This window comes from Peromyscus californicus, unplaced genomic scaffold, assembly GCF_007827085.1.
Source record: "Peromyscus californicus insignis strain IS unplaced genomic scaffold, ASM782708v3 Scaffold_4__1_contigs__length_199733344, whole genome shotgun sequence".
Lineage (NCBI taxonomy): Eukaryota > Metazoa > Chordata > Mammalia > Rodentia > Cricetidae > Peromyscus > Peromyscus californicus.
In genome coordinates this window covers 51,903,201-52,044,572 of record NW_026294562.1, presented here as the reverse complement: position 1 = coordinate 52,044,572, position 141,372 = coordinate 51,903,201, and the positions used below count along the sequence as shown (strand labels likewise).

At 50.2% G+C, this 141,372-nt stretch overlaps 4 protein-coding genes across 9 annotated transcripts in view; 2 read left to right on the top strand and 2 right to left on the bottom strand.

Annotated features, from left to right (window-relative positions):
- Positions 1 to 8,692, bottom strand: part of Best1 (bestrophin 1) — a 12,146-nt gene extending 3,454 nt beyond the window's left edge. The window contains exons 1-9 of one of the 5 annotated variants that reach the window (XM_052761016.1): positions 8,281 to 8,692; positions 7,207 to 7,394; positions 4,308 to 4,402; positions 3,840 to 4,073; positions 3,078 to 3,232; positions 2,643 to 2,720; positions 1,710 to 1,862; positions 560 to 640; positions 80 to 231 (exon numbers count right to left, since the gene is read on the bottom strand). In XM_052761016.1, the coding sequence (XP_052616976.1) occupies positions 80 to 231; positions 560 to 640; positions 1,710 to 1,862; positions 2,643 to 2,720; positions 3,078 to 3,232; positions 3,840 to 4,073; positions 4,308 to 4,402; positions 7,207 to 7,358 (1,100 nt within the window). In that variant the 5' untranslated portion in view covers positions 7,359 to 7,394; positions 8,281 to 8,692. Of the gene's footprint in view, positions 1 to 79; positions 232 to 559; positions 641 to 1,709; positions 1,863 to 2,642; positions 2,721 to 3,077; positions 3,233 to 3,839; positions 4,551 to 7,206; positions 7,395 to 8,280 lie in introns of those variants that run through there. The other 4 variants (XM_052761012.1, XM_052761013.1, XM_052761015.1 and 1 more) reach the window with 4 other exon arrangements.
- A 22,574-nt stretch (positions 8,693 to 31,266) lies between these two features.
- On the top strand, positions 31,267 to 50,131 carry Rab3il1 (RAB3A interacting protein like 1). The gene is given in 12 exon segments (XM_052761019.1): positions 31,267 to 31,423; positions 40,260 to 40,515; positions 40,926 to 41,021; positions 41,112 to 41,189; positions 41,825 to 42,043; positions 42,875 to 43,021; positions 43,548 to 43,637; positions 43,639 to 43,677; positions 43,776 to 43,888; positions 45,792 to 45,891; positions 48,430 to 48,496; positions 49,104 to 50,131. Coding segments are annotated over 12 exon segments (1,299 nt in total). The 5' UTR covers positions 31,267 to 31,412; the 3' UTR covers positions 49,187 to 50,131.
- A 6,096-nt stretch (positions 50,132 to 56,227) lies between these two features.
- Positions 56,228 to 72,471, top strand: Fads3 (fatty acid desaturase 3). 2 transcript variants are annotated; one of them, XM_052761017.1, is made up of 12 exons: positions 56,228 to 56,657; positions 66,168 to 66,284; positions 66,788 to 66,985; positions 67,956 to 68,057; positions 68,183 to 68,305; positions 68,560 to 68,620; positions 69,046 to 69,122; positions 69,553 to 69,650; positions 70,040 to 70,136; positions 70,281 to 70,360; positions 70,518 to 70,643; positions 72,113 to 72,471. In XM_052761017.1, exons 1-12 carry the CDS (start codon positions 56,433 to 56,435, stop codon positions 72,162 to 72,164), a joined length of 1,356 nt encoding a protein of 451 aa, XP_052616977.1. In that variant the 5' UTR covers positions 56,228 to 56,432; the 3' UTR covers positions 72,165 to 72,471. The 2 variants fall into 2 exon arrangements, with proteins under 2 accessions (XP_052616977.1, XP_052616978.1); XM_052761018.1 differs by having other exon boundaries at positions 56,235 to 56,657; positions 66,168 to 66,278.
- A 5,006-nt stretch (positions 72,472 to 77,477) lies between these two features.
- Fads2 (fatty acid desaturase 2) lies at positions 77,478 to 116,079 on the bottom strand. Its single transcript, XM_052760550.1, has 12 exons — positions 115,638 to 116,079; positions 108,078 to 108,188; positions 105,024 to 105,221; positions 104,818 to 104,919; positions 98,438 to 98,563; positions 86,649 to 86,709; positions 86,358 to 86,434; positions 81,143 to 81,240; positions 80,883 to 80,979; positions 80,268 to 80,347; positions 79,316 to 79,441; positions 77,478 to 78,961 (listed from the first exon to the last, which is right to left on the bottom strand). Exons 1-12 carry the CDS (start codon positions 115,842 to 115,844, stop codon positions 78,910 to 78,912), a joined length of 1,335 nt encoding a protein of 444 aa, XP_052616510.1. The 5' UTR covers positions 115,845 to 116,079; the 3' UTR covers positions 77,478 to 78,909.
- Positions 116,080 to 141,372: the final 25,293 nt, after the last annotated feature.

Here is a 141,372-nt window from a genome sequence, read left to right as displayed (position 1 = left end):
AATAGCAACAGCTGTTCCAAGTTGCTAGGGAAGACTTACACTTGAGGTTTTTCTCAGCCAGGTCTCTGGCACTGCCTACCTGATGTTGAAGGTGGAGCCCAAGAAGGAAGGTCGACGATACTGGACAGAAGCAGCTGTGTAGGGTGGCTGAGGCTCTGCCTCATTCCAGTACATATCACGCTCCATGGGAGGCAAATCCTGGTGCATCTCATCCACAGACAACAGGGATACCTGGTTGCCAAGGACAGAGGTGGGTATCCAATAGAATGAGTAGCCCAGACAGGAACATGAGCTTGCCTGATGCCTTAGGAATCATCAGTTTGCTCTCTCCGGGCCTCAGTTTCCCCACCTGTGGTACTGAAGAGACTGATGCTTACTTGCAGCCTCCGAAGCTGAGATGTGAATCCTGGGAGTGAATGATTGACTGAGAAAAGGGCTGATGTTTGAGAAGGGGAAGACAATTTACTGCAGGGTCCCCCTGGAAAAACGCTGAGTCCCCTCTTTGGATCCAGTTTGAGAAGGGTCCATGACACAGCCCCCGCCCCCACCCCCCCCATACCTGCAGGTTTCTGTCAATGATCCAGTTGGTCTCAAAATCATCGTCATCCTCTCCGAAGGGGTTGATGAGCTGCTCTGCCACCTTTGGGGATGGGGGCGGGGAGGGGGTGAGGCTCTGAGAACCTTGACACTCTGGTTTCCATCCTAAGCCTTGGGTCCTGCCATAGCCACTCCCTCATAATGCCTTTCCTGCCTAACAACTGTCTTCAAGGCCACAGTATTGGGCCCCAGTACCCTCCCCATGGGGCTTCCATGTTCTTGGTCTCTACTCTGAAGACCACAGCTGTCCCTTCCTGTGTCACTCAGCCAAACCACCACCTTGATCTCACCCATGTAACTAGCTCACCTCAAGATGCATTGCTTTTTGGTACACTTATTTATCTTCCAATATGCACGTATTTGTTGTTTTATGGTATTAGAGATAAATGCTGAGGCTGTGTTGAATTACAGTGGCCAGGAGGGGAGTTTCCTGGACACTAATATCTAAAATACTAAAGCAAGGGCTGGAGAGATGGCTCAGCAGTTAAGAGCACTGGCTGCTCTTCCAGAGAACCTGAGTTCAATTCCCAGCAACCACGTAGGAGCTCACAACCATCTGTAACTCCAGTTCCAGGAGCTCCAGTGACCTCTTTGGGGCACTGAATGTGGACAGTACACTTACATACATGCAGGCAAAACACTCATATGGATAAAATGAAAATTAAAAAAATAAAAAAAATACTAAAGCAAAGCTCCACAGGGGTGATGATTGTTCTGTGGGTCCAGGGGACATCCTGAAAGCTAGTGAGGCACCTCAGGTAATTTTAAGCATAAAGGTAGTATAAACTAGTTAAGTCTTTAGAAAACAAAGGTAACTGGGGGAAGTATATTGAGACTAGAATCTCTCTCTCTCTCTCTCCCTCCCTCTGTGTGTGTGTGTGGTGTGTGTGTGTGTGTGTGTGTGTGTGTGTGTGTGTGTGTGCGCACACGTGTGTGTGCACACACGCGCGCACGTGTGTTGGACAAAATAGTTTCTGTGTATTTGCTCACGCATGTGTGATATGCGTGACCTTCTTTTTTAGCTGCTTTGTCTTCCTCTCAGGTGGCTGCTGGCCATGACCCCTCTGGCCATGCCGATGGAACAGGGCAGGGCGGTATCCAGTGAGGCCTACCTTCAGCCAGCCCATGTAAAATAGGAATTGTAGGATTGTGAAGACAGGCACGACGAGGTCCATCTCGTGGCCTGGGTAGTTCTTGGCTGGGTTCAAAAACTGCCGCCCCACCAAGCATGCGAGGAAAAAGCTGTACACTGCCACTGTCACCACCTGGAAGGAGAGGAGCCACAGGGGGCAGAAAAGGGCTAAGCAGAGACCCTAGAGTTGGAAGCTTTGAGTCCAAAGCCTTGCTCTGACCTCCACACTCACGTGACTGGGTTTCTGGTTTTTTTGTTTGTTTGTTTGTTTTTTTTTTGTGTGTGTGTGTGTGTGTTTTGTTTGCTTTTATTTTTTGAGGCAGGGTCTCATGTAGCCCAGGCTGGCATGACACTCACTATATAGCCAAGAATGACCTTGAACCTCTGATCCTCTGGTCACCAGATCCCTAGTGCTGGAAATACAGGTGTGTGCCACTATGTCCAGTTTCATGAGATGCCGAAGATCAAACCCAGGGAGGGATTAATGCATGTGGCAACACTACCCAATGAGCTTACCCACTCCATTTGCCCCCTCTTTTTTGTTTGTTTGTTTTTCGAGACAGGGTTTCTCTAGGTAGTTTTGGTGCCTGTCCTGGATCTCGCTCTGTAGACCAGGCTGGCCTCGAACTTACAGAGATCCGCCTGGCTCTGCCTCCCAAGTGCCGGGATTAAAGGCGTGCGCCACCACTGCCCGGCCCATTTGCCCCCTCTTAAGACCAGGATGGTCATACCCCCTCTGCTGGGCTGGACCCGACAGGGGCACAGGTGTTGACCTCAGTGCTAGGAAGAGCTTTCCAAGTCCAGACCTAACTCCCAGGACGAGAGCTGTGCTCAGTCCCTAGGGAAGTGTGCTTTCTGGATCTTCCGAGCCACCGATTTCCCACAAGGACAGCCTCACCAGTCTCGTCTTTACCTGTGTGTACACCAGTGGGATGCTGATCCAGTCGTAGGCATACAGATGTCCACACTGAGTGCGCAAGGTGCACATCTCCTGGAGGGTGGGGGAGAAGGAGCAGGTGCTGGCCACCACCTGCTTCCCCCGAATCTCCCGCAGCTCTTCCCCAGATATAATGCAATGGCGTTCATGGAATGGCCTTGACTGTGTGGTCATAGGCAGCTCACTAGACCTCTCTGTGCCCTAGTAGCTTCATCTAGCAAAAAGTAGCCAGGACTTCACAGTCTCACTCAGAGAGGGGACAGAGGGGAGATTTGGAGAGGGGCCACCTTGTGCTGTGGAATCTTGTTCGAAAATATCATACACCACCAGGACAGGCTGTGGGCAGAGCCTCCAGCCTTTTCTTTAAAGGAAGCCACAACACGTCCCACTGCATCCCATCTGTGGGCTCACGTTTATCATGCTCTGGAGCAAGACAGTGTCCCGGATTCGACCTCCAACATAGGCCTTCATTGACAGGTTGGCAAACCACACCCAGGGCACCCAGAATGAGTTGTGTGGTAGGCCCAACTTCTGCAAATGCTTATATTCCTCATTGGTCATAAAGCCTGCAGGGCAGAGTGGACAAGGAATCGGGTAATCCTGCAAAAGAAGCAGCCTGCACCGGGAAACGCAGCCAGCCTGTCTGAGCACTTAGGGACTTCTGGGCTCTTTTATCATTTATTTCGGCACATAAAATTACCGAGCCCCAGTTAGGCGCTGTTCTGGACCACATGGGACAGGAGGTGGGAGTGCAGAGGGCTTTGTAAGTATTAGCTAGAGTCAGGCCCCGAAAAAAGTCAAGGGAAAGCTAGGGACCCCTGTCAAGCCATCAAGTCGGGAAACCGGAGTTCAGGACAGGCAGAGAGGAAGGAGGTAGATCCGAATTCCATCAGTCCCCAAGCCCCAACTTTTTCCCTTCTCCCTGAAAGGTTCTTGACCTTTCTCAAATCCCTACCTTTTTCGTTTATTCCGGCCTCGCCCCACTTCTAGCACTGATTCTGGCCTGCCCAATTCTGTCCCAATTCTGACCCCATCAGTCCTGCCCCACCTCACCCTCTTCAAGTCCGGAGGACTCTGGCTCCACCCAGCGTCAGCTCCGGTCACTCCGGGTCTCAGGCCCCGCCTCGGGTCAGCTCCGGCCCTGCGGCCCCGCCCACTCCAGATACTGCCTACCTGCTCGCACCAAGTGCAGAAGAGTGGGAAAGCGCTTGAAGACCGCGGTGCTGACGCTGCGCAGGATAAGCACTTGGCCCAGGATGGCATAGCGGATGAGTGTGCGCCGCAGCAGCCGACCTTGCTCGTCCTTGCCCTCCACGAAGCCTGACACCTGGCTCATAAGGCGGTCCGGCCAAGGCAAGCTCTCGTACTGGTTCCACCAGCGGGTCACCACCAACGTCACATAGAAACCTGGGCAGGAGGGATGAGGGACGAGGGGCGAGGGGCCGGGCTGTGGCCAGAGACCAGCGCCGGGTGAAGCGCCGGTTTCTCCGACTTCCTGACACATGTGGGCCCAGCCTCAACGTTTTTAGAAGGCCACTGGCCCGCCTTACCCCACTCCCCGCCTCTGGTGGAGGTCCGCCCGTGTGTGTCTGGAGCTAGGGGGCGACCACTGGACCCCAACAGCCGCAAGGGGGCGCTCACCCAGAACAAAGGATATAGGGATGAGCTGAATGTAGCTGTCGCAGTACAGAGCCAGCTTCTCAAACAACAGCTGCTGTTCATTCGAGAGAGCCATTCTGGGAGTGGGTGAGGCATTGAGAGGAAGTGTCTAAGAATGTGTCCCTACTCCCGGCCCGGGGGAAGAGCGGGGCTATCTGGGTGATGTCCTTTCAACTGATCTGGCTCAGGGTCCCCCTCTGGCTGAGGTGGGTTCTCGGAATGGGTTACTTCCAGCATTTTGAATGTGTGTATGTGTGTGTGGGGGGGGTGAGTGGGTGGGTGGGTGGGTGGGTGGTGGTGGTGGTGGTGGTGGTGGTGGTTGGTGTGTTGCCACATTGGTAATGGAACCCAGCCCTCGCCTATGTTAGGAAAACACTCCAGCACTGAGATATATTATATACCCAAGTGCTTTACTGACCCTTTTAAACAAGCCCAGGGACAGTTGTTTAAAAGTGGTTGAGGGGGGCTAGAATGATAGCTTAGTGGTTAAGAACACTTGTTGCCCTTGCAGAAGAACCAGATTTAGTTCCCAGCACCCACATGGCAGCTTAGAACTATTTATAACTCCAGTTCCAAGGAGATCTGATGCCCTCTTCTGGCCTCCTTGAGCAATGCACACACATGGTGCACATACATGCATACATACAGGTAAAGCACTCATACACATAAAAATAAATAAATATTAAAAAATACGTAAAAGCAGGTAGAAACAAAGTGTTTGGTATTTTTAAAAAGTATAAGGTAGAAGACTTGATAGCTCAGCTGGTATAGTGCTTGCCTAGCACAAGTAAGTTCATAGGTTCAATCTTGGCACCATACATGGGATTGAACCCAGCCATGGTGTCACACACCACAAAAAAAAAAAAAAAAAAAAAAAAAAAAAGTGGAGAGGGATGGCCAGGCTGAGCATTGAGTTTTAGGGCAATGAAGTGACTCTTGATGATATTCTAGTGGTACATACATGTCATGTAAGATACATCTGTCCAAACCCATAGGATGCAGGCACCATGAATGAACCCTAGTGAAAACTATGGACTTCTAGCAACACAAGGTAAGTTCACTGACTGCAGCAAATGTACCAGTGCGCAACTGTGCTTTGCTAAAGCAGAGGGTGGAATGGGCACAGAAGAGAAATCTCTGTATTGTCTACTTAATTTTCCTACAAACAAAATGCTTTTAAAAATAACTTTTAGAGTTCACTTTCTGTTGCTTGCGCAAGATGTAGACCTCTCAACTCTTTCTCCAGCAGCACGTCTGTCTGCACACATACCATCATGTCCCACCATGATAATGGACTGAACCTCTAAACTGTAAGCCACCAATTAAATGTTTTCCTTTATAAGAAAAACTAAACAAACAAACTTTTAGCCAGGCTTTAATCCCAGCATTCAGGAGGCAGAGGCAGGTAGATCTCTGTGAGTTCAAGGCCAGCCTGGTCTATATAGAGAGTTGCAGGACAGCCAGGGCTAAGTTAGAGAGACCTTGTCTCAAAAATAAATTATAAATCAAGTAAGTTCTAACTTGGTATGGTGGCTCCTGTCTGTGATCCTAGCACTTGGGAGGCAGAGGGCAAGTGAAGCACCCCACTGCAAGTTTGAGGTGACCTTGTCTACATAAGGGTTCTAGGATAGTCAGGGCTATATAGCAAGACCTTATCTCAAAGAATTAATTAACTGGGGCCGAAGAAATGGCTCCCTGGTTGAGAGAACTTGTTGCTCCTGCAGAGGACCTGAGTTTGGTTCCCAGCACCCGCATGGCAACTCACAGTTATCTGTAACTCCAGGTCCAGAGGATTCAATGTCCTCTTCTGACCTCCACAAGCACCAGGCACATACATGGTGCACAGACATAAATGAAGGCAAAACACTCATACATGTGAAATAAAATTTAAAAAATCTAAAAAAATTAAAGACAATTAATTAAAATTCTAATTTTTAAAGTACCAAATAACAGTGTACTGTTATTAGAACAAACTTCAAGTATTTGATATTTTTCAATACATAGTAGACATGATTGCTTTTAAATTTTTTATTTATGTATTTATGTATTTTATTTATTTTTTTGGTTTTTCGAGACAGGGTTTCTGTGTGTAGCTTTGCACCTTTCCTGGAACTCACTTTGTAGACCAGGCTGGCCTTGAACTCACAGAGATCTGCCTGGCTCTGCCTCCCGAGTGCTGGGATTAAAGGCGTGCGCCACCACCGCCCGGCGTATTTATTTCTTATATGTGTGTGAGAGAGAGATCAGGTTTTGTGTGTGTGTGTGTGTGTGTGTGTGTGTGTTGGGGATCGAGCCCAAATGACACACATACCAGGCAAATATTTCTCTGAGCTACATGCCCAACTCTGGGTCTTTTTTTTTTTTTTTTTTTTTTTTGGTTTTTCGAGACAGGGTTTCTCTGTAGTTTTGCGCCTTTCCTGGAACTCACTTTGTAGACCAGGCTGGCCTCGAACTCACAGAGATCCGCCTGGCTCTGCCTCCCGAGTGCTGGGATTAAAGGCGTGCGCCACCACCGCCCGGCGTATTTATTTCTTATATGTGTGTGAGAGAGAGATCAGGTTTTGTGTGTGTGTGTGTGTGTGTGTGTGTGTGTGTTGGGGATCGAGCCCAAATGACACACATACCAGGCAAATATTTCTCTGAGCTACATGCCCAACTCTGGGTCTTTTTTTTTTTTCTCCCTAGCCTCACTCTAGTGGCCAGGGCCTGCCCAAGAGTTCAGCTCAGTCTTAGAAGCTAGCTGGAACATTGGACCCACTCCTCCCCAACTCCTTGATGCTCTCATCCCATTTCCACTCCACCTGCAGGCCTGGAGACCCTGCCTCAATGAGCTCTAGACCCCACCCCCAGATGCTCCGCCCCTTCTTCCCAAATCTCTTACCTATAGACTCCACGGATGGCGTAGTAGAGGAACATGAAGATGAGGAATTCCCCACACAGCAGCTTGTAGATGCTGCCACGCCAGCACAGGAGCAGGCAGGAGAAGGAACCGAGACGGGCATTGGCTACTTTGTTTGTGTAGGTGACAGTCATGTCTTGGCACTGTGCAGCAGTAGGTGGGCTCGGGTCCTGGTCAGCAGGCAGAGGGTGACGTGGAGAGGGGAAGGAAAGAATCAAAGACTAAGTTCTGGTCTGGGACAGACTCATAGGAGTTTAGTGCTGCCCTAGCCGGGGCCTCCATTTTTCTAGCCTGGGACACAGAAGGATTGGGTAGGAACACAAGAAGACATTGGGCAGGTCTGGGAATTGCCATGTGCCCTTGGTTTTGTATAATGATGAAGGCGGCTGCAGGGCAGCAGCAACATTCACACAGAGCTCAGGGTCTCAGAGCCAGGAGGCGTGAGTTCTCAGCCCAGTTCCCCAGCTTCCTCAACTACACTGGAGTGAGCAGCTCAGAGACTCAGGCTAGCCCTGTTCACGGCCATGGCCCCATCCCCAGCACTTAGCCTGGCAGGAGGGAACGCCCTACTAATGGTGACTGAATGGCCACCCCAGGGCCTTTCCACCTACTGATGTAGCCACCTCAGGGGAAGGATGCTTTTCCTGAGGTAACCCCATGGCTCACTTCCATTTTAGAACATCTCCTAGGAAAAATGTCCCCAGCCATCCTACTGGAAATAATGCCTCGGTTGTCACCAGTGGTGCCTTCCCAGTGTGCTCGATCCTTCTACATGGTGTATGTCGTCGCTACGTGGAGTCATATGACACAAGATACTCCTGCCTGCTGTTCGTTCTCTCTCCCACTGGAAACTCTTAGTGTGTTCTTGGAGCAGATGCTCAATACAAACTGATTAAAGCCATGACTGACTACCCCCTTTCCACCATCCAGAGTCCACCTCCCCCACATGGGCTGCCAGTATGTGCCCATCACACCTCCGAATACACAAGAGCAGTCATCCACCCCTAAAGGCCCGCAAAGCCCCGGCGCTGTCCACCTGGGGCAACCCCTACTCACAGGTAGGGTTCCGGCAGTTCAGGCAACCTCATAAAAGTTCTGGTCACTGGGTTGCTGGGACTCTCTGAGACCCTGGGGCGAGTACCCCTGTCCATACTTGGCGGCTGGCACTGCCCACCTACGTATGTGCTGAGTTGTCACCTGACTTTCTAAGCCAAAGCTTCCACAAAGGAGTCCTTGTCTCGGCCCCTCTTGTAATCTGCTCAAGAGCAGCAACCAGCACCGCCCGGGCAATGTTCCTCTAATTCCTTCCTGGGGATGTTGAGCTAAGAACAGGACTGGAACTGGGGTTCACACTCCCTCTTCCATGGCTCTAAACTTTAGAATAGAGAAATCTGTGCTGCCACCACTGTGTCCCCACTCAAGTTGGGGGCAGGATTGAGCCTCATCTAAGGTACCAGGACCCCAGGAAAAGGAGTCTTGTCCAGGCCTCTGGGAGCCCCTCCAGAAAGAACTATAGCCCACTGCTATACGTCACTGGCTTCTAGTGACCTATTGCTAGCCCTCACTGGGCCTCAGCATCCTTGTCTCGGAAGGTTATGTTGCTTTGGAATTTCATCAGCATAGTAAGTAACAGCAATCTGCATATATACTGGTGAGAAGCCCTGATTGGCTGCTGGTGACATCATAGGTTGTGGTGGCTGTGATTGGTTGGCAGGGCCTACTAGTAGGTACCTCAGAGGTAGAGAAAGAGAAGAGGACAGGAAGGCCAGGTGTGGGAGAAAACTAAAGGCCTGCTGTTCCAGCGATCTAATCCCAGACAGCCTGAGAGAGGGAAAGGCAAACCCCCGTGCCCCCAGGGGCAGCTGGGTGGCATCTCAACAGCTGGGCAGACCTTAGCACACCAGTCTTTTCTGAAGGCTCTCCTGAGCACCTGGATAAGATGGGAGTTGACCGACAAGCTCGTCGTCGTGCAGGAAGAGCACAGACTCCGGGGAGCACTGGTTCTCAGTCTTCACTGAGTGAGACAGTTGCCAGGACATTTACCAAACATGCAGCTTCTCCGGCTCTCTCTCGGGAGTCTGGTGCTGCGTCCTTGGAGACGTTGCATTTTTATCAAGTGCTGCAGGAGCCTGGGAGATTTGGGTGGTCTTGGGAACCACACTTCCGGAAGCCCCAATTTACAGTTTGACCCTGAGCCTTAGAATGAAGCCAGCCTCCTCCTCCCTGCCTGGGCTCTCCCTCCTCCCACCTCTTCACTCCCTAAGGAGGCTGAGCTCGCAGGTGATTCTGGACTCTGTGTAAGTCCAGAAAGGGGGGGAATAGCTACTTCACCATGACCTTGACTACTTTTCTAATCACAGCGAACAATAAAGCTGGTGTTATCCCGAGAGTCTGCTGAGACCCGCCACAACCTTGGAGGAAAAGCAGCCAGCCCTCCCTGCCACCCTGTCCCTGTCCTTAGTTAGACAGAGACGGGACAGGACTGATGTGGGCCTCAGTCTGTTCATCTGAAAGGGGGGTGAGAATAAGTGTTGCTCTGCTGCAGGATGAGAGTGAGGGATGACAGACAAGTCAGCCCCGGGGGAGATCTGCAAAGCACGGTGCCTGGGTCCCATCGGACAGGTGCAGACTCTCCTGGCCCAAGTGCTACTTTGCACTTGTAATGTACAGCCTGGGCTGAGAATCGCTGTGGATTCTTACTTTGCTTTCCCTCTCTGCCCCAACACACACTGACACTCAGAGGAGAGCTTACCACCTACAGGTGGTTTTACACACACACACACACACACACACACACACACACACACACACACACACAGATGTTTGCCATGTCCACATGAGGGTATGAGTTTGGATCCGCAGCACCTACCCATGTAAAAAGCGGGGTATGACATGCCTCTATGACCCTGGTGCTGAGTGGGACAGACAGTAGGATACCTGGAACTCACTGGCCAGCTGTTCTGGTCAGTGTGGGCTCCAGGTTCAGTGAAGAGACCCTGTCTCAAAAAAATAAGGTGGTGGTTAGGTGTGGTGGCATATGTCTCTAATTGCATCCCTTGGGAAGCAGAGGCAGGCAGATCTCTGTGAGTTCAAGGCCAGCCTGATCTACATAGTGAATGTCAGGCCAGCCAGAGATACACAGTGAGACCCTGTATCAAACAAATAAATAAAGTGGAGAGCCATGAGACAGACAACCAACAATGACCATGGTCTCCACATGCATGTCTGTGCACATACATATGCACACCCCCACCATCAACATGTTTTATTTGAGGCATGTTCTCATGGAGCCCAGGATAACTATGAATTTTTTGTGTTTCTCAGGAGGACCTTGAACTTCTAATGCTCCTGCTTCTACTTCCTGGGAGCTAAGATTACAGGTGTGAACCACCATACCTAGTTTATACAGTGCTAGGGATCCAGTGCAAGACTTCATGCATATTAGGCAAGCACTCCTCCCACTGAGAAATAGCCACAGCCTAATAAATACATATATATTTAAATTAAAGTTGAACAAGTTCCGGTCACAGTGATGCTAGCATTCTGTTTTAGATTAAAAAAAAAAAAAAAAGCAAACCCTGACTTTGATGGATTCCTGCATCCCTTATGTTGGCCACTAGAGGGAACCATTGACTTGGTTCTCACTGGGGAAGCCTGCCTGGTCCAGATGTCCAGGTGTCAGTGAAGATCGGAGCTGCCTTTAGAAGGCTCTATTGTCTCCCGAGCATTACCAGTAGCTATAGAATCCTTTGAAAGAGCTGGGAGGTGCTGGATCCCTTCTTCCCTTTTCCATGAAACCCATGCTCCTCACCGTTAGCCCGGCAATCCCTATAGACCTCTTCATGGTGCTGCTCCCTGCCCACCCCAGACGTGCCAAGATGTCTCCAGAGACACTCTGTGAACAAGCTGCTCCTGGACCCACTCCACTCTAGGCACACTCCAACATAAGACATGGTCTCCCACAGATCTCAGACACGAAAACGTTTCCAGCCAACCAAGCAGACCTCAGGTAAACAGTAAAGCCGAAGACATACCAGGGAGGATGCAGGACCCCAGAATGACCCCTGTAAGGAGAGTGCACAACTCAGCCAAGACCATTCTTTTTTTATTTTCCATGCCACAAAGAAGTTATTCAACAGAACATCTCTGATGCCAGCATAGAATCCATTCTAACTCCTGCCTCTAAGAAGTCAGAGTTGAGTGACAATTAGAGAAATTTTTTTTTTTTTTTTTTTTTTTTTGGTTTTTCGAGACAGGGTTTCTCTGTGTAGCTTTGCGCCTTTCCTGGAACTCACTTGGTAGCCCAGGCTGGCCTCGAACTCACAGAGATCCGCCTGGCTCTGCCTCCCAAGTGCTGGGATTAAAGGCGTGTGCCACCACCGCCCGGCGAGAAATATTTTAAAACCTCCTGCAGAAAGTGAAAGCAACAATGTCTAAGGGACCAGGGAAACTTACAGAGGGGGAGCATTGGAGTTGGGGCTTGAAACAGGAATAGGAGCTCACAGAACTGAGATGTAGGTGCAAAAGAACAGCCCATGGCAAGTCATAGAGGCATTACTGGGGGACAGTTGAGTATAACACACTCAGGGGACACTGGAGCTCAAGGCAGACCTTTTGCCCGAGGTCACATCACTATCAATGATCTAAGACTAGGACCTGGGACTCTAAATCTTCTGACTTTGGATCCTGGGCCCTTTCTACCCCCAACCATGACCTCTGCTCTGGAAGGGGGCTATCCAGGACCTGAGACTTACCTGTTAGGGTCTCTGTTGGGGTTGAAGGGAGGTCTGAAGGATGAGGGGTATGCAGAGAAGACTTTGATGGTAGCAGAGCCCATGCTCTCGAGCCCCCTGGTAGAGAACCATGTCAGAGAGCAGGTAGAGCACAGCTGGGCTAACGGGTGAAAGTTCCAGACCCAGAACATTATAGCCTTCTCATCTAGGATCACCATAGCAACAGGAGCATCACAGAGGACCTGACCTCTGCCAGGCAGGTAGAAGAGGACCAGACTTGGCAGAGGGCAGTAGGCAGGAGACCCTGGGGTGGGCCCAGTGGGTCTGGCTGCTGTCTCCAGGCTCTGCATAGGGTGCCTGCCAGCCCACTCTCCTCCCCTGGGCCAGTCACAGAATAAATAGGGCAGAAGCCAAGAGGAAGAAAGAGGTAGATGAACACAGCTGACAGGGAGGCAGAGGACATATAGTAGTGCCACTCCAGGGACAGGAAGGAAGACAGTCAACACCTCTTCCCTGACACCAGGCAGACCTGATTGCTAAAGCTCTGGGGACTCTGACACATAACCTCTGATCGCTTCAGAGGGACAAGGACAACGTAAGGCAGGGAAAGGCTGGGATACATCAGTCCAGCATCACCAAAGCCATATCAGGCCAATGAGATAGTACAGAACAGATCAGAAACAACAGAAAAAGAGTCACAAGGTGAGAATTCAGCACAGCCTGGGGGAGAGCTGGGATCCCTGAGCTGTGCTCTGCTTCACGGACTGCAGCCTGTGGAGACCAGCCAGGTGAGGCTCTGACCCTACCCCTACCTTTTCACTCCATCCCCACCTGTTCAATGAATTTGTTTTAAAAACCAGGGCCCCTGCATTCTGAGAACATAGTGTAATGCTGAGCTGAGTAATTTGTTTTTATTTTTTTGTTTTTATGTGTATGGATGTTTTGACTGCATGTTTATCTGGGTAACACATGCATGTCTGATACCGCTGGCAGCCAGAAGAGGGTATAGGGTCCCTTGAGACTTGAGTTATAGACGGTTGTAACCACCATGTGGGTGCTGGGGTTCAAAGCCAGGTCCTCTGGAAGAATAGCCAGTTCTCTGAACTGGTGAGCCACCTCTGCAGTCCCATGAATGAGTTCTTGATGGAACTACGTACTACATAGTCTAAGCTCCCAGGGTTCTAGAAGGCATAGTCTTTTCTCCAAGGGCTCCTCAGCTTCAGTGAATTGTTTATATGTCCGTCTCCTCCTAGAACATGGACTCTTACATGGAGACCCTTTAGCATGCACACCATACAGAGGTTTGTTAGAGATGCAAGACTCTCAAGTTCCACCCCAAAGCCCCTGAGTCATAATCTGCATTTACTTTTTTCAATTACGTTTATTTATTGGTTTGTGTGTGTGCATGCTTGAGTACCACAATACACATGTAGAGGTCAGAGGACAACTTTTGGGAGTTAGGTCTCTCCTTCCATCGTGTTGGTCGCAGGCATCCAACTCAGTCTTGGCTGCAAGCACTCTTCTGGGCTGAGCCATCTTGCCAACTGGGAATCTGCATTTTAAACAAGTTCTCCAGCTGAGTCCAGTGTACAATCTAAATTAAGAGGTTGGCTTCAGATGATAATGAAAGAGAAAAGTATGTTATTATTTACATTTCAAAGCATTGAACTCTTTCGTTTGTTTTTTAGACAGCCCCTGAACTTGATTTGTATCTGAAGATGACCTTGAACTCCTAATCTTCCTACCTCCATTTCCCAAGTGTTGAGGTTGCAGGCCCAATTTATGCCATGCTGGGGATCGAACCCAGGGTCTCTTGCATGCCAGGCAAGCACTCCATCGACTAAGATACACCCCAGACCTCTTTATACTTAGTTGAAAATGTTCTTTGACACATAAAACTTTTTACTTTTCCTGAATTTTGATCTTGCCAAATCTAAGGTCCTGGCTATTTGCTTACTCCCTGTTCTCTTCCAAGAATTTTACGGTTTCAGCTCCTACACTTAGGATCTGACACATTTTTAGTTCATTTTTGCAGATGGTGTGAGGTAAAGGTCCAAGGGCTTATGCTGCATATGGATAAGCAGGTGTCCAAGCACGCTTTGTTGGAAAGCTTTGTTTCCCTCATTGAATGGTTTTGGCACTGTTGTTAAAGATCAGTCTGTGACAGATGTATCCATTTCTGGAGTCTCTGCTCAATTCCATTGATCTCTGTGTCTGTCCTGAGGCCAATACTACACTTGTTGCTTGTTTGGTTTTGGTTTGATTTTCCTTTTTCTTTTGCATGTGCATGAATGTGTAATATGTATGTGTGGTGTACATATGTGTATGTGTAATATGTGTCTGGGTATGTGTGTGCATGCATATTGAGGCCCTAGGTCGATGTCAGTGTCTTCCTCAATGGCTCACTACTTCACTTACTCAGGCAGGCTCTCTTGCTGAACCGAGAACTCACCAATTCTGGCTAGGCTAACTAGCCAACCTGCCACAGGGATACCCTGCCTCTGTCCCCCAAGTGCTAGAATGACAGGTGTGTGTTAAGCCTCAAATGCTGGGACAAATGGCCAGGGTGCCTATTTAACATGTCAAAGTGAACCTGGCCACCAGGGTCTCCCAGCATCTCTCAGCCCCTAGCTGTTAGGGCTCCGACTGGCTTGCATACCCCCCCCCCCCCCCCCCCCGAACTCTCCAGCCCAGGGGGATGGGCTGCTCTTCCCTGTGTAATGCAACCGTTTTGCACCTTTAGCACCTTTGAGCCTCCTGGGTGCTGCACCAGGTTCCTCTCTCTCCCCTCTCCCTTCCATCAAACACCTTAAATGCAATAATCAACGGATCTATGAAAAGTTTTGAAGACCATTATCTATTAAGTATATCTGATTTTAGGCTTAACCTTGAAACATACAGGAGGCTAAATAAAGCTTGTCACTAAATGAATTACACAACAATTTACAAGTTAGTGGCTTTTATAAGATTAGGATCGTATAGCTTCATTCGTTAAGTTCGAACTTTAAAAGTTTGAGTTGGATTTAATTGAAGATAAACTTTTTTTTTTTTTTTTTGGGTTTTCGAGACAGGGTTTCTCTGTAGTTTTGTGCCTTTCCTGGAACTCACTTTGTAGACCAGGCTGGCCTCGAACTCACAGTGATCCGCCTGCCTCTGCCTCCCAAGTGCTGGGATTAAAGGCGTGCGCCACCACCGCCCGGCTGAAGATAAACTTTTACCATTACAGAATACCAGGTTTTTTTTTTTAATCCAAATAGATAAAGCTTAACAAATGAAGCAAAGACAACGAAGCTAGACAACTATTACCGTGAACCTGAGCAGACCTTGGGAATTTATAAATCTCATTTATCAAATCTATCTTATTTATCAGACGTATGTTGTTACTTACCTAAATTTTCTAGAAGCTGGATGTTGGTTAGTAGCACAGATAAGTAAGTAGTTAGACATGCATCTCAAATCCACGTTTGTTAATCTGAGTAGACTTCTGTCTTAGTCAGGGTTTCTGTTGCTGCAACAGAACACCATCACCAAAAAGCAAGTCGGGGAGGGAAGGGTTTATTCTACTTACACCTCCATATTGCTGCTTATCACCAAAGGAAGTCAGGACAGGAACTCCAGTGGGGCAGGAACCTGGAGGCAGGAGCTGATACGGAGGCCATGAAAGGGTGTTGCTTACCGGCTTGTTCCCCATGGCTTGCTCAGTCTGCTTTCTTATAGAACTCAGGACCACTAGCCCAGGGGTGGCCCCACCCACAGTGGACTGGGACCTCCGTCAATCACTAGTTAAGAAAATGCCTCACAGCTGGATCTTATGGAGGCCTTTTCTCAATTGAGGTTCCTTCCTTTTCAGACAACTCCAGTTTGTGTGTCAAGTTGACATACGACTAGTCAGTACACCTTCTATAATCTTAAGTTTTCACCATCATATACAGGCTTCTCAGCCATTTGCGCCAGACTTAACAGCATGCGCCATCAAGCCCTTATTTATACAGTGGCAGGCGGTGAGTAGGCATGCTGTTTTGAAATCAAAAAGTGTAAGTGAGGCTTGGTGGGTGAGACGACGAGCTAAGTTCAATCCCCACAAGTGGAAGGAGAGAAAGTTGTCCTTTGATTTCCACACTTGCACCATTGCACTTGTGCACCAACACACACACACACACACACACACACACACACATCAAATAAGCAAATGCAAAAAAGAAGTATGGGTTCTCCAACTTTAGTTATTTAGGATGTGGCTTGGGTTCATTTCTGTTACTGTAATGAAACACCCGACAGATACTCTTTCAGGGAGGAGGGCTTGTTTGGTTTATGATTCCAGGTCACAGCCCATCATTTTGGGGAAGTGGAGGCAGTTGGAACTTGAAGTAGCTAGTCATATACATAGTTAGGAGCAGGAAAGAAACGATGATCCGTGCCATCAGTTCAGCTTTCCTTGTCTGCCCTTATGCGGTCCAGGACCAAACCCCAGGGAATGGGGTCTCCTACTTTCAGCCTGGGTCTTCCCACAACAATTAATCAAGAGAATCCCCCACAGGCATGTCCACAGGCCAACCTGACCATGACAATCCCTCTTGGAGACTCTTCTGAAGTGATTCTAGATTGTGTCAAGTTGACAATTTCAGTGAACCATTGCCTTGACATTCCTATGAATTTTAGGATCCCCTTGCCACTTCTGAAGAATGACAGAATTGTGACAGGATGATTTTGATTCTGTAGGTCACTCTATCATGTATATCATATTAGTCTTCCTGTCTGTGAACATGGGCTGTCTGTTCATTTACTTAGATCTCTTTCATTTAACAATAGTTTGTAGTTTTTATTGCGTAAATTTATTTATTTATTTATTCATTTGTTGATTTACTATCTATCTATCTATCTATCTATCTATCTATCTATCTATCTATCTATCTATTTATTTTGAGACAGAGTGTCTCTACAAAGCCCTGGCTGTCCTGGAACTAGTTTGACCAGGCTGGCCTCAAACCCACAGAAATCTGTCTGCCTTTGCTTCCCAAGTGCTGGTATTAAAGGGCTGCACCAGCATGCCTGGCACAGTGTGTAAGTCTTACATACCCTCTTGGTTAAAAATCTTCTCTTTTTGTTTTTTGATAGTATTGCAACCAGAATTGTTTTGTTGACTCACTTTTGGAGTCTTGCCAGCAGACAGAAATGGAACTGCTCCGTAGCTGTCCTTCTTTGTCAGTGTCACATTTTTTTTGTGTTCTGTGTCTTGTACATGCTAGACAAGCTGTCTGCCACTGTACTATATCCAAAACCCTTAGTATCATGAGGCAAAGTATGTAGGTCAGGTGTAGCAAGTCTTTCTCTGGACTGCCAGCTCCCAAATAATGACACACAGAGACTTATTATTAATTATGAAAGCTTGGCTTTAGCTTAGACTTATCCCACTAGCTCTTATAACTTAAATTAACCCATTTATTTTAATCTATGTTCCATCACATGGCTCGTTACTTCATCTCTTCGTACGGCTCATGCTGCTTTCTCCAGGTCTCTCTGGCAGCTCTTCTTCCCTAAATCCTCTCTGTGTCCCCAGAAGGCCCGCCTAACCTCTTCCTGCCTAGCTACTGACCATTCAGCTCTTTATTAAACCAATCACAGTGACACGTCTTCACACAGTGTAAAGGAATATTCTGCAACAGTCAGGCTGGCCTTGAACTTGTGATCTTCTTAGCTTATGCCAGGACTTCAAGCAACAACTGATTTTTTTTTCCCTTATGGTTTTTCAAGATAGGGTTTCTCTGTGTAGCCTTGGTGTCCTAGAACTCACTCTGTAGACCAGGCTGGCCTTAAACTCAGAGATCCATCTGCCTCTCCCTCCTGAGAGCAGGGATTAAAGGTGAGCAGCAACTGATTTTTATGTTTGCTCTTATATCTTGCAATTCCACTGAATTTATCTACTAGCTATAACAGATTTGGTGTGACTTTTATTTAGTGTGTGTGTGTGTGTGTGTGTGTGTGAGAGAGAGAGAGAGAGAGAGAGAGAGAGCACATGTGTGTGTGTGTGTGTGCTTGTGTGCTTGTGCTGTTAATCCAGGACTTTGCACATGCCAGGCAGGCATTCTGTCACTAAACTGCATCTCCAGCTCTTGTTGGGAGTAGAGCTTGGTATTTGGAATAAAACCCCGGTATGGATCCAGGCTGGCCTGGGACTTATATAGCCCAGGTTTTGAACTTGCAATCTTCACTCACCTGGCTTCCAAATGCTAGGATTCCCAGCATGCAGTATCTTGCCTGGCCCCTTCCCTGATATTTACCAGTTTTCCATGTTTAGTCTGTCTGTCTGTCTCTCTCTCTCTGTAACTTGGATTGCTAAGTTCTCTTAGTAGTTGTCCTGGGAAATGCCTTTACTGTCTTTATCTTGCTTTACTTATTTTTGAAATGAGGTCTCTCCTTGTAGATCAGGATGGCCTTGAACTCACAGAGATCCACCTGCCTCAGCCTCCTGAGTGCTGGGATTAAAGACATGCACCTCCATACCTGGCTCAAATTAATCTTTGGCTACTTTTGAGTTCAAAGTCACCTTGGGTGACATGAGAACCTGTCTCAAAATAAATAAATAAAATTTAAAACATTTCTGTCACCAAGCTGGAGCCCATGCCTTGAGCACATGAACATTTTAGGGGACATGTCAGACCCAAACTACAGCACATGTGTAGATAACCCAATAGCTCACACAGCCCAAAAAAAAAAAAAAGAAAAAAAAAGAAACAAAACAAAACAAAAAAACCTTAAAATATAGCAGTGAATGGGTCTGTGGTGGTGCAAGCTTTTAATTCCAGCACTCAGGAGGCAGAGGTAGGCAGATCTCTGTCATCGGATGTTTCTTGTCATAATCGCCTGTTTCCAAATAACCAGCAGCCACTTCCCAAATTACCACACAGGGGCTTATATTAATTACAAATGCTTGGCTGGTGTCTCAGGCTTATTACTGACTAGCTCTTAAACTTAAATTAACCCATAATTCTTTTCTTTTTTTTTTTTTTTTTTGGTTTTTTCGAGACAGGGTTTCTCTGTGTAGCTTTGCGCCTTTCCTGGATCTCGCTCTGTAGACCAGGCTGGCCTCGAACTCACAGAGATCCGCCTGGCTCTGCCTCCCGAGTGCTGGGATTAAAGGCGTGCGCCACCACCGCCCGGCAACCCATAATTCTTATCTGTGTTTAGCCACGTGGCTCGGTACTTCTCTCAGTGTGGCGTTCTCATCCTGCTTCTCGGCATTTGCTGGAGGCTCTCTGACTCCGCCTTCCTCTTCCCAGAATTCTCCTAGTCTGGCTCTCTCACTCGATCTCTTGCTGCCCAGCTATTGGCCAATCAGCTTTTTATTAGCAAATGAGATTAATACATATTCATAGGGTAGAAAAGGATTGTTCCACAGCAGATCTCTGTGAGTTCAAGGCCAGCTTGGTCTACATAGTGAGTTCCAGGACAGCCAAGGCTACACACAGAATTCCTGTCTTGAAAAACAGACTAACAATCCCCCCAAACCCAACCAAATAAATGCTTCAGTGTTTTGTTTCCATCCTCCATCCTTCCTTGTTCCCCTCTAGCTTCTGGGATTTACACATCACCGTATCTCTAAAAACCATCTGTACTGGTGGCTTTTTAGTCATCAGTTTGAGATATTAGCTGTTGGCTTCCTATTTGGTAGATGAAGATGTCCTCCTCCAATTAGTACCATGGGTTAAAACAGAAGACGGGGTGAGAAGACAGCCAAGTTAGTAAAGCACTTGCCTCGCAGGCTGGAGGACCTGAGCTGGGTTCCCAGAAGCAATCCTAGAATCCACGTTGGAAAGTCAGTGGTGGTGTGCACACGTCTTCCCATTGGTGGATGTGGGGTCAACAGGTCTTCTGTTACTCATTTTGGAATCTTTGCTTGCCTGCCTTTGAGACAGTCTTGTGTAGGTCAGGGTCTTCAGTCATTTTCTTTCTTTTTTCTTTTTATTTATTTATTTTTTTAACTTACTTTTGAGTTTGGTTTCCTTCATATTAGGAGGCTTCACACAATTGGTTGATAATCTTCGGTTGCCTGTTTATAGCCAAGAACTCTGGAAGTGGAGCTGGCAAGATGGCTCATTGGGCAAAGGCACTTTCTGCCAAGCCTGATGACCTAAGTTAAGTCCCTGGGACCCACATGGAAGGAGACAACCAACTCCCACAAGTTCCCTTCTGACTGACAGGTGTGCACTGTGGCACACATGAACCCCCACCCCCAATAAATAATATAAACTTGTTTGTTTTGTTTTAAGACAGGGTTTCTCTGTGTAGTCCTGTAGTCCTGGCTGTCTTGGAACTCCCTCTGTAGACCAGGCTGGTCTCAAATTCAGAGATCCGTCTGCCTCTGCTTCCAGAATGCTGGGGTCAAAGGCATATGCCACCACTCCCAGGTATAAGAATAATTTTTAAAGTTAAAGAACTTTTAAGGGGCAAAAGAGTAGCATGGAAACTCCAGGGCCAGCTTGGGCTACACACATAGCAAGACCCAAGAGCCCGCCTTATGTCTCAAAAATAAAAAAGTGAAAGCTCGGTGTGGTGACACCTGTGAGAAACAGAAGTAAGAAGATTAGGAACCCAAGGTATGTGCTCTGGGCTCTATAGGGAATTTGAGTTCAGCTTGGGCAACATGAGACCCCATCTCAGTACAAAACAAAACATTGATGAAATGTTCCTGTAATAGTCAACCTCACCATATACTGTTTTTGTTGTTGTTGTTGTTGTTTGCTTGGTTGGTTTTTGTTTTTTGAGACAAGGTTTCTTTGTGTATCTCTGGCAGTCATGGAACTAGCTCTGCAGATCAGGCTGTCTTCGAACTCAGAGACCTGCCTGCTTCTGTCTACCAAGTGCTGGAATTAAAGGCATGTACCACCATGGCCCCCTTCCATACACTGTTCTTAGCCAGATGGTTACACTAGTCTTAGGCTTCTTTCTCAGGTTGGCCAGAGTCCCAAAGAGAGGTGTTTGGAGGGTAAAAGTTTGACAGTCAAGTGAGAGAAGGTGTGTGTGTATGTGTGTGTGCGTGTGTGTGTGCGAGTGCGAGTGCGTGTGCGTGTGCGTGTGCGTGTGCGTGTGCGTGTGCGTGTGCGTGTGTGTGTGTGTGTGTGTGTGTGTGTGTGTGTGTGTGTGTGTGTGTTGGATCTCAGTGTTCAGCATGCCTGCAATTGCTAAACTCCCTCGGGCAGCCATAGGCCCAAAGACATTGTTTTACTATCTCCAGAGAGTAATTTCCAGTCTTATGCAGGATTCAGAAAGGGCAGCTGCCCAGTGGCATGAAGGAAACAGACTCGGTGATCCAATTGCTTCTCAGTTTGCTTGGAACCAGGGCTCTATGCTTAGGCCATTATTGCAAATGCAGACATCTCTGCTGCCGCCAAGCCCAGGCATTCTGTTTCCCAGCTCTGTCCATTAGTCTGCTGATACTCATCCCCTGATGGCAGATTTATCTAATCGCTCCTTGAAGCTCTTACAGTTTTTGCTTTAAATATTTTATTAGGTATCTATTAATTTAGAACTATATTATCTTTCGGATGAATTTAACTTCTATTTTTTTTATTTTTTATTTGTTGACAGTTTCATACATGTATATAATGAATCTCAACCATTTCCACCTCATTCTCCTCTCGCACGCCCTTCCTTCTCCCTCCCAGAAGGTGTCCTGCCGCTTCTATGTCTTCTTTCCGTGTGTGACCCACAGTGTTTAGTTAGGGTTGCCTGCATGAGCACTGGTGGGAGATTATCTCCTGGGGTAGGGACAACTTGTCAGTGGCTGCACTACTGAAGAAAATTGCTCCCTTCTCCCCCAGCAACCATCGGCTGCTGGTAGTCCATCAGGGATGAGTGGAACATCATAAGTACTTCCACCATCCAAGAAGAAATGTTGAAGAAGGGCCCACTCTTTTTTTTTTTTTTCCGAGACAGGGTTTCTCTGTGTAGCTTTGCGCCTTTCCTGGAACTCACAGAGATCTGCCTGGCTCTGTCTCCCAAGTGCTGGGATTAAAGGCATGCGCCACCATCGCCCAGCAAAGGGCCCCCTCTTGTGCAGGTACCTGTGAGTTCATGTGCGCAACAGCTGTGTCACGCCCAGAAGACAAAGGTTCTCAGCACTCCTCCCAGCTCTTACATTTGGATATAGCCTCCAGAGATTCAGTTCTCTCTCTTGCTCTGTCTAATTCGTTGTTTTGTTTTGTTTTTTTTTTTTTTGGTTTTTCGAGACAGGGTTTCTCTGTGTAGCTTTGCGCCTTTCCTGGAACTCACTTGGTAGTTCAGGCTGGCCTCGAACTCACAGAGATCCGCCTGGCTCTGCCTCCCGAGTGCTGGGATTAAAGGCGTGCACCACCACCGCCCGGCCTAATTCGTTGTTTAACCCCTTGTTTTGAAAACATAAATATTCATTTGGCCATTTAAATTCTTTTTCTGTTCTCCTTAATGATCTCATGTAGCTTATTAGCCTTAACTTCATCTATAACCTTTCTGCTTTGCATAAAGAAGCCTAATATCTGGAGCCCCAAGGCACCCAAATCTGTTTGTGGGTTGTTTCTGCTGACCCTCACTTATCGTGGCTAGCATCTTTATGTGCTGGTGGTCTCGGACTGACAGCTCCCTGCTCATTGCTGACTAATGGGAATTCTGCACAAATAAATTCAGATACTCTCTCCAAAGATTCACATATAGTTCTATCAAAGGATGTCACCAACATGGAATACTGTGGCTCTCCTCAAGGACTCTGGGTGCACGTAGTTGCTCCACATCCAGCTCCCACTCTCCCTGCTGGTCCTGCTCCCTGCTTCGGTTGCTTCATCCTTGCTTTCCTTTGGAAGGAAGGAGATGGCTTTTGGAGATCTTGGCAGACAAGGCCTCAAATAACCGTGGTGTCTCTGTAGGATTTATTTGTTTGTTCAGAGTAACATTACATTGCACAAGCTGGTCTTCAACTTTGGACTTAAATCATCCTCCTGTCTCAAGTAGCTGGAATCACAGATGAGCTCTCCCATGCCTGGCTTAGGGTATTCGTTTTCAGTAACAGAAGGGCTCCTCATTGCTTCAAGTCAACACATCATGAGGAGCAGAAATGTCTGGTGATTCTGCATGCCTTCTAGGGCCTTCTTGCTTTGAGGCAGGATTTCAGGAGGCCCAGGCTGACCTTAGATTTATGTAGCCAAAGCTGACCTTGAAGAACTCTTCATCTTCCTGCCTTTACCTCCCAAGCACAGGGGTTACAGGCCTACATCACTGTGCTTGGCCCTTAGAGCCCCCCTTTAGACATGGAAATCCAGTCACATCACACATCTGCCTAAATCTCCCGATGACTTCCCTTCGTCCTTATGTACAAAGTCTAAACTCAGGATATACCCCCGCCACTCCCATGATCTGGTCCCTAAATCTCACATTAGCCCATATCTTCCAATCATTTCATTCCCTCTCTCTAATTTCTCTCTTCAACATTTTTTTTTTCTAGACTCTAGGTCCAGGTTAGGAGTTGCTGGGAGATCCTCCAGAGTACCCCATACTTCCCTTATCTGGGTGTCTTCCACATGGTGCTCCAGTCAGCTGTCTGGACCTCATCCCCTACACACCACCACCTCCCAAGTTGTACTTCATGAATGGAGAGATGCTCTCTTGATCACTAACATATCCTACTCCAGCATCAGGTCAATTTAAGTGACTGGCTGAGCATCTGCTGGGTTCCCAGTGTTTTTCGTAATGATTCTTGTGAATTCTTGATCTGTTAAAGATGTGGCCCCTTTGCCATTGGCTGAGCATGTTCCCAGATTATTTGCCTTTTAGCGTTGGTTACTTTTGTCATGGGATGATGAGGGTGAGAGTGAGGGCTTGGAAAACTTTTCGGTGTTAATATGAACAGATCAATTGATTCTCTTCTGTCTCTATCCTGTCCAGTATGCTCAAGTTGACCAAGTCTCCCTTACTGGAGATTTGATGAGTAAATGGTCACTTTTATTTTCTGCTGCCAGCAGGGCCTGGATCATTCCACTCTCTTGCTAATAGAATGAATGAATGAATAAATGAATGAATGAATGAATGGCTAAAACAAAATGTAAACAGTGCTCCTAAGAGCATTTAGAACAAATTCCAGGAGGCTGAAGTGATGGCTCAGTGGTTAAGAGCACTTGACTGCTCTTCCAGAGGTCCTGAGGTCAATTCCCAACAACCACATGGTGGCTCACAACCATCTGTAAATGAGATCAGATTCCTTCTTCTGGTATATACATAAAAACACACGAATAAATAAATCTAAAAAAAAAAAAACAAATTCCAAATTCTTTAGCTTGGTCTCTGAGGCTCCAAGCCTGATACTCTCTTCCCAGCCTTTTCTGGATGCTCCCCAACCCCCCTGCATTGAGCCTAAGCTCCAGGCAGGATGAAGGGTCTCTCTCTCTCTCTCTCTCTCTCTCTCTCTCTCTCTCTCTCTCTCTCTGGATATATTTGCTTTTGCCACTCCCAAATTTGCTGGTCCCTAAGCACAAAATGCCCCATTTCTAAGTAGATCTTTAAATCTTACATATTCCTCAAGTTCTACTGTTTCTAAAAAGTCTCACTTTCAGCCCTCAGGAGCTTGAGGCAGGAATGTTGCCATTAGCTCCAGGCCAGCCAGGTTTCACAGTGAGACCCTATTCCAGAAAAACTAGAAACTTGGGCTGATGGGCTGGCTCAGCGGGTTAGGGGCACTTGCCGATAAGCCTGACGACCCGAGTTCGATTCCTGGGACCCACAGGTGGAAGGAGAGAGCTGACTCTCTAAAGTAGTTTTCTGACACGTGTGCTGTGGCACATCCCCTCCAAACTAAGTAAATGTGAAAACAAAACAGAGACAGGGGTGGGGATGTAGCTCAGTCGGTAGAGGGCTTCCCCAACATACATGAAGCCCTAAATTAAATGCTCAGCACACATAAACCGGGTTTGGTGTCACATGTTTGTGATCCCAGCACTACAGGAGTTCAAGATCATCCTCATTTACCTAGCTAGTTGGAGGCTAGCCTGGGCTACATATAAGACCTTCCCCCTCTTTCTGGAAAGGTGGAGAGATGATGAAGTGAGCTTTGAAGTCAGCCCCGAGTGTCTCCACTTGTTTGCTATTGGCCATACCCTTTGGCCTTCCCAGGGTCTTCATCCCAACCCCTTTCTGCTAAAGATGAAACCTGGGGTCTTATGCATACTAGGCAGGTGCTGTACCATGGGGCTATGCCTCTAGACCCCAATTCCCACCTTTAAAATAAGAACCAAAAGCATAATGGATGGGCGTGCATAAGATGCTATGTTGGCAGGTCAGTGCCGCTCCCCACATTCCTTTATCTGGAGTCTTCCACTCCAGTCATACCTTCTCGTAGTTGTGTCTTTCCCTGAAGCTCTGACCAGCTCTCAAACTCCTCCATCAGGTGGGTGGGCTTTCCCTCTGGGCAGATTTCATCTCAGGGAACCAGCCCAGGCTCCAGGGGCACCTGGATGAGTTTCACACACACCTATTTAGCCTAAAGTAATCCTTTCCTTCCTTTCCCTCTGTCTGAGCTCCAGTGGTTTTCTCAGTCTCCATATTGAGTCTCCAAAGAGGTCCACTAGCACCCAGTCAATACCCCCAGCCACCAGCAACCTCAACACAAAGGAATTAAATGAAAGATAACCCCACCCCATTTTAAGGTGGGTAAACTGAGTCTCAAACTAGCATTATTATAGTTGGATCTAGAGCTTGTGTTTTCAAAGCCAGAGAAAAGGATTTTCTCATGAGGTCCTGCGGGTGGGGAGTGCTAGGGAGGGGAACAAAGCCTGGACCACAGAGCAAGAGATGGTGGGAGGTGTCCTGGCTCTCCGAGCCCCTCCCCTGGTCCACAAAGCAGCTGATGGCACACTCTCAGAGGGCACCCTGGCACTCAGTATCTATTGTTTTGTGAACATTGATTACCATATACTAGAGACTGTCTCTCTTGTGTCTTTTGAGGAAGAGCAATGATGATGTGTGTCTCTAGAGTTGAGGATGAGGACTCCCTGGACAGTGAGAAGTGCAAGTTTAGAATCAGGAGACCTGGTTCAGTTTTAGGTCTAACTAAGCACGCTGTGTCCACCTAAGCAAACACACCTGCCCTGGGACCCCAGCTGTCCTAGCTATAAAACGGAGAGGCTGTGGGATAGAGAGATCAGTGTTAGCATGAGCTTCACATTCTTAGAATTCTCCAAGAGCTGCTCCTCACCCAGCCCAGGCTGTCCCCAGGGTCTGACTTCATCGTTGGCTTGACCAAGTCCTTGACAACATACAGCTGCCTCCACTGGCCATCCGGCCTTTCCCGAGGATCCTGGCCGGACTTCAGAGCCTCGGTGGAACAGGGGCGGCAGGCAGTCATCTCTGTCAGGCCTGAGGGCACAGGGACTGGGGTGTCCAGGCCTGTGTTTGAATGCCCCAGCCTCTTCCCTCTCCTTGGAGCCAGCATCCCTCCCTGGTGAAATCTGAGCTCAGGGATCCAGGGAGAATTCTGGCGGCAGAACATTCCATCCAGTTGTCCAAACACTGCACAGCTGGCAGAGGGAGGGGCAGCCAGAGGAGGCTTTAGGAGCCCAGAGGCTGTGTTGTTTTCATGGAAATGAGGGAGACCTTGCTGGGGAAGTTGGGGGGCCGGGTGGGGTGTATGTTCAAATCCTTGCTGCCTGGAAAGTCTCACAGGACAAGGAAGACAAACAGAGCAGTCCCCTCTGCTCACACCTTCCTCGGCCTGCTAGTCCAAGGTCACCCTGTGGAGCTCCTGCAGAAGTAGATCTATCTACCTCAGAGCCTGCCCGGCCAGGTCTGGGCAGCTACCTCTCGCCTTGGGAGTCTCCCCCTCGTGACCAGGCTCCAGGCTCAACCTCAAGCAATAGGGGGAGGGCAGGCAGGGATGAGTATGAAACAAGCCCCAGAGAGACTAGATGACAGCTCTGTTGCCAGCTGGCCCCGTCCCAACTGTCTCCCGGTGCCCACTCATCAGTGACCCTGGATGACTCTTCAAGCCTCAGTCTCCTGATTTGCAAGTGAAGAGGGTTAACCCCTTACTGGCTCTGGCCAAGGATTTCACAGACCCTCCCTTCTAGGCAAATGCCCAGAAAGTATCTTGTTTCTTGGTGAGGTCCCCAGCACCTCTGACTCAGTTTCCCCACTGAGGGTCCCACCCTCCCCCCACCAGCGCCTTTTGCCACCATCCAGGCCAGGGTGAGTCAGGGTGGTAGGAGATGCACCCCCTTTCTGCACATCCTGTTTTCTGCTAATGGTTTCCAGGTGAGGCCTTGGTTGCCCTGCAAAGGAAGGTGGGGGCACTGGAGAATTTAGTAGGGGGATGAGCGAGAAGCAAAAACAGGAAGGGGGTGGGAGCAGGCCATGGAAAATTCACAGCCAGGAAACCCTCCGCCAGCATCTGGCTTACATTAGGCCAGGCAGGCTTCACAGCCCAAAGCTGAGCAGAGATACTGTTATCCGCTGGCCGGCTGGGTGGGGTGCGGCGCTGGTGAGGAGGGGCCCAGAAGGACCCAAAGGCCGACCAGAGACAATAGTGTAAGCAGAAGAGGAAGGAGTTAGGGGTACTCCTGTGACACTAGGGTAGACCCTCCATGAAGGTTACTGTCTCCCATAGGGAAGAATAGTTCCCATTTTATAGACAAGAGGCTGAGTCCCAGAGAGGCTAAATGACTCGTCCAGGCTCCCACTGCCAAGGAAGAAATCTTTTCCGTTTTGAAAGGGACAAAACGCAATGGAAGTTGAAGTTAGTTGTAAGGATTGGGTGTGTGGCTCAGTATTTGCATGTACAAGGCTCTGGCTTCAATGCCCAGCCTTGCCATGACCACCCTGCGCAGAAGACAGGGAGAGCGAGCGTGGGCAACAACGTATGGAAGGAGAAGGCAATGACAGCTGGCTGGATATACCTTGGAGGCTGGCAGTCCATTTTATGGAAACTGAGGCACAAAGCGGCTGAAGCTACATTGAATTGCCCTTCGGTGATGGTACTTGAAGGGCTTAAGGGGCTACGAATACCTGTCCAAAGGCAAACAGCGGCCCGTGCTGATGGGGCCAGGTTGGATGTTTCAGCCAGGGAGGGCAGGGGACAGGCGCGCTCTAAGAGATTTGAAGCCCTGGTCATCAGCACGGGGAGTAGCTTCCCTCCTGCTCCCAGGTAGATCTTGTCCAGCTCAGAGCCCATAACCCAGGAAAGAGGCCCATGTCTTCCGCTGCCCGCTGAGTCTCAGGAGTTAATAATTAAGGGTTTAAGAAGATAGAAGCCTGTCTGGGAGGCCCCGCCCGGCCACTGGGCTGCTGCTCCTGAGAGATAGCAAAGGTTAGTTAGTGGGAGACTCTGCCTGGCGTGGAGGCAGGCTCTGCCGCCTGCCCTCCTTGTGGTGCCCAAAGGGGCCTCAGCCTGGCCCCTAGACATGGAAGCTTCTGAGGAGCCCAAGCAGTGCCCTGCCCGAGGATCATGCCCGGTGTTCTTAGCCATGAGCTCAGGCGTTGTCCGCTATGCCCCATCAGGTTTGAGTCCTGTACCTGAGAGGAACTTTAGAGAGGAGCCCTGGGATGCAAACAGGTGAGCTCTGGTCTTGGGACACTGAGGGGAGGTGGGGGGATGGGTCTTGCCACTCTGCAGGGACATGGGGATCAGAAGTGGCTTTTGAACAATGGGCTGTTTTGAACCAGAAAGGATTTCAGGAGCTTCCTATAGGGTGGGCACTCAGAGAGGAGCCCTGATTGTCTGATCCAGCTTGAGGGTTAGACTAAGGTAGAAAGAAACTGAAGCTCAGGAGGGTGAGATACTCATCGTCGGTCATAGCTAGAAACAGAACTGCAGAATCTGGCACTGATTCATCCAGGCTGTCTCCCGAGTCTCATGTGCCTTCAGCCTCAGCCTAGGGTCTGTGGCTAAGGGTAACAAGCTAGGGAGGAGAGAGTGGACAGGAGGCGGTGTGGAAGGAGGGAAGATGAGGCTTTCTGTGGTTAGTGATTACAGACACGTCTTTAATTTTCCCCTCCCCACTGGCTGGGCCAGGTATCTAGTAGGTGTTCAGTAACCCTCCGAGGGCTGGCTGTACCCAGCTGCAGCTTCCAGCAAGACCAGTGGCTCTGGGTTGTCTCTTGGAAAAACTGCCATAGAGAGATTCCACCTCCCCACCCCTGGCGGGGAGACATCAGTTCCTTAACTTCTCTGAGTCCGTCCCTTTCCCTGGGATGGGTTTCCACAGGAGGGTTCCTGTGCTACCCAGAGGAAACTGTATGGCCTGGAGTTCACAGAGTCTAGATGTACACATGACAAGATATTTTTGGTTAGTAATTGCATGTCAATGCCCTTGGGTGGTGACCACACATTTGTCCTTTGAGGCCTTCCTCAAGGGCTCCCAGGATGAGGCCTCTCCATCGGCACCTAGACCTTTGCTGACACCTCCTCCCCTTTATCTCCCACTAATCCCACTGCCATAATTTATCTTTGCCCTAGCTTTTAAAGACTTGGAAGGCAAGGACCCTGTCCTGGACTCTTTCTGTGTCATCTTTTCCTCCTTCCCCTGGATAATGACCAGAACAAGGAGCAGGAAAACAGCATTTACTCAAGGCTTAGCTGAAGTCAACAAAAATATGTTGACATCTGCTTTGGGCCAGCCCCTAAACTGGGCTGGGCTGGGTGGAGGAACATAGTCCCAAGAAGGGGTTGGTCCTTACCCGGGAGAAGTCATAGCCTGATAAATAAACACTCTGTAGAGAGTGAAGGAAGGACACAAGAGACCTGGGCTGAGAGTCTATCAAGGTAAAAAGGATGCTTTGGAGGGCTGTCCAGATTCTTCATGCCCTAAGATGCCAGCTACCGGAAAAGACATGGATTCCAGCTTGGTTAAGTCCTTGTTCTTATAAGCTGGGAAAGGAACACTCTTTTCTATTTTTAAAAAATATGTTTGTATATGTCCATGTGTGGGTTTGTGCACATTCATGCAGGTGCCCTCATAGGCCAGAAGAGGGCTTAGGATCCCCTAGAGTTGGGGTCAGAGGAGGTTGTCAATTTCCTGATGTGGGTGCTGGGAACCAAACTTGGGTCCTCTGCAAGAAAAATGCATGCCTTGCTGGCTGAGCCATCTCTCCAGCCTAGCTCATTTTTGTTTTGAAAGGAGACACTATTAGTTGGTGAATGGGTCCTAGGCAAGTTGAGGCCCTGGCAGAGGCCCTTGAAAGCAGGTCTCCCATCTATTGTCCGCCATACTGGATTCCGTAAGTCAAGCATGGTGGTACGTACCTGTGGTCACAGCCAATGAGAAGTTGAGGGAGGATCATTTCAGCCCAGAAGCTGGAAATCAGCCTAGGCACTATATGACTCACACCCACTGAGAAGAGGGGATTAAGGGAGAAGGAGGGAGGGTAAAAAGGAGGGAGGGGTTCCAGCCTGGAGGGTTTCTTGCTTTTGCAAGGGTCCTCAGACAGCTCAGAAGTCCTCAGACTGCCTCTTTGTGTGGATGGATGAGTGAGATGTGTTCTCAAAAGCCCAGAGGGGGTCTGCAGACCCTGCCTGTGGGAGCTCCAGGAGCACTCCAGGAGGGGTTGGCTATGGACTCTACTCACTGGATCCTAATCTGAGGCTGAACTTCATTCAGGTCAGTGGTCAGGGCCAGGGTAAAAGCAGGGCAGAGGAACTGAGGGACAGGTGACCAGAGGCTAGGGATTCAAACTTTATAGAGACTTTAAAAATTTTATTTTTTTAAATACCTAGGACTGACAGGTACTTGTGAGGTTGGTGGAGTAGTCTCCAGAGCTTAAAATGGCTGGAAAAGCTGGGATGAGCATAGAGTTCAGAGGTACGTGGGGAGGGCTCTGGAAAGCAGAATTGGTAAGTTGGGCCAAAGTAGTTCCCTTTGGGGCTAACTGCTCAACGAATGGGAATAGTTTGGGGTCTACCCCACCCCCTTCCCAGAAGTCCAATGTCACACAGGAACTGATGAAGAGCTCCGCGCTCCAGAGACTGGTAACAGGGCTAGAAGTCTGAGTGAGCGTGTAGGAGGTGTCTGGCCGCTTTGAGTGACAATCTGCGCGAGAATCAGAGCTGAGACCCCCGGGAGCCATTGTAGGACCACCTCAAGCAAGGGTGGTCCAAAAGTGCGAGGCAGAGAGTACTGGGAAAGGCCGAGGCCAGCTCTGGCTGCGAGATGACCGGACCAGTCCTGCCCTCGCTCCGCGGGATCACGGTACCCACACAGCTAGAGGGACCGGGCTGGGCCGGCAGAGGGGCGGGGCCGGGCACGTGGCCTGGGGCCGCCTCTCGAGCACGTGACCCGCCCAGGGCAGGGGAAGGGCCAGGGTGGGGCGGAGCCGCGAACCTTAGCGGCCAGCGGGACAGACCGGCGGTGGAGCGATTGACAGGCTGCAGGGCAGCTCTGGGGCCCGGGCAGAGTTGGCTGTGCGCGTGGACGCGGCTGCGGCAACGCGGAGAGCGGGGGCGCCGGGATGTGGAGCGGGTAGGTCCCCGCACGCCGGTGGCTCTGCGCTTGGTCTGGGCCGCGCTGGCCTCCTGGGTGGGAGAACAGGGGGTCCCCGCTGTTGTTTGCACCCGACTTGGGAGATGATCTGTACTCCCAGCCCTGCCTGCAGCGTAGGGTGGCACTGTACCCTGAGGACACTCTGCTGCCTCAGAGCTGAAAGGACCTTGGCGGGACCGATCTGAGTTGCCCCAGAGAGGGAAGGTGACAGCGCCAACTCCTCCTAGCTCCAATGGAGCTCATGAGAGAAGTAGGGGGGTGGGAGGGGGATGAGTGGTAGTATGTATACTGTAGAGTAAATCTGGGGCACGCATTTAAAGGAGGGAACACCCATGAACTCTGGGGAAGCAGTGCAATTGAGAAAGCTAGCAGTGTCTCTCCAAGGTCCCTGGCCAGTTGATTGGAACCTTGTGATTCAAGATGTGGGATGGGTCTGTGCTGACTCGCAGTCTGGAGGAGCTGAACAGCACAGACCCTGAGACTTGGGTGAGCCCTTTCTACATCCCTCACCCCCACTCACATCTGTTAGGACCATGGGTTCTTGAGGCTGGTTCCTGTTCGTGGTCAGTCTAATAGGAGATCCTGCCCTGTGTTCATAAAGGTTGATGTCCTTTCTTGAATTTAGGCAAATACCTTCTCCCTGGGTTGGAGGGACTAGGTCCTGGGGGAGGGGGTTCCTACTAAGGATTGTCCCAGGATAGAAGGAAGGAGAAAAGCCCCTGGGGGAGGGGAACAGGTGAGATCTATTTACTTTTATAGACCCCAGCTGAGCTTGACCTGAGGTGCTAGGGGAGAAATGGGGCTTCCACTCCAGCTGGGGCACCAAACCTGAGCTCATGTGCAGTGTGGACAGGCTTGGATCTTTTAGAGGGAGCAGAAGCCAGCCTGTGTTTGGAATTTCACTGCAGGGAAAGAGGCTTGGAAAGTGTGTCGGGTGGGTTCCTGGTGCCTGCAGAGGTTGATGCAATCCTGCTTGGGGATACATGTGTTTGATCCTGTCTGGGGCTGTGTGTTTGAGGAGCAGCCTGGTCTGAAGGAAGTTGTGAGCCTTTATGCTGGGTGGACTGAGGCAATTGCTGTATGACCGACCCTAAGGGTACAGGTCCCTTCTCTGGGCTGGGGTGTGTGTGTGTGTGTGTGTGTGTGTGTGTGTGTGTGTGTGTGTGTGTGTGTGTGTACATGGGGGTCAGAGGAGATGTCAGGTGTCCTGTCTCTCTCCACTGTATATTCCCTTGAAACAGGGTCTCACTGAAGCTGCAACTTGTTTTTCTGCTAAGCTGGTGGCTGGTATACCCTAGTGATTCTCACGGTGCCGTGTGCCCTCACAGTGCTCAGCTTGCAGGTACATATGGCCAACTGGGATCTGAACCCAGGTCCTCATGCTTAAGCAGCAAGCAGTCTTACCCACTGAGCCATCTCCCCAGCCCTTAGACATCGGGACCAGAGTCTGACCTTCTTAGCCTGCACTGGGGTCTTGGGAGCCTTGGAGCAGTCCCCTCCCTGCAGCAGTTAAGAGGAACCATGCTCAGGGTCATACATTGCTAGATCTTGCTCTGTGACCCCCTAGAAGCTCATGTCAGCTCCAAGAGGCATCTCCTAGGAGCTGTGGATCCTAGTCCAGAAAGAGTTGGGGACTGGCAAATCCAGGCTTTCTGGGGCTTAGCTTCCTGCTGTAAGATGAACCGAGCATCACTCTTGGGTGTTTGTTAATGGCAGGGTCCTAATGGGGCTGAACACAAGTGACTGGACCCTGTTAGGAGCCAGAAGGAGAGATCCTTCTTAGGATTCTAGAGCATAAGCCTTGAAGTGGCAGTTCCAGTCTGATTTTTGGGGTGGGGGAAGTGGGTACAGGGTCTCATGTAGCATAGGTTGGCCTCAAACTCTCTGTATAGTCAAGGATGACCCCTTCTCTCCATTTCCCAAGTACTAGGACTCAGGCATGAGGCACAATGGCTGGTTTAGGTGGTGCCAGGGTGGGAATCTAGAGCTTTGCATGTGCTGGGCAAGTACTCTCCCAACCGAACTGCAGCCCCAGCCACAGTCTCCCTTGGTTTTGCTTTGTTTGTGGACGCAGGTTCTTGCCACATAGACGAGGCTGACCCAGAACTCTTTTGAAAGAATTTTTTATTAGTGTGCAGGGTGTGTGTGTGTAAGATAGGGGAGGGAGCACATGGGTTGCTGCATACAAGTTGAGGTCAGAGGACAACTTTATGAGGTTGGTACTCTCCCTCTACTTTTACATGGGTTCTAGGGATTGAACCGAGGTCCCCAAGCTTACACAGCAAGCACCCTACCTCACTTAGCCATCTCACGGGCCCTGGCCTAGAACTCTTGATCCTCTTGCCTTAGCCTTCTTGGTGCAGCACTGCTATGCCTGGCTCTCCAACCTCACTTTAAGGGGCTGATCCTCCACCACCCACACCCACTCCAGACTGGGCTTCTCCTCCATTTCCTGTAGTTACATAGGTAGATGGTCTTGGGGGCCATGCCCACTCTAGATAATGGAGTGAAGATGATACTTTGAGATTTCTGTACCCAACACAGTCTGGGACACTTTACATTTGGTCATCAGAGTCCAGAGTCTGGGTTCTGGACCGTTTCTGTGGCACTGAGCAGCTATATAACATTGGTGTGACCCTCTGGTCTCAGATTCCCCACTCGCTGGATCGGACTAATTATAACTATCTCTAGGGAGGCCCAAACTCCAATGGACTGCTGAGAAAAAAGGTTGAGCTCACCCAGCCTCCCAGGTGTTGAGGGCCGTGCCTTTGCCCCAGGCCAGTGACTAGGGAGTTCCACAGTTGTAGGTATCTAGGTTCTGCAATCTTGAGTCACTTAACTGTTCTGGGCCTTCCCTGCTCTAAGGACTCCTGCCCTGAGACCTAAGTCACAGGGGACTGAGGGCCCCAGGATCAGGCAGATAGGCCTTCCCTTTGGGAAGGACTTGCGCAGCCTCCATGAACCCTCCCCCCACCCTGGCCTTTCAACAGATGGAAGTATCTTGCCTGCCATTCCTTGCCCAGCACATTTGTGTCCAGGATCAGAGCAGACTCTCAGTAGAGCCCTGCCGGTCCTCAGCACTGGATATATGCTTAGTAAACCTTGGAGAATGAGGAGAGGAAGGTACATCGTGAAAAGGGGAGGGAGAAGGAGATGCCATGGTAGCCCCTGGAAACTTCCTGGCAGCTATGGAAAGTGGAATGTGGTCAGGATGTGGAAGCTGGCAGGGTAGGCGCTTACTAGGCACATGCTATATGTCAGAGGTTTTAGGGGTGTGTGTGTGTATGTATGCATGTGTTTGTGTGTGTGTGTGAAATCTTGGACTAAATGTACAGGAAGTCCCCCAGAAGCCTATATAAGCATAACATGTGACCCTCACTTATCCAGGCCTGGCCTGGCTCTTGGCGGAGAGACAAGGGTTGAGTCCCCCCTTGGGCTGGCCTGGCTTGGCCTGGGGGCAGTAGCAGGAAGAATCTGGCCTGACCATCTACTTAGTCTCTTGATCTCTTCTTCCCACTAGGGCCTGCTGCTGCGCCTGAAACCCTTTCCCATCGGCACCCTCCCCCATCAGTGGCCTAACATCCCTCCCACCTTTTGCCCTAGTCCCCTCCAGCAGTGGCTAAGGCCCACCCTGTCTCTTGCCTGTCCCTTGTGCCTGCTTGCCTTGGCTCACTGGATTCTGACCTAACTCCAGATCCCTACCATCAGAGAGACAAGATGTGTCTCTGATTCACAGGGTTCCCCCTCTGCTACCCCTCAGCCCAGGCTCAGATGCTGGCTGTTCCCGCTGGTACCTCCCAACAGCTGCCACTGTCCTGCCTTTTTTCTCTAGCCACCCACAGCACCCTGTAGTTCCCAAAAGCCCGAGCCACCCCCTTTCGCTTCCCTGAAGACCCCCTCCCACTTCCTCATTCCCATCCCACTGTTCTCACCGAGCTTTTCCTTGGTTTTAAATGAGCTTAGTTAATCAATTACTGCGCTGCTGCATATTTTACCTGCCCTCCTACCGAAGTCCTGCTCCACCCCCTGCCCGTGCCCATGGGCCCCTACAATGCTTTGTCTGTGTGTCCCCCCCCAGCTCATTCCTGCCTGGCAGGCAAGGCGGCCCTGGGCATCACCACTCCGCCCTTACTTGGGCACCATCTCTAACTTCCTCTAACCCCATCTGCATCCTGCCTCACTTCTCCGAAACCTCCATTCATTCCTGCTTGTGAGGGGCAAGTCACATGCTGTTTGTGCTGTGCCTGCAGTCTGGGTTCAGTTCCCATCCTACCAACGCCTTGCTATGTATTCCAAGCCAGGGCATTAACCTTGTCTCCTGCTGGGTTACCTTGTCATTAAGATTAGACTGTGGAGTCCCTCTCACTACAACACTGTCATGACACCCGTGGTGGTTAAGTGGTGGGCTGACCTGAACCTGAACCAGGAACCTGGAAACCCTACGTACTTGTTGGTTTGGGCCTGAAGACTTAGGCTGTTTGCTGGGCTTGTAGGCTGCTTATAGAGAGCCACAAACCCTTTCCTGGCACCTTGTTGCTACGTGAATGTGAATGTCATATGTCTCTCATTCTTAGTCTCCTGAAGGAGTCTGAATCCCGCCGCGAGTACCATGGCACTGCCCCACTGAGAGTCAGTTCTAGGCAAGATTTCTGTAGCTGCCCTGGGCAGGCAGCATAGGATGTGTGCTCCCAGTCTAGTCCTTCTGTGGTTCCAGAGCTGCGCTCAGGGCCCCCTCTGCTGTTTATTTGGTGAACCATTGTGGCCTGGAAGAGAGAAGGGATTCTTTTTTTGTTTTTTGTTTTGTTTTGTTTTTGTTTTTGTTTGTTTGTTTTGAGACAGGGCTTCTCTGTGTAGCCTGTCCTGGAACTCACTCTGTAGACCAGGCTGACCTCCAACTCACAGAGATCCGCCTGACTCTGTCTCCCGAGTCCTGGGATTAAAGGCGTGCGCCACCGCCACCTGGCTGAGAAGGGATTCTTAATCGTAGAAAGAGCTATATAGGGCCATGCCCACTTGCTGAAGAGCCCAGAACAGGCTGATTTGTTCAGGCTAGGAAGGTTAGAAGCTCAAAGGGGTTCAAGGGATCCTATTTAGCTCCTGACCCAAGAAGGGTTTTGAGTGTCTGAGTGACTAACAGGCTGCAGAGTTCAGTTCTCCTTCAGTTATGCTTTGAGGATAGGGACAAAAACCCCTGGTGCCTGCATAGGACAGGCCTGGTGGACTGAGAGTTGTAGCCACTGCATTCTATTTCCTGGGGAAGTGACCTAGGAGAGCACTTCCTGTATGTGGGGGCCCTAGGCTCCTAAGCCAGATTCAGGATGGGGGATGCTGGCCACCCCATCTGCCTCTGACCTTGACTCTTTTTGTTTGTTTGTTTTTTGAGGGATGGTTTCTCTGTGTAACAGCCCTGGCTGTCCTGGAACTCACTTTGTAGATCAGGCTGGCCTCAAACTCACAGAGATCTGCTTGCCTCTGGCTCCCATCACATGTGCCATCACACCTGACCCTGACCTTGACTCTTAGTATCTGTCATCCCTAGAAGATTCATTCCCATCCCATAGTATGCCTCACAGAAGACTGTCTTCCCACAGAGCCTGGACTGAGGAGGTACAGGGCTGTGGATCCCTGACCTACTGGAGACCCGAGGGGTTGACAAGCCGATTGAGGTGTGTGGGCAGAGAGCCTCGCTCAGTGGGGCCTGTGGAACCCTTCTTTCTTCCTCTGAACTTTATGGATCACCAGAACTGGCCTTGAAGCTGGGAAGTGAAAAGGAGGCGGGTCTGCAGGCTGGAGTGTCCACCACACATGCACACACACACACACACACACACACACACACACACACACACACACACGCTGCATCCTTCCCTTCCTGCTGTTCCCTTGCTTCCTACTTCCAACCTTGGAGCACTGAACTTTTCTACTAGGAGGAAAGATGTCATGGAGACCCTGCCTCAGGCCTTCTTGATTGTCTTCTGGCTGTGAAATAGGTTCCCATCACCCCGGAAGTGGGCTAAAGTCAGAGACAGCTGGTAGAATGGTGGGATCTCCTCTGTCTAACCCTAGACCGTACCTGTGCATGGTCCAAGCCACACTGCTGGATGAAGCTGGGTATGACTAGCCAGAATGACTGTGACTATCATTTTCCATTCGAGAGGGTAGGGTTTGGCCCCAGGTCTCCAGAAGACACCTTTCTACTCCCATGGGATACAGTGCCTGTAGGTTCAGCTGCAGGACCCAGAGTCAGGCCAAGCATTTCAGGCATTTCTGCCCAGTAAAGGTTGATCCCTGTTCACCTGTAACAAGTGACTTCCTATTGGAGCTGATAGCAACCCTCTGCCTGATGCTTTTTCCGCCCATCTATGGGGAAAGTAGATTCCAGGAACTTCAGACATTCCCAGGGCAAAGCCTGTCTGTGATCTTGGCCATAGTCCTGTTCGCTCCCTCCGTTGGCCATCATTCTAGTCAGGATGCTTTCTGGGCCAGAGCAAGAGTCTAATAAACTAATTTGAGCTGAGACTGGGTAAAGCTTCCCTGCTATAACTCATAAAGAGCCTACTGTGTTTCCCTGGGCCCAGAAGCCCTTGATCATGAAGCAGATGTGATGACTGCAATACTCACTCCATACCAGGCCACTTGGCCAGAAGCTGAGGACAGTGGCTGAAGACCTGACTGCCTGTCTCCACATTACCCCTCACCAGCTGGGGGCTCCCACAGAAGTCCCCCTCCTCTCTCTGAGCTTGCACCCCCATCTATAGGAATGGGAAAAGGCTATAACTACTGTGTAAAGAGTATTTAAAATGATGTATGGGATTGGAGAGAGAGCTCAGTGGTTAAGAGCATTGACTGCTCTACTAGAAGACCCAAGTTCCCAGGACCCACGTCAGGCATCTCACAGTTGCTTGTTACTCTTGCTCCAGATGAGCTGATGTATTCTTCTGGCCCCTGTGAGTACCAGCACTCATGACATACATGGGCAGAGGCATACGCACGCACATGAATATAAATAAATCTTACACACACACACACACACACACACACACACACACACACACACTCACTGGGGCTGGGAAATTGGATTAGTTGATAAAATGCTTGCTAGGCCAGCGTGAGGACCTGAGGTTGAGCCAGGCATGGTGGCATACTCTTGTAACCATAGTCCTGGGGACTAAAACAGAGGCAGGAGAGTCTCCGAGGCCCCTGTCAGCCTAAGCAATCAGCAAAACCCAGATCCCAGTAAGAGACCTTGCTTAAACTCCAGAGGGGCAACATCCAAGGCTGACCTCTGGCCTCCGCATCCGTGTACACACATGCATGTACCATCACAAACACACAGACACTAACACACAGACAAAACTCTCAGTTCCTGGGCAGAATTCTCATCCCAAATACAGCTGCTGCAGCACTGTTAGGGGGCTCAGGCCTCAAGGATCCTGTGTCAACAAGACCTTCCCCCCAAACAATGGTATTGGGAAAATCTGTCTGCCACACACACTGGTGGAATGGTGAATCTCCATCTTTGCCTTATACTCACTGAGGCCCAGTCCCTGCTAAGCAGGGCCCAATTCCAGGAGCCTCAAGGCCACATGTTGGGCCCATTCCAGGCCAGAGAAAAGGCTGGGCTGGGCAGTGGATTCACTGCTATTGTCTCGGAGATCTCACTTTCCTTATGTTACTCAGATGGAAACTGAGGTTCAGAGGTTCTTTGGTGAACTTCTCAGGGCCTTGAGGACAGGAGATAGGGATAGTCCCCCGAATTTCCTTTCAATTATTCTAAGACCTAGTCTCATTGGCCTTGTGTTCTTCCAGTGCAGGCTTGGCTGAGCCCCTCCCCCTCACTTCCCACTGTTATCAGTCAGCCCAGCCCCCCCCAAACCCGCCAAGCCACTGCCGCCCTGAGGCTGCTGGCTCAGGAGCCCCAGATTTTGCTGAGCAAGTGAATCCGGAGGTGCTGTGCTCAGCACATGGCCACTGACCAGACCTTCCTCTCTTCCCTCTTCAGGGTCTGCTTTCTAGGGTTTCTGTAGCTTGGAGGTGGGGACTGGATAAGGGCAGAACCCCAGTGCCCCCAAGGCTTCAGCATCAGCCAGTGGAGGGTTCTGAGACTTCCAGAAGAGGGGGGTGTTTGTCTGAAATCACACAGAAGGCCAGGGAGAGCTGTGTTTTTCTCTCACAAAATCCAGGGGTGGCAGGAAGTGGGTCTGTTATGCCTGGGCTATTTGTAGAATCCTGCCTGCCTGCTGAGGCCTGGTGCTTCCTCTCTGGTCTGCCTTTGTGAATTTCTGTCATATTGACATTTCCATTAACGATGCCATGTTATTGATAAAGTTTGATTTGCGCTAACTGTGTGGATGAAGGCTCCCACTTAACTGCCTCTTCTGTGTCCAGGTTTTTTTGCTCATCCCCTTCAGCTCTTGGGAATGGCTATCATTGGGACAGTCCTTACCTATGGTGTAAGAGCAGAGACTCATTCTAAGCATTGATACATTAATATTAATTGTCTGCTCAACAAATGTGAATTGAGTTTGGACTTAGTGCTGGCCACCTGCTACATACCAAGCACTGCCCTGTGCCCTAGGTTGGGGACAGTGGATGACAAAGATGTGTGAGCCCTGCCTTGGCCCCTAAGAAAGTTCGTGCTTGGTCATTCTGCCCTTGTGACATTCCAGTTACAGCTTGCAGTGGCTCTGTTTTACAGATGGACAGGACTGAGGCTCAAGTGGCAGGTATACGGCCTAGGGTTGGTCCCTGGGCTCAGCTCGGCAGGTCTTGAGTCCCCAGCCTGTGTGCGCTGATGTCTTTGTTTGCCTTCCAGCCCACCCCAGGCAGACGAGGGCCTCCCTACCGGCCCCTCAGCGGTCTCAGTCCCCTGGAAAAACCTCGGCCCCAGCAAAAGTCATAGGGAGTCCCCAGGGGGCTTGGTGGAAGCCTCTGCTTCCCGGAAGGAGGCCCAGGCTGAAGAACACTCGGCAGCCGCCCCACTGGACGTATCGCGCCTGCGCAGCTCCTCCATGGAGATCCGAGAGAAGGGCTCAGAGTTCCTGAAGGAGGAGTTATACAAGGCCCAGAAGGTGGGTGCTCCAGCGTGGGGTTGAGGGCTGAGGGAGAGTAGTCAGACTGAGCAAGCCCAGATAGCTGTGGAAGGGAGAAGGGCCGTCACTTGCCTAGGTTACATGCCAGGCCCGCGCTGCAGTCCTGGGAACTGAAGAGGCTGGTTTAACCCCGGGCCTTCAAGCGTGCTAAGCATGCGTTCTACTACTGAAGTCTCAGAAGTCCTAAATGTTTCCATACCTCTTGACTCATCCGGAAACCTGCTTCCAGCTCTGCTGGGCAGCTGGCCTAGGGTTTTCACCTTGGGCATGGGCTAAAGTACTGTAGATTGGCAGCTGCCGGTGAGGTGAGCTGGTGGGCTAAAGCTTCCCACCAGGCTGGGAGATGGAGCCCGCCTAGGGCAGGTTGACAGCCTCCTGCCTGCACCCAGGAGCTGAAACTGAAGGACGAGGAGTGTGAACGGCTTTGCAAGGTGCGTGCACAGCTGGAGCAGGAGCTGGAGGAACTCACAGCCAGCCTGTTCCAGGTACACTGGGCAGCCTGGGAATGGGTGGCCTGGCTGGTCTGGGTGTCTGGTGTCTTGTGACCACTCATGCAGAGGTGCCCCCTCTTCTAGGAAGCTCACAAGATGGTTCGGGAAGCCAACATGAAGCAGGCTGCGTCCGAAAAGCAGTTGAAGGAGGCTTGGGGCAAGGTGAGACCCATCCCTGTGCGCCTAGGCCAGCTCCAGGCTCCCATCACAGCCATTGGCGGGGCATACTGCCCTCAACTAACAGGTTCCTCACAGACCTACTAGGCCTCAGGAACAAGAGAACCCAGGTCTGGGACAGGCAGGGTGGATCTGAAATTAAGTAGCCCAGGGCCCCCAGACTCCGTCAGTGCTCCTGCTGCACCATAGAGACTTTTTTGGGGGGTCCTCTGTAGTCCAGGGGGGCCCAGTGGTTGTTACAGGTTCTCCTCCTGACTTCAAAGCAGAAATGTGGGCCTTGGCTGTAGAACACAGGCAAGCAGTTTCCTTTCTCATAGTGTTTGCCAATCAGTAAATGTGAAGCTTGGCCTGTTCTTGGGTTCTGGAGATCCCTGAATATGCAGTAGGAGATCCAAGAAGTTCTCAGAGAGCTCCTCCAGCAGAGTCTCAGGATGTGTCCTGAGGCAGGCTGTGTCTCCTCTCGGCCTTGGTTTCCCTATCTATAGAATAGATGTCTTAGAGGTTGTTCCAAGGGGGAGGGGAGGGGCTAGTTACTGCTGGGGCTACTTGGCTGACAGGCTGTGGTAGCCATGGTGACGTTAACCCCACGTTGGGGTTGATGGTCATCTTGTTTGGGCCAGATTGACATGCTACAGGCAGAGGTGACAGCCTTGAAGACACTGGTCATCACGTCCACACCAGCCTCTCCCAACCGTGAGCTCCACCCACAGCTGCTGAGCCCCACCAAGGCCGGACCCCGAAAGGGCCACTCACGCCATAAGAGTACCAGCAGTTCCCTCTGTCCGGTTGTGTGCCCCACTGCAGGGCATATCCCCACCCCAGACAAAGAAGGCAAGGAGGTGAGGCACAGGCCATGTGGGCTCACAACAGGGAGGGGTGATCCCGCTTAACCCGCCAAGTGAGCATCCTGGAGGAGCCAGCCTGACCCCTCCTGTGGGACCTGCCACCTGTCTCTCCCCGCTCTGGGCTTCAGGGTCCCTTGAACTGTGAAGGCTGGGCAGGCTCCTCTGATTCCAAGCAGGAGGTGGTAATCTCTGAATTTGAGCTGTCTTCGAACCTAAAGGTCCTCTCTCAGGAAACCTCTTCAGAGATGCACTTCCTATGTGAAGAGTGACAAGACTGGGTCCCCTGGACATCTAGAGAGAGGCTACCTGGTGTTTTGTGGCTACAGGCTTGAGGTCTAAGGCCACTCCATACTTGTTTATGTATTCTAGGGTCCTCAGTGCCTCTGGCTGTGGTGCTGAGGCAAGTATGACCTTAGAGAAGCATCTCTGTCCTGCCTCAGTGGGGAAAAGCGGGAGGAGGCTTGGTCCAGGCTGGACTGACATGAACACAGGTCCTTGGGTAGCTGGTAGCACTTCCCATGCCACACGCCCGCCCCCCGCCCCTCTGGGAGAGGAACTGAGGACAGGAAAGAGTCAGTTCAGGCTGTACCCGGTGAACACTGGGGAGACGTGGGGTGAGATCCAGCTTCCTGGGGCTCTTGCTCAAGCCCGTCCTAGCTCAGAACGCTCTTCATCTGTCCCCTGAGCTTCCAGGGAGGTGCAAGCAAAGCCCTCTCAGTCCCCTTCTGAGCACTGAGCTTCCCATTGGACACTGACATCTCCTCCTTCCTCCTGTCTGTCTCTGTATGTCTGTCTGTCCATCCGTCCACCCATCCCCTGGCCCAGCCTGGGCTGCCCCCTCTACTCTCCCTGCTCCTGTGCGTGATCCCCAGCAAGGCCATCCACCTCACCTACGAGCCGACCTGGCAGCTCCCATCTGGGGAGCCGCCCACGGCCTCCAACTCCGCTACCTCTCTCTCCTTTTCCCGACAGGTAATGGCTCCTTAAGGGGCCACCCCTTCCTCTCCCATCTGGGCTTCACTTACTGTGCATGCAGCCCAGGGCAGGCCATCATTGCCTCCTCAACTGGGCAGCAGGGAAACCTGTGAATGTTCTCTCCTGTGTGCATGTACCTATATGTGCATTCTAGACGTACAGAGACCCGTGGGTGCCTCTGGGGACCCACAGATTCTTACAGGCTTGTTCTTGATGTTTCTTCCAAAAGGAGTCAGTAGCAGAATTCAGGCCAAGGCCCTGGATCCAAGTCTGTAATTTTGCAAGTGCCAAGAAACTTAATGTACACCCAGACCCAAACTGTGTTGTTCTAAATCTTTGGTGCAAAGGGCAGACAGGACCTCTTCTTCCCTGGACTCTGCTCCCCTGCATGGCTGCTGAGGACAGGCCTGGTGGGCCACCGCGCCCTCCTGCACCTTCCTGTTCTCCTCTCCATCAGCTTTGCCTTCTCTGGGGTGCTCACCCTCATCCCTGACTGCCCCCACTTGGCTCCCCTCCCCTGCAGGTGGATACGACCCTGTTTTCAGAGTTCCAGGCTTGGAGGGCATCACCTACCCTGGATAAGGACTGCCCCTTCCTGGAAAGAGTGTACCGGGGAGGATGTGGGCCCCTGCCTCGACTTCACAGTGCAGGAGGTGAGGTGGGCTGGGGGGCCAAGGGTGGCCAGCTGGGGACCCATCCTATGAGTTCCCAGTCACCCAGCATCTCACTGCTGTACCCTGATCTGCTACAGCTCTCAGCTCTGGTGCGGGCTGCTGTGGAGGACAATACACTCACCATCGAGCCTGTGGCTTCACAGACTCTGCCTGCTGTGAAGGTGCCCACTGTTGAATGTCACAACACCAAGTAAGCTTAGTGCCCCTAGGCCCCTTCCTGCCCATGCGGAAGGTCCAAAATGGAGCCTTGGGCAGCACCCTAGGGGACTGGGATAGGAGCCTGAGTCTTGGGCCTCCTAGATGGGCTATAGAGCCCATCTAGGGTAGGTAGGAACAGTAACATTCAGGGTGACAGTCTCCTATGGTTTTTGACCTAGTCTAGGGACTCCCAAGACATGGGGCTGGGGGTATAGCTTATCAAGTCGTTGACTAGCATGTACAAAGCCATGGAATCCATCCCAGCACCTTGTAAAACCAAGCAGAGCAGCATACATCTATGATCCCAGCACTTGGGGGGGGGGGGTAGAGGCAGGAAGATCAGAAGTTGAAGATCATTCTTGGCTACATAGCAACTTCAGGACAAGCCTGGGCTACACACAAAACCCTGCTTTAAAAAAGTGAAAACACGGGAGGAGAGAGGACAGGGGAATCCGTGGCTAATATGTAAAATTAAATTAAATTATAAAATAAAAAAAGTGAAAACACTAAACCACAAGAGAGGAACAGTCATCGCTATCCCCATTTAGGTCCAGGAAGTACCTTTGACAAAAATCCCTGCTGCCAGCTGGGGTGTCTCTTCTGGCTGGCATCGTCCATTCTCCCTCTCCCGCCTCTTCTGTCTCACAGAGATACTGGGCTCTGATTGGCATATAAGTGATTGCTAGCGGCTGGCTCAACCTCCTGCCAATAAATTACTCACAGCCCTGGCAGCTTACCTGCATGCTGCTCAGTCAGCACTGGGCAAGGGTAGCCACAGAAGTGAGCAGTCGAGGTGGACGGAGGGTCAGGCAGGGTTGCCCCTTGACATTCTAGAGATGGCTGGTGGGGCTGGTCCCACAAAGGAAGCCTGGCCACCCAGAGGGAACATCCGAGCCAGCTTTACAGGCAGAAGGAACAGGATGAATGAAGGCCAGGGAAGCTGGAGTGTCATCAGCATGTGTTACCGTAAAAGAAAGTCCTCTGGTGAACTTTCAGTGAAGGTTCAGCCTCACAGTGAAGGAAGAGGCAACGAACACTATCAACCGTCCTTTACCTGAGAGTCTATTTCCTGAACAATAGGGAAGCCATGGGGAAGGATGATGAGTTAGACATGGCCTTCGGAGGTGCTCCTGGCTGTAACATAGAGAAGAAGAAAGGGTAGAGAAAGTAGAGGGTGGTTGGAAGGAGCTGAGGGAATCCAAGCAAAAGGAACGATGTAGGCTGACAACGTGACAACCAAGTGCAGGTGTGGGGGAGGGAGCCTTGTAGGTGATGCTCTAGACCTCTTCATGGAGGCAGGGACCAGTGGAGGAGCAAGATTTGGGAGTGGGAGGCTGGATAATGGGCTCTCAGGACCATGGAAACCTAATATGTGGGTAGCTGAAGGTACTAAGTGGAGATTTCCCAGGCCTGGCTGAGGAGAGAGATGATGTGGGAGGGGGTTCTTAGTGAGGCCTGGTGGGCAGGAGATGACCCTGGTGGGGGGATGTGGGAGGCAGTCAGACCAGAATTCAGTTAGGGAAAGAGGTGATTGGGCATAAGGTCCCCAGTAATGTGGCGGGGGGGCAGTTTAAGAGGCTGCAGAGGGTGAGACTTTGGTATACTTGGTATGACATGAGATTGACCAAGCTCCTCTGCCTGTGTGGGAAAAGGAACTGGGGTGGGGTGTGGGCATGGATCCAGCTGCATTTCAGGTCTTTCCTGAGGACTCTTGCCCCATCCCACATAATTGTTTGGCCCTGAACTCCTTTAGAAGTTGGGAGGGGAGGGAAGAGGAGGCCAGGCCCTACTTCCTACCTGCTTCCTGTGCTAACTGTCCATGCACCCTCTAGCGTGCACACATCCCTGCCTCTGTAGCCTCTTTCAGCGCCTTACACTTGCTCTGTTCTCCCCAGCACATGTGCCCTGAGTGGACTGGCCCGTACCTGCCACCACCGAATCCGCCTCGGAGACTCTGAGAGTCATTATTACATCTCACCATCATCCCGGGCCAGGGTGAGTCATCCTTCACAAATGTCACTTGGCTTCTTTGGGACCACAGGGGCTAGAACTCTGGACCTCTGGCTGGGATGCACTGCCTGAACAACTCTCAGAGGTACAGAGGTTGATCCCGACCATAGCCAGGCCAAATGCCTCATTTTCCTATTGCTATGTGACAAATAACCATAAATATAGGGGCTTAAGATAATATGCTAGTATTTCTAGCCAGTTTCTCACAACCCAACTTAGGATAACCTTGAACTATGATCCTCCTGCCTCCACTTCCCAAGTGCTAGAATTATAGGTATGCTCTACCATACCTGGATTTTTACCATGTTAGAGATTGAACCCAGGGCTTTGTGCATGGTAGACAAGCATGCTGCCAATTGGCTATATCTCCATCCAAAAGGTTATTACCCCTTTTTTTGTTTATTGTTTTGTTTTGAGACAGGGTCTTTTCTTTTTCTTTTTTTTCGAGACAGGGTTTCTCTGTAGTTTTGGAGCCTGTCCTAGAACTCGCTCAGTAGACCAGGCTGGCCTCAAATTCACAGAGATCCACTTGTGTCTGTCTCCTGAGTGCTGGGATCAAAGGCGTGCGCCACTGCCACCTGGCAGAGACAGGGTCTTTCTATGTAGTCCTTGCTGTTCTAGAACTTGCTGTATAAACCAGGCTGACCTTGAATTTAGAGAGCTCCGTCTGCCACTTCCTCCCGAGTGCTGGGATTGAAGGCTTGAGCCATCATGTCTGGCAGTTAAACACTCCTAGTCTCTTTTTTACCTTCCTCCTGGGCCGGGAGCCTGGACACCGATGCACCTGGCAGCCTCAGTTCAGGGACCAATCAGCCTGCAGTCAGAGCTCAGCTCAAGTAGGTTCCTTTCTGAGTTCAGGGCCCTTTCCAAGCTCCTGCAGCTGTTAGTAGAATTCAGTTCTATGTGTCCCTAAAGCTCCTTGTAGGCTAGGGACACCCTCAGCTTCTACCACATGGCCCTTAAAAATAGGGTCAGAGTGTGCTCCAGGGCCACACAGCCTAGACCTGGAGTCTTTGGACTGAATTGTCTGCAGCTCCTACTTTGTATCTGCAGGGTACCCAGAGCCTTGTTCTGTGACCTCAAGTCCCCTATATCCCTTCTTAGCCCAACCCACAGGTCAACAGAAGGGCAGTCCTTGTGTCTTGCAAAACTATACGCAGCACTTTCTTTTATTGTGACCTTGGTGTCTGGTTCTGCTGGGCAAAGCTGTGTACCAGAAGAGAGCGGAGCTGAGGTCTAATGGTTTGTATGTGATCCTTGCTCAAACAGACTGAGGGATGAGGTGTGGACAAAGAGCACAGCCCCGGGGAGAAACTATACCACTCTGCCACTCCCGCTCCATGCTCAGGAGCCCCCTGTGGCTGCCCACTGCCAGCTTATTACCTGGCCTCGGAGTTGCGCTGTCCCCCTTCCCAGCACCAGGCTCAGCCACACCTGGCTGGTGCTCCTATGCTTCCTCACACCACCCTGCCTTTGGCAGCCTCCCCCCAGCTCCAGCTCCCTGCCCCCTCTCTGGCCTCCTGGCAAGCTCTATGTTTGGAGGCCTAGCAAGAGCATCAACCCCTCCCCGCAGTCTCTCGTGCCTGCCAGCCTCTGGGTACCTCACATGCAGGGCTTCCCTGTCCCAGAATCCTGGGTAGGGCTCTCGTGGGCCCTGCTGCCTGCTACCTCCCATCTTGGCTGGTTTTCTAGATGCAGAGCCTGCATGGACATTTCTGGACCTTCTCAATGGAGTGAGGGAAGCAGGATGAGGCAGGGAAAGGAGGCAAACCAAGACAGGGCTTAGCTTTGGCTAGATCCAGAGGGAGTCTGGAGCACAGAGCTCCCTCCAGCCTAGCTAAAAGAGCTGGCCTTGTGTTCCCCCCACAAAAGTGGGCACCACGGGCTCAATGTCGCCTAAACCCTCAGAAGCTGTGAGATCAGGCCAGGCCTGGGGGTGGCCTCGGGCAGAATAACCACACAGCCCCCTCCTCTCTGTGAGAGTCTTTGGGGCTGTGCCTCTGCCAGTAAAGGGTCACCAGAACTTGGCAGGGAACAGGCCTCAAGCCATACTAGGGTCCTCAAGCTTAGGGACAAGGTAGCCTGGGAAAGCAACTCTAATTGCCTTTCATGGAATTATACATAGCACCTGGTGGGCCTGGACCTCCTTGCTCAGAATGAGCAGGTCCACAAGGAACTAAGCTTGGGTGTTGGTGCAGGCTGCCTGATTTCATGCCCGCTTGACCACTTCCTGACCGCGCACTTTACCAGTCTTTATCACTGGTAAAATGGGCATGGTGAGTGTCCGTGTCCCGCTTGCTGCATTGCGTACAGGCATCGCAACAGTTATTCTTGGGAGCTGTGGGTGTCTTGCTATTGTTAATTCAACCTTGGAAGCCCAGCTCTAGCAGAGTCAGCGAGCACTCCCTGGCTCTGCCAGGTGCCTGTGACTTACGTTCTGGGATAGGGTCTGCATTGGCTTTTGGAGGGGACCCTAGAGTCTGGGGAATCTCGTGGGTCACACCCTCTCCATTCTGCCCACAGATCACTGCAGTATGCAACTTCTTCACCTATATTCGCTACATCCAGCAAGGCTTGGTTCGGCAGGATGGTGAGTGCCCTCTAGTGTTCTTTTCCGGGATAGTTTCCAAGGGAGGGAGACCCGGGCAGAATGGGGTTGGTTAAGCGCCTTCGAAGACTGCCTGTCCAGCAGCAGCAGAGGCAGGAGTCTAGGGTCCCTTCAGTAGAAGGCCAGCAAAAGGGAGCATTGTACATTAATAAAGTGTCCCTAGTCCTCCTTAATGATGGGTTCTGCTTCACTGGGACAGCAAACCTGGTGCCTTCTACACATCTGGGCCATGCTGCTTTTTCTTCTGCCTAGAAATCCTTAGGGCCAGCAGAGATATCATTCCTGTTGCTGGCTTGGACATTCAAGGGTCTTTATGATGGGTCCCTCCTGTGACTCTTCCTACTTCTTCATGGCCACCAGAACATGGGTTCCCTGCCTTCTGGATCCTTCTCCAGACACAGGGACTGATGCCCTGGGCCCTGCTCACTGCTCTGGGTCAAGGTGGGAAAACATTTGCAACTGGAGAAGTGTAGTTCTAAGCCCATGATGAAAACAACTCTGGCAAAGAGTGTCTGAACTCCCCTGCCCAAAGCCAGGGAGGCCAGGGCAGTTGTCTCAAGTGACCATGAATTGTCCTCTCTGTCTGCAGCTGAGCCGATGTTCTGGGAGATCATGAGGCTTCGGAAGGGGATGTCACTAGCCAAGCTTGGCTTCTTCCCCCAGGAGGCCTAGGGCGTGATCCCAGGCCTGAAGTAGGCTCTGAGCTAGAGCAAACGGCTGCCTTGGGACAGACAGTCAAGAAATACTGGAGCCAGCTTGAGCCAGAAGCTGAAAGGACAGATAAACAGCCAGGCTGTAGAGACAGAACTAAGCCAGTCCCATCCATTCCTCCTGGGACAGACGGAAGGACAGCCTGCCCTGGACTTCATGAGATGACCCTCTTGCCCACTGGGCTCTGTAGCCACCAAGAGAATTTCAAGGAAACACCAAAGACCAAGGAGCTCAGAGCCATATTGGAGAGAGGCTCAGCTCTAGGGAGGGGACCCTTGAACAGCCAGTACCCCCTCCAAAAGTCCCTGCTGTTTACCAATGCTCTGTTGCTGCCCTGTCTTCAGAAAGGGACTGTTCTACCGTGGCTGGATCTCCAGAGTATGCTCCGCCACGGCCTCTTAAGCTCTGGGTCACCAGCACCCCCTTGTGGCCATCTCTCACCCTGTTCCCAAGTGGCCTCATTAGACTTCCCCAGTGGTAGGGCAAAGGTCTCCAATCTGAGCACGGTGGAGGGATAACTGCCCCCAAAGTGCTCTGAAAATGAGTAAGACCCTGGCTCCATTCTTCTGAATAGAGGCCTCTCTGACCCTCCCTCTCTACTTCAACCCCATCTTCAGGAGGCCCTGGCCCTAAAATTGCCAGGGGCCTGGGCTCTTTCTTCTCAAAGTGTGCCACAGGGGAGCCTCAGGATGTAGTTGTGGGCTGCCATCCAGACCACAGGGGCCCTGTATGTGGGACTGGATGGAGTGGCTACATAGGACCTGGACCCTGCCTTACCCATCCATCATAGCCCACTGGGAACTGGGCTTGGGGTATCCAACCTGGACATATCCCTCACCACGCCCCTATTTCCTTCAAGTGGAATGTAACACAATCTCTGTTTAATAAAGGAAGGCTTTGTTGGTAGGGGCTAGGCAGCAGTGGCCTTCACTCCTGCGCCCTGGGGCTCTGGCCAGGGCTTGGGCATCTGAAGGAATGAAATAAAATCCTTTCCTGACTGCCCTCGTGCTTGGGATTAAACCCAAATCCTGAAGCCACCCCCACTGCTACCACCACTTACTTGCTGTTGGGAAGACTGTTGGAGTTGTCCTTAGTATTTCATGGGGCTATGGGGTAGTGGAATGATTTTTTGCCACTCTATGTGTTCAATTCTGTGAGTCCCCTAGTCCTCAGCGATGACCCCCCCAGTCTATTAGAAGCCAGGAGTCAAAAGCACTGGAACTTCCTGGGGCTTGGCAGGACAGTGCAAGATTGATTGGTGTTACCTGCCATAGGACAGTAGGGGCTACAGAAATGCTGGACTGCCTCACCCCAATCTTAGATGGGTTCTTAGCAAGGCATGGCAGACACAAGTGGAAAGAGGTGGGTAACCAGGGTCCTCAGAGACCTCAAAGTAGGACTGAGGAGATGTCCTGTGGTTCCTGCCTCTGCTCCACCTGTAGGGCTCTGTGCTTTCTTGGAAGGAGGATGCAGCAGATTCTGGGTTGGGTCAGAGGTTGTCAGCAGCCTACAGGAACTTCTCGATTGGCCTGAGGCCCAGATGCCACTCAGATGGTAGATGGGGCGGTGGGGGGGGGGGGGCTGGCCAGAGCTCTGTCAAGGTCCTTTGCCTTTACACGTTCTCTGATCAGTACCCTGTTCCCAGGACTCTTCTGCCTCTGCTGCACCTCTGTGTCCTCACGTCCCCTTCCTGCTCCATTATGACTCCAATCGTTTCCTGTCTTCCCAGTCCCCATAGACACCTGGTCACTGACTAGACCCCTGTCACATCTACTCATGCTGGACGCTGGCAATAATAAACGTACGAGTAATACAACCAGGTCACTGGATGGAGGAAAGTAAAGACAAAGGAGAATGTCAGGGAAACACTTGGTGTCCCAGATGGGATCCCTATGGCATCCTCTAACTATGTCAACCCTTGTTCACCTGGGGACAAGGGAGGATGAAAACCCGAGTGCTGGACTTAATCAGTCCCTAACTTCTGTGTTCTGGGCTCAGCCATATGCAGGACCAAAGAGACACCAGGAGGCACTCCGGAGGCCCGTGGGGGACCCTACTCCCCTGACTTACTTGCCTTGCTGCTACAAAACTTTGACCCTGATCAGACCACAGGTGGGGCCATCAACACAGCCACACCTTGGTAACAGCAATTAATAGCTTAGCACTAGTCATAGCTCCCATTATAGCTCTCTGAACCCATTATTTCAGCCTCTTAGCAATGTTAAAACATGCTGTTCTCCCTCATGTAAATGGATAGAGGCATTGGAAAGAGGCCCCAAGGTTGGGATTTATTTACCTCAGTGGTAGAGGCTTGCCTAGCAAGCACAAGGCCCTGGGTTCAGTCACCTGGAAAAAAAAATCACAAAAAGGTCCTAAGTCTCTGGGCTCCATAGTATTAACCAACCTCTTAGTGTTTTGTTTTTTATACCAAACACTCAAAGTGTGCTTAGGTTCTTTGCTTCTGTAATTGATGCAGAAGGCTAGGGGTGTAGATCAGTGGTAGAGTGCTCAAGGCCTGGAGTTTGGTCCCCAGCACCACACACAACAAAAGAAAAGAAACAGATTGAGACAGGGCTGGCATTTGAACCTAGGTTTGTTCCCTGTACTATACCCTGTTAGGGTTGACTGTGCTAGCAGACCTGTGAGGCAGCTTGGGGCTCTGACTCTTGGAGCTGACTAGGGAGATTAACTGCCATCAGCCACACCGTTGTTCTGAAATTCTCTAGATAACCCTCTTGGGCTTCTATGAATACTTGGCACATAGGATTCATTTGAGCCCTCCTTGGCCAGCCCTGAGTCTGGCCTCTAGGCATGAAGGCATCGAACCTGACTAAGCACATTTACCTGGGGCTGCACCCTGAGATATCTCACTTTGCCATCTGCCAAACTTGCCCTGATTTGAATCCTGCCAGGGCTGTGACCTTGGAGCAAGTTGTTTTCATTTATGAGCTGGGATTATGATTTTCCACCCACAATCTTCCCTCATTTGTTTATGCATGCATGCATTCATTTGGTGTGTGTGTGTGTGTGTGTGTGCGTGTGCGTGTGCGTGTGCGTGTGTGTGCGTGCACATGTACCATGGTGCACGTGTCAGAAGACCACCTCTGGTCCTCTGGTGTTGTGTCGGTCTTTGTCCTCCCCCTTGTCTGAGGCAGAGTCTTTTATTGTCCATTGCTGCATAGGCCAGGCTAGCTTCTGGGAATTCTCCCATCTCTGCCTCCCACCTTCTCATTAGGAACACAGGGATTACAGGCAAGGACTGCTGGATTGAGCTTTATACAAGTTCTGTGGATCTGGACTCAGGTAGTCAGACTTGCACAACAAGTGCTTTACCCACGGAGCAATCTCTGCCACACTTAGTCACTTTTTAAAAACACGTAATCTTAGCCATTTTTAAGTGTAGAATTATAGTTGTGTTAGGTATATTCACACTGCCATGAAACCAATCTATAAACCTTTTGCATCTTGCAAAATAAAAGCTATGATCATTAGACAATTCCCTGTTTCTCCTGTCCCCAGACTGTGGAGAGCAGCATTTCACCTTCTGCCTCTGTGAATATGACTCTTCTAGAGACTTGCTGTAAATGGAATTATAGCACATTCATCTTCTCTTGACTGGCTTGTTTCATTTAATGTAATGTCCTCAATATTCATCCATGTAAGATGACAGGATTGACTTCTTAAGGCTCAGTAGTGTTCTGTTGTATATGTAACGCCCTGCTGTGTCTGTCCATTCATTGGAGATAGACATGGGCTGCTGGTACCTGTTGTGTATGCAGATATCTCTTGGAGACCCTGCTTAGAATCTTTTTGAATAAATAATGAGAAGTAAGTCTGTTGGCTCATATGGTAGTTCTATTTTTTTAAGAGGACCCTCCATACTTTTCCATGGTGGCGGCACCATTTTAAAGTTCTAGCAACAATACCCCAGGGTTCCAACTTTTCTGCCTCCTGATCAAATTGATGTTATTGGTTTCGGCAGTAAGCATTCTAAGAGATGTGAGGTGTTTGCTCCCTGGGCTTTTATCTGCATCCCTAGCAGTGATGTGGGGTCTTCTCACTTTGCTGCACATTTCTGTGCAGGCTGTTCTTACCAAGGGGTGTTCTAAGGGTCTGTGCTCCACCAGTGGCCGATAGGCTTGTGGTTGCTGGCCTAAATGGTTCCAAAGAAGCCCTTACATAATTCTGTGATGTCCGTGGCCTCTGCTCCTCCTTTCTCAGAATAGTTGTACCCTGAACTGATAACCCAGCTCATGATGTGATCTGTAACTCAGGCCAACCCCTAGAGCTCTGACTCCAGTCCCTTTTGCCTGAGCTCTGGGACTGTGCTTTCTTGGTGGATCTGGAGCCTTTTCTTAAAGCCACTGCTTGCCTGTCCAGCTTGCTGAGCCTCCCTGGCCCTGCACAAACATCCCTTGGCTCCAGGACAGTAGCTGGTGGCTTTGTAGGGGGTGGCAATCTCAAGGCATCCAAAAAGAGGCCTGAGTGGAAGCTCCCAACAGTAGAGGATCCAGCTGGGACAGAGGCAAGAGTCTGCATTCAAGGCATTCAAGGGGGACTCTCCTCAAACCTCAAGTTTGTCCCCCTCAAAAAAAAATACTCCAGTTGGCTGGCTTCCCTCACCCTCCTACACCCACACACCCTGGCAGTGGCCCAGTGGCAGCTCAGGAATGTCGAGTGATGCCTCTCCCTTTCTAAGTGGTCTGAGAGGCCTCAGCTGCCCGGATTTGGGGATTTGGGGACAATGGAGCCTCAAGTTCCCCCAACCCCTGATTCCCTGCAAGTTGCAAGTTCTCCAGCATCAGAGATCCGAGAGACAGAGTGGCCTAGGGATGACCCCGAGGCCTGCAGAGAACTAGAGTGGGAAGCGGTTTGTGTGGGAGGAAGGGAGAGGTCACTCATAGTTTAGGCTTTATGGGAACACATAACTAGATACAGGTGGAAAGAGGCCCCATACCACCTATAGACTCCATGCTGGACTGAAGTGGCCAGAAAGGGTAGCATGGTTCAGATCTTGTTCTGTGTTATCTAACCTATCTGTCCAGCCTTCACTTTGCTGACTCTCCTGGTATGGCTAGGACATAGAGAGATTTAACTTACCCGACCCCTTACTGCCTCCCATACCCCAGGCCAGGCCAGGCCCCAGGGAAGGAGCCCTTGAATGGCTCTTGAACCAGGCACATCATACTACTGAGAGGTGCTGAGAATGGAGCAAGGGCTACGCCCCAGGAGCCACCAGGTTTGGATGCAAGAGGTATATTCCCTGGGAAGAGTAGGCTCTCTTCATCCGGTGCTCAGTGTGACCATGTGGGGGCAGCAGTACCCGCTGTCCTCTTTGGCCTGGGCTGCTGAATCCTCCAGGTGTGCAGAAATGGGGTTCCAGGATTCTGAAGAGCCCGGTAGAAAGGGATTAAACAACTCCTGTCCGTGGCAACATCATGGGTCTCTGGTTGTCCTGGCTAACCAAAGCAAGAGTTCCCTGAACTAGGGAGAACCAAGAGGCCCTGTTCTTCAGGCTCTGGTCTGCCTGTGGCACAAATATCATGTGTCTTCCGTCACCATGAGTTCTGCAGCCTAAGACATATCAGCAGTAGATTGGACATGTTCAGAAAATAATTCTGGAATGTGCCACACTCCTCTCTCTCCGTGTGAAGGCGGCAGCGTGTATGCATGCTGGCCCTGCTGCCACCTCTCCTGGGTTCCCAGGTCCTGACTGCCTCAGCAGCATTCTTTTTGCTAGCCTCTGCTTCTCTTCCTGTCCTGTGCATTTCCGCTTGTAATGGTCACATCTGGACTGGATGCTTTCAGCCTTTTTATTCTTGTCATTGTTCCCTAAACAATGCAGTGAACAATTATAGAACATTTACTTCACAGTAGGTATTGCAAGGAATTCAGAGATGATGTGAAGTGCATGGTAGGATGTGTGAAGGTTACATGCAAATACTGTCTTATGTAGGCAAGGAGCACAGGTTGATTTTGGTATCCACAGGGTGCCTTAAAGGCTAGGTCTCCTACAAATTCTTACGTAGGCCAAGAGGAAGTGTTAGCATACTGGAGAAATACACTTAACGGCTCTGAAAACATTCTTTCTCCAGCCATCAGGCCTGCCTCACCTTTCTGCCCTGAGTCATGCTAGGGTGGGGTGAGGGAGTCTGTTTTAACTAGCCCTCCGGGAAGTTCTGATAGAACTTCAAGTTTGCCAATTGTGGTTCCGGTTGGCGTGAGTGCTTAGCTTTAAGCAATTGGTGTCGATCTCAAAGGAACATCGTACAATTTGGGAATGTAGCTACACTCTCAAGAGGATTTCAATTTAGTAAGTCAAAAATGCGACTGAAGGGTGGGGGAGTGGGAGGTGGTAACAAGCAAGCCACCCATTGCAGACTGGTCCATTCTTTCCTCTCGTGAATGGCAGAGCGGCAGGCCCAGTGCTAGCCTTCCTGCCCAGTGATCACTCTGGACATCCCCAACCCTGTTTGCAGCCAAAGGGGAGAAGAGGTTATCCGCCCCAGCAGATGGCTCTAGATGGCCGCCTCCTGTAGACGTTGAGGGTTTGTTGGGGGGTGAGGTCCATTGTTTGAAGGCTGTTGACAGTCGCTCGGAGGTAGTGTCTTCACCTCTAGCCACCCGGGATGCATGGCTAAAGCCCCATGACGTCCCTAACCACACTTCCCAGCCTCTTCGGGCTCAGACCTGGGCTCCTCTTGGGCTCCTGAGGGTGCGCCCGGGCGCAGCGGCCTGCGGGACTCCCGTGCGCTCCGGGTCCCGGTTCCCCTCACCCCCTTTCTCGGTCAAGCTTCGAGTCCGAGGAACTGGGGGCGGGACACTGCCCCGGGGGCTGGGCCGGGCGTGGTGGCCCCCGAGGCCCTCGCGGGTGGGGCGAGCCCCTTCGCGACACCGCCCTCCCCGGGCAGCCAATGGAGGTGGAGGTGCCGCGTTGGGATTGGAGCCGGCGCGGGACTGGCCAGCGCGGGGGCCGGGACGAGGGGCGGGCGAGGCGAGCGCTGTCAGCGCGGTTATAAGGGAGGGAAAAGTTCCCTGCGCGGAGAGCCGGGCAGGCGCACGCTCGTACGGCGGCCGCAGCGGCAGGGCGGGGCCGGCAGGGCGGGCGGCGGCGGAGGAAGACCCCCGATCGCGACCTCGCCTTCCACGGTGTCTCTCTCAGACCTCGGTCACGTTCCGGGGTCCGGAGGACTTGTGCACAGCGGCCATGGGTGGCGTCGGGGAGCCCGGCGGGGGACCAGGGCCGCGGGAGGGGCCCGCACCGCTGGGGGCGCCCCTGCCCATCTTCCGCTGGGAGCAGATCCGCCAGCACGACCTACCAGGCGACAAGTGGCTGGTCATCGAGCGCCGTGTCTACGACATCAGCCGCTGGGCACAGCGGCACCCAGGGGGCAGCCGCCTCATCGGCCACCACGGCGCCGAGGACGCCACGGTAAGCTAGCCCACAGGCAGCGGGGTGGAGCCTGGCGCTAACGGTGGGGAGGGAGACGTGGGTCACAGGCTCCTAGTCTCATTCCACCTGCAGACCTTAGCATCCTTTCTTCTCTTTCTGACCTTTGACCCCCACGCCGTGGCTCCAGAGTTGAGATGGAGCCAAGGCTAAGGAGGTCCCTTTCTTGCATGGAGGACTTGCTGTTGGGTCCGTCTGTGCAATAGGTCTCTCTCAGAGAGGAATGGACCCACTGAGGTGGGTGTGCCGTGAGGGGTAGATCCCACCCTAGGTAAGGACCCTCACTGTTGTACTGAGGGTCTCATCTCTGCTGTGAGTCTCTCAGACTAGTACCTGGTGCTTCCAAGTGCAAGGGGCAGGGCTGGGTCCCTAGCGACAGGGATATGCCATCAGAGACTGGGGGCTGGGCAGCAGAGCTTGGGCAGGGCCTGGAGGTCTGTGGCTTATCCAGCACTTGTGTAGACTGTTCTGAGGGCCAGTGACTCACCTCTGCTGGGCTGGCAGCTGCACGTGGGAAGACTTTGCCAGGCTGGGTGGGCCTCCACGGGAAGCACAGTCACCCCAGGCACAGGCTGGCCCCTGGGGACGCTGGCTTCCCATTCTCAGTCCACGTCTAGACAAGGAGGGATGTGGCTGGCCTGAAGGACTATCTGGCTGGAGCCCAGGGGTGAAGCAATTTCCCAGACCCTTTCTCCCTCAGTCACCCTATGTGAACAAAGGTTGAGGCCATGACGCTCTGCCTTCCATTGTCCAGAACTGTAGGTTAGTCACAATGGGTACCTGGAAGATCTTCAAGATTGGAGGGGATGAATTCTTAATGGAAGAACTTGGTGGCAGCAGGGGATTCTGCCCTGTCCCAGAACTGTCACTGTCCCTCTCCTCCCCCATTCACTCCAAGCAACCGAGAAGCATAAGAATGAGAAGGTTCCTGAAAATCATCAACCTTGGGTCATTGTGTGTGTGTGTGTGTGTGTGTGTGTGTGTGTGTGTGTGTGTGTGTGTGTACTTGCCTTTCTACCAGGGCATGGTGGGCATGAGGTGCCATGGCCCCTCCCACAGAGCCCTGGCAACCCTGTGAGAATCATGTTATAGCCTAGCACAGGATGCTGGGCAGGAGCGGAGGACAGCAGAGAGCATGGACTGATTGCTTTTTCCTGCTCAGGGCCAGGCCTGCACAGGGCGCCCTCCTACACAGGGTTCCTAACTTTATATTTAACTCAGTACCCTGAGACCTCCATCAAATGGTTTTGCTACAGCCACCATTTTGATTCATAGCCAGTAAGGTCTGTTAGGAAAACATCTCTCTGCATTTTGTGGCAGGGTTCTGGCTCTGCCATCGAAGGCCCTGAGAGGTAATTCCTCTGCACTTCAGTTTCCTCATTGGTCAAGTGGGGAGAACTGGACCATATGGCAAGGGCAGGAACATACCTTTTCAACCACAGGTGTATGTTCAGTAACTGCTCTTCCATATATATATATATATATATATATATATATATATATATATATATATATATATATATATATATATATATATAAAGCTGGAGAGTGCAGTGGGACCATCCCAGCATTCCCAAGCCTTTGCTAGGCAACCTAGTCTCTCTCTGGCCCTGTCTGTAATAGAGATTGCTATAGACCCCAGACATTGGGGTGGAGTTGCCAAAAATACCTGGTATGTTCAAGTCAAAGGCTTGAGAGGGGCCTGGGCTCAGCAGACCCTAGTCTTCGTCTCTGATGGACCCACAGGGCATACCAGGGGTTGGACTGGTCCAGTGCCGTGTGAGCAAATCTAGATGCCAGTTGTCCCATCCCAGACCCTGAAACTCAGGTTGGGAGTGGGAGGCCGCTGCCCACTTGCATCAGCCCAGCCGCCCATCAGCTGTTCTCATGTCCAGGCAACAGAAGCCTTCCTGCCAGGAAATTCCCAGAGTTCTTGTGCCGTGAAGTCAGCTTGTGACCATCCTGGGATACAGAGCCTGGTGCCCTGGGGAGAGCACTCTGGGCCCTGGGCCAGGTTTGCCTAAGAGTCATAGTCACCCTGAGACAAAAAGAGCCAGCCAGAGAGTACAGCCCCTGCTGGTCATAAATATGTGAGGGTCACATGCCAAGCACCTACTATGTTCTAGACTCTAATTCAGTGCTTGTTATTGATACTGTTTCCTAATCCTCAGGCTACCCCCACTAAGGCAGGCATTGCTTCTGCTGTCCTACTTTACAGGTGAGGAAACAGATGCAGAGAAACAAAGTGACTTGAAACAGTGGCAGGTGTGGGATTTGAATGCACAGCCATGCTCTCCCCCCCCTTGGTTTCTCCATGATGGAGTTCCCTAAATCTACCCATGAGTACCTCCTATGCCCGCCCCCCAATCTCTGCAGATGCAGCTGTGAACAAAACATTTGCAGGGAAGAAGTGTCCAGCAGTTGGATCAGCTAGAGCAAAGACTTAGAGGTGGGACCATACCACCCATCCCTAAGGAACACAACATGGCTACAAAAGAGAGCAGTCATGGGGAAGGGGAGTCAAAAGGCAGACATGCCAGGCTCACTGGATATTTTTGTCCTTAGGACGACTTTGGTTTATTCTAAAGAAGGAGGAGATCCAGGGAGGGGCAGAGCATGGAAACCAAAGGGGTCTGCTCTGTGTTTAAAAGGATCTCCGAAGGGTGGGATGAAGCTTAGCTGGCAGACTGTTTGCCTAGTATTCGTGATGCCTTAGGGTCCATCCCTAGCACTGCATAAACTTGGTCGTGGTGACCTCCACCTGTAACCCCAGCACTCATGAGACAGAGACAAAGGACTTGGAGTTCAAAGTCACTCCCAGGTATGAGGCAAGTTTGAGCCCAATCTGGAATATAGGAAACCTTGTCTCCAAATAAAAGGATCCTTGTGGTTAGAGAAATGCTCAGTGGTGAAGAGTGCATGCTACTCTTGCAGAGGACCTGAGTTCCATTCCCAGCACCCACATTGGGTGGCTCACAACCCCTTGTAACTCCAGCTGGAGGAGAGCCAACATCTCTGGCCTCTGTGTGCACTGTCGTTCATGTATACATACTCCCCCCCAAACACACACACACATGCACATAATTAAAAATAAAACAAAATAAAATCATCTTCTAGAAGGGCAAAGGCTTGGGTGTCAAGGTAAGCAAAATGGAGACCTGCTCTCTCTTTGGGGATGGCATTCAGAACAAGTGACTGTGTAACTGGGCTCCCAAGTGTGAATGTGGCAGGTCAGAGATATGTGGATACTAGTAGGGGCCATTGGAATTAGCTCTGTAAGATGAGGATATGGTCAGCAGTAGAGTGCTGGATGAGCATGCCCAAGGACGTAAGTTCAATCCCCAGCAGTGAAAGTTTAAAAAAAAAAAAAAACGAGGCAAAGCAAATAGAGTCCAGCATTGTGGTGCAGGCCTGTAATCCCAGCTCTTGGGAGGTGGAAGCAGGACTGTGAGGAGTCAAGTATCATCCTCAGTCACACATTGAGTTCGAAGCCATCCTGGACTACATTAGATCCTGTTTTGATAAAACAGAACCAAAAAAAAAAAAAAGTGCCCAAGTTATCTCTGTCTTATTTTTAGAGAAGGAGCTGACCTGTCCTCACACTGTGACTCTATTTCCCCTTCAATGTGGCAGGGATACGATTGCTTTCAGTTTGGATTCACTGTGAGAATGGTGCTGGGCACCTGAGTGACTGGTTACCGTGGGCAATGAAACCCTGAACTCAACTGGTGTGGTTATGGGAAGGCGAGGAGTTTCCCAGCAGTCCCCGGTGCCCATTAGGCTGAAGCACTGTCAGCCCTAGAAGAATTCAAAGTCTAGCAGACCTGAGCCATCTGGCATCCACCTTCTTCTGGCCCCTTGGGAATAACAAGCCAAAAGTAGGGGTCACTGGTGCCACCATCAGAGGCTGTGTCATAGTAGTTTCAGCCAACAGTTATTGACTGGGCTCTCTTCTGAGAATTTTAGATGTAGTAATTTACTGACTTCTAACAACCTTGTGAGGTTAGGTCCTGTCTGTTGCATAGATAAAGAGACTTGAGCAGAAGATGAGCGATGTCATGGTACCCCAAAATGACAAGGCCTTCATCCCTGGGTTTGGGAAGGAGAGTCTGTGTCTGGATGGGAGCTGAGAGGGAATAGAATTATGACCAGGAAGCTCTGAGGCCTAGTGGTTCCCACCAGCCACACTGGCTGCTTTGAAAGTCTGCTTCAGCAAGTAGTCATTTTTTTTTTTTTTTTTTTTTTTTCCGAGACAGGGTTTCTCTGTGTAGCTTTGCGCCTTTCCTGGGACTCGCTTTGGAGACCAGGCTGGCCTCGAACTCACAGAGATCCGCCTGGCTCTGCCTCCCGAGTGCTGGGATTAAAGGCGTGCGCCACCACCGCCCGGCTGCAAGTAGTCATTTTGTGGGGCCTGAGTGGGCATTTGTTTGTTTTGTATTGAGACAGGATTTCATTATGTATCCCTGGCTGGCCTAGAACTCATTATATACCCCAAGCTGGCCTCAAACTCACAAAGATCAATCACCATCTCCCTCCTGAGTACTGAGATTACAGGTGCAAGCTGCCACACCTGACTCTGGGGGGCTTTACAGGTGTGTTCTTCTGCAGGCCGAAGTGCCCACCCCCTACCCCCCTCACACACCGTGGGGAGGAGTCAGGATTGTGTGACTGGCAGGAATGCAGTGTGCAGAGGTGGGAATGATGGTGACCTCAGAATATCAGGCAGCCTTCCCCCTTCCTTCCTGAGAGGGAAGGCTTCCCTTGGCTGCCTTCGGGTTTCTGATAAAAAAGCCAGGCTCCAGTGGTAAAGCCAGAGTTCAGTGGTAAAGAGAGGACCACGTGCCAGAAGCCTGGGTCATTTTCAGGTATTTGCTGAGACAGCAACATCTCTGAGGCCAAGGGTCCTGGCTAGCAGAGGATCAGCTGTGTGTTCTCACCCTTTTCCAGAATACCAGGGATGCTGAGGGGCCTGGGGGCAGCTTCCCTTGAGCTGGGCTTTGCTGCACAGGCTAGAGCCGTATGTACTGGTTACAGAGCTGTGCCCTTGCCTCAGTCTCTCCATCCACAAGGGAGGGTTACTGATAATGTTTTCTCGCCTCTTGAAAGCAGTGTTGGGGAGAGGGTGGCACAGAGCAGTTAAGTGCAGAGCCTTAGTCCCTCTGTCTGCCCTCCATCTGGAAGGCAAGAGACGCAGGGGTGTGTCCTTGGAGACCCTATGCCCACCTCTGGCAAAGGTGTAAATCCAGAGCTCCAACAGCCCTCCCTGTCCCGTCCCATCCCGTCCATTCCCTCCCCCCTATGCTGATGTGGAACATTCTCCATTCTTCGGCCAGAGACCAGAACTTCTTCCCCACCTCTTGTGCTTGGAGTAGAAGGAGGCTGTCGCCCCCAGCCCCCACCCTTCCTGTTCCTTAGCCTGAGACTCAACTAGGTCTTGACAAAACACATCACATTTTCACTGCCCCACTCACCCCTGCAGCCCATGGCTCTCAGCAGCATGTGTACAGCAGGACCCTGGGGCACAGAAGAACGCTGGGCAACGGGGCTCCTGTTGTCCACTAGGCCCTTCTAAGTGCTTGACCTACCAGGTCAGTCCTTTGCGCAGCCTGTGAGGTGTGCGTTAATGTTTCCCATCTTATCGAGAAGAGGGAAGAGGCGGCAAGCCTGTCTGGGGCTCCTACATGGAATCACAGGTTCCATCTCTGCAGGAAGGCTGCCTCCAGACTGTACCCCATCTCCCCAGCACCCAGTCAGCTGCTACGCGGAGCTCATAGTGAGGCTGGGGTCAGAGCAGGGGCCCTGATTGTCTGGACTCTGAGGTTTCCACATTCTGAGGGTGTGTGGACGTTATAGAGAACAGACTCAAGTGCAAACCCCAGCTCTGCCACTACACGTTCTTCCCCTGGGACAGGTGTCTCGAGGATAAAACGGTTCACAACCCTGCCCTGGGAGGTGGGGAGGGCTGCCTCTTCCTACTTACCATCTGCACTTAAAAACTTGCCCCAAACCGGGTATATCTGTAAACAGAGCCTGCAGGGGTCACTGGGAACTTAGGTTTGCTATGCTTTTTTGTTTGTTTTTATTTTTTTTCAGATTAAAACAAATTATGTATATGAGTGTTTTTCCTGCATGTACATATGTGCATCACATGTGTGCCTGGTGCTCACAGAGATCAGAAGGTGTCAGATTCCCTGGAACTAAGGTTACTGATGCTTGGGAGCCACCATGTAGGTGCTAGAAACTGAACCTGGGTCCTCTGCAAAACCAGCCAGTGTTCCTAACCACTGAGCAACCTCTCTAGCCCCCATGGCATACCTTTTGATTCCATATGACCTAAGCGAGAGTTCCAGGAAGTCCCTTGCTGGTACTCAGAGTCCAGGGACCCACCTTGTGAGTGTCCTCTGAAAATGCACAGGCCCCATGGTGCTCACTCACTCCTAAGGCTCCAGCCTTCTGTCCAAGGGCCTAGGGCTACCTGCCTGTCAGCTTCCTGCCAACTGGAGCCTTGACCTACCCACTGTGGAAATTTCTGACCTGGTACCAAGGAGACTCACACCTTCCCTATCACTTTAGTGAGCTGACTGGAAGACCCTTGGGTGAGCCTGGTTCTGCTCATCTCCCTACAGTGCACACCTGTACAGGGCTGTGTGTGTCTGGTGTTCATGTCGACTATGGCCCTAGGCACATTTCTAAGAGTCTGAATCTTGCTTGTTGAAATGGTGGGTGGCTGTGTGTGTGTGTGGGGGGGAGGCGGAGAGGAGAGAGAGAGAGAGAGTATCAGTCTGTCTGTCTTTCCATGCCCCAGGCTCTGTGCTCAGGTAAAGAGGTTTGAAATCACCATCAGCTTTAGGGAGTTCTGGCGCTTACTGCAGCATGGATGAACCTTGAGGGTATTATGTTATGTGAAATAGGTTAATCACAAAGGGACAAATGCTGTAGGACTCCATTTAAGTGAGGCTCCTGGAATAGGGCTCGAGCCATAGGAACAGAGTAGAATAGTGGAGTCGGGGCTGTGGAAGGGGAATGAGTTGAATGGGTGTAGCCTTTCATCTGGGGAAGAGGAGAGATTCTGGAGATGGATGGTCACACATCAGTATGAAGGTTCTCGGTACCGCTGGATATTTTATAGATAATAATAATATAAGGCTGGGGGTGTAGCTCAGTTGGTAGCATGTTGCCTAGCACCCACAGAATCCTTGGGTTCATCCCCAGTAATGTGCAAACCAGAAGCTTCCTGGGGACCCCATTCCCCTGCGTCCCTGCCCCTTCCTCATCATCCAGCCTGGGGGGTTTTAGAAGCCACACCCTCCTAGCTCCCCAGTCCCTAGCTGTCAGTGACCCCTAGGGTAGACTCCAGGTGTGGTCTCTAAATGGAGTCTCCTTCCTCCAAGGACTCTTCAGAAATGTCCTGCCAGGAAGTGTAGGGACTACAGTCATTTTCAGCTTCATTGTAAAAATGTAAATTTATTTTATTTTTATTACTTATTTTATCTTTATGTGTGTGTGCGGGCGCTGTATGCACATGGGTTTGAGCGCCCACATGCATGTGGAGGCCAGAGGAGGGCATCCTGCTCTATCACTCCCTACTCCATCCATCTCCCCCCGCCCCCCCCCACCGCTCCCCACCACCGCCCTGAGACAGACTCTCTCACTGAACCTGGAGCCACACTGGCATCCAGCAAGGTCCAGCAATCCTCCCGTCTCTGCCCTCCCCCACTTCCCACCACAGTGCTGGGGTTACACACTCACAGAAATATGCCCAGATTTCTCTGTGGGTGATCGGGATTTGAACTCAGGTCATCATGCTTTTATGGCAAGTGCTCTTCCCACTGAGCCATCTTCCCAGCTTTTTATTTTCGATAAACACTTAATAAGGCCCCTGTTCCTGGGGCCAGAGGGCTATTTCAACACCTGTGTACAATGTACAATGAGTAGGGCAATTAGCTTGGTGATACAGTGGGGTGACTGTAGTTAACAATGTCATTTCTGTTTCAACCTACACAAGCTGGTAGATTCGTGGACAGCAGGAGGCCCCTGTTCTTTGTCGGACTTTCTGCAAAGGTGTTTCCTTTCAGCGTCTTGGAAGGGCCTCCATCCCCTTTCCCAGGGCCATGGGGACAATGGCATCTAGTCACCCTCTCTGCTTCTGAAATTGCAACAGTAAAAATCACTTGGCCACCTGCGACCAATAAATGGGCTAGATGCGATATCAAAGCAAACAGTGGATGGGTCGAGTAAACACAAGAGCAGGGCCGAGGCGGGAAGGGTGCGGGAACCCAGGCGTCGTCCTCCTGATCATCTGTCTTACCTCCCACTTTTGTCTTTTTTCTGTGTCGTTTCTCACCCCCTGCCCCAGTTATTAAAGAGAGACACAGGAGTGTCAGGCTTTTCTGTCCTTAAAATTATACTATCGACTGGGAATGTAGCTCAGTTGGTAGAGTGCTTGCCTATCATGCAAAGAGCCCCTGGGTTCAATTCTCAGCACTCGTGTGAACTGGGTAGGCATGGGGTGCCTGCTTGTTGTTCCACCATTAGGGAGGTTGAGGCAAGAGGATCAGTCCAAGGTCATTCTCTCTTGGGCTGTTTAGCAACTTTGAGGCCAGCCAGGGCTACGTGAGACCATGTCTCCAAAAAGAAAATAATAGTCAAATAAGTCTAACTGCTCAAATATCTTCCTTGCATGTGGCCAAGAACTCAATGTGTATGGCCCACCATGGACTTGCCCAAGTGACCCAGGGGTCTTCAATGACATGTCTCCCCCCCACACACACATTTTACCCATATTGTATTGGTAAGAATTGGATAAATTTAACATTTGTGAGCCAAATCTCGTCTCATATGCAGTAGAAAATACTATGGTACACAGAAAGCTTTTTGGAAGGGCTAAGCCTTTTCATGGATGGACTCAGTCTGTCTGGAATTCTTTCAGGCATGTTGTGAGGAGAACCTTGTGCTGGATGAAGCAGATGGGGCGTGGCAAGTGAGGGCTGTAGAACAGGGCACCTGGGGCCTGGGAAGAGCAGGGTGGGCTTGATAGGTACGGTTGACCCTCCTGGTCTTTTGTCTATGACTGCCCAACATCTAGCTGACTTGGTCTTTTGTCTATGACTGCCCAACATCTAGCTGACTTTCTGTCTGTCTCTCTGTCCATCAACAGTCCTCCCTATTTGTTAGTTTTAAAAATTAGATTTATTCCATTTTTGTATGTGTGAGTGTTGACCCTGCCTATATTTACATGTACCACATGCATGCTTAGTGTCACGGAGAAAAGAGGAGGACATTGGATCCCCTGAAACTGGAATTACAGATGGTTGTAAGCCAGTACATGGATGCTGGGAATCTAACCCAGGTCCTCTGCAAGAGCAACAAGTACTCTTAACCACTGTACCACCCCTCCAGCACCGCAACAGCCTTCTCACTCTGTTTCTGTGGTCCTTCCCGGGTATTATATGAGCTGTCTGTCTATTCGCTTGACTGTCTGTTCTCCTTCAGGATGCCTTCCATGCCTTCCACCAGGATCTCCGTTATGTGCGCAAGTTCCTGAAGCCCCTGCTGATTGGAGAGCTAGCCCCAGAGGAGCCCAGCCAGGATGGCGCTCAGAATGTGAGGGTACAGCTGGAGGCCTTGACATTGCCTGTTGCCAGTAGCAGCTTGTTCTGTATTACTCCTGGGGGATGCAGGGTGGGGGCTGGGGCTGTGTCCCCTTTGGGGCCACAGTCAAAGGCAAAAGTCATAGCAATGTCCTGTAGAAGTAAGGATTCCAGATCTGATTTAGCTAGGAACTTGCTGCGGGCGTCTGGCTGTGAGGCCTCTTTCGGGCCCAGACCCAGTGGCCACCCCAACCCACTCCCCTGCAAGTTCTACAAGTTTTTGAGTCCTAAAGGGGTCAGGAAGATGTTTTTGAGTCCTAAAGGGGTCAGGAAGAAACTTAGCCACTCGCTAGTTCCCCAGCTCACACCCTGGCTAGTGTTCTTGTTCCGTCTCTATTCACCATCTTTGCTGACACCTGGACCCAGCAATGGGAAGTGGGATGGCTTGAGATGCAATGGGAAGTTTCTGGGGAATCTGGCTGTCCCTGCTTCCTTATCTGCTGGACCGCTCTCCTACCACAGGCCCAGCTGATCGAGGACTTCCGAGCCTTGCGTCAGGCAGCCGAGGACATGAAGCTGTTCGAAGCCGACCGCACATTTTTTGCACTCCTGCTGGGCCACATCCTGGCTATGGAGTTGCTGGCCTGGCTTATCATCTACCTCCTGGGCCCTGGCTGGGTGCCCAGCATCCTTGCTGCCCTAATCCTGGCCATCTCTCAGGTAACCCCAAGACTACATAGCAGATATGGAGTCCAGCACATGTAAACTCAGGACGCTTTTTTATGTATGAAAGAAAGGATGGATGGATGGGTGGATGGATGGGTAAGTGAAGTGCTAGAGGCTCTTAAGATGTGCCAGATTCAGAATGTCACAGTCCTATGCATGGCAAGACTTGTGTAGGTGAAGAAAAGGAGGATCCTTTTCTGCCTAACATGAAGGTCTTGGCTAACACTCCAGTGACAAGAAGCCAGACTAGCAGGGAAAAGCCGAGACAAATTTATCTGGTTGTAGTCTTATGTGACCAAGGAGCCTTCAGGTTAAAGAGCAAAGACCAGGGTGAACTCTCCATTTTTTTTTTTTTTTAACATGTAGGTTCTATGAAGCAGGAACAGCCTGTAGGAATGGGATCAGACAGAAAAGGTCTGTGTAATGGAAACAGAATGAGACAGGGAATAGAATGGGATCAGACACAAGAGGTCTGAGCCAGGGCAAACAGACTGGCTCAGAAACCCGGCAAGGCCTGTCTGCTCCGATTTTTCTTGGCCTCTTCCTGAAGCATTCTTTCCTCCCAGGTATGGGATGGAATGCTTTTCGAAACGGGGGTCTTACGAGTTCTTATTGGATGAGGTAGCCCTTCTGTAAGATCGGCACCAAGGCAAAAGGACATTAGAGTAGTGATTTCAGGCTTTGGAGAAGAGCGCCCTTGTGCCTATGGCTTGCCTCAGGTAGGGTAGAGAATTCTAGGTTCTACCATTTGCCTTGGGGGATGCAGGGAAGCAGGAGACCGGAAGCTATGAGAAGAACAGAAAGTTTGCTTCTGAAGCCTGACGTTTGCATGCACGCACACCATCAACCTCAGGTGCTTTGGTTCAGTGGAACATCAGCAGTGGGTGGACCCTAGCACCAGAAGGGCCCAGGTAGCCTCCTCTGTCACTACTGGATTCCTCCTCCACTCTTGACCTCTCCCCAGGCCCAGTGCTGGTGTCTGCAACATGATCTAGGCCATGCCTCCATCTTCGCTAAGTCCAGGTGGAACCATGTGGCCCAGCAGTTCGTGATGGGGCAGTTGAAAGTGAGTGTGGATCCGGGTGGGCATCCAGGCATAGAATTGGGGCTCTGTGCTGGGTCTGCTCAAGTGTGTGGGTACCAAGTCAGAGCACAGCCTGACTCTACCCCTGAAGTCCCTTCTCTCCACAGGGCTTCTCTGCCCATTGGTGGAATTTCCGCCACTTCCAGCACCATGCCAAGCCCAACATCTTCCACAAGGACCCAGATGTGACTGTGGCACCCGTCTTCCTCCTCGGGGAGTCATCTGTGGAGGTAGGTGGGTTGGGACATGGACACTCAGGACAGGACTACAGCTAAGGGGACCTGGCAGGGACTGCGCCCCCATGCTTGCCGCCTAGCTTAGCCTGCATTCTAGCTCTAGGTCCAGTCCTCCCTCCATCTCTTAGCCACCTGGGGATGAGTGGCCCAGTGGCTAGAATCTAGAGTTGCCTTTGACCTTGGCCTCAGCCAGCCCCCTGATCTGGGCCTGGAGAGCTGTTCTCCCCAGCCGACGCCTGTCTCCACAGTATGGCAAGAAGAAACGGAGATACCTGCCTTACAACCACCAGCATCTGTACTTCTTCCTGAGTGAGTACATGCTGGCCCTTTTGGGGGTGGGGGTGTGGCGGGGCCGACCCTCTGCTCTGGCTGTCCTCACTCTTTCCCATCCTCCCCAGAGTCCCTCTGCCCTCGAGTCAGGGTTGTCTGGAGCCCTAGAGTGCTCTGTAATTGCCTCTGCAAACAGGGACAGGGGAGACTCAAGGGCAGAGATGTGTAAGGCTGGCTCCTAACCTATACAAGGGACAAGGGAGGTGGGAGACAGGGACAAGAGCCAGCCGCCAAGAGACTGAGTACAATCTGGGCCCTGGGAGAACTGGGAGGTCATCTCAGTGGATAGGTCCACGTTTGTATCCAATGGGTGTTCCTGGAGGAAGAGCCTTTTCTCTCCTCTGCCCACTCCACCTGGGTACCCCACCCCTGTTACTGCATGCCCCTGCGCTCCCTTCTTGCAGTTGGCCCACCGCTGCTCACCTTGGTGAACTTTGAAGTTGAAAATCTGGCCTACATGCTGGTGTGCATGCAGTGGACGGTGAGTGGCACTGCTCGGGACCACAAGCATGTGGCCTTCTGGGAGAGGGCTTCAGGGGACAGCACTGTCCACCCCTGAGTGTGAATGGGCGTATGTGTGTGTGTGTGTGTGCAAGAAGAGAGTATGCACCCTTTGGGTCTCTTCTGTAAAGGGGCTCCCTCCTCGTGGGGAGAATCCCTGGACTGACTGCCAGGCACCTGTATCCCAGGCACGGGCTGGGTCGCCACCGTGGTCAGCCCTAACTGATGAGAAGGCAGGTTCCCTGTCCTTTTACTCAGCCATGAAGGCAGAAGCCCAGTGAGGGGCAGTGGCCTGACTGGAGCCCCGAAGCAAAGGAAAGAGAGAGTTGAATGAGCCCTGCCCTTCCTCCTGCCTCCCGATTCCCCCGATCCATGGAGGCCACTCAGCATCTCCTCTCTCGTCCTCGCAGGACTTGCTGTGGGCGGCCAGTTTCTATTCCCGCTTCTTCTTGTCCTATGCTCCGTTCTATGGCGCAACCGGGACACTGCTGCTCTTCGTTGCTGTCAGGTATGGCCAGATCCAGAGTGACAGGGAGCGGGGAGGTCTCACACAGGTGGCAGGGGACCCTGACCACAGCCAGCCAGCCTCGCCTGTTGTCCCTCTGCAGGATGGGGGCCAGTACCACCTCTTCAGGTGGCTGTTGGGATAATCAAACACTAGCAGGGTGGCCAGACCCTGGGGCTGGCGGGTCTGAGGAGAGCAGCTTGGCTTGGTGGGTGGCCCCTAGCCTCACTGGGGACACTGCTCTATAAGTTTCTCTAAATGTCAAGGCGGAAGCAACTAGACAACTCCGTCGTACAGATGGGGAAGTTGGGACCCAGGTCAGGGTTCAGCTGGATGTATGCCAGCCTCCACTCTGAGCTGGATACAGGGCAGTGCCAAAGCCTCCTTCACAGGGTCCTGGAGAGCCACTGGTTTGTGTGGATCACACAGATGAACCACATCCCCAAGGAGATTGGCCATGAGAAGCACCGGGACTGGGCCAGCTCTCAGGTAGGTCCTGGGGAGCCTGGTGGGAGGATATGCCAACTGGGGAGTCATGGACTGGGAGGGATCAGGCCTTGTTGAGGCTGCCAGGTGGTGGGGTCAAGGTTCTGAGTCAGCTCCCCTCACTTGTACCCCTCCTTCCCCTGGCAGCTGGCAGCCACCTGCAATGTGGAACCTTCTCTCTTCATTGACTGGTTCAGTGGGCACCTCAATTTCCAGATTGAGCACCAGTAAGTGTGGCCTGTAGGGCTTGCTGGGTTCAGGGTGAGGCCAAAACCAGGGCCCAGGACTCATCTCTGTGAGATCCCTGGAAGATGTGGCCTGGAAGGTGAGGAGTAGGCGGGCTCCCTCTGGCAGCTCCCTACTCAATCTGGCCTGCCCTCCCAGCCTCTTTCCCACGATGCCAAGGCACAACTACCGCAGGGTGGCCCCCCTGGTCAAGGCGTTCTGCACCAAGCACGGCCTACACTACGAGGTGAAACCCTTCCTCACCGCCCTGGTGGATATCATCGGGTAAGGCTGCACTGGGCCCCTCAGGTTGCATGTTAGTACATGTGTCTTTCCCAAGGCTCCATGCTCACTCCTGACATGGTCAGCATCTTCCTTGCACCTGGCCCTCAGAGACGGCCCTTCCTGAGAACTGGCTTTCTAGACCTTTCCTGATCAGCCAATGTTCTCCTTTCCCCCCAGAGTGGAGAACTCATGGAGCCCTACAAATATGGCAGCAAGTCATAGGCTGAAAGGTTTCTGCCTCCTGGGAGACAGAAGGGAAACAAAGCAAGCATTTGTAGGGCTGGGGAGATGGCTCAGTAGGTGCTTTCTGTATAAGGACAAAGACGAGGTCAGATCCCCGGCACTCGTGTAAAAAGCCAGGAATGATGACATGTGCTTGTAATCCAAGCACTGGGGAGGCGGGAGCGGGATCCCTGTAGGGTTTATTGGCCAGTGAGCTCCAGTTTCAGTGAGAGGCCCTGTCTCAGAAAATAAGATGGAAAAGCAATAAGAAGACGCTGAGCATCAACCTCACATGTGTTCATACCATAAACAAACACACACAGTGTTTGTGTGTGTGTGTGTGTGTGTGTGTGTGTGTGTGTGTGTGTGCGTGCGCATGCATTTGCTCACATGTGCGCAGTTAAAGAGTACATGACAAAACTTGAGAACCATTTTAATAGCTTAACAAGAATGAAAACCTAGGGTGGAGGCGGGAGAGAGGATGTGGAGGATCAGGCAAAGGGTGTAATACTGTTTATGGCATCGCAGGTGCAAAGTGTGGAGGAGCAGGAGGCACGTGGGTGCGTGTGAGCAGAGGCAAGAAGCCGGGAGACAGCTGGTCACTGGGGAAAGGGCACCTGGCTAAAGAGTGTTCCAGAAGAGGCCCTGCAGAGGCCCTCAGGCAGGAATGTGCCGATCTGTGGGTCTCTCCTCCACTGAGAGGAGAGACCACCTGACGTTCACATCTTGCAGAGATGCTCTAAGTGGGCATGCACTCTGAGCAAAAGTGGAAGCAGAAAGGGGAAGGCCAGGCTGTTGGTATCTGTTCAGGCGTGGAAGGGGGTGGGGGGAGGGCTCAGCCCTCAGAAGCAGCCTTGGAGGGGGGGAAATGGAAGTTGGATTCTAGACCTGCAGGCATCTCTACATTATTCTTTTCCTGTTCTTATTTGTGGGATCATGATGGGGCAGGTTCTGTGTCCCACGCCTTTGGGTGGCGGAGTCCAAAAGGGAGAGGTAGCAGGGAGAACCAGGTGAATGATGGCCAGGCCCACTGAGGCCCACAACTGGATCTGGCCATCTGCCACTCACCTCCCTGTTGCAGTCCAGATTCCACTCTGGTTAATGAGTACCTGGCCCCACACAGCCGCCTGTCTGTCCCAGGGGGGATGGGAACTCACAAGGATGTCTTTACTCAACACTCCTTATGGGGTGCAGGGGGATGCTAATACCTTCCAGTTGAGTCCCTGACCCCCATCCCCAACTCTCAGGTCCCTGAAGAAGTCTGGTGACATCTGGCTGGATGCATACCTCCATCAATGAAGACAGCACCCTCATGGGTGGCGAAGGGGGTAAGGGTACAGACTCCAGCAGTCACCAAGCTACTGGGCAAGATCGACAGCCCTCCTCACCCCCTGCTGGGGCAGCCTGTCTGCCTGCCTGGTCCTGCTGGCTTTCCTCAGTCCTCAGCATTTTCTGTTCAAGAGCCTTATGGCCGTGGCACATGTCCAACAGGACCGGGGTGGAGGGACACACTTAAAGCTACATGGTGAACATAGCATGTTTTCCTAGAGCAAGAACTGAAGGAAAGCTTGTTATTTTTATATAAAAAGCAACCCAGACACATGGAGCCAAGTGTTGAATTTTCATGGATTTTGGAGCCAGATCTGCTTCAGACTTTCCAGAGGGGGCGTCAGAGTGTTGCGATGGGACAGAATGTAAGGAGTTCCCCCTCCACCCTGGGTGCTCTGGGTCGTGGAGGCAACAGCTGCTGCAGCTCGGCTCCACCTCAGGGCTTGGTTCCTTCCTGTTCTCAGCAGCACCCTGGGGTGAGTTATATACTCAAGGACCTGGGGTTGAGGGTCACATCTGCAGGTGACTCTGAGTTGTGGGATGGGAAAGCCCCTGCATTGGCACTGGCCTCCTCTAATCCTCCACGCAGGAGGGTCCAGTAGTGGAGATCTCTGCCAGACTTGGCATGGTACAACGGTTGCAGAGCTGAATAGGCAGGAACTCAGGTGTGGCCATTCTGTCCCTAAGTCCTTAGAATCTGAGGACTGTTTCTTGAGCAGGGACTAGCTTCCCACTTGGCGTCGGGATCCCTGTCTGGATAATGGGTGCAGTTGACTGTACCTATCAACTTTTGGACATCTCTAGGGGGAGATTTTACTTAATCTTGGTTCTCTACCTGCAAAGTGCTAAGGGTGTTCCCTTCTACTTATACTAAGCACCCCAGTTTGGGAGGGCATACTTCCCCTAGTGCTAAAAAATCAAACTCAGTACTTTAGACATCCTAGACAAGTACTCTACTACTGACCTAGAGCCAAGCTTGGTGAGAAGAAAAGAGAGGGCATGGTGGACCCTTTTGCCCCCAGCACAGACATTCCATGGCTCCAAGCTGGGCTGCAGATCTTCTTTAAAGAAGTTTCAGCAGCTCTAGGCAGCAGCAAGCACAGTGAAAATACGGAGCTGGGGTCTCCTGAGGGAGCTGAGGCCTCCCCACCAGTTGTGGGGACTGCCTCCCACTTTTGTCCAGCACCCCCACTGCTCCAGACTGTGCTGTCTTTGAGAGGGAAGGCCACAAACATTGTAGTTCTGGTCACACATTTCCCTGGTCCTGCTCTGTGGAACCTGACTGTTCCAAAGCCCCTTGATGTTCACAGAAACCATGAGTTGTGCCTAGTTTCCTGGGCTCTGCCCCTCCGGGATGTCCTCCTAACCCACAGAATTCCTTCCCTGCCCAGCTCAGCTCACTGTCAGGGACTAGAGGGTTCCCAGAGCCTGGCCTGCTTTCAGAGTGCATGACAGAGACTGGATGCGTAGCATCCTTCTTTTCTCACCCTGGGCCAGGAGAGCACCTGATGGTCTTCCTCCATTCCCATTACCTTCCAGACCTGCAGTAGGCAATGTAAGGCTCCCTGTGACCTCATTGCCCAGGGAAGTGCCAGCAGGAGTCTCCTGGAGAAAGCTAGGGAAACAGGTGGGCGGCACCATCATCTGCTCGGTACTCACTTTGATCCATTCCATTTAGCTTCCACCTCCCTTTCCCTGGGATTAGGTGGATGGGGCTTGTGGAGGGCTAAGTCATGTGTCTGTGAGGACCTGAGGCTGCCTGACCTCAGGGAAGGAATTCAAGCTCTCAAAGCCAAAGGATCACTTCCAAAGTGGTGACACAAAAATGATGTCCCAGGAAGGCTCTTAGCAAAAGGCTGGGCTCAGAAGTGTATTTATAAACCTTGTGCACATGATCCCATGCCCTTGGGCTAACTACTTTGTGCCTTGAAACAAGCCCTTTGCTTTCTCTGGACTTCATTTTCCTCCTCAGGTAATATCCCCTGAAAGATGCTTCAAAGCCCTGTACATACACCTGTAATCCAGGCTACTTAGGCTGAGGCAGGAGGATCACAAGTTCAAAGGCAGCGAAGGCAACTTAATGAAATCCTGTCTCAAGATGATAATAATAACTATTTTAAAGGGTCTGGGGATGTAACTCAGCAGTAAGATTGATAGTCTAGCATGTTTAGGCCCGTCCAAGCCCTAACGCTAAAAAAGAAACTACTTCCTGCCTCAAAAGCAAACTTCTTATGCCCAGAGTTTGTCACACTGTCTCTCTGTGCTGACTGTTCCCACTTCCAGAAGTCCCCTCTCCATCCTTGGTGCTACATAGGTATGGCCAATCCAGGAAGGGCTCCGGAGGGCATTCCCTTCACATACTGTCTGGCAGCACTTTGTCTACACACTGGCAAATGGTCAGAGTTCTATTGGTATCCTAAGATGCTCAGAGACATGTCCTGGTCAGAGGAATCACTAAGCCTGCAGCACCCCCCAGGGGTATCCACACAACTGCAGTGTGGACGTGGACTGTGTGCCATGCTGCCCCTAGTGGTGGCTCAGGGGAGTGCACTCTCCCTCCAAATCCAGAGTTACCTAATAAAACACCCTCACAGAGACCCCTTCTGCCTGGAGCCCATTATTGACAGGTTCTCTTTGTCCCTTCTTTCCCTCTGTCATCTTTGCTATGGCAGTGGGTCACCTCCACTCATCTGAGTCCCACTTCCCTGCCTGCATGTTTCTCAGAGCAAAGATGCATAGATCATACATAGACTGTACCTACCAGTGGGCCAGGAAAAGGCCTTGTTGGCACCGTTGAAAGACCCCGTTGCCCCCCTTTTTATTGTCTATACAACAGTCCTGGGTCCAGAAATAAAGCTTCCTGGGGGAAGCCACGGCTTGTTTGTTCTTTCAGTCCACCAACAGCCAACCGTGGCCGGCTCCCATGAACCAGCCTCTGCCTTTGTGGGTGTGGTTGGCAGTGGGGAGATAAAGGCCTTGAGAAAGGACAGTGTGCAAACATACTGTGTCCTTAAAGACCTCAACACTTTCCAAGCCCTGCTTCCTGTTACTGGCTCTCTTGAACATTAGCTCTTGAACCAAAAGGTCTGAGGAAAGACCCAAATGCCTTCAACGTCCAAAGAAAAGCATTGATGACAGCAGAGGACATTAGGGCCATGACTGTGATGTCCTAAAACACTGGGTGGCTGTGTGTTCTCTTTATTGTAAAGCCAGTCTGGCTAGAAATGTAAAATCCTGTCAATCAAAAGAACACTGGCGCCCAGCAGCTACAGCAGATTTCCTGTAGCGCAGTCACGGGTCACCAGATGATCTTCGGGGACCACTGCTGCCTATTCCATCTCACAGCAGTATCATCCTTTCCAAGTCAGCATGGCAAAGCCAGCGGAGCCTCAGTGGGCTCCAGATGTGGTAGCTCAAGCTCGTCCGAGTGACTGCAACCTCTTCTCCAAACCTTCCTGCCAGAGGTCTTCCCTCCCCTCCCGGTGGCCCTGAAGGCCTCCTGTGTGTTCAGCTGGATGTATGAGGAACTAGTCAAGCTGCTCATCACCTCTGGGCCTCCAGCTGTACACACAGACACACACGCACAGATCTCCACACTGCTCCAACAGCCCCACCTCTGGATCTGATGCTCATACTACCTTGAAGCTGGTAGGGAATTTTTCCAGTAGCACCCTATTCCTTATCGTCTCCTCCACCTGAACTAGCCACCCCACTGTGCCTCTACCCACAGGGCCTCCTGTACAGTATGACATTTGGCATGATGGGGGAAAGGGGAAGAGATGGCCAAGCACAGATTTCCCATGTATGCTCTGAGTCAGCTGCTGTCACTGTGCTGACTCAGGGTGAGTACTTTCCCTCTCTGGTCTTAGCATCTTGGCCTGGGAGGTGTTAGGGTTTGGTTACTGTGGACTTTGGATATTAGGGTCATAACTTTGGTAGGGGACAGAACCCCACAAATTTGGGGATATTGGTCAAGAGCCTCAGCTGAGCACTGTGATAAGAGAGGAGCAGGTACAGGTGTCCTCAGCTCTGGACCTTAGGTAGTGATCAAGGGCGAGGCGGGATCTAGGATGTGTGATGTAAGGTAAGAGTGTTACCATAGAGAAGACAAGCTCAAGGGTGTGGGCCTAGATTTCCCTGGCCCCTTCACAGCTGAGACCACCTAGCCCTGCAATGTTCCTCTCAATCACCCTCCTGCTCCCCAGATCTCTGGGTGTCAAATGCCATAGATACCAGATTCACAGTTCGCAGGCAGAGTTTGGCCTGAGTCATACTGGGTGTTGGGGGGCCAGGTCCAGCCCAAGTAGCAAGTAGAAGACATAGGTAAGTACTGAAGATGTGTTCAACAGAGCCTGCCACCTCTAAGGTCTCCAGTGGGCTTATCACTCAGGTGAGGCCAGGGCCCGTGGGGATGAACAGAAGTCAGCAGCAACCTTGGAATCATTCTCGCTCAAGCCTTTCTTATCTTCAGTGTGGAAACTGTGGCACCGAGGGTCCTGGAGATGAGGTGGCAGAGGACTCATCCAGGGCCAGTCAGCGGATCAGTGACAATGTCTGCCACCCCAGGCCCTGTTCTAGCCACAGTGTGGTCACTGGGAATCACTCCCACACAATGGCTACTACCCCTGTACCTATCTGGCTCAGGCCTGGGGTCATCCATGGGGATGAGATCTCTGCTGGAGCTCTCCCCAACCTTGCTGGGAGCAGCTCTGAGGCGAGTGTTGGCCACCACATGCCTGACAGCTCTTCCCTGACACATTTCAAGTGACTGTCAGACCCGCTGAGCCTGTCAGACCCGCTGAGCCTGTCAGACCCGCTGAGCCTGTCAGACCCGCTGAGCCTGTCAGACCCGCTGAGCCTGTCAGACCCGCTGGGCCACTGAGCCTGTCAGACCCGCTGAGCCTCTGCTCCTCGGAGAGCAGCAGCATGGGTCTAATCACAGGGTGAACTGGGCAAGTACCTCCGCTATAGATTATTCTGGCTTCCCAGGCTGGAGGTCAGACAGACCTAAGAGCAGAGTCCCCTGCATATGAACAGTAACCAGGGCTGGGATGATACGGGCCTTCCCCAGGCTGTAGAGACTCACCAAGCATCCATATGGGCACAGCAGCATAAAATAGGACCAGGGTTCTATTTGCTACTTGCCTTAACTGTCAGGCCTTTCTTTCTCCTGTGAGGCAAATGCCTCCCTTCCTCTCAGACCTTGCTTTACCGTACCCGTGACCTTAGCATACAAGAACATTAGTCGTCCATTGACCTTACTGAGCTACAGGCAAGTGAGAATAAAATTACTTTTTTTTTATTTCCCAAAAAAAGTAGAGGTGGGGAAACAATGTGATACAAATTATGATCAGCTTCTTGTGGGTTCTTTGCCTCTGTGGAGTAACAGCAGCTGGTCTCTCTTGGCTGGGCATCCTGGAGGGCTTCTCCAGTGCAGGCCAAGCCCCCTTCCTCCGATTTAAATATTGGTTAGTCAGTTAGATCTCAGAATGACACAGCATGGGTCCCCTCCTGATACAGCCGACATCCCCCCTCCCACCCGCCAAAACACTTCCCTCATGCCCTCAGCCTCCCTGACCTCCCCTTCCCTCTACACTCCTGCTTGATCCTCGCTGGGTACCCCCAACAGCCCTCCTGAGACACCCCACCCCACCCTGTTTTTCCTGCCCTGAGAGCAGCAGCCTCAAGCCGCAGCTTATACTGTGGCCTTGATGGCGAAGCCCAGCTCTACCCGAAGGGCCTTAGGGGAGCCTAGCAAGGGGCATCTGGTAAAGGTAGATTGTCCTAAAGCCCAGCCCTCTGTCACCCTCCTATCAAAAAGTGTTCTGTTGGAGATGTTAACACAACAACATCTAAAACAAACAAAATTGGAAAGTTAGGAAAGAGCCAGGTGCTGGCCATGCTGGCCAGACTGGCAGCCCTATCCCGGGGGAGCAGCTCGGGGGCTCTCCTGCAAGGTCCACATTCTCTAGACCAAGCGTCAGGGACTGGCCAGAGGATTAAAAGCATCAGGCCAGAGTGGGAGATGGGTTAGGGCTCCAGGCTGGCCAGTCCCTCCTTCAACCTGGCCACTGCCTCTGCTGAGCCCACACAAGGGACACTCCTTTTGGTCCCTGGAGTTGGGTAGATGGTGAACTAGAACCCGCACAACCCCAGGACCTGGAGCTGTGATGATGGGCGTGCGAGGACGTTTCCTTGGGCACCAAGGTCTGAGCTGGCCCTGGGCGGCTGGAGGGAGACCCTACGGACTAATCCCAGCCATGGGAAGGACGCCCAGAACACAAAGTATGTCTTCACCCAAACAAGCAGGGAGTGTAGGGCCAGTCCTGGACCCTGCTGCACAGCCCCCCAGCGTGTCTGTAGGACAGAAGGGAGTGCAGACGAAGGTCTGGTGGCTAGGCTGCAAGGGGCGGAGTCTTACACCAGGGATCTGGAGGTGCAGAGACAGAGATGTACCACCTGCTCCAGTCACCTCTCTCCTGCTCTCTGGGAGAAGGGCCTGGGAAGCAGAGGGGACAGAGCTGGGGCTGACACAGGGGAACCCCATGAGGCTAGGATGGGGGTCGGGGGAGAACAAGAAAGGATGAAAGAGCAAGCATGGGGAATGTGAGCCAGCGGACACTTCATGAGAACCCTTCAGAACAAAAGCCCTTCCCTCCCTCTGGCCATCACCCCAACTGTGCCCCTTCCCTGAGGGTGCCTGAGGACTGCTGCTTCATTTATGGAGGTACGCATCCAGCCACAGCTCCCCAGACTTCTTCAGAGAACTGCAAAGAGAGAGAAGACCAGGGCTCAGGAACCAGGATGGAAAGGGACCAAGGCTTCTAGGCAGTGGGACATGAGGGAAGTCGGGCTACTCATCTCAGCTACTGGCCAGGGCTTGCCACTTACCACAGCGGCTTTGGGCTACTGACTAACGCTTTCTAGGGAAACCCCTGGGAAAGGAGAGAGAGGAGCTCCTCTTCCAGTCCTGAGTGGACCAGAGGTCAGTAATCCCCACTGTGAGCTAGAGTCGACTGTGAGTAAGACCAGCCATGTGCTTCTCACCTCCTCAGCCCCACTGCATCGCTGGCCCCTTCCGATGCCTCAGAGCCTCAGCACCTGTCAAGTCCACCCCTCACCTCACAATGTCCAGCAGGGCCCTCAGCAGTGGCTTCTCCTGGTACTCGATGCCATGCTTGGTGCAGAGAGACTTCACTAGTGGGGCGATCTTGTGCAAGTTGTGCCGTGGCATGGTGGGGAAGAGGCTGGGGGCAGGTGGGCAGAGTGAGTGCAATGCAGGACCCATGCTCTCCACCCCTCCCTACAGCCCAGGGAGGCAGGCAGGTCTGAGGCCCTATCTGCAACCCAGATAAGACTATGCAGCTCCTACCAGCTGTCTACAGGGATCACTAGTGATGCGTAGAGGGGCAGTTCATGAGCAGGGGCACTCCAGAAAGCCATATTGGTATTGCACAGTCAGAGACAAGGGTCTCATGTTTTTAAAAAAGAAAAAGAAACCAATCTGAGTGTTATGGCTCAGGCCTGTGGTTTCATTATTTGGGAGAACAAGGCGGAAGACACCTGTAAGTTCAGCTTAAAAAAAAAAGGACATGAAGGAACAAATGGGAGATGAGATGGGAAGAAAATGACAAAAGACGAGACAAAGGAAAATGCACTGGGGACAGTCATGTGGCCGCCTGAGCACCAGACAGGCTATCATGCAGGTCCTCAGTTTCCCAGTCAGTTAACTGGGAGTGAGTGTCTCAGCCCTGGGAGCATTATAGGACTGTGAGATGGTCTTGCAAGCTTTCTGTATCTGCAAAGTGGCCGCACGTAAAGTAGCACAGTCCCCAGGATGGCCGTGTGGCACAGGGCCTGGGTAACAATGCCTCCAGGACACACTGATCCCAGAGCCCCTCTCCTGCCCAGCCATGTTCTCGGATGGGGCAGTGGCCTTGCCAACAAGAGAAGATAAACCTGCATGGCAACCTTGGCCCATGGGCTGGCGACTGCCCCTCCCACTCCTTGTCTTCCCTCCCCCACCTCCTTGTTCCCCCCCCACTCCCCCTCTCCTTGCCAGGTCACACTCACTGGTGCTCAATCTGGAAGTTGAGGTGCCCGCTGAACCAGTCATTGAAGAAGGACTGCTCCACGTTACAGGTGGCTGCCAGCTGCAGAGGGGACAGGGGATACGTGACTGGGGGTGAGAAGAAAACCAAAGGACCTAGACTTACCTCATAAAGGTCACCTTACCCAGGGTCTCAGGGTCACCTCTCTAGGTCATACTATTCTACCTGGAAGCCTCAGCCCACCCAGATTCCCTGAAGATCCTTTGGAAGATTCCTACCACTCCTTCCATATTTTCTTCTGGGTTGTTTTTAACTCAGTCTGGCCTTGGACTCCTGATCCTTCTGTCTCCACTTTCCAAGTATTAAGATGATAGGTATGGGCCACCATACTGGGTTTATTGGGTGTCCGAGATCAAACCCAGGATTGTTTGCATGCTAGACAAGCACCAACTGAGCCATCCCTAATCTTCCCACCACCCTTTCTTGCTCAACTCTGAGGCCGCCAACAGGCTACAAGTAGTCCTAGGGAAGCCCAGCACAGCCCTGGATCCACTGAGGCAGGCAGGTGTGGGTGAAGGCATGGACAGTGAGGTCAGGGCTTTGCAGGGTCCCTGTGACGGCCTTTGCCGTCCCTCACCTGGCTGCTGAACCAGTCCCGGTAGTGATCAAGATCAATCTCCATGACGATGTGGTTCATCTGTGTGACCCACACAAACCAGTGGCTCTCCAGGAACCTAGAAGACGGTGCAGCTCAGTGCTGAAGCCTCAGGGTGGGGGACAGGCAGCCGCACAGAAACAGACCCACTGTACCTACCCTACCCCCACGGCAGGTACAGGGTTCACACCTCAAAGTCAGGGCTCTCAAAAGCACAGGGTGAGCCAGCAAAGCTGGGGTACCTGATGAAGTTGAGGAAAACCAGGGCTCCCAGGATGCCATAGAAAGGGATGTAGGTGTAGAAGAAACGCACATAGTAGCTGATGGCCCAGGCCAAGTCCTGTAGGGGAAATAAGATCAGACTTAACCTGCCCCACCCTACTTGGCATAGTGCACCTAACCACAGAGGCATGTGTACACACAGCTCACACTGCTTGGCACAGGTGTTCAGAAAAAACCACAGCAGGTTGCTAGGACGTTGGGACACTGGGCCATACACGGTCAGACACTTGCCTAAACCACCTGTTCACATGGGGTTTGCATCGTGAGTTTCAGGAAAGAAATGGGATATTGGCTAGCAGGTAACCAGTAGGTCCAGAGGATTGTAATGTGAGCTCCCAACATGTGACCAGGTCACTGGCCATCCTCAGCCTTGCCCCTGCTCAGGTATCTGGATTGCCTTCCTTTCTTAGGAGGGAAAGGACCACGAGACACACGCCCCCCCTTCCTGCAACCCAGACCAGGTCACTCCCCAGGTTGGACTCTCTTTTGGGACCCTCTCCCCTCTTCATGTTGTCTGCCCCTCCTTGGGGTTGGCAGCAAGGTCCTAAGCTTGGATCTCTCTCCTGGGAAGTCTCTGCCCTCTGTCACAGGTCCACAAGCAGTCATTCTGCAGAGAAATCCATGTCTTTCCACTTCCTCTGCCACTCAACCCAGGTGTCTTGGCTGGACCATAGCAAGAACCTCCCTTTTCTCTCCTGCTGATGGTTCTCACAAATCCAGGGCAACCAATGACCTGTGCTGCAAGCAGATCCCAGCTCTCTGCTACAAGACCCTCCCATGTAATCCAAGTGGCCATAGAGCTCTGCAGGATCCAGAAGTCCCTTTGCCTCAGCACCCTGACCCAGTTCTCAGGGCCTTTGCACAAACTGTTTTTGCAGTCAGGAATACTCATGCCCAGCCTATGCTTATGCAGAATATTTTATCAAGGACCGGACTCTCCGAGGCAGTGGAAAAACCCTGAAGAGGAGCTGGAGAGATGGTTCACTGGTTAAGAGCACTGGCTACTCTTCCAGAGGACACAGGTTCGAACCCATACAGAGGCTCACAGGCATCAGTAACCTTAGTTCCAGGTGACCTGATGTCCTCTTTTGGCCTCTGTGGGCACCACCAAAACCAAACCAAAGATCCTGAAATGACAATAGAATCTGGCACATTGGTGTCTTAGTTCAGGCACAAAAATGGAGAACAAAACCAGGACCACATCGACGATGAAGACATGGCGGGTTCCAGAATGACTTAGAGAACAAGGGCGGCCCTCGTCAGTGCTTTCTTGGTTGCAAAGAATTGAGGCTGGTCCCTAGCGCCATTCCAGGTGGTCAGAGTGCTGTCAACTAAGTAGGAAAGGGGGTGGGCATCTCAGGAGGGCCGGAGTAGGAACAAATGAAACAGTTAGGAGTAGCTGAAGACAAGATGCTCAGATCTGGCGAGGTGGTGGCTTTGGTCAAGAGAAGCAGGTACAGCAAACTCTTGCCATACTTGGTCATCCTTCTTTCTTTCCTGGGCAGAGTTTGAACTCAGGGCCTCATGTATGCTAGGCAAGCACTCTGTCACTGAGCCACATCCTCAGCCCCACTTTAATCTATTGCATAAATGCAAGGCACAAGTATGTAGGTATGTGTGTGTGCATATGCTAGGATGTGGTACACACATACAGAGAGAGAGAGAGAGAGAGAGAGAGAGAGAGAGAGAGAGAGAGAGAGAGAGAGAGAGAGGGAGGGAGGGAGGGAGGGAGGGAGGGAGGGAGAAAGAGAGAAGGAGAAGTAAATGCCAGGCATGGCTTGGGAAGTAGAGGCGGGAAGCTTGTGAGTTCAAGGCTAGCTTGGGCAATACAGTGAGGTCTTGTTTCAAAATTAAGTAAGTAAATAAATAAATGGATGGAGAGCCTGAGAGGTGAAGGCTGGTAAACAACAGGGAGACTACCAGGGTAAGTAGCCATGGATAATCAGTCCCAGGAAAGTGGGGTCTGAAAAGTACCCCAGGTGGTGCTGCAGGTGCCTGTGCTGGATCGTAAGCACTCTTTCCAACTCTTAGGGCTTCCCATCTCCATCCTCAAGGCTAGGGTCTCCCAGCCCTCAGTGTGTGCCAGTAAAAGATGACTCTTCACCATGGGGCTTCTATGCTTTGTGGGATGTTTACCACCCCTCTTGGTTAGATGCCAGGCTAGCATCATCTTCCTACTGCTAAATCTGATCATCATAAGTGTCTCCAGATACTGCCAATGGCCCAATGAACTGCCCAGGACCTGGTTACAGCTGCTCAGGATGCAAGGCCTGGGAGCCTGTCAGAGTCCCCTGGCTCTGCCCTCTGATGCTCTTGAGGTACATGGTTTGATTTCCCTTCCTGCTCTTCCTGGTTGATGCTTTTACTCTTTGTGGAACAAACAACAACAACAACAAAACAGATCTAGGGATGTAAAGATGGCTCATTTTCTCATAACTGAGGACCTGAGTTTGATCCCCCAGGATCCCCTGCATGAATGGTGATGGGTGCTTGTAATCCCAGCATTTAGGAGACAAGATCGGGAAGATTTCTGGGGCTCTGTGGCAGCCAGTCTAGCCTGATTAGTGAGCTCCAGGCCAGTGGGAGGCCCTGTCCCCAAGGAGGTAAAAATGGTGTTCCTAAAGGTGACACCTAAGGTTGTCATCTGGCCGCCACAAGCACAGGCACACAATGACTGTAACGCTCACGACAGCACAAAACACAGTAGCTGTACATGGGTGTGCATAATATGTGTGTGCATATGCATAGGATATGGTGTACACACACACACACACACACACACACACACACACACACACACACGCTCGAAGATGCCCTGTAGATATGAGGTGCTGTTGTGTGGAAGAAGTGTGGGAAGGGAGGGTACAAGGATGTGGCGTTAGGAGTTCACTGTATCCCTCGGGGTCAGATTGGGCAAGGCACAAGCTTTCAGTCTCAGTAATTCTCATTGTGAAACTTTGTTGTTGTTCTCATTGATGATGCTGGTTTTTTTGTTTGTTTGTTTTGTTGTTGTTTATTTTGTTTTGAGACAGCCTTATCTTGTATCCCTGGCTGGCCTGGCACTCATTATTAGACCAGGCTGGCCTCAAACTCACAATGATCCACCTGCCTCTTCCTCCCAAGTGCTGGGATTAAAGGTGTGTGCCACCACCGCCCGGCCACTGATGTGATTTTAAAAGGCTGAGAACACACCCACGCTAAGGGGCCGTGCACTTGTCTGTTCTCTCCTGAGGCCAGGGACCGTATTTCCCTCAGAGCTAACTCTCTGCTTGTGGTGACCACTCCTTAGAGCTTACTCTGCCAGGGGTAGGTACTCACCTTGTACAAAAATCACAACTGTACTATGCAAACCCAAGCAGGCCTCCTCAAACCTACACACAGCCTCCCTCCCTCCCAGGAGGTCCCTCTAAGTCTATTGTTTTAGGTAGGAACATGCCCTCTACGATGGCTAATCTTGGTTGTCAACTGGACATCTGGAATCAACTAAAAGAATCACAGAAAACTGAAGCTTTTGCTCTTTGCCTGTTTGCCCTCACTCTTGCTGGCCAGTTCGTCTATCCTTTTGCTGTGGCATTCCTTCATTGATGTTAGAATCTGCTCTCCAGGAATCCTCTGGGACTCCAGCACCACAGCAGGACTGCCGAGACATCCGGTCTCATGGGCTGAACAATACCAGATTCTTGGCTTTTCCATTAGGGACAGCCATTGTACTACTCTGACCCTTCCCTATAAGCCTCTCTGGTAATCCCGTGTGTGTGTGTGTGTGTGTGTGTGTGTGTGTGTGTGTGTGTGTGTGTGTGTGTGCATGCGCGCGTGCATTCATTTTGTCAGTTCTGTTCCTGTAGAGAACTCTTAACACACCTTCCAAACTCATACACTGACATTCTAAGCCCCAGCACCTCAAAAGGCAATGTCTTCAGACATTGCTAAAGCCCTTGCTCATAGAACTCATTAAGACAAGGTCATTCTGATGGGTCCTAATGCAATAGGACGAATGTTGTCCTATAAGAAAGGAACAAAGCTAAGGGTACAGCTCTGTTGGTAAAGTGCTTGCAACTTTAATGCCCACTGACAAACAAAAGCTGGGCACCATGGCCCGTACTTGTAATCCTGGCACTGGGGAGAAAGTCAGGCAGATCCTGGCACTTGCTGGACAGGCCAGCCTAATCTGTAAGCTCCAGGCCAGTGAGAGACCCTGCCTCAAAGGAAGTGGCACCTAAGGTTCCTGTGGTGGTTTGAATGAGAATGCCCCTGCAGAGGCTCATATATTTGAATATTTGGTGCCTAGTTGGTGGAACTGCTTGGCAAGGATTAGGAGGTGTGGCCTTGTTGAAGGAGCTGTGTCACTGGGGATGGGTTTTGAGGTCTCAAAAGTTCACATCATTTCCAATTAACACTCTGCCTCATAGTTGTGTCTCAAGATGTGAGGTCTTAGCTACTGCTCCAGTGCCATGCCCGCCTGTCTGCAGCAATGAGTCCCGCCATGGTGGTCATGGACTCTCACCCTCTGAGACTATAATCCCCCAATAAACTCTTTCTTTTAGAAGTCACCTTGGTCATGGTGTCTTGTCACAGCAACATAAAAGTAACTACGACAGCTGTCCTTTGGCTTCCACATGCACACACATGTAAGCACACCTACACATATACACATGCACCTATAGACACACACAAATACACATTAGAAAAACAGGGGAACACCTGAACACACATACAAAAAGGCCTAGGAGGATGATATAAAGAGACAAATCTACCAGTTAAGGAGAGGGGCATGGGCCCACCCCACCCCCACTCCCCAGGGTGCTGTCAACTGATTTTAGACTTCTGGCCTCCAGGGATTGAGAAAATATGTTTCCATTGCTGAGGCTATCTACTTCCAGTGGGCTGTGTTAGCCTCTCGTCACGTCGCCTTCTGGATCTTTCTAAGGGACTCTGCAAGGGCAATGACTGCCAGGTAGACTCCCTGCATGTCTGCATTGGAGGCATCTTTAGAACTGACATGCTGCAGCCTTCTTGACTTTCTTGGCTCTGGTGACCTCAGGACAGGTCCTTCCTAAGAGTGACAAAGCAGCTCGCTTTGGGAGAGATGTCTGGGGATTCGCAGGCCCACAGAGGCACCAGGGGTGAGGTGCCCCAGTCACACTCACCCACGCCAGCCAGCACCACTTGACTTACCACCCAGTCCCTGCGTTTGATCATGGTCATGATGATCTGGTACTGGAAGTACATAGGGATGAGCAGCGGCGGTCCGACTGTGGGGAGAACAGATGGCCTGTCAGAGGTGAGGGGGCCAGCTTGACACCACCTGCAGGGTCCAGAGGTGTCTGCACAAGCTGGCTGCAGGCACCCTTCTCTCGAATAGATGTGCCGTCACGTTGCCGTTTTGAAAAGGGTATGGGAGGAAATGGGGCAGATGGGAACACTGGGGTGAGAGCAGGGCTGGGGACCCCTGGCAGTCACACTTACTGAGGAAGAAGTATTCATGCTGGTGGTTGTAGGGCAGGTATTTCAGCTTCTTCTTGCCGTACTGAGGAGAGAGGAGAGATCGTGAACATGAGCCTCCATTCCCCACCTCCAACCCACTTTGTGCATCACCCTCCTCTGCGGAGACCACGTCTCTTTCCCACTGATCTGTATCTGGGTCCAACAAGGTTAGCAGCTGCCAACTTCCTTGGGCCTGGCTGCACATGCCAGTGTTTTTACTGGAGTTAGGGGTCAGACCCCCGGTCTTGGCAGCCCTGGTGAGTTTTGCTCAGCCACCTGTCCGAAATGGACCAATTAAAGAAATGTGTTAATGGAAAAAAACAGAGAAGGGAGAGTCAGTCAGTGTGGTCACATTATGAAGAAAAAAATAAAGAGGTCCAGTGAACCACACTACACCACACCACTAACCATCATTGGGATCCTAAAATGAGGTTTGGGTTTAAACCAAAAGCAAGAGGTTTACATAACTAAGCCAGTCAGGTCAAGGTGTGGCCCTGCCCATCACTGATCCATCTCTATCTCTGTCCCAGTCTCTCCTGCAAAGTGATCTGGCAAATTCTCAGAATTGTGAGATCTCTCTGGGAGACAAGCTCTTCTCTGGCTGGCACCAGGCTTCAGTCTTTTCCTTCTCCCAGCATGCAATTCCCGGGGAATTTCCAATTTCTTGGGGTCTAATGTTCAATAGTCCGAGAGCCACAGGGAGTGGGCCCAAGTTTCTCTTTAGAACACCTTCATTCCTGCCAGTACTGTGAGGCTCAAATCCCAGGCCAGTCCCCAGGCTGGTGGCTGAAGTTCAGGCCCAGAGTTAATCGCTGCCCAAGGCCATGAGAATGTGCCTGCTGTTAGTCTTTTTTTTTTTTTTTTTCCTGTTGTAGTTTTGTTGGGAGTGTTGGGGATGGACTCCAGGGCCTAATCCTCTGCCACTGAGCTACACTCTTGGGTCAACTTGGAGATGAATAGTAAAAAAGCTTACATAAGCCTAGGTACCCCACAGGGAGCTTCTGGAACTGTCTCTACCCCTCTGGGAATGATAGAGGCTCCCAGGTCTCAATAGGGTACTCCCCGGAGACAGCTAAGAGAAACCAAACAGGGACCAAGAATCCTTAACAGTCATCATCCTGGGAACATCTATTCTTGAAATTTTGTAGTCATTTCTAAAGGCTAATCTCTTTTCCCCAGCGGTTCTTGGCACACGAGGAAGTCAGCTAGACAGAAGAGACCCTACAGCACCGGAGAGGTGGCTCCTCTGTTAAGAGCACTTGTTCTTTTAGAGGACCCAGGCCTGGTTCCCAGCACCAACATGGTGACTCACAGCCATCTATAACTCCAATTCCAGGGGATCCAATGCCCTCCTGTGGCCTCTATGGGCACCATGCACTCATGTGGTGCACAGACACATGAACAGACAAAACAGGTATATACATAAAATAAAATATGCATGAAATAAAATAAATAGAAGCAGCAGCAGCAGCAGCAGCAGCAGACACCCTTTAATTCCAGGGCCTGACCCCCAGGGAGCAGCCCACCCCTGCCTCAGATCAAGGAGCTCCTGCTCTTTTTGCTTGAAATGCTGGGAAGGGTGTGTGTGTTGGGGGGGGGGGAGTGCAAGCCTGTGCTTGGAGTCAACAGATCCAAACTTACTAGATGCTGCTTCTTGCCAACACAGGGCCCATGCAGGTCCCCAGGCCTCTCCGAGCACGTCTGGTTTCCAAGTTATTGGTTGTCAAGCATTGCCGATGGGAACTTCGACATAAAGGCTACCTGACTCCAAGACAATGCCATCCTTCCCTCTCCAGACCCAAACTTTAAGTCACCCTCCCCGAACACTTTTGGGGGTCAGGAAAGCAAAACGAATTACAGATGGGAGAAAACTTGGATGTCTCCTAGGCTGACACCCCGTCCTCCAAGTAAGAACAGAGTGGGAAGTGTGTGTCAAAATCACAGAGGTCCAAGGACTCCCTCAAGGAAGGGGTGTGGGTGGGAACAAAGTCCAGCCTGTCCCCAGAATGTGTGTCTTGGTGCCAGTGGCCACGGTCACCCGCCTGCTGAAGGACAACCAGAAACGATCCCTTTGTTCTTTGAAGCCTCCTGTGTCTTGGCAAGGACCTCGTGCATTCCCAGAAAGTATGTCGCGTCCACACAGTCTGTCATTAGAGTCAGGCCCGAGGTTGGCCTTAGAGAGGTCAGAGCCAGGGAAGCCTCAGAGGGGCCTTTGACGGCTTCCCAGTAAAGGGAGGGGATTGAAAGGCAGGCACAGAGGGAAGAGAGATACCTCCCTAAGGTGCCCAGTGAGTGGGGGGAGCGGCAGCCTCGGGGAAGGTGAGGTTCTGCTCTGACCTCCTCCCAGGAGCCAGGGAACTGGTACCCAGGCCCAGACTCTGAATGAAGGCTTCCCAGCCCTGGAAGCCCCGAAGGCTTCCCCCTTTATCTGTTCCCTCTTGGGACTGTGCTAGCTAGTTTTATGTCAGTGACACAAAGTCACTGGAGAGGAGGGGGCCTCAAATGAGGAAAGGCCTCAGTAAGATCAGTCTACAGGCAGGCCAGCAGGGCAGTTTCGTCATTGGTGATTGACGGGGGAGGACCCAGCCCACTGTGGGGGGGGGGCGTCTCTGGGCAGTGTGGTCCTGGGTTCTAGAAGAAAGGAGGCTGAAAGAGCCTGAAAGAGCCGCCGTGGGGAGTAAGCCAGGAAGCAGCACCCCTCCCCACCACCCCTCCATGGCCTCTGCATCAGCTCCTGCCTCCAGGTTCCCGCCCTACTTGAGTTCCTGACTTGCTTCAGTGATGGACTATGATGTGGAAGCATAAGCCAAATAAACCCTTTCCTCCCCAAGTCACTTTGGTCATGGTGTTTCATCACAGCAATAGTGACCCTAAGACAGAGACTGAGCACCAAGGACAACCTTCAGGTCAGCGGAGACCAGAAGGCCCCTTTAGAGAACCATGGGAGACGGCCACCAGGGGAGACCATTAGAAGGTTGTCTTTGCACAGCGAGTACTATTTCCATTGTTTATGGTCACTGTGGGGGAGAACTGGGACTGTTGGGCTGCTTGCAGCTGTCTCCAGCAGGTAAGCATTGTTGGTCCTTTTCAACATCCATGCCCTTTTCAACATCCATGCCCTTTTCAACATCCATGCCCTTTTCAACATCCCAGATTGACCCACCAACCTAGCCAGGCCACCCCAGGCAGTGGCAGGTCTCAGAAGCAGCCTCTATGGATGCCCAGTCTTAGAGATGCAGGGACTCAGCATTTGGAAACCATTCTCCATTAAACCAAACTCCTTCACCTCCCTGACCTTCGGGTTCCCTGCTGCGAAGTGGAGGTATGCTGTGCGCTTCATAGGAATTGTGAGAGCCCAACAGATGAAGTAGATACGAAAATGAAGGAGATACGAAGGCACTATGGGGTGGTGAGCAGGGCATCATTTACAGTAACATCTGCATGCACAAAGTGACATATTGACACAGCACATCTGTTTTCGTGGCAGTTTTCAACTCGGTGGCCTCTGAAGGGACAGTTGCAAAGGGATGTTAGGGTATGGCTGGACTACCTCTCTTCTCCAAAGCTCATTTGGATGGTTAATCCTGATTATCAACTTCCTGGTGATTCTAGATTGAGTTCATTGAGGTTGGAAAACGCACCTTAAATGCAGGTTTCACCATGACATGCACTGGGGTCTTAAACTGAATAGAAAGAAGAAAGCAAGCCGAGCACCAGCATTCATCTCTCCCTGCTTTCCTGACTGGCTCTCCACCTCATGGACTGAATCCCCGCGCACTGGAACCCAGGAACACCACCCCCACCCCGCCACCGCCCTAAGTTGCTTCTTGTCAGGTTTTCAGTCAAAGCAATGAGAAAAGAGACAGGTACACCCACAAAGCACACAAGCTGTCATCTTAGCGACACCAGGCCCTGCGCTGTGGTGATCCTCCAGCTGGTTTTACCTGATCCATACCTTGTTAAGTCATGGGATCAAGGAAGGAACGGAGAGAGGTATTTTAGAATGCTCTGAGCTAGTGGGGTGCACACACGGCTTCTTTTCAGAAAGATGGACTTAACCAACATTTCCAAGGGCTGGCAGGCTGGATAGCAGTTCTACCATGACTTTGAGTCTGCCATTTTTTTTCCGCCTTCGTGGTTCTAGCTACATAAAGGTCGACGACAGCTCCTGCCTCATAGGCTAAGTAAGGAGTAAATGGTGCTGTGCACACCTGACAGGTACCCCTTGGGGTGCAGGTCCACAGACTCACTTCCTTCCAGCTGGGAGGTGCTGAGGCCAAAGTATGGGGAGAAGAGGCTCCTGCTCATCTCCTCTCTTGTCTCGCACAGGAAGGAAGCTGGGGATGCAGTACAATTAGAGGGGAGGGGCCAGGAACAGAAGACACTTTTACCAACTAATTTGTTGTGGCCAGAGCCCAAGATGGAGGTGATGGCACACGCAGAGCTCTCATTGAACTGGGACAGCTGAAGACCACAGATGGGGGACAGGCAAGGGGGGCAGGGAGCAGGAAGTGCTGCCAACCCTGGTGGCCAGTGTGACCAGCTTCTTTACCACAGGACGGATGTGACATTTAATAGTGACTGTCAACTTGACAGGCTCTAGAACCACTTAGGAGATAGGCTTCTGGGTACGTCTGTGAGGGAATATTTAGATTAGGTTAACTAATGGGCGACCCACCTCACCTACGGATGGTACCATTCCTTAGGCTGTGGTCTTGGAATATAAAATAGAAAGCAAGCTGAACACTAGCATTCACCTCCGCTTCCTGGCTATGGATGTAATGTGACTAGCAAGCCTCCTGTTCCTTCCACCATGCCTTCTCTACCATAATTGAATGACACCCCTGGAACTCTTAGCAGAAATAAGTCCATTCTTCCTTAAATGGCTTCTTTGGTCACAGCAATGAGAAAAGTAACTAATATATAGAACTGGTACCAAGAAGTGTGGCCGTTGTGTGATAATCCTGACCACGTGGTTGGTAGTGCTTGGGACTGGCTTGTGAGAGGAATATGGAAGAGTTTGCAGCCCTAAGCCTAAGAAGCCCTAAAATGCTATAAATAGGGTTTACTGGGCCATTCTGCTGGGAGTCTGGAAGATCTGAAGGCTGGAAGGCTGAGGGCTGAGGAGGGCTGGCTCCTGAGGTTTTGGAAGGGGACAAGGACTCTTTCAGGAACTGGGCTAGAGGCCACTTGTGTGGTGTTCTGGCAAAGAATCTGCCCATGTCCTGAGAACTTGGGGGAGGCTGAATTCAATAGCAATGGATTAATTAGTGTGTTCGGTGGAGGATATCTCAAGGCAGAACAGCTGTCTGTGGAACAACTCTTATCCAGATCGAAAAGAGCAATGTAGAGGAGCTAATATTAAAAATGTGCAGTTCGTTAAGGAAAAGAACTCAAACAAATAAAAAGTTGTAGCCAAAGCTCAAGGTAAAACAGGGGCTGTGACTGTTAACAGGGACTGTGACTGTTAACAGGGGTGACTGTGACTGTTAACAGGGGTGACTGTGACTGTTAACAGAGACTGTGACTGTTAACAGGGGTGACTGTGACTGTTAACAGAGACTGTGACTGTTAACAGGGGTGACTGTGACTGTTAACAGGGGTGACTGTGACTGTTAAGAGGGGTGACTGTGACTGTTAACTGGGGTGACTGTGACTGTTAACAGAGACTGTGACTGTTAACTGGGGTGACTGTGACTGTTAACTGGGGTGACTGTGACTGTTAACAGGGGTGACTGTGACTGTTAACAGGGGTGACTGTGACTGTTAACAGGGGCTGTGACTGTTAACAGAGGCTGTGACTGTTAACAGGGGCTGTGACTGTTAACAGAGGCTGTGACTGTTAACAGAGACTGTGACTGTGACTGTTAACAGGGGTGGCTGTGACTGTTAACAGGGGTGACTGTGACTGTTAACAGAGACTGTGACTGTTAACAGAGGCTGTGACTGTTAACAGAGACTGTGACTGTGACTGTTAACAGGGGTGGCTGTGACTGTTAACAGGGGTGACTGTGACTGTTAACAGGGGTGACTGTGACTGTTAACAGGAGTGACTGTGACTGTTAATAGGGGTGTCTGTGACTACTAACAGGAAAAACCTCCAGTTCTTCACCGTCATAACAGAAAAGGTGTCCTCAGGGCAAGGCCCCACCTATCAAAGGCTCCAACTTGTGAGATGCAATGCCATTTGAAAAGAGCGAGCCTGGGACCTGTAGAGAGAGCTCCGCAGTTAAGGGCACTGGCTGCTCTTTCAAAGGACCTTGTTTTGATTCCCAGAACCCACATGGCAGCTCACAACCACCTAAGATGTGAAACTGAAGTGTAAGTTACAATGAGATAACCCTTCATCATTTTAGAGATGCCAGAATCATGGCATACCCTCCAAGGAAAATGACACGTACAGGAGAGAGGCTAGAGGTCTGCAGGCAGGATTGCTGTGGGGACAAAGTTCCCTAAGTCCTTTGGAGCACAGACAATTCTGTCATAATCCCTGGAGGCTACAAACGGAGCTTTAGATTTTGATGTTTGCCATGCTAGGTATCAATCCTGCTTTGGTTGCTGTACCCATCTTTCTGGGCTATGAATGTTTACTCTGTGCCAGTGCATGTTGGGAGTATGGAACGTGGGCTTCGATGTTACAGGTGCTCACAGTGAAGAGGCTGCCCCAGTCTCAGAAGAGACTGTGCACTCACACAGTTTCTTAAAGATGTGTTTTTCATTTTTATTTACATGTTTGTGGGCATGTGTGAGTGAAGGTGCCTATGGAGGCCAGAAGAGGGTGTCAGATCCCCTGGAGCTGGAGTCACAAACAGTTGTGAGCTGCCCAACGTGGTTTGCTAAGATCTGAACTCTTGCCAGGAACTGAACTTGGGTCTTCTAGAAGAGTAGCAATTGATCTTAACCAGTTCCTGCATTTACACTTGTGAACAGTATTGGAACTGCTAACGAAGACGGTTGAAGTAGAACTGAACGCATGAGACTTCAAGAACATCAGGGAAGGTTATAGAAGGTTATAACAGCGATGTGTTTGGGTGTTACGAGATGGCACTGTGAGAGTTAATATTGATTATCAACTTGACAGCTCTGGGCTCACCTGAGGAACAGCCTCTGGGAACGCCTGTCGGGGGTTATCTAGGTTAGGTTAACTAAGGTGGGAAGGCCTACTCTACCAGCAGGCAGCGTTACTCCACATGCTGGGGTCCTAGACTGAACAAAAGGAGAAAGCACGCTGAGCATTAGCATTCATCTGTCCCAACTGCAGATGCCGTGACCAGCCAGCTTTGTGCTCCTGCCATCACTCCTCCCCTACTCGATGGAATCTACCGCCTTTATCACTAAATCCTAAGAAGCCCTTCCTTCTTTAAATGGCTCCTCGTCAGGCATTTTGTAGCAGCAAGAAGAAAAATAATAATACATCAGACACAGGAAGGTCATATAGAGGGACTTTGCAGGTTTCAAATGGAGTGTCTGAGGAATAACAAGGGCCTTCCTTGTCTGTCTAGAGCTGAGGGTGGTTTGGCAGGAGTGGCCACAAGGTCAGTTGCTGCCTCTGGGAACTCACAAACTCATACACAGAGCAATGAGCCACATGGCCACAGCAGGCCCTGGCAGGATGCTAGATGCCCACCCACGTCCCCAAGAAGAGGGCCTCATGTGTCCTAGGAGCTGGGGCGGGGACTAGAGGTCTGCTGGAAGCAGGAAGATAAGTGGAAAGCAGGGGTGAGTAGAGAAGGAAGCCCTCAGGTAGGAAGGCTGGCACGCTGCCCCTTCTGGGAACACACTGACCACACTATGGGGGTAGTGACATGGCAAAAGGAAGGGGTGACAAACAAGATTGTCATAGAACACAGTTTAATTCGGCTGAGAGTTCCCACCCAGCGCTGGAACCTCAAGCAGAAATTACAGAGTGGTGCCAGGAGAGAGAAAGCACTGGCCTCCTTACTGTAAGAGTCTAATTGATTGATTGCCTTCCCAGGGCAGCTGAATCAAAGGAGAAGCTAGAACCATGAAGAGGCCTCGGGAGACACTATCTATGTACGAGGAGCCAGCCATCGGCTGCTTCCTGAGTACTGGAGAAGCCCTGCCGTTAAAGGGCATGATGCACGTTTAAAAAGGAGCATGCCTGAGGTATTATGCAAAGGAGAAAGCTTTGTCCAGGTCCTGAGGGAGGAGCAGCAGTCTAGAGTAGACACTGGGGTGTAGGAGAGCTCACCAGTCTGGGAAGGGCACTCCAGCCCTTTAGTGGCTGAGGACATTGACTAACTGACTATAGAGGATGTAGAAGCAGAACACGTCACCCCCAAATCCTCCTGGGGAAAAGTTACAAATTAAGGTTCCGTGAGATGGCTCGGAGGCTACAGGAGCTTGCTGCCAAGCCTGAGAAGCTCGGTTACATCCTCAGAACCCACATGGTGGAAGAATAGAATTGACTTTCACAAGTGGTCCTCACATGGACCACACACAAATTAAGTGCATCAGTGTAAAAACGGGTTTTATCGTCCCCCCCTCCCCCCCACACCCCAGCTAAAAGTTGAGATGTAAAGCTGTAAAACACTGAAAATACTATGTGTGGAGAACTTTCCTAAACTGAAAAGAACATCCAGGAGAGAAACTGGATGCACATCGCCACATAAAACAAACCAAGAACACCCTCCTGGAAGGCATAAATATGACCAGGTAGGGGAAGACCGCTCTTAATATTTCTGTGAATCGATTGCCCTTGTGGCTGGTCTGCTCTGGTCATCCACACCTGAGATAAAGGCCTCGGCAGGCATCAGCTCTGGAGCCTGGAACGGAGGCTCAAGCCCCTGAGGCATAGCCGTTTGGGGCTCTGTTGTGATGGGCGGGACTCTTGGGCACTTGCACACAGTTCAGCCAGGAACCCAGGAAACATGGCTTTTCCCTTGTAAACACCTGAGTGCCTGAGAGACTTTCCACAGACACTGATGCTGGTCTCCATCTTCAAATGCCACCGCCAAGAGGACAAGCAGAATGCCGCAGCCTCCCTTCCGAAGCCAGCCAGCATTTGAGAAGTGAGATGAGACAGAATTCATCAGCTACTGTGCAGCTGGTCTGCAGAGCTGGTGAGCCTGCCTTTCCTTTGTGAGAACCGCTAACAGCTTTACTACAGACATTAAGGAAGCCTTCGTCCTCACTATCAGAAGGCCTCTGGGTAATCAACTCTACTATCCAAACACTTCTAACCAAAGCTAACAAGCCATTTCCTAGAAGAGAAAGAAAGACAGGTGTCGGGCAGAAAGTGAAATCCCTGCCTAGCCAAAGTTCGGAACTGTGGCTGATATCCTGTGCGTCTTGGATCAGACAGAGATATGAATCAGAATTGAGGGGGACAGGCTCTCTCTCAACTACGTCACAAGCCTTGGATGCCAACACAGTTAGGATATTCCTTCTTCTATGACCCTGCTTACTGAGGGTAAGTCTGTATCCTCCCATAACTGCCTGTTGAGGGCTCTGCTCTGCTCTGCCCAGCACTGTAATTTTCCATCACAATGTTGGGATTGAACCCAGGCCTTGAGCATTTTGGGCAAGGTCTCTCTGCCACTGAGCTATACCCACAGTTTGACTTGTGTCCACCCTCACTGTATTTCCAACAGCTTTTTTTCTCTTCCTTCCTTCCTTTTTGTAAGTTTAAACCTAACACAGAAGCTCTACTTTTAAACAGTATAGAATGACCATCCCCTTTTTAAAAGACACTTCTTGCTATGTAGACCAGGCTGGCCTCGAACTCACAGTAATTCCTCTTAGTTTCCTGATGTCTGAGATTACAGGTAGACATAACCATGCCTAGATTGAGCATATTCTTTAAATACATCAAGGGCACCTGATTTTACTTATTTATGTAATGTGTTTGGATATTTTGCCTGTGTGTATGTCTGTACGCTACTTGCATGCCTGGAGAGGGCAGAAAGGGTGTCAGATCCCCCGAGACTAGAGTTACTGATGGTTATGAAATGCCATGTGCAGGTGTTGGGAGCCAAACCTGGGTCCTCTAAAAAAAAAAAAAAAAAAAAGCAGCCAATATTCTCAACTGCTGAGTCACCTCTCCAGCCCTATTTTACTTTTTTTAAAAATTAGTATTCTTTAAATTTTCCCCTATTTATTTGTGTGTGTGCGCGCGCGCACGCGCGCGCACACCCCACAGTGCATAGTGCCTGGGCAGAGGGCAAAGAACAATTTAAGGGATTTAATTCTCTCCTTCCATCATTATGTGGGTCTCAGGGACCAAACTCAAATTGTCAGGCTTGGCAGCAAGCACCTTACCCACTGAGCTACCTCACTGGCCCTTTATTTTGTTTTTGACAAAAGTCTCATTATCTGGACCAAATTAAGCTAGAATTTGAAATTTTCCTACCTCTATTTCCAGAGTACTGACATTATCACCATGCCTGGTTGGGTGTGCTTTTATTACAAGAAAATTAGGTGGCTGTGTGTGCAGAATCACAGGAGAAAACTGAAAAGCTCAATGGTAGAACACGAGCTTAACACCTGTGAGACACTGAGTTTGGAACCCAACACCTACCCCAAAGATGAATTAAGATCAGTAGCACAAAAACTTTTAATATGAAATAGTGTGCATCATCCTAGACTATACAAATGGGATGTAATACTACACAGTCCCCAAGAGGAATGAGACCAATCCCCTTGAACTCCTGGAACAAGGTCCACATTAGAAGTAGTGAGCTGCAGAATAGAAGGCATACTTTATTTCTAGTTTTGTTTTTAAAGAAAACGATATGTGCATGCTGTGGTGATTTGAATAGGAAGGACTCCCATAGATAGGAAGTGGCACTATTAGGAGGTGTGGCCTTGTTGGAGGAAGAGTGTCACTGAGGGGAGGCTTTGGGGGTCTCAGAAGCTCAAGCCAGTTTATTTCCTATTGCCTGTGGACTAAGATGTAGAACTCTCAGCTCCTTCTCCAGTACAAATGTCTGCCTGCAGGCTGCCATGCTTCCCGCCATGATGATAATGGACTAAACCTCTGAAACTCTAAGCCAGCCCCAAATTAAATATTTTTCTTTATAAAAGCTGCTGAGGTCATGATGTTTCCTCACAGCAATAGAAACCCTAACTAAGACACATGTTCATATACACGCAGAAGATAGGGCTGGAGACAAGCGTTCATAGCAGGCACTTACAAAGCTCTCTGGCTTCTCACCGACAGTGGTTATTATTGGGCCCACGAAACTTGAGGCCAAGAGGTGACAAGGATAAGACACTGAATATACATTTCTATACTATTTCAATGTTTGTGCCAAGTATGTCCTATATTTATAATAAAAAAATTAAATGATAGTAAAATAAGTGTGGGCAAATAGAAGGAAGTGTCCTAGCAAAGATCTGAAGGCTTATCCTGGACTAACTGGTGAATGACAGCCCAACCTACCACTTCCTGTCTTCTGTCTGAGCCTTGCTCTGTCATCTGCTGTTTAGGCTACCGTTCTCCAGATAACGCTTCCTGCGCACGGGCTGTTCCCCTAGACCATCATGGAGACCTAGAATTCTGCCTTCCTGAAAAACTTGACCCAGTTTCCTGTGGGCAGGAGGGACGGATGCACTGAGCCTGCTCATGAGGTTCTGTGTCCAGTACTCTGAAGAAAAGCCACTCAATGTAAACTGTGGCTGGGATAACTCAGGGTGACTAGGAAAGGACTCTGGGTGGCAGAAGCTGCTGATGTCCTGGTTAAATGCTGACCCTACAGGACTCCTTCCTTCCTCCCATGACACGTCCCGACCAATGCCCTCACTCATACCTCGAGGGCCTGCCACTCGCCAAGGACAAACACGTGTAGGCTCTTTATGTCTGGGTCCTTGTGGAAGATGTTGGGCTTGGCATGGTGCTGGAAATGTCGATGGTTCCACCAGTTGGCGGAGGCACCCTGTAAGGAGAGAGGAGCTAGATGAGCCACAAAGGCCAGTGGGCCCTTGACCTTGCCAGTGATGGGTCTTGTTGGGAACCATGTCCTGGTACCTCCAACACAAATGACTGACTGGCTTCTCCATCACATATGGGGATCATGCCTGGAGTCCCTGGAAATCAGACTATAGCCCTGCCACTTCTGAACTCAGAGTACTGGTCAGTTTTGAAAGAAGTCAAGTCATTTCTCCAGCTTCAGTTTCCCCAGTACTGAGCAAGGGAAAAGGACTTCAGAAACAGTGAAATTATCTCTACCAGGGGACCAGCAGTTTCTCTCCTGACTTATGTGCCAGAGAAATCATGATTTTCACACACACACACACACACACACACACACACAGAGAGAGAGAGAGAGAGAGAGAGAGAGAGAGAGAGAGATATTAAACCATAAAAAGGAATGGACTGGGCCAGTAAGATGGTTCAGTGACTAAAGGCGCCTGCCCCAAAGCCTGATGACCCGAGTTCGATCCCTGGGACTCACATGGTAGAAGGAGAAAACTGACTCTTGAAAGTTGTCCTCTGACCTCTACATATGTGCTGTGGCGCCCCTCTCCCCAAATAATAAACATATAAATAAATGTAAAAAAGCTTTCTTTAGAAAAGAATGACCACTAACACATGATATAAGCATGGGTGACCCTAGAACCACCACACAAAGTGAAAGAAACCAGTAAAAAACAAAAAACATGGGACTGGAGAATGGCTCAGCTTAACCGCTAGAAGGGACTGCTCTTCTAGAAGACCAGGGTTCAATTCCTAGCACCCACATGGCAGTTCACAACTGTAATTCCAATTCCAAGGGACCTAACACTCATGGCAAAATACCAATGCGCATGAAATAAAAATAAATAAATTAAAAACAAAAATCCCACGAGAAGCTCAGTGGAAGGAAGTTGGTGGCTAAGCAGGGGTAGGAGTGAGCAGTGGAGAAACAGGGTTGGGGTGCTGGAGACGGGGCTGCAGATGTGTGGTGGTGCTGCAGATGCTCTAAAACCGTGTGCTCGGTGTGTGTCTGTGAAGGTTCTCCCAGGAACTCCAAGCGTTCACTTAAATTGGGCAAATGGCTCTCTGCGTGTATTATTTCTCAAAACCACTATTTTATCTAAAAATTTCCCCGTGGATCAAAGGCCTTCATGTAACACCTGAAACTACCAGAGGAAAATACAAGGAAATACTTCAAGGTCTAGGCACAGGCAGCCATTTTCTGACAGGACATAGCAAGACAAGTGTGATGGCACTGAATGGAAAGGAAACAATTGCCGGTGAGGAGCCAGAAAGGGACACAAGCTTCGTCAGCTATTCATCTGACAGGTAAGAATCCATAAAAAGGCTACAATATGAGACACCAAGAGATAAATAATCCATTCAATAAGTAGACATATGAATTTATGAGGCTGTTGCCTGAGAAGTAAGTACAAATGGCCAGTCTATGAAAAAAAAAGTTCACTATCCTTGGCAGCAAAGGAGATGCAAATCACCACACCGAGATTCCGTCTCGTCCCAGTCAGAACAGTCACTGTCAAGACAGCAAACAACAAATGCTGCTTCAGGGGTGTGTGTGTGTGTGTGTGTGTGTGTGTGTGTGTGTGTTTGGGTGGGGGGAGCTTATTCATCGCTGGTGGGGATGTAGATTCGTCCAGATACTATGGAAAACAGTATAAAGGGTCCTCAAACAACAAAAACTACTACATGATCCAACTCTACCACTCTTGGGATGCATAGCAGACAAACTAAGTCAGCACGTGATACGCATGCTCACTGAAGCTCTACTAAGAACAGCCACATCTCCCGGACATGGTGGCTCACACCTGTAATCCCAGCACTTGAGAGGCAGAGGCAGGAGGATCAGGAGTTCAAGGACAGCTTCAGCTGTGCTGGAGACCAGCCTGGGCTACCTGTTGTACTGATATAAACAAACAAAACCAAAAAAAAAAAAAAAAAAAAAAAGCAAGCAAGCTGAGTATCTGCCCAGGCACCCTTCAATGGATGAATGGATAAAGAAAACATGGTATATGTGCAACAGAATATGATCCAGCCATGAAGAATGAAATTATGACATTTGCGGAAAAGGAACAGAACTGGAGATCACATTAAGTGAAATAAGCCTGACTCAGAAAGACAAATGCCACACATTTTCTCCCAGACGTGGACCCTAGATTCAAAAATAGAGACATGAAGGTAGAAGTGAGGCCATCTGGGAAGGAGTGGGAGCCAGCGTGAGGGGAGAAGGCGGCAGCGGGGGTGGAAAGGATGAACGCGAACAAGTACCGGGTACACTTGGTTGAAAATGTCCTCATGAAATCTATTATTTTCTACAAATTGCATATGCTGAAAAATTAATATAAGCCTACAAGAAGAAGAAGAAGAAGAAGAAGAAGAAGAAGAAGAAGAAGAAGAAGAAGAAGAAGAAGAAGAAGAAGAAGAAGAAGAAGAAAGAAGAAGAAGAAGAAGAAGAAGAAAGAAAAGACAGTTGAGTACGAGAGGGAATCCCAAGTTTTCGCAGGATGGAAATATATCTCAGATGACATAGGTTTCATCTGCCATGAGTCCTTTCCAGTGAATGCTAACTGACAGCTGGGAGGAGCCGACATTTAGATGGCATCCTGGTCCCACAACACAGGGAGCACAGCAAGGGGATTTGAATGCCACAGGCTGCTATGTGACTAGTTCTCAAAGCCTTCTTCAGAGGTGTGTCACTCAACAAAGTTGCCAGGTGGCCCAAGTATGACATGGGCCTTTTCTGTCCCATCAGGAGCAGGTGAAACGTTGACCCTTCGCTGGCTCTGAGCGTTGGTAGGGCCTGACCATCTGCAAAAAAGGTCTATTTGCTCCAAACAAGCTTCTCACTTGGAGAGTGTTTTGGATGCAAACACAGCTTCTGAACACTGACAGCATGGGTGGATAGTAAGAAACAGCTGTGGTCTTTGCAGTGACCTCAGGCCCCTGTAGGCAACAGCCTTCAAAACCCACCACAGCAAAAAGCAGCATGTCAGAGTGGGAAGGAGTCGGATGACGCATTCGCGTCTGAAGCCAAAAGGAACAAAATTCCCAAGAGAAGCATCAGATGGAAAAGTCCCTGGCACAGAGACACTGAGGAGCGAGGTAGGTAACAAGTAAGCCGGCTGAAAGCCCACCAACCTAGAGATGTTTGTGGAATGAGGAGTGAGGGCCATCCAGGTGGGATACACACCCCCTCCCTGGACTTGGGACCAGACACCATGATATTTTGGCTGTTCGTGCTTTGATTCCACCCTGCTTTGGGTCTCTCCCATTCGCCTTCACCAGGCAAAGCCCCACTTATCCTTCAGCAATGCCTCCTCCACGGCACAGGGAAGCTGCATCTGTCTGAGGATTCTCTGTTCTCAGAATAAGGGGTGAATGGTGTCTGCTCCAAGTCAGCTGCTGGCCTGGGCCCAGGGGAGGCAGTGCTGAGCCAAGAGACCAGTGGTGAGCCAAGAGACAGTGTGCTTATCTGAGGCCAGGCTGGGCTCATACTGCCTTGGCCTCCCAACTACTAGGACTGGGCCACAAGGTGCTCCACCGCACCTAGCAAGAAGACGCCTCAGCAGAAGTGTAGCCAGCAGAGCTGGGTAGTCAGCTCACAGCCTGGGGCAAAAGAGAAAGTGTGCACCCTGGCGAATGCATCCGTAATACTTTAAAAATCTACTTTGGGGATCATCTTGTTTTCAAGGGAGACACTTTCTGAGCTTGACATACTTAAATATTGTTAATTACATTATCCTACCTTGAAATGAGAGTATAACAAAAGGGTTGGAGCTGTAGCTTGGTGGTAGAGCACTTACCTAGCATGTGCAAGGCCCTGGGTTCAATTCCCAGCACCACAAAGTTTTTTTTTCCTTAATAAAGAAAAAGCATAATAAATTTTGTTTTGATATAAATAAAATATTTATATTTAAAATAATTTCAGCAGACTTTTCAATTTTTGTTTTTGTTTTTGTTTTTTAACAATTTATTTATCTTTATTTTATGTGCATTGGTATATGCGTGTATGTCTGTGTGAGGGTGTCAGATCTTAGAGTTACAGACAGTTGTTAGCTGCCATGTGGGTGCTGGGAATTGAACCCGGGTCCTCTGGTAGGACAGTTGGTGCTCTTAACCACTGAGCCATCACTGCAGCCCCAGACTTTTCAATTTTTGAACATTTTATATTTTGGTGTTCTGGAGTTAAAGGGTTGATCATTTAAAAAATGATATATTAGCTGGGCGTGGTAGCATGTGCCTTTAATCCGAGAACTCAGGAGGCAGAAGCAGGTGGACCTCTATGAATGTGAGGCCAGTCTGATCTATATGGGGAATTGTAGCTCAATCAGGGCTACATAGTGAGACCATGTCTAAAAAAAAATAAAATAAAGCGAGAAAGAGAGAGCAAGTTGTACCACCACACTCCGTTTATACGGTGCTGGGGATGAACCCAGGGCTTCAGGATGCTCAGCAAGCATTCTACCAACTGAGCTACATCCCCAGCCCCCAGAGTAACAATTTCACAAGCAAATGCTCTACAGGGAAGCCAGCCCTCTGTCCTGCCCTTGTTTGTCTGATGTAAGAGCTGTGTTTCAAACTATCCTTCAAGGACTCAAGGCCTTGGGACAGGAAGGGCCCTCAAGACTCTGCCGGAACCTGGAAATAGGACACAGTTCATCTTTGTTCACGGCATGGGGAGGACAGGGGCAGTGGGTAAAATGTTTCTTTCCTACACAGAGGAGGATTTTAGGCCACAGAGGAAAGTACAAAATGAAACAAAGCCCTTATGTGGATTCCCTCCTGAGGTTCTGGGAAGAGTCCAGATTCCCAGCCCTCTAAGGCTCAGGGCCAGGTAAACTGCTAACTGGGAACTGCTGAGCAGATCATTGCTGGCTCACTCACAATCCAATCCAGTAGCAAAGCAAGGGTGCAGTGGGGTCATGGCCACAGAGCGGAGATATTTAACCTAGGCACAGGGCTCTTCCCCAAACAAAGACCAGAGGGTAGAAATCTGGGGGACCTAGCTTTTCTGAGGAAGCAACTAGATGCTATTGAGATGGACTGATTATGGGAGACAGTGGGTTCTGTTTGAGAGAGTATGTTATGGTTTGAGTACGGCACATCTCCATCAGCTTGCAGTCTGAACCCTCAGTCCCACACCAATGGCACTATTTTAGTAGATGGCAGGAACTTGAGGAGATGGAAAAAGTAGATCAACGGAGGGGGGCACACCTTTGAAGGCTGTGTCTGACCCTTTCTTCCTCACAGTCTTCTCCCTGCTTGCCTTGAGTTAGGTAGCTCCTGCCACATGCTTCCACCGGCAGGGTATTCTGCCTCACCGGGGGCCCAGAATTAACAGAGCCGAGGATTACAAAGTGACACTTCTGAAACCTCAAGCCACTAAGAGAAATCCTCCCTCTCCTACACTGTTTGTGGCTGGTATTTTGTTGCAGGGTTGAGTACAGTTGGCAAGAAATGATTTCCCAAGTTGAGGTAACACCTATCAGATCAGCTCAAGGTCACTGGCAAGCTTGGCTTCTCGCTTGACTGTAACTCCTCTCCAGGGGGCACGGCCTCATCTGAGCAGAACCAACTCACTGTCTCCATTTTAAACAACTCCAGTCCTTTGGTTTAGTTAAGTATTAAACAGTTGGATGTCTCACTAAGGACTCATCTAAAATGACAGTAGAGGTGATTCGCAGTTCTTGATTTACCACGGCTTTTGGTTGTGTAGCAGCAAGCCACGGATCATTAAACAACCAACACGCTACATTGCCTTCTGTTGCTAAGCTGTGAGGTTTGGTGGGCTAGGGGAATTACAGGCGTTTTTAACTTGGGATAGTTTCCATTTACAGAGAATTAATCTAATGGGATGATTACCCAGGCTGCTGATAGACCCCTCTATCCTCCAGTTCCCCCATTTTCAGTGTGTGTGTACATGTAGCTGCATGTTTGAGGGGAGGCTGCACACATGTGCACATGCATGTGGAGGCTGGGCAGTCTTAGGTGGCATCCTCGGGAACACTGTCCACCTCACACTGACTTGGAGTTTAGCAGGTAGTTCAGACTGCCTGGCCAGTGAGCCCTAGGAATCCTCCTGTCTCTGCCTCCTCAGTACTGGGATTACAAGCACGTCACACTATAACCAGCATTTTCACATGCATTCTGGTATCAAATTCAGGTTTTCCCAAGGGATTTACTTTCTGAGCCATCACCCTTAACCCCAATACTTACCTTTAAGTGGCCAATGACAAACTTGTGGACAATGTGGTTCCATCTGGATTTCTTATAGACAGAAAGATGGCCATAGTCATGCTGCAGCCATCCAGCTTGGGCCTGGGGAAAGAGGGCTGTGAATGTCATTGCAGCATCAGCAAACAGCCACGAGGGATCTGAGGGGTGGGGATGCTCAGATCCTGGTCAAGGGTGTCAGGCCTCACCTGAGAGGTAGCAAGAACAAAGGCGGTGATGAGGGTAGGAATCCAGCCATTGCCAAAGTACGAGAGGCTGAACCAGGCGATGCTTTCCATGACGATGATGTGGGCCAGGAGGAGGAAGAAGAACAGGTGGTTCGTTTTGAAGAGGTTCATGTCCTCGGCAGTCTTCTTCAGGGCCCGGAAGTCTTCGGTGATCTGAGACTGTTGAGCAAGGACACAGGAGAGAGTCAGCCACTAGACCCTCCAAGGGGACATGTGTTCAAGCACCATACACACCATAGCTTGTGGCAAGCATCTTGAATCCTGTGTGAGCCCAGTCACCAGATGCAGCAACAGCCACCATTACTACAGATATGTCGCAGCTGGATAAGAAGCAGAAGAAGCCGGGCAGTGGTGGCACACGCCTTTAATCCCAGCACTCGGGAGGCAGAGCCAGGCGGATCTCTGTGAGTTCGAGGCCAGCCTGGGCTACCAAGTGAGTTCCAGGAAAGGAGCAAAGCTACACAGAGAAACCCTGTCTCGAAAAACCAAAAAAAAAAAAAGAAGCAGAAGAAAAGTTGAACTCAAAAGCTTGTACTTTTAATCATACTAAGTGAATCAAGCCAGTCCTAGAAAGAAAAATAGGCTGTGTTTTCTCAGTTCTCAAGCGGATTCTAGACTTCACAGATATATAACATCTTATATGTACAGATGACACTAAACTAGAAATAAAGCTGTATGGGAACAAGAGGGACTAGCAGGGCTGGAGAGATGGCTCAGTAGTTAAGAGCACTGGCTGCTCTTCCATAGGACCAGGGTTTGATTCCCAGCATTCAGTTGGTGGCTCTCAACTGTCTGTAAATCCAGTCTCAGGGACATCCAACACCCTCTTCTGGCCTCCAAGGGTACTGCATGCATGTAATGCACAAACATACATGCAGGCAGAACACTCAAACACATAACATAAAAATAAAGGTTAAAAAAAAATTAAAGGATTAAATAAAGGAGGTAGGAGGAGGGGTTAAAGGGGAGTGGAAGATATGGGACAACATGCTCCAAGTACACTGTACGTGTGTGTGAAAATGGCCTCCTGTAACCCTGTGTAGTAAGAATAATAACAGTAATGAATAATAAGCAGCTTGTATCTCCTAATCAGTGTTCTCAGAAGCATTATTCACAACAGGCAAAAACAGAAACAGGGTTAAGTGTGACTGCAGTTCTCACAGAGGACTGAAGTTCCCAACGTTTATGTAGGGCCACTCACAGCTGCCTGCAATTATAGCTCCAGGGCATCTTTGGGCCTCCATAGGCGTCCGCACGTGCACACACACACACACACACACACACACACACACACACACGGTAATGTTTAAGTAAGTGTAGAGTTTTGTGTTAGGCTGCAGGTTGGGTATACCTGATTGTGTTCTGCACATAGACTATTCAGCCTTAAAAACAAAGGAAAATTTGGCATACTGCTACAATGTGTCTATCATGAATGAAGTTTGTGCCAAATGAAACAGGCCAGTCAGAAAAGGACAAATGCTTGCACGAAGATGTCCGAACAAAACCTACTATTCTGTATGATCAATATACACTAGCTGTCAGATGTGACAGCCCATGCCTACAATCCCAGCACTTGAGAGGGGAAAGCAGTAGGATCAGGAGTTCAAGGCTAGCCTGGGCTACATGAGACCCTGTATCAAAACAATAAAGAAAACAAAAACAACAAAAGATATACTTTCGTAAAGGACAAATACATGATTCCATTCATGAGGTGCCTGGGGGAGTCAAATATTTCAGAGACAGTGGAATGATATTTGGCAGGGGCTGAAGGGAGTGAGGAGCTGTTGTTAACGTCACAGAATGTCAGTTGGAGATGATGTAAAAGCTCTAGAACTGGATGGTGAGGACAGTTCTGCAATAGTGCAGTTGCCGGGCATGCCACTGAGCGCTACACCTCAGAAGAGAGCACTTGCCTCTTCCACTACCCGACTCTGTGCGGGTGCAGGATGGGGTCCTGCTCATGAGCACGGAGGATGCCAGAGAAGCTGCAGTGAGCGTTGAGCATGGGGGCCAGGGAGGCAGAGAGTCCTCTATGGAGGACCAACCAAGAATCCAGGCCAGGAAAGAGCTTGTGCCCTGCCAAGCACGCTTTGCTGGGACCCTGAGGTAGAGGCTAGTGAAGAATTACTCCAGCTCAGGCAGGGAGCAGGAGGGGCCAGCCTGGTCTGGTTTCTCTCAGGAAACTTCTCTGCCCTGGATGGCAGTAGGAGGTGCCATCTCCCTGAGACAGACAGGGACGATGGTGGCCCACCCTCTCCTGCTGGCACCAAGGCCACACATAGTATGCCTGTTAAAGGGGAAACTACCTCAGCTCTGAGGACCTGAACCATCGCACTCTACACGATGGCCAAGCCAGCAGGCTCAGGACACAGGGATGGTACCCTCAGCCTTGTTTAGGGCTAGCAGAAGCCTAGGCTCCATGGAAAGGGTGACTTGAGTAGGGAAGATAGGGATTGAGGGGAGGAGTCGAGGGACTCTCGAGGGTTCGAGAAACTCTAAAACATGCTGTTCTACACAGCTCCATCATGCAAGCCAGGTCTGGCCTGCAAGTGGCTTCACCACTGAACACCCGGCTGGTGAGGCCTGGGGAGTTATTTTTACATACATCTTTGAAGGCCAGCACTCAGTAGAGGGTCTCACTCAGTGACAAACGAGTAAATGATGGTCACTCTTCCTCAAAGTGACTCATTCCAAACAGCTACACTTTTCATTAGCTGATACTGCCCTTTCTCAGATAGTCGTGTACCAGACCAACATCCGGCAACTTCGTGTAAAGGAGAGGGGCAAAGAAACCCACTGGGAGAGAGGGGATGCCGTTAAACTATCACCCGGCTGGAGGCTCCCAGGGGACACTCTGAGGTCCTCCCTGACCTAGGTGCTCAGGGCCTCCTCCTGGGCAGACTCAAAGGCTCTCCTGTCACTGCCCTGACAGCGGGGTCTTGGGAAGGAAGTACTCTCACCCCTACTGTCCATCCAGTCTCATCCCACCCCATCAAGGTTACAAGTCCCACTCACGCTCTTGCCACGGTCCAGGCTGGGCTCCTCGGGGGCCAGCTCACCAATCAGCAGGGGCTTCAAGAACTTGCCCACGAAGTCAAGGTCCAGGTGGAAGGCACGGAAGGCATCCTGGGAAGCAGAGAAGCAGGTGGTCAAACTGAGCCCCCGCCCTCTGCTGGCTCCTCTCACTCCAGGAAGGATGATGCTTAGCAGCAGCCCCAATCTCTACTCAGATAACAAGCAGGACTTCCCACCACCCAGAGGCAAGTGCTCACTCCAGACTCAACCCCAGGACACATTCCCATTGCAAGACTCCAATGGCAAACAGTATCCATCCTGAGCTTCTGCACTGGCACCAGGTCTGCTGAGCTGGCCAAAGGTCTGCAGACAGACAGGTCTCCAGGGAGGTGTAGCAGGTAGGCACAGGACTCAGAGAAGACAGTCCTGGACTACTCCTGAGCTGAGTTTCTTTGGCAGTGCACAAACTATACCACCTACCATTCCAGAGATCTCCTCATCACATAGCCACAATTATCAGTGAAGGGATAAGACCCAGGGTAGGAGTTTAACTCAGTAATAAAAATGCTTGCCCAGCATGTGTGAAGCCCTCAGCTCGATCCCTAACATTTAGAAAATGACTACAGCATAGAAAATGTGCTTAAATGACATTGAACAATAATGTGGAACTAGGTAAAATAACTCCTGAAAAACCCTGCCACAGGGTTGGAGGGATCTAAACTATTGCTAAAGACATGGGTTATGCCTTGTTTTATTTTCATTAGTTTGCAAACTTCCTCTAACATTACTATTATGTTCTGCATTTTAATCTCTTGTTCCGAAGATGAAGTGAAAATATGCTTAATTCTGGCAACATTAGAAAATGCACAGAAGAATAAAGAAGAGAAATATTCATCATGTGGGAAGTAGTTCTGCCTGCCTCTTCTACACAGTACATACATGACAAAGATTATCTCCACAAAATCAAACACCTCTCCCGGAGTTGAGTCTGCACCAGATGTCCCAGGGTGTGTAACTGGATGCTCCAGTTCCACGTTTATCCTGCCTTCTACCACTCAATCAAATTGAGGCACTGCAGGATTGAGTTGAACAAGCCATGTAGTACCAGGAAAAACGACCAGAAAAGTCAATATAGTGAGGTACGGAGATGTAGGTGTGGGACGATGGTCTAAATGGAGACATGTAAACCACATGCTTTCACTAGAAAGGCTCCTGGTTGGAGGGAAAACAGAAGTTCCATAAACTTTTGGGAGGTAGATGTGGAAATAAAAATGAGCACTGGATTTCTGACTCAATAGGGATTATTATTATTATTATTATTATTATTATTATTATTATTTTGGTTTTTCGAGACAGGGTTTCTCTGTGTAGCTTTGCGCCTTTCCTGGAACTCGCTTTGGAGACCAGGCTGGCCTCGAACTCACAGAGATCCGCCTGCCTCTGCCTCCCGAGTGCTGGGATTAAAGGCGTGCGCCACCACCGCCCGGCTGGGATTATTATTTTTTTAAGGCCAGATTTCATGTTACCCAGGCTGGCTCATAAGCTCACACATGTAGTCAAAGATGACCTTGATCTTCCTGCTTTAATCTCCCAAGTGCTGGGACCACAAGCATGTGCCAGCATGCCCGGTTTATGCCATGCTCGGGATTGAATGCAGGAGCATGCTACCAGATGAACCACAGCTCCAGCCGCTAATCATTTTTGTGAATGAGATAGAGGTATTATGATGATCACAGAACATTATGCTTGGGAGAAGATGCTGAAGAATTTAGGGACACGTCACATGATGCTGCAACTTTTCTGTTGTTTTACTTTTTTAAAAAAGAAATTTAGGTTTATTTATTTTATGTGTATGAGTATTTTGCCTGCATATATATATATATATATATATATATATATATATATATATATATATATATATATATATATATATATCATGTGTACCTGGAGCCCAAGAAAGCCAGAAGAGACCATTGGATCCCTTGAAACTGGAGTTACAGATGGTTATGAACCACCATGTGGGTGCTAGGAATTGAACCCAGATCCTCTGGAAGAGCAGACAGTGTTCTTAACCATTGAGCCATCCCTCCAGCCTGTTTCACTTGAGGTTTTTTTTTTTTTTTTTTTTTTTTTTTTTTTTTTTTTTACATTTATTTATTTGTGTGCACACCCAGCAGATGTGGAAATGAGAAGACAATGTTTGGATTGTCCATTCTCTCCTTCCACCATATGGGTCCCAGGGACTGAACTCAGGTCATCAGGCTTGGCAGCAAGAGCTTTAACTGAAGATTCATCTTGTCCACCCTGCTTTGCACTTTTGAGACAGTGTATCAGGTAGCACAAACTGGCCTCAGACTTGTTAGACAGCCGAAGGCTGGAATCCCTGATCCTCTTGAACCTACCTTCCCAGTGCTGAGATTAAAGGCATGCTCACCATACCTGGTTTTGATACAACTTAATTTCAAAAGGAAATTGTCTACACATAAAGAGAAAGCGAATTGACCAAACATTACTATTAGGAACTCTTGGTTCAGAAGAGACAGCGTTTCTTTATCTTTCAACCTCTACATTTAGAAAACAAACAAAATAAATCTCTCCTAGTGGGATAGAAAGGGCAAGATTAAATCAAGGGGCCAGATCAAAACCAAGGATCTTTTCAGAGAGAGAAGCCTGCTGTCCCAGGAGCCTCAGGCAGGCGGTGAGGAGGGTGGTCCAGTTCTGCTAGCCCCAGGCTCAGGCTTCTCTACAAAGAGGCCAAGACTCAGGGAAAGTGAAAGGAGCGGCATGCAGGTGCAGGAGGAGCTCTGAATAGGCTCCTGGTGGGGTCAGCGGCCCTGATTCTCCCTCTGCAGCCACGCAGCTTCTTCTCCAGGCACAGCTTCCCTGACCCTGACCTTGCCCCCTCCGGGCAGAACTCACTGTCCTGTCCTTGCGCTGAGCTCAAGGTCCCAAAACCTGTTTCTGAATGTGCCCAGGTTCTTCTGCACAGCACAGCTATGATAAGGTACTTTCCACATCCACAAATTTAGCCCAGGATTTGAGAAGCACAGACTCAATAAGTAGGGTGCATAGTGCTTCATTTAGCAATCCAGAGTTCTTTGACGACTGCTCAAAGCAGGCGGAGAAGCAGGAGGGACCCTGGATTCCACAGGTAGAGATTAAAGAAGGCAGCAGACACCAGGGACACTGGTTTCTGACTTCCTTTCTGCAGCACATAGGTGCAGGCAGGGCAGGAAGTCTGCTGGTCTTGTCCCTTCCAAGGAAAAGAGGATGAATAGGTAGGCAGTGCTCTGCGGCCCATGAGCCCCTTGGCAAGAGAATATCTGCTAACACAGGATGTGTGGACTCCCCTGGCTGCACCGGAAGTAAGTCCCCACAGAGGCAGACCAGGCATGAAGATGTGATGCCGTTTCCCCCCTTCCCTTTTCATGTATGTGTGCATATGTTTTTGCACATGTGCATGTGCACACATGTGCATGCATGTGGAGGCCCAAGATTAATGCTGAGAACCATCCTCAATTGCTCCTTCACTTTATCCACCAAAACAGGGCTTCGCAATCAAACTCAGAGTTCACTGGCATGGTTAGCCTCGCTAGCCAGCTTGCTCTGGGGGTCCCATCCCTCTGCATTCAGAGGCTAGAATTACAAATCGGCTGCCACCCCCACCTGGTATTTATGTGGGTTCTGGGATCTGAGCTTCATTCTCACTATTGGGCAGCAAGCATTTTAACTACTAAGCCATCTCCCCAGCCCAATTCCATTTGTATTTTACCAGAACCACTACTAGGGGATGCTGGGACTGGATATGGGGTCTCCCTCCCACAGCAGTGGGCAGGAGTCAGATGGCTCCTACTCAGCTGAGGAGAGAGAGCTGCCCTCCAGGTCTAGAAACCCCCAACTCAGGTTCTTTTCCGTATCCTGACCCTCCTGCCCTTTCTACAGGGGCACAATTCCAATTTTCTCAATTGCTGCTTTTTCACAAGAGCAGTATAGGAGCGGCTGAAAGACGGAACCCCCCTCTAGTCCCCTTTGCCTTCCTTTGACTCTAAGAGGTAAGCAAACAAGGCAGATGGGCCGAAAAGCGTAGACAAAACAGGGTAGGCTGGAGGAGAGGTGAATGTCTGGAACTGGAGGATCCAGGTTCAAGCCCCAGTCTGAGAAAGAGAAAAAGAGGGAGGGACACAAATCCAGTGGATGCAGGCCACCATCCGTGAATTATTCATCTTTTTGCTGAGGCCCTGCTCAGAGCTCAGCTCGGAGTCATGGAGACACTCAATGAATGTTTGATGAGCTCTTGCTGAAGATGGAAACTCACAAGTGGGGCTCTGGCACTGACCAGATTCCCAAGAAAAGTGCAAACACTGGCCGGGGCGTGGTGATAGTGCTTTGTGCCTACAGCAAAGCTCAGACACGAGAAGTTCCGCGGGACGAGCAAGAAACGACTAAAAATGTGAAAAGACGAGAAGGGGGAGGAGAGAGAGAGGAAGGTGAGGCTGGAGGGGTTGGGGCCAACAGATCCTGCCTAGGGCTGACCACCACCTGAGCCTCAGGACAGGACAGCAGCAGGACTGACCTGAGAATTAAATGAGATAGCACACACCAATGGGTTTGTGAACTGCAAAAACTACAGTTTTTAACGACAGGCTGGCCTTAAACCTTTGGGTTCAAGGCTCTTGCTTCAGCCTTCTGAGTAGCTGGGGCTCTGAGCACATGACACTAAATGGCTTTTTTTTTTTCCAATTTTTTTAAAATTTATTTTTATTTTATGTGCATTGGTGGTTTTGCCTGTGTGTATGTGTCTGAAGCCCTGGAACTAGAGTTACAGACAGTTGTGAGCTGCCATGTGGGTGCTGGGAATTGAACCTGGGTCCTCTGGAAGAACAGTCAGTGCTCTTAACCACTGAGCAATCCATCTCTCCAGCTCTGTACTAAGTGACTTTTACTAATACAAGTAAGGCCAGGATCTGACTACAGAAGGACCAGCCTTCTAGGGAAGAAGTGAGCACTTCTGAGGTGTTTTCTTCAGAAACAGAAAACTCTGCACTAGATACCCAGATTGTCCTGAAAATGGCTTCCTTGATTCCTGGCCTCCCTTCCAGCCTCTTGTGAAGACATCACAGATACCTGGGAGCAGCGACAGAGAAAGTGCTCGGGGATCCAGCCTCTATCTGCTCATCAGTCTCTCCCCAAACTCAGGGCATCCTCATCACTCCCCTCAAGCTCTCAAAAAGAAGACAAGGCCCCAGGGGGCAAAGCTACCTGTGGAACCAGCCTGGAGAGGGATTCCTGCTCTTGGAGTTCCCTTTGAAGGTCTCCTTGTTGCTCAAGGCCTTTTTCCAACCTGGTCTCAGACAGTGTAAAAAGAAAAAAACGGGGGGGGGGGGGGAGGTTCGCCAGAGAAAACACCACTGCCTACTTCATCGTTCTCCAACTCTATCTGTAGGGAGTGTGTTTTGTGCCCCCCAAAAATCTTCTTTGGGAAGGCAGTAAGCTCTGGTGTTGCGGCATCAAATGAGCTTGCTTCGATATACTCAGTTTTCTTCTCCATTTCTCAAGTTCTTTACATTCTGGTTGCTGCATCCCTCTTGTCTCATAACTCTCCATCGTGCCCATCTGGTGCTCACTGGGGTAGGGGTTGTCTCCACCTGGTTACACCATGCATGGTCATGCCCAGTGATCATATCTGTAGCCTACACTGAGTTCCACCTTACCTTTCCTATCATGGGGCTATTAACATCCCAGACACCAGACTCGCAATCAGTGACAGAAAACAGTGAGGGCAGCAGCGAACAGCATGCCAGGTTTTTAGCATGAAGGAGCAAGCCATCCAGGTATCTGACGGCTTAGCACTGAACACAGACATTTGGAAGAAACCGGGTCAGGGAAACACTAAGAACTTCCAAAACAAAGATGAAATACATCTGATTTCTTAAGTAAACTATGAAGTTCAAGGCGTTATCCAATTGATCTTCCACACAAGAAAACCAATTTCTTTCATGAGATGGAATAAACAGATCAACTGTATCACATTGATAGTTTTACTTTTTAGGAAACATTTTGGTGAGAGCCTGGAAAGGGACAGACGTTTTATGATTCGCCTACGGAGTCATGCATAGACTAGCACCACAGATCAGTAGAAAAACCTCCAGTCAGAAGCTTGGAAAGGTCCAAGCTAGGACACTCAAGGAGTATGAAAAGTTTACACCCACTTAAGATCTGATTAGCATCACCAATCCCATGGGCTTAAGCAGGGTCCACAAGCAAGGAAAATAGGCTTTAGGCAGTATGAATATGGTCAGTTCTCTCCTCAGTCTTGAGTAAGATTGTATCCTGTTCATCAAAGCCTCCAGTCCATTGATTAGTTTAGAGTATGGCTACTTAGGTTGATCTCAAAGAGAAGAAAAGAGGTGTAAGTTACAAACTGAAACTAACAGACTTGGACAACGAAAGCTCACTAACAGGTCAGCGCCCTGGACTTTCAGGTGGAATGCGTTCTCTCTTCTTGCCTCTTCCCACTCATCTTTCCCAAGTTCTCTCCAGCCTCGATCTTTCCCTCTGCCTTCAGCTCACCACTACAGCCTAAAAGGTCCCGTCTTCCTCCTTGACTTTGCTTTTCCTCTTACCCACCCGACCACACACTCCTTTACTGTTGGGGGTGGGGCCAGGCATGGCGTGGGGTTCTATGCAATTGCTGAGCTACACGTTTGGTGTGCATAAGAACGGCAGCCTTGATTCCAGAGAGGTCCCCAAGATTCCAACAACCTTCAGGAGTGCAAGAAGGAAGGGTGATCCTGGCAAGATTTAAAAACAGAGGGCTATTGAGTTGAATGTCCGAGAGTAACCCCAGAGGCAGATGGACCTGTTGCCAAGTCAGTCTTGGTGCTACCAAATTCACCTTCTAGATCCCCTCTGGACCTGGACTTTGCAAAAGCCAGCCCATTCGCCTTCCATCAATTTCCCACCCGGGTTTCCCAGAAGGCTGGCACTTGGAATGAGTCGGGATAATCCTCGGGAGCGTGGGAACCTGAGCTACTAGGCAGTCTCTGTCGGGCAGCCATTGTGGACTTTCTCAGACAGGAGTCCAAGCAGGAGCGAGTCCTGGCAAGGAACCAGCTTTCCTTCTCCGCCCCCCTGGTCTGGCAGGAGAGTCCCACATATGGCTGCCCGCTCTCAGGCTCCTCTCTGGGCGCCCAAGAGTGGCCATCTTCCACATGGGGAGCGCCAAGGCACAAAGCCGGAGCGCCCCCTTGGGAGAGTCCCTGGCTCCAGCTACCGGCGCGCAGTATGCGCTGTGGACATGCATCGGGCACAGTTTGCCACTGATGGGACTTCCACAGAGGTGCTAAGACCTGGAGTCCAAAAGGCTCGGCCCAAGTCTGCCCAGCTGGCCCAGAGGACGACGATTCCGGGTGCGAGATGAGAGCAGTAGGTACACTTTCTTTCCCTCCTGGACGTCCTGCGCTCCATTCAGAACTGGAGATCTGTTTGGCGCCCAGGGACCCCGGGTTCCTGACACCGGCCTGCAGCAGACAAGGATGGCTGGCATCCCTAGACCCTTACCGTAGCATCTTCTCCCGAATAGTGTCCGATGACCCGGTGGCCCCCCGGATGCCGCTGGGACCATTTGGTGACGTTGTAGACCTTGCGGTCGATGACGAGCCACCGGTCGGTGCGCAGGTTGTGCTTCTGAATCTCCTCCCAGCGGAAGGTGGGCATCGGAACCTCGCGTTCCGTGTTCCCCTCACCCTGGTTACCTCCCTTCCCCATGCTAACTGTCCACCCGGATGCTTCGCGCGCTACCGCCTCCGTGTGCCCGCCACTCGCGGCACCGACGGTCCCTCTCTCGGCCGCAGTGTGCGGTCGGCGCCCTCCTCGCTTTCGGCTTTTGTCTTCTACTCCTCCTCCCACCGCGCCTCCTCCCCTCGCCTTCGCTCCTCCTCGCCTTCACTGGCTAGCCAGTATCCTTGCCTTCCTTCTGGAGTACCCCTTGCTTCCCAGTGCCCCCAAGCGGTTCCCTTCCTCCGCCCCACCCTCGGCCCGCCTGCTGTGGACTTTTGCCTCTGGTGAAAACTCCAGGGTAGCTCAGGGACTCGACACCTCCTCCCCCCACCCCTCCGGCTCCCCCCACTCCGGGCTCCGCATCCTCCCGAGTTCCCCGCCACCCGGGTTTCCACAGTGATCAGCAGAGCGCCTGCACCAATCAGGGCTCGTCGCCCCGCCTGCCATTGGCCCAGGAGGATCTTTCGAAGGCCAGCGGGCTGGAGCGGCGGGTCCCAGGCTCCCCCTCCCTCGCGCCCGCCCGCATGGAGTCAAGCCCTGCTGGGAGGCCGGCGACGTGTCCGACCTCCTCCCTTCGCTGGCTGGAGCCGGGGAAGCCGGAGTAGATCTCAGAGGAGCTGGGAGGGCGAGCAGGGGTGGAAGCTGGGCTTTTCTTTGCGCGCTTCAAAGCGGGAGCGCGCACAGCCCGCGTTCCGGGGATTTGCACCTGATGCGGGCACAAAGGAGGCGCAACGGCTGCGGTGAGCTGCGCTCGGCCTCCGACTGGATTGTTAAATGAAGTCCCTCTCTGGCTAGCTGGAGCTGAGACTCCAGTATCTCACATTGTCTGCGCGATCCACATTGTTTGTTACTCTCCTGCAACCTCCCAGGAGTGGGTCTCTTTTTAACCAGGGTTCTGAATCCTTTCATCAGACCATCTTGGAAAAGAACCGTGGAACCTCTGCTTTCTTCCTCATGCTAAGTGCCGCGGGGGTGGCCACTGGGGAGGACGCCAGGATAAGCTGGACACCGTTCTTGTCTTGGACTGCGCAAGAGCACACAGACTGGTTGGGAAACATGGAAGCAATAAAAGCCCACGATTGCACCGCCTGCAGAAAAAAAGGCACTGATACCAAAGGAGTAGGGAGAGGTCCTGTTCACTAAAGTCTCATCACAATCCTATGATATTGTTATAGCTAACTTCAAAATGAAGACCCCGAGGTTGAGAGAGGTAAAAGGGTCAAAACACACATGGGAGGCAGAGGCAGGCGGATCTTTGTGAGTTCGAGGCCAGCCTGGGCTACAGAGTAAGTTCCAGGAAAGGCACAAAGCTACATAGAGAAACCTTGTCTCCAAAAACCAACCAAACAAACAAACAAAAAACCACACACATGGTTAGCCAGAGGCCCTGCTTGGCTTATTCCATGGCTCCTTCCAGACTTCGGGCTCCCTAGCGCCTCATGACATCAGTGCAAAAGTAGATACTGGTGCAGGGAGTGATGCCATCCCCACAGCCCCTTGCACGGTATCCTCACCTCCTCCCGTGCTGGCATCCATCAGGAGCATCTTTTCTTCACTCCACAAACTCCAGACTCAAGGAGTGTGAGGCTTCCTTGGCTTAGAGGAGGTTAAACAGGCAGCCAAACAAAAAGGCCTGCCCAAAAGAGAATGAAGTAGGTATGGTGGCCATGTGCATAATGCCAACGGTGAGAAGCCTGAGGCAAGATATGAGTTCATGAGTTCAAGACTGGCCTGGGCTGCAGAACAAGATCTTGTAAGGGGAGGGAGGCTTGAATACAAATAAAGAGCAAGACTGGCTTTTATGCGTATTAAAAATTTGATGTGGCTAGGGCAGTGGTGGCGCATGCCTATATTCCCAGCACTCCGGAGGCTAATGAAAAATTTTAGGAGTTGTAAAGTTTAGCGAGATAAATGATAGGTGAAAGGGAGCCCCAGTAAGTGTCTCACAGCAGAACCTTTGAAGACTGAGGAAAGTACAAGTGGGATGGCCCCAAGGATGAGCCACAGTGCACTCCAAATGACGACAGGAATAAGTGAACAGCTCACACAGGGCTGACTGTGGGTAGAGCTCAAGTTGGGGACATTCCCACATGCTTACAGGTAGACAAGGACTAAAGACTTCACAGCGGAGACCGTGGAGAGTATTAGAAATTCATCAATCAAGGGTGTGCTCTGATTGGATCTGTGGTATGCAAAGAGAATTTCGGGGCTTAGGGCTGTGGCTCAGTTGGAAGAATGTTTATCCAACATGCTCTAGGCCCTGACTTAGATTCCCAGCGTGGTGGTGGACACCTGTAATTCTAGCATTCAAGAGGCAGAGGGAGAACGAAGTTTATCCTGCTACAGAGTGAGTTCAAGGCCAGCTCTTGAGATCCTGACTGGAAAAAAGAAGGGAGGTAGGGAAAGAGGGTTGAAGAGATGACTCAGTGGTTAGGCGCATGTACTGTGTTTTTAGAAGACCCAAGTTCAAGTTCAGTTCCCAGCACCCATGTTGACTGGCTCACAAGTGCCTGTAATTCCAGCTCCAGGGGATTCAACATCCTCTTCTGGCATCCTTGGGTACCTGTGCTCACATGCACACCCACACCCATAGCCACACCCAGTCACACACACACACACACACACACACACACAAAGTAGTTTTTATGTTTTTGTTTTTAGAAAGAGAGAGGAAGGAAGGAAGGAAGGGAGAGAGGGAGGGAGGGAGGGAGGAAGGAAGGAAGGAAGGAAGGAAGGAAGGAAGGAAGAAGGAAAGAAGGAAAGAGAAAAAGGAAAAACTACAGAGGCAGCTTGGGACCAGAAAGGGATGCAGGCAAAGTCAAGGGAACAACAGGGTAAGCTAAGTGTTCTTGGGAAGAGGACAGGAGGCCTGGATTAGGCAATGGCTCCAGGAGGCTGGCCCCACACCAGACGTGGCCTGACACTGCCCTCTCTGCTTGGATGGGCTGGTGAAGCTGTTTACCTAGAGAAACCTTACCATATCTGGCCTACTCTCGAAGCCCCTAGAAGAAGAGGCTATCTCAGACACAGAGATGCAGTTCCTTTGGCTTCTGCCTGTGCCTCGGATTATGGCACCCTGCAGCTCCAGCAGTACCAAGAACTGCAGCTTCCTAGAACCCCACCAGGGCATCACTGTGATTATTGATCTTTATCGGGAACAAGAGATCAGCTTGGGTGGCATTGAACCCGACCCTCCCAGCATGCCAAATGGGTAAAAGACCAGGTCCAATCCGCACGTGTGTGGGGAGACATGTCCTGTAGGGTTGGTGCTCTCACACATGGTCCTCACTGACTGGGGAGGACACCTTTCCATCTTGCCCTTCAAGGAGACTCTGGTGGCTGCTGAAGATGGCCTGCTCCATGGAAGGAGGAGTCTAGTTATTCAGGGGGATGGCGAAAGTGAATCACACCCTTCCAATACCCTGCCCTTAGTCGGGTGTCAAGAGGGAATGCAAAATACTGGCACCTTGTGAGCAAAAGAACATGGACATGATTGACAGACAGTAGGACATACTACTGATACCAGAGACCCAGGACCTTGTCTATACTCTGGCCTTTGTTGGACACATCATTCAAGAGATATCACTTGATTTCTCTGAGCCTCAGTCTTTTTTTTTGTTTTTGGTTTTCCAAGACAGGGTTTCTCTGTGTAGTTTTGGTGCCTGTCCTGGATCTCACTCTGTAGACCAAGTTGGCCTCGAACTCACAGAGATCCCACTGGCTCTGCCTCCCAAGTGCTGAGATTAAAGGCATGAGCCACCGCCGTCCGGCTGAGCCTCAGTCTTCTTAACTGAAAAGTAGGTATAAAACCTATCTCACAGGATTATGAAAATAAAACCACACAATTACAATGAAAATTGAAAACACGGGGTAGTCTACAGAGTATTCCATCTACTCAGTGTAAGGGGCTTGATCTTGCTGTTGTTACTGAAGTCCTTGGTCATAGGGTGTTGATGCTGGTGCTAATGTTTGTTTCTGTCATTAAGAGTTCTTGAACATTCACTATGCACCAAGGACTGTTCAGAGCTTTAAATCTCTCGTCTATTTTCCTCAAGACAGTGCTGTAAAGTGGGACCCATTATTCTCATTTTACCAATGTTGAAATAAGGCTCAGAGAGGTTGCATAGCTTGCCCAAGGTCCCACAGCTTCTAAACACTGATGGGATTTGTGTGATCCGTAATCCACATCATTTCCACCAAACCACTCGTGTCTGAACAGTAGGAAAACCATTACGCTTAAAACTGTTCTTTCAAGCACTCAAGGATTTCTATTGCATATCCAGCAATGCGAGGTGCAGAGTAAACAAAGCCGGCAATGTCTGTGGAGCTAGCAGCCTTCCCTGGGAGAAAGCCTGGCTCCGGAGACCTTGGGCTCTCTTTTCAAGTGCATTAAGTTCACATGGATTTGCTCATATTGTAATATCCTAGCTTTTAGAGCTGGAAGGACTCATTTTAAGAAGGCTAAGGGCTAGCACAGATTAACCTAAGGCCACATAGAGATGAACTGAAAGTCAGAAGTTCTGACTTAAAGGCCAATATCTTTGTGGGGTGTGTGTGTGTGTGTGTGTGTGTGTGTGTGTCTGTGTCTGTGTGTGTGTCTGTGTCTGTGTCTGTGTCTGTCTGTCTGTCTGTCTGTGTGTCTGTGTCTGTGTCTGTGTTAATATGCACATTCATGTGCATGTAGATGCCAGAGGTCAATGTTACTTGTCTTGCTTGATCAATCTCCACCTTCATTTTTTGAGACAAAGTCTCCCACTGAACCTCAAGCTTGCCATGTTGGCTAACGTGGCTAGCCAGCCAGCCACCAGGAGCCATCTGACTCTTTTCTATAGTGCTGCGGTTACAGGCACCACACCCAGCTTTTTTTTTTTTTTTTTTTTTTTGGTTTTTTGAGACAGGGTTTCTCTGTGTAGCTTTGCGCCTTTCCTGGATCTCGCGCTGTAGACCAGGCTGGCCTCGAACTCACAGAGATCCGCCTGCCTCTGCCTCCCGAGTGCTGGGATTAAAGGCGTGCGCCACCACCGCCCGGCCCACACCCAGCTTTTATGTGGATTCTGGGGATCTGTACTCAAGTCCTCATGCTTTCGAAGTAACCACTTTACCAACTGAATCATCTCCCCAACCCTCAAGGTCAGTAGTTTACTGATAACCCCCAGGGGAGTACAGGTGGCCAGGCCTGTCCCAACACCACAAAGCACATCTGCACACTTGAGTGGTGCTTATGGAGCCAAAGGTCTCCAGAGGGGTTCAGAATCTAGATTCAGGGGAATCCTCTGCCCTGCTCTTACCTTTGGACTCCTGTTGAGAGAGCTAGGGTTGGGGTTCTAATGTGCTTAGAGTAAGGACTTGAGGGGACTGTTAAGTCATGGGGGTGGGGGTTTGTGTGCACACATATGTGTGTAGATGCTCATGTGTTACATGTTAAGGCCAGAGGAAGATGTCAGGTATCTTGCTTGATTTACCCATACAGTTGTTACCTCTGATGCCTAAGCCTATGACAACTAAAAATTGGGCCACATTGAGAGTGAACATCCCTCTATCAACCTCATTTTACGTTTGGATAAACTGAAGCTCGGTGAGGAAACTGGCAAAGCTGGGATTTGACTCACAGGTGTGATTCCAATGAACAATCTACGCTCGAGTTGGCCTGACTTCAAGCAAGTCACTTAACCCCAGTGATAGTCCACCCATAGTTTAATTATTCTCAACCTTCCTGCTGTGGGATGTCTTTCTGTATACTCTGAATATGTGTTGCTCTGATTGGTTGAGAAAAAAAATGCTGATTGGCCAGTAGCCAGGCAGGAAGTATAGGCAGGGTGAGCAGATGAGCAGAATGCTGGGAAGAGGAAGTGCTGTGGGATGTTCTGTATGGCAAATGTGTTGCTGATTAGTCAATAAATAAAACACTGATTGGCCATTGGCTAGGCAGGAAGTGTAGGCGGGACAAGGAGGAGAATAAAGCTGGGAAGTGGAAGGCTGAGTCAGGGAGACACTGCCAGCCGCCATGATGACAAGCCGCATGTGAAGATGCCGGTAAGCCACGAGCCATGTGGCAAGGTATAGATTAATGGAAATGGATTAATTTAAGCTATAAGAACAGTTAGCAAGAAGCCTGCCACGGCCATACAGTTTGTAACCAATATAAGTCTCTGTGTTTACTTGGTTGGGTCTGAGTGGCTGTGGGACTGGCGGGTGAGAGAGATTTGTCCTGACTGTGGGCCAGGCAGGAAAACTCTACCTACAAGGAAGACTGAGTCAGAAGTCACCAGCCAGACACAAAGGAAGCAAGATGCCAAGGCAGAACTGAGAAAAGGTACCAAGCCATGTGGCTAAACATAGATAATAATTATGGGTTAATTTAAGTGTAAGAGCTAGTCAGTATTAAACCTGAGCTAATGGCTGAGCAGTTATAATTAATATAAACTTCTGAGTGATTATTTTATAAGCAGGCCACAGGACTGCGGGGGGCCTGATGGAACCTGAGAAACTTTCTGACTACACCTTCCTAAGGCTGCGAGCCTTTAATACAGTGCTTCATGTTGTAGTGACCCCCAACCATAAAATTATTTCATTGCTGCTTCATAACTGTAATTTTGCTACTGTTATGAATCATAGTGTAAATATCTGGGGGTTTCAATCCCCAAGTTGAGAACTACTGCTTCTTACTAGTCATTGCTGGTGCCTCCAAGAGCTTTCCTGACAACCATGTGATGTAATGCACATTACGTAAGGCACACAGTACATTACACATCTAGATTGAGATGTGACCTGTGCACACAGCCAGCATGTTGGAGCTAGAAGCATTTTAGCATCTAATCTAATCATTAGATCGATCAAAAAGAAAGCTGGTTTCAGGAAGCTGCGTAGCTGCAGGATAAAAACCAGATTATGTGGCTTTTAGCTTCTATTCCAGGGCTCTTTTCCCAGTGAAGCTTCCAGGACCGCAAAGGGGTAGGTCCAAATATCACCCCCAAGCTCTGGTGGCTCTCTCTTCCCATATAAACTATGAGATGGGACAGATGAGTTCTGATACACAACTAACTTTGAGAGGCCCAGAAGAAGGACTGCTGAGGAGAGGAAGTCACAGGGGCAGAGCTGAAGCAGAGGACTGTGACCACAGACCTGGAGCAAGAACCTGCGGGGGCACATGGCCCAGGCAGGGCCAAGAAAGACAGGGTCCTGGAAACTTGGTGATTGTCTGGCTTTACACTTAAGACAGAGGAGGGGAAGGGCTGGGGAAAGAGCTTGCTTGGTAAAGTGCCTTGCACACGACGACGATAATCTCATGGCAGAGGATAGATGGAAGGCAGGACGATCCTTGGGGCTTGGTGGCCAGGCAGTCTACTTAACTGGCGAGCTCCCGGTTCAGTGAGAGATCCTGTAACATGAATTTTAAAATGCCTTATTAATAGAAAAACAAACAAACAAACAAAACTCGGGAGACAGGTATTGGGGTGAATGCTGAAAGATCAGAGAAGCAGAACAAGCCACAGCTAACCTCACCTCGCCAACTTCTCAGCGGATCCTGTTTCCTCAAACTGGAAGCCTCTGTGTCCTCATTCAAATGGATCTCAGCTGAACTGCTGCTCAAACGCCTAAAAGCTTAAAAGCCTCTAGTTCCTGGTCCTCACACCTTATATACTTTTCTGCTTCCTGCCATCACTTCCTGGGATTAAAAGCATGTGCCACCACTGCCTGACTGTTTCCAGTGTGGCCTTGAACTCACAGATCCGGATGGATCTTTGTCTCCCAAGTGACAGGATTAAAGGTGTGTGTGCCACCATTTTCTGGCCTCTACGTCTATCTAGTGGCTGTTCTGTCCTCTGACCCCAGATAAGTTTATTAGGATGCACAATATATTGAGGGACACAATATCACCACAAGATCCTGTCTCAAAAAATAAGATAGGGGTGGGAGGGAGGATAGGATCCTAGAGAGATGGCTCAGTAGTTAAGAGCACATGCTGCTCCTGCAGAGGACTAGAGTTCGGTTCCCAGGTCCCACATCTGAAAGCTTATAACCTCTCGTAACTCCAGGCCCAAGGGATCCAACACCCTCTTCTGGCCTCTGAGGTCACCCACACACACATGCACATACACATAAATAAAAATAAATATACATAAGGTAGAGAGCAGACCCAATGACTCATGTGGCAAAGGCCCTTGCCACTAAGCCTGACGACCTCAGAACTTCCCCAGCAGGAGAGAACTGACCCACGAAAGTTGTCTGACTTCCACATGTGTGCATCCACACACATACACGGTAATGATAGTAACAGCAATAAGGCGGAGAAGTGATTGAGGAAGACACGTGCTGTTGACCTCGACCTCCATACCCATGTGCACCCAGTATACATGCACCCACATACTCATGTGCTTGTGTATACACACACACACACACACACACACACACACACACACACACACACACACACACACACACACACACGAGAGAGAGAGAGAGACAGAGACAGGCAGACTAGGGATCTAATGTCTACAGCAGTTAGAAAATCTGAGAGGTTTTCCGTGTCTAAGAACAGAATGGTCTGTGGTCTATTTGAAGCTAAAAGGCTGGTGAAAACAAGATAAGAATAGAATGGTCTAGGCACCTGCACCCACCACTTTCTTACTGAGGAGACATACATGTCCTGGGTAAAATACACAAGTGCTCCAACATGCATCCGGTACCAACTGCTTCCATGGTACAAAGGCCTTGTCAGATTTGATGACCGGTCCAGATCCCCATAGACCCAGCTGCATTTCTCAGCTTCAGATCTAGAGGTGACAACACCCTGTCCTTGCCCAATCATTTAGCATCCTTGGCCATTCTCATCTGAAAGCCAAGTGGAGCAGCTGACGCTCAGGAGACCAACGTGCCGATTTGGGGTAACTAGATGGAGGCAGTCTCATCCGAGCTCTTCACCTGCCCTGTGCTTCTCTTGGCTCTTCCCTCTCTTGTAAAGGTGATGGTGTTGTGTGGGTTATGTCTAATTTCCTTTCCCATCTGTGACTCTACTGATGGCTTCAGATTCAAGCCACCACCTGTCCTATTTCAAGGTGGCTGGTTGAGGCTGCAGTTAGTGTGTGCAGGAGCCCACCTATCCCGGGTGCAAGCACACTGAGAGGTCTGGGAATCCTGTCTGGTCCCTGGCAGATGCTACGGGCCTGCCTGCCTGCCTGCCTGCCTGCCTGAGGTAGAGCCTGCTTTGGAGCAGCAGAGACAGAGAGTCTCACCTCTCCTTGCTCCTGCTTAGGCCATAACTCTGGGTGTTGACACCAGGGACCTTTCTTCAACTTTTTACCATTTCTGTTAAGCCCTGCAGGCAGATCTGCAGTTTCTCAGAGTCCCAAAGATGTATATCAGGTGAACCAAGTTAACTCCAGGTCTGGTGGACTCTGGAGTGCATTTCCTTTCTATAACACCAAGGCTCTGCCCTCCCCTGTATCTGTGGCCTCCCTCCCTGGGTTATACATCCTGTGCCTAAGGCCCACTGCCTGGTGCCCACCTCAATTTCAAGGCTCTTTTTTTGTTTGTTTGTTTTCTCTCTTCCAATGGTTACCGTCCAGGCACATGGAGCTGCTCACTTTCCCCAGACATGACTGTGACCTCTTAATCCTTAATCTTAGTCCTCCTGGCTTTGAAATCCAGTTTATCCCCTAGCCATAGCACCCTTCCCACATTCCTGGCCTGAAGCTCCTACTCCACCTAAAGACCCCATTGGGGAGTTGCCTTTACTCTGATAAGTCCAGAGTTCCCTCATTGGGATTCTCAAACACTTCACGTGTGCGTGCGTGCGTGCGTGCATGTGTGTGCATATTTGTGAAGGCCAGAAACTGACAAATGTCTTCCTCCATATCTCTCTCTCCACTCTTTTTTTTTTTTGAGACAAGATCTTTCACCACCTCCATGGCTGCCTCGCCAGAGCTGAGATTATAGACATGCACTGTAGCATCTGGCTTTTATATGGGTGTTGGGAATCGAACTCAAGTCCTCACATTTGAGTGGCAGGCACTCTGTCAGCTGAATCTTGTCCCCAGCCTTGGAATCCCAAAACCTTTCTGTATATAGTATCAAATAAGCTCATACATCTTCACCACCCAGCATGCAAGTTCCTCGTGGGAAGAAACTAAGTCTGACTCAGAGTTAAATTCTTGATGAGGATGCCTGTTAAACATTTGTAGAATTTAATCCCAAAGAAAACGTCAGGAAAGAAGGTGAAATCATGCACCCAGCACAGCAGCTGGGGTGTCCTGACTTGCAGGGCCGTGTTTCCAGGCCTCCAGAAGTGCATATAGTGAAAAGGTCACACCATTGGTTAGGAAACTCCATTCACAATCCAGCTTTTCCTCTCAGTTAGTGTGTGTGTGTGCGTGTGTGTGTGTGTGTGTGTGTGTGTGTGTGTGTGTGTGTGTGTGTGTGCTGTGCATGTTTATGTATGTTGGCATGTGTACAGGCACATATATTCACATGTGTGTATGCACATTTGTGGCCGGGTGCTTGTATGAGTCAGATATTGATGTCAGATGACCCTTGATTGGGTTCTACCATATATATATATGTCTCTCACCTGCACCCAGAGCTCATTTATTCTGCTTGTCTAGCTAGCCATCTTGTTTCAAGGATTCCATGCCTCAGTCTCCTGAGTGCTGGGCTTATTTGTGGACTGCTGTATATGCCTGGCCCACATATGTGGGTTTTGGGGATCTGAGCCATCTCCCAAACTTCAGTCCTTCCTACATGCCCTTGGACAAGGCACTTCCTTCATTCTCATTCATATAGCATTAAAGGGGTATTATGATGGCTCAGTGGTGTGTCATTTTTAGTGAAATGACCTACATCTCTCAGAATTCCCTTGCTCATTGGGTCCTGGGTTAGGGCTGGTCATGACAGACCTGTGTGTAAGATTTGGAAGGCAGAAGTGAAGTACGGCCATTCTGCTGTGTTCTGTAGTTGTGCTGAGCAGATGCAGCGGGCACCCTGTGAGTGGTCCCTAGGCTGTTGCCTACCCTGATGGCCTGGGGCAGCTACTGAGCCTACAGGTTGAGTAGCTCCAGGGAGATCTGGGGTAAAGAGCAAAGTTTATCTCATGGGTCACCTAAGTTACTGAAATTGTAGGCTGTGGAGGCAGATGTATTATTAAAGCTTTTAGAGTCAAATCCTAAGCTGTAGCAGCCCCCCAAAGCCAGAATCAGGCACCCATTCTCAATGTACCAATCAGAGGTAAGCAATGGTGAAGAGCAGAGAAAGGAGATGTATTCAACGCGACCACATTGGGAAGAGGAACAACAACAAGGGGGTTCAGTGACCCTCCCCCACATCCAGGTCTGTCTTCGGGACCCTGGCTTGAGGTCTGGCCTTAAATAGAAGTCAAGAGATGTATATAAATAACTGAACAATCTTGGTAAGGGTGTGGCCCCACCCATCACTGACCCCATCATCTTCTAGGTTTCAGTCTACCCTGCAAGATGGTCTGATGAGTTGTCAAAACTATTACAGAGAGAAGTTTCCACTTGACTGGCACCAGGCCTAAGCCATTTCCTTCCCTCAGCATGAGAATCCTGGGGAAATTTGAATTCTTTGGGGTTCATTGTTTCAGCATACTGGTGGCAGAAAGGAGGGATGCTGTGTCCTGTTAGATATCCTTCGGTCCTGCCGGGGGGCCTTGCAGCTGCAGCTCCATTTTGGTCATTACCTCAGCAGCCCAGCTGACCTCATCCCAACAGACACAGAGGTAAACCTTTGTATTGGCCAAGTAGCCAGCTCCTACCTTCATGGTGACCTGGCCATGTGAGAAAGGCTTTATTCTCCGTGGCTTACAGAGGTCTTACTTCATTGATGGAACCCATGTGTAGTCTCTGGCAGGCACCACCTAAGCCCCAGGGATAGGAAAAGAAACGAGACATTATTTTCTTGGGTCTCAAATAAACAAATAGCTAAACAATCAAACAAACAAACAAACAAATAGGTTCTGGGCAGGTGGGATGGCTCAGTAGGTAAAGGCACTTGCCACCAAGCTTGACAACCTGACTTCAGTCCCTGGAACCCAGAAGGTAGAAGCAGAGAACTGGCTCCTGACAGTTGTCCTCTGACCTCGACATGCGTGCGTTCCCACACACGTGCCCCATCCTCACAATAACTAAAGAAACGTAAATTTTGTGGCTGCTTTGACTCCTGGCTGCTCTCTCTGTCAGGCGTTTGACTGGGTGGCACCTCAGGTCCAAGGCACACAGGGCGTTTCTCTGCACACGGATGGGCTGCCGCGGGGACTAGTCCTCCCGAGGCATGGAGAGTCCTGAAGCTGCCTGGCTGCTGAGAGGAGAAAGGAGACTAGCAAGGGGACAGGGCAGGGCACTGGGGTGGGGGGTGGGCTCTGAGCCACGGGTACAGCGGATGAAGTGCCTCAGTGGAACCCATTACTTTGTATATGTTACTTAGAAACAACAACAAAGTCACTTGCTTGCCTTGGCCTTGGGCTGTGTCTACTTGGGGTTAAAACAAGAACCTTTGGGCTCTGCCCATCAGTTGGTTCAGCCGAACAACTGAAAGTTATATTCTTTCTGTGTTAATTCTGAGGCCAAAGACCTATGCTTGGCATGGGAGGTGAGGAGCTGTGGCCGCCATAATGTGTTGCTCAAACTGCAGAGAAGGAGGAGGAGATGGCAGTGTGGATTTTAGTTTCTAATCTGCCACTGAATGAGACTTTTCTGAAATATGACAGAAAAACAAAACAACAACAAATCATTGGGGAAATGGAACACAATGTCATAGAAAAGGGAACAGAAAACGTCAGGTAGAATCTTCAAAAGATAGAGGTGACAGGGAAATTAGAGCATAGTTAGGGCGCTGGAGAGATGGTTCAGTGGTTAAGAGCGCTGGCTGCTCTTCTAGGGGACCTGGGTTCAGTTCCCAGCACCCACATGGTAGCTCACAGTCACCTGTAACTCCAGTCCCAGAGGATCTGACACTCTCTTCTGGCTTGTTTGGGTACCAGGCATGCTCGTGGTGCCCAGATATATACACAGCCGAAACACATAAATACACAGACATAAAAATAAATAAAAACCATACACATAAATAAATATAAATATCTTTTTAAAAACAGAATAGCCAATGAGGAGAGATTATCTCCAGAGCTCTACAGCATGGAAGTGTGGAGATAACTTGCAGTTTATGGTATACAGCAAAGTATAAACTAGGGTCCACAAGAGGACTCAGCCAGTAAAGGCACTTGCTACCATGCCTGGCAGCTTGAGTTCGATCCCCAGAACTTAGGGTCAAGGAGAGAATCAATTTCCACAAGTAGTCCTCTGGCCTCCACAAGCAAGCCTGCATTAACACATGCATCACATGAGCACACATACACAGAAATAACTTAAATTTTAAAAAGAAAATTTAAAAACAGTTTAAAAGAATCCAAAGGTTCATAATCCATAATATTTGAGGAGACAAAATGCTAATTGCCCTGATTTGATCATTACATACTACATACATACATCTCATATTGTGCCTCACAAATATGTGCAAATACTGTATCAACTTAAAAATTTTTTTGGTGTTTTGGGATCAGAGTCTCTTGTAGCCCAGGCTGGCCTCAAACTTGATATGTTGCCAAAGATGGCCTTGAACTCCTGATCCTCTCATCTCCGTTTCCTGAGTGCTGGGATTAAAGAGTCGCATCACCACATTGGATAAGTTAAGACATTTTTTTTAAAAAAAGAAAATGCAAAAATAACTCAGTATCTGAGCCCAGATGCTTTCATTCTCATAGATGTAGAGTGACTTCACCACATTGCTAGAAGCATTCCTAAATGCTGACTCCTAATTACTGCACTTTTCTAGTCTCAGACCAGCAACTGGCAATTTATGGGAAGTGTAGTGTGCAGACTGCACTATGAGGACGCCTGCCCGTGCTGTCACCCAAGGCCCAGGCCTCTGTCTGCATTCGGCTGGGTAGATGCTGCCGTGAAGGGTCCCACTCTTTCGGTGCAAGACAAACAAAACCAGCCTGTGAGTCAGTGATTTTGCTTCAAGACCAGGCCTCTCCAAGGCTTGGGTTTCCCCTCTGAGGGATGGAGTACAGGCAGTGAACTGTAAGTGCTTTCCCGTGTGTGGTCCCAACCAGCTGGGATCTGCCTGTAGCTCTTGGTAAAAGAACTTGTCAAGCAGCACATTTTGGCCAAGTGGGAACAGAGGCAGAACTGGTGGTGTTTTACTGGGCCCAGCCTTAGCCAAGGGACTCCTGAGGTCTGTCTGGCCCTAAGAAAGAACACTCATGCTGTCTCTGTGCCTAGAGACACAGAAAAATGCAGAGGGAGAAAGACAGGGGTCTCTTTTCTGTGAGCCACACAGCAGGCCGGAGGCAGTGAGGTCTGTAGGAAACACGGGCCTTAGCTCCTCAAGGCTTCTGGGACAGGGTGGGGGTTAGGCCTGTCCTCTTAGGAAGCTTAGAGTCCTTTGAAGTGCTCAGCAGCAGGGGTGAACCACATTTGGTAAATAAGCAAAAGTGATTAAAAAACAAATAAACATTTGTTGATTTATTTAGTGGGAGGCATGCATGTGCCACAGCATTCATGTGGAGGTCAGAGGACAGCTTTCCAGACTTAGTTCTCTCCTTCTACCATGTGGGATCTGGGGACTGAACTCAGGTCATCAGGCTGATGTTTTGCAGCAAGCATGTTTATTGCCTGAGCCATCTTGCCCACCCGAGAGTGGACATGTTTGACTACAGTGAGGAAACTGTCTGTGGGTCCTTGTTGTAGTACGGGGAGAGTTTTATCTACTCAATGCATTTCTCAGCCCCAGAGGGAACAAAAAGTGTCCTGTTTATAAATAAAGCACGTATGTGGGTACACTATGCAAACAGGTCCAGTACTTCCCTCTTCTCTGTTATTCTACTCACCATGATTTCAGTAAGAAAATACTAACTGGAAAATTCCAGAACTAAATAATCCACACATTTTAAGTATACTTTATTGCAGGGTATTGCCATACTTGCTCTATTTTATTATTACTTGTCATTGTTAATCTCTTACTGAGCCTAATTTATAAATTAAACTTTACCCAAGTGCATACATACAAGAATAAACACTAATAGGGTCCAGCACTATCGGAGGTTTCAGGCATCTGCAGAATGACTTGGCATACATTCCCCAAAGATAAGAGGGGCTTCTGCAGCATAGCTGTACAGGCCAATGATAAAAGAAGGGACTATCTTTACAACGGCTCCTTGGGGCTGTAATTAACAACAGCCTGAGACACACTCGATAGGGTTCTCTGGTCCTGCCTTTGTGCAGGTGAATGCCACAAGCCGCCACAGTTTGCTCCCGCTAGCCACTGTGGACCACTGGCACCTCGAGGCTGATGAGCCCTTGTCTGTCCACATGCTGCTCCTTGGCTCACTGTGTTCTTAGAGTTGTGGTAAGAGGCTGCCAGCATACACTGGGCACTGTGTGTGGAAGCCTGGGAGGTCTGGGGCAGGCTGTGGTTAGTCCACACAAGCCGGGCCCTGCCCTGTAACAATTCCAAGACAGGGCCTCAATGGCTGTTCTGGACCCATTAGCTGAATGAAGGAACTCTTTCCTTTTCCTCCTGATCCAACCCCAGGTCACCCTGACAGTTTCCCTCCTTCCCCACCCCAGCATCCCCAAACATCCCCTCCCACCCCATCCCAAGCCCACCCTGGCCTGGTCTGGCCCCCTCTCTAGGAGCTTCCTGACAATCTTCTGTTCTAGACAACTTAAACGATCTGAAAATGCAGGTTGGGTCCTGTCACCCCCTCTACTTAAAGCTGCTCTCATATTTAGAGTAATCTAAGCTCCTCGTGACAAGCCCGTCATGTGGGCTTAGAAAGTCAAGTTCATTTCTGCCTCATGGACTTGACCCAGACCACCACCTGAACCCAAAGTGTTCCTCTTAGGCCCCTGCCCACATTTGGCTCTAAAGTCCATCTCCGGAGCTTCCCTCACCCGCCCCCACCCACTCGCCGCCCTCCCCCACCCTGTCCCTCTCGTTCACCACACATAGCTGTTATGCTTTGTAATGGTTGGTTTCCCTGCTTTATTATTGGCTTTCTTTCCTCCAGAATGCTAATTTCTTCAGGGTGGGGACCAGGTCCATCCTGCCCACTATTATATACTCAACCCCTAGCAAGAGCCTGGCACACGCTTGGCATCCAGTGTTATTTGTTGACCGAGTGAATGTGTGACAGGAGAGAGTGGAGACTAGAAAGAAGGGCACCAAGATTAACATGTGAAGGAAGCCAGTCAGCGGAGGACTGGAAATCCTTTCTTTCCTGGGCTACAGGCCATGTTCAACATGTGTAGGAAAAGCCTGTGATGTACAAAACAGGGGAAGGCAGGCAGGATGCAAACGACATAAAGCAGGATGCAAACGACATAAAGCAGTATGTAAACGACATAAAGCAGGATGCAAACGACATAAAGCAGTATGTAAATGACATAAAGCAGTATGTAAATGACATAAAGCAGTATGTAAATGACATAAAGCAGTATATAAATGACATAAAGCAGGATGTAAATGACATAAAGAATCGTGAGACTCTCGGGCAGGTGCTTACGGCTGCCTGCCTCCCCCCGGTCACTAGCCCACCCTGTTCTCTCAGGAGTGCCTTTTTCTTTCTTCATAGACGGTCTCTGTTTCTACTACCTGACCCTGTGTCTCTGGGAGGGCCATTCTTTGTCTCTCAACACGGGAACTTGGAAATCTCAGCAAGTGCCTCCTGGACTCCAATCCCCACCTGTAACACACACACACACACACACACACACACACACACACACACACACACACACACACACACGAGCTAGTACCATTGGGCAGAAAGGGCCAGGCTGCTAGGACATGCGTGCCAGCAGTCAAGAGGCCCAGAATGCTGCCCATGGGCCTCCCAGCCCAGACTGCTATTAAGGATCTACATAGGTGCATGATAAGAAGGGACTGTGGTGCTGCCCAATGTTCTCCAGGGTACAGGCCCTTCTGTTCTTGGTTATCCGTCCATATCAGCAGGTAAGTAGAGGGATAAGGGTTAAGTTTATAGCTACTCCTCAGGTGACCTGTTCCAAGAGCCAGAAGTACAGGTGATTTAAAGGCTGGGCAGGAGGGGAGAGCGATGATTCCTTTCTGCACCTTATGACCAAGATGCTATCATAACTTCTGGATAATTTCCATGAAAAGAAGCTACATTCCCACACACCTGATCCAGCCACATTAGTTCACTGTACTGGTATAAGCAACAGCGGGTTTGCATCTGTAAGGAATTTCCACACTTTCAGTCTTCCTGACTCAGGCAAAGTAACCATCTAGGCTGTGCTCGGAGAAGAAACTGAAAAGAGCATCTAACACCCAGCCATACTAGCCCGTGTTGGGGGTTGTAGACCCCTTATCTCACCGATGAACCACTACTGTCTGCGGAGTAAGTTTATTATTGTTTTACACAATAGGAATCTCTCTCTCTCTCTCTCTCTCTCTCTCTCTCTCTCTCTCTCTCACACACACACACACACACACACACACACACGCACACACTTGTCAGTCATTCACCCCAAGCTGCAAAGTTATTAAATGGAAACGCAACTGAACAGCTCATGTTTTCTCAGTCATATAGAATGTGCTAAAGGATTTGTAGTTGAATTACATAGAGATATTCACTATGCGATCCACCATCAAGGCAAGTTTCAGGGGCGAGGTCGGGGAGTCACTGTTAACACCCACACATAGGACAGCTGGAGGTCTGGGCTGAAAGAAAGCGAACAAGAGGGATTTGGGAGGCTGAGAACCGAAACCTCACCAGAAGGCCAGAGCTCTGTTGCAGTTCACACTCTGCCTATGTACCTGCAAGCAGCTCCTTCTCCCCTCTGGGTCCTAGTATTCACAACAGCAGAGGAGAAAAACTGAACAACCTGCAGGCTGAGCAGCCTTAGTCCAAAGTCTGGTTAATCTTGATCATTCACTTGAGATTTAGAATCCCCTTGAAGACTCATCTGGGTAGTCTCCGAAGGTGTTTCCGGAGAGCTTTGAGGGGTAAGACCCACACTGAGGGTGGGAAGCATTGTATGCGCTGGATCCCAGGACTGCATATCAAGCAGAAATGGCTGGGCACCAGCATCCATCCTTATCTCTCTGACTGGACACCGTATGGCTAGCTGCTCCAGGCTCCTCCCGTTACAGCCAAAGCCACCCTCCCCGCCACGCCTTCCCACCGTGATGGACGGCGTCCTCACACCGTGAGCCCAGACACAACTTTCCTTCCCTGAGTTAGTTTTGTCCTCTGTTTGATGACAGCAGCAAGAAAAGTCATGGGTGCACCCAGAAACGCAAAACTGTCCTGAGTACTGGTGTGATGGGACCCTCACAAAAGCCCAGATTTTTTTTTTTTGGTTTTTCGAGACAGGGTTTCTCTGTGTAGCTTTGCGCCTCTCCTGGAACTCACTTGGTAGCCCAGGCTGGCCTCGAACTCACAGAGATCCGCCTGGCTCTGCCTCCCGAGTGCTGGGATTAAAGGTGTGCGCCACCACCGCCCGGCATTTTTTTTTTTTTTTTTTTTTTTTTTAAAGCCCAGATTTTAAAGCTGGGCATGGTGGTGCTTACCTGGAATGCCAGACTCAGGACACTAAGACAGGAGGATTGTGATTTTGAGGCCAACCTATCTCAAGGAAAGGAAGGAAGGAAGGAAAGAAGGAAGGAAGGAGGAAAAGATGAAAAGGAAAGAGAAGAGAGGAGAGAGAGGGGAGGGGAGGGGAGGGGAGGAAAGGACAAGGGAGGGGAGAAGAGCAGAGGAGAGAGTCTCCACGTTTAGGAGCATTTTGGATTTTGAATTTCCAGATTTCCTGACTTGGTAGGCAAGCATTCTAAAATCCCCAAACTCCAAAATCTGAAGCACTTCTGGTCCAAGCATTTTGGATAAAGGATACTCAACTTGTCTCACTTGTAAAGGCCTTTCGAGCACAGCTGTTTCATGGCTCAGTCACTGTCTAGAGCTTACTCAACCTTCCTCGACGTGCTGGCATCTTTTTTGAATTCTCTTCTGACCAGCTGCCACACTTTCTGCTTCAAGTCACGGAAGTTGAAGGCATTCATTCCCTTCTTTATCACATGTCCCACATTCTTTCACACTATTTGGATGTCTTTCATCCATCCATTCCTGCCTCCCTTTTCTGCCAGCAACACGCTGGCTCAGGTTGCAGCTGCTTTCCAACTCATCCCTCTGACTCAGCTCTGCCCCAGCTCCCGGATACTACCAGACCCATCTTAGTACAAGAGCTTGAAGTCATTTTCTCTTCTACATTCTAAGTGACTCCACCACTTAAAGCCACTGCCCTTCCCTCCGAAGCATTCTGATTCTGGTCCCAGAACGACTTCTCTGCCTTCCCTTATTATCCACACATGTGCCTGGATCTCTGTGCAAGTCAACAGGCTGGAAGGCCCCAGAAGGATTGGCAGGGCAAACAAGGGTGGCCAAATGTAGTAGGCAACAGTCTAGACAAGAACACCGTGGGGTTCTCTGCCATTTGGATGGTGAGTTGTGCTCTGCAAAACAATTCTATTGACTTTTCATTAGATTTTCACAACCACCTGTGGCCACCAGCCAACCTGCCGCCTCTCTTTTCATAAGGCCCAGAGACAAAATTGCTTAATGGTTATCTGTCAAGAATTACAAACCAGGGCCCTAAACTTTCAGACGTCTTTTCCTTCTTATGTGTTCTTAGATGTCTCCTAAAATCTCCCCCAAGGAAACACCCTCTCCCTCAAAGACCTTCACCTTGAGATAGTCTCATGTAGCCTAGGTGGGCCTCACACTCACTCAACACGTAGCCAAGGCTTACTTTGAACTTCCCGAGTTCTAGGTGTACACCACCATGACCGACTTTTGAGGTGTAGCTCTAGAAGCCAGGGCTTCGTGCATGCTCAGTAAACATTCTACCAACTGAACCACATTTTCAGTCCATCAAAGGGCTTTTTATATGAGGGGGGCAAAGAGGGGGGCAAGGCTGCAGGAATGACTCGCCTCGGTTCTGGAAGTTTCCTGCAGGAATGATACGCCTTTGACTTTGGAAAGACAAGATGTCAAAGTCCCCGCCCCCCCTCCCCCCCCCCCCCCCCCCCCCCCCCCCCCCCCCCCCCCCCCCCCCCCCCCCCCCCGACACAGGTCTTCTTCCAAAGTGCTCTTTGTGAGGAAGGAGCGAGTGGGCAGTTTAACCTCCCTCTGCCCCAACCCACCCCAGTCACCAGGCCCCTGCTACTAAGGTGTCACCAAGGGATCTCACAAGGCCAATGGTACTTCATTCTGGGGTGAGGCCCCAGGACTGCAGCATGGAGTTTTCCTGCAGCTGCAACTGCCAAGCTGCAGTTGGAGCAACCCACTGGGTTTGATTGCCCCAAGGTTGTTGAGGTCCAGGAGGACAGTGCCAAGGGCATCAAGATGACGTCAGTGAATCAGAGACTGTCCTTCACCTGAAATGGCTCAGGATTCCCTAGGATCCTCTTTGAGAGGACCCTATAGCTGTGCCTTTGCCCTTGGCCCTACCTGGCACAAAAAGTGCCAACCTGGAAGAAGACTGCCCGCCCCCACTGTTTGCAAGTCTGGGTGTTCTCTGGATTTATCACACAAACTAGAAAGGTCAGAGGTGAGAGGTTGTGGGTTTATTCAGGGAGAAGTTACAGATTTCTCTAATTACAGTGCTCATGTGTCTCCTGCTGTGGATCAGGAAACCTCAGAGGCAATGCCGCCTCCTCACCTTCATGGCCCTAGCCCATGTGCTGATAGCCAGACTAAGTTCAGCATAGAGGGCATTCTGCCATTTCAGCCTGTGATTCTCCTGTAACCCAAAGTGGGCTCTGCCCTCTGTGAGCCAAAATGTCTTTCTATCCCAGCAAAGAGTTGCCTGGGCCTTTCCTTGTCTTTGGAGTTCTCCAGCTCAGCTTCAGGGAGGTGAACATGGATTTCCTGGGAAATATTCCCACACTCACAGGAATGCTGTACCCGTAGCTTGGCAATTCCTGTTCCTAGCTTCCTTTTGGAAAGTACTCCAGAGAAGGGAGTCCAGTGTGCCACCAGAAGTTTTGAGGACTCACTTCAAGCAAATTTTGCCAGTGTCATCTGGGAGGCTGTAGGCAGTGGGTAGAGACCATCACTTCATCCTGGATTCCCTCACCCCCTGAATCACAAAGATGCACCTGCCTTCTCCTGGGCTTAATGATTAGCATCAGGGGAGGGTAAACAGGTTTGGACTCATGGTCTTATTTACAAAGTGCCTTCCCTTCTCCACATCAAAGCTTTGAGGGTAGCATTATCTTCACTTTGATGATGAGGACGTATGACATAAGTGGCCTGAAGTCAGGTGGCCAAGGCTCAGTAGGTCTGACTCCGTGTCAGAGCTTTGTCTGCACCTGCAGCTGCCAACACCAGTCCTTGGACCTGTGCTGGGCTCACTCCACATGGAATCAAGGTCCTTGTTCCCAGAGATGCTGATTCAAGAACACAGGAACTTACCATTTAAACAAAAGATTTCTCCCCTCTGCTCTTCTCCTATGAGGGCACAGAACCTGACTTCTAACACTGTCCTCACCATCCATCTCTGGCCGTCACCAATGAAGACTTACATGTCAAGTTGAGTCTCGTAGGAGAGTCTCGGGCTGTTTGTTTGTTTTTTTTAACTAAGAAGCATTGTATTGTATGTGTGTTTGCCCATGTGCTCCATGTGCATGAGGTGCCCAAGGAGGCCAGGAGAGAGTTTCAGATCCCCAGGAACTAGAGTTTTGATGGTTGTAAGCTGCCATGTGAGTGCTGGGAACAAAACCCAGGTCCTCTGCAAGAGCAAGTACTGTGGAACTACGAGAGTCTACGTTTTCGAACCTTCGGCCCTAGCTATACTCCACGGTCTCTACGTGGCAGCTCTACCGTGATTGCTGAAGTCAGGGCCCTCCCCAAACACTCTCCTGTCTTCTCTGGTTGTCTTCAACCCTCTTGTCTCTATACTGATCACACTAAACTCACAGGTACATTGATAAATCAGATGTTTTCCCAAGGCTGGCCTCGAATTCATAATCCTCCTGCCTCTTGAGTGTTGGGATTACCACCCCATTTGACTCAGTCAGAGTTTTTTAAAAAAAATCTATGTATCTCCATATCCAGATCTGTTTTATTTATGGTTCCACAGAACAATCCACTTGAATGAATTACAAGTAAGAAAAAATACTATAAGCAAAACTAACCACAGGTCTGTACCTGAGACCGGTGCCCAGGTGGGTGTGGGAACTGCTACCACATGCCATAGGGCTCCAATGTCCCTCTCCCAACACCAGGCCATTTCTACTTGCTGACTGCCTCCAGGGTGTGTCTTATTGGCTTAGCCCTCTCTGCTTCTGCCTCCTAATTCCCTCCGGGGCATGTTGTGTAATTTTTGTCTATTCTGATAAATCATCCAGACTACAGCTATGGCTTCCCCATCCCAGCAAAAAGACAGAAGCTGTGCTAGGCACTGAAGCTCTTTAATGGGAGAATCAACCTCCTCATTTATCCCAGGCTTAATCTTCAGGGTTCCCCTTACAGACAGGCTCTCCCTATCCTCTAAGACCCAGTCATTCACTTGTGCCCAGGATCCAGAGCTACATGCCTGCAGGACCATAATCATCATGATCCCTTAGGCCTATGGCTGAAAAGGAGCTCCCAGAAAAAAAAATGGCATCAGCTGAAAGAACAAAGTGCTGCCTCTTGGCTGTGTCTAGAGAGGAGAGAGGCCAGCAGAGGGGACCTGAGGGAGCAGGGCTTAGTGTTACTCCTCTGCTAAAGGCACTGAGTCTCGGTTCTGTGCTGCTGTGTTCTGAGACCCCAAGAAGTGAAAAGCTTCCAACATCTCTTGGGCTTCTTAATGGTCTTCTCAGGATCATTGCCACTAACTCCTCCTTTCCTCCCGTCCACTGGCTCACAAGAAGGCTGGCATGTTGGTAATGACAAGGGAAGGGTGACTGGGACCCTCAGGAATTCATAGACTGGCCAAGAAGACAAATGCCGTCAATCCACGTAGAGCACACTGAGGTGGAGCAATTGGAAACCCCAGGCACTGCTGATGGGAATGGGTGCTATGAAAAACAGTATGGGGGTTCCCTCAAAGCTTTAAAAGCCGAACTACTGTATGATCCAGCAATTCCACTTCTGGACATGTTCAAAAGAAGTGAAATAAGGATCCTGGGGAGATATTTATACATATTCATAACAGTATACTGGAAATAGTCAGAGATGAAAGCAACCCAGTGTCCATCAACAAACGACTGGAAGGGTGATAGGTGGCATTTGTGTACAGTGGAAGCTGTGTTACTCAGCCTGAAGAAGAAAGGAATCAGGCTGGTGGCACATGTCCCCAGCCCCTAGGAGGCTAAAGTAGGACAGTTGTGGCTACATAGTGAAGCCTTGACTCAAATGATTTTTTAAAATATTTATTATTTTATTTTATGTACATGTGTGTGTGTGTGTGTGTGTGTGTGTGCGTGTGCGCGCATGCGCCTGAGTGTATGTGTATGTACCACATTCCTGAAGGAGAAGAGGGTGTCAGATCTTCTGGAACTGGAGTTACAGGTGGTTGTAAGCCACTGGGTATGTTGACTCAAACTTGGGTCCTCTGGAGAAGCTTAGCATTCTCAACAGATGAACCATTTCTCAAGAATTTTTTTTAAACTAAAGGGCGAGTGGGCTGAGGAGGTGGTTCAGAGGGTAGGAGTGCTTGTTATGCAAGTGCAAGGACCTGAGTTCAAATCCTCAGAACCCATGTAAAAATTCAAACATGGTTTTATACACGCCTGTAGCTCCAGTGCCGTGGGAGGCAGAGATGGGATGGATGATCTTAGGGCTTTTCCGGCTGCTAGCCCAGCTCTATATTCAGGTAGAGACCCTGACTCAAAGAAGTGAGGTGGAGAGTGATAGAGTGGACACCCAACGTCCTTCTCTGGCCTCTATGTGTGTGCATACACATTCCCATATAACACAAAACGTACACAAAAGGAAAGGAAAGGAAACTGACATGTGGTCATATGCTGTAGCACATGGATAAGCTTTGAGGATATTGTGCTAAAATAAGCCAGGCACAAAAAGACAGATGCTGCATGTTGCCATTTAATGTGTGAGGTGCTTAGTCAAACTCAGTCAGACAGAAAGTGAATGGTGGTTGCTAGGGGCTATGGGAGGAAATAGGAGCTGTGCATCTTACTATGGGTTTTCAGTTTTGCAGGAGTGATGGTCTCACACAATACCAATGTATCACATGCTATTGAACAGTACACTTTAAGATGGACAAAGTGGTAAAGTGTGTGTTACATGTATTTTACCACAATTTTGAAAAATGGATGGTGCTTTGGAGATGGCTCACCAGGTAAAGCATTTGTTGGACAAGTGCGTGGACCCAGCCTTGGGATCCTCAGAACCCAAGTGAAAGTCAGGTGGTGGATATGGTGGCCACCTGTAATCCCGGTGCATGAGAAACAGAGACAGGATTCCCCGGACAAGCTGGCTAGCCAGACAAGCCAGTTGGTAAGTTCTGGGTTCAACTGAGAGACCCTGCCTCAATATATAAATATAAAGTGGAGAGCAATTGAGGAAGACATAGATGTCAATCTTGGGCCTCCAGATGTACACACACACACACACACCCCTCCAAAATATACACCCCCACACATATAAGCACTCACACTCATGTGTGTAAGCACTTACACTCATATGTGTGCTCACCACATAAATACACACAAATAATTTTGAAAAAAGATCTCTGTGACTTCAGAGTGAGCAAATGCTTTACAGAAAGGTGAGCTGCTTTTAGCTCCTCAAGCTGCACAGTCCTTACTGCAACTCCATGACTCAGCTCTGCCAGTGGGGCTCAAAATCAGCCCTAAATACACACATTCACCTGGCTGGTTCCAATAAAACTTTATTAGCAGAAGCAAATGGGGAGTGGGCTTGTCCTGCAGGCTTCAGATCCAATGATCTGGAGGCTACTGGCACGGGCTTCTTTGGTCTGTGAAGTGAGCTCCATGTTAACACATAATTTTTCTGAGATATGATAATCTCAAAAGGTCATTTTTCCTGGAGGACAATGACAGTTTTGAAACTTATTCCAATATGGCTTTCTTTTCCTTCTTGTTTTCTCTTGCCATTGTCTTGAGGCAGATACTATATATCCCAGACTTGCCTGGAACTCAGTATGTAGCTAAGGAGGACTTTGAACTCCTAACCCTCCTGCACCTATTTCCAGTACTGGGATTGCAGGTGTTCACCACCACACTCAGTGCTATTAAAACAAAAGCACCTCTGTAAATACTCTCCAGGAGCTAGCCTTACTATCTCGTTCCTCATTCACAGATCAAATAAACCCAATGCTTGTTTTTCTTTTTAAAGGCCCTGAAAAGTGGAGAAGACTGGTCTGTGTGAAGTCTGGGTGCAGTCAGGGCACGACTGGAGAGGTGGCTTGGGGATGTAACAGGAAGCCAGCACACCTGGCTGGGATCCCCTACA

Bases quoted from the DNA above. Each gene is read 5' to 3' on its own strand.
- Fads2 (XM_052760550.1), bottom strand. From the start codon at position 115,844: ATGGGGAAGGGAGGTAACCAGGGTGAGGGGAACACGGAACGCGAGGTT. The intron at 104,920-105,023 runs GTGAGGCCTGAC...CTCTTTCCCCAG, and splicing joins TTGTTCTTGCTACCTCTCAG to GCCCAAGCTGGATGGCTGCA. The intron at 86,710-98,437 runs GTATGAGTGAGG...CTCTCTCCTCAG, and splicing joins GCGAGTGGCAGGCCCTCGAG to TACGGCAAGAAGAAGCTGAA.
- Fads3 (XM_052761017.1), top strand. From the start codon at position 56,433: ATGGGTGGCGTCGGGGAGCCCGGCGGGGGACCAGGGCCGCGGGAGGGG. The intron at 66,285-66,787 runs GTACAGCTGGAG...CTCCTACCACAG, and splicing joins ATGGCGCTCAGAATGTGAGG to GCCCAGCTGATCGAGGACTT. The intron at 68,306-68,559 runs GTAGGTGGGTTG...CTGTCTCCACAG, and splicing joins TCGGGGAGTCATCTGTGGAG to TATGGCAAGAAGAAACGGAG.